The sequence below is a fragment of the Salarias fasciatus genome, chromosome 18, assembly GCF_902148845.1.
Source record: "Salarias fasciatus chromosome 18, fSalaFa1.1, whole genome shotgun sequence".
NCBI classification, from domain to species: domain Eukaryota; kingdom Metazoa; phylum Chordata; class Actinopteri; order Blenniiformes; family Blenniidae; genus Salarias; species Salarias fasciatus.
The window spans coordinates 10,174,624-10,290,746 of record NC_043762.1 but is presented as its reverse complement, the minus strand read 5'-3'; the positions used below and the strand labels follow the sequence as shown (position 1 = coordinate 10,290,746).

General features: G+C 43.7%; 3 protein-coding genes across 11 annotated transcripts; all 3 read right to left on the bottom strand.

Annotated features, from left to right (window-relative positions):
- Positions 1-44,071: 44,071 nt before the first annotated feature.
- Positions 44,072-85,924, bottom strand: LOC115405237 (rho GTPase-activating protein 12-like). 8 transcript variants are annotated; one of them, XM_030114749.1, is made up of 18 exons: positions 85,691-85,924; positions 79,722-80,499; positions 55,150-55,419; positions 53,202-53,408; positions 52,158-52,238; positions 51,316-51,441; positions 50,119-50,193; positions 49,419-49,480; positions 49,168-49,249; positions 47,906-48,007; positions 47,228-47,326; positions 46,848-46,950; positions 46,473-46,592; positions 45,987-46,085; positions 45,828-45,905; positions 45,617-45,751; positions 45,422-45,527; positions 44,072-45,317 (listed from the first exon to the last, which is right to left on the bottom strand). In XM_030114749.1, exons 2-18 carry the CDS (start codon positions 80,424-80,426, stop codon positions 45,143-45,145), a joined length of 2,625 nt encoding a protein of 874 aa, XP_029970609.1. In that variant the 5' UTR covers positions 80,427-80,499; positions 85,691-85,924; the 3' UTR covers positions 44,072-45,142. The 8 variants fall into 8 exon arrangements, with proteins under 8 accessions (XP_029970609.1, XP_029970608.1, XP_029970610.1 ...); XM_030114748.1 differs by having other exon boundaries at positions 85,701-85,924; XM_030114750.1 differs by having other exon boundaries at positions 85,725-85,924.
- Positions 85,925-87,642: 1,718 nt separating this feature from the next.
- On the bottom strand, positions 87,643-103,391 carry LOC115405061 (kinesin-1 heavy chain). Its single transcript, XM_030114493.1, has 26 exons — positions 103,018-103,391; positions 99,171-99,258; positions 99,013-99,086; positions 98,826-98,930; positions 98,211-98,259; positions 97,718-97,773; positions 97,529-97,616; positions 97,316-97,440; positions 97,116-97,220; positions 96,047-96,192; positions 95,534-95,682; positions 95,244-95,431; positions 94,957-95,025; positions 94,615-94,821; positions 93,200-93,343; positions 92,925-93,116; positions 92,726-92,843; positions 92,593-92,648; positions 92,364-92,473; positions 92,095-92,196; positions 91,468-91,528; positions 91,291-91,362; positions 91,094-91,198; positions 90,799-91,015; positions 90,569-90,704; positions 87,643-89,984 (listed from the first exon to the last, which is right to left on the bottom strand). Exons 1-26 carry the CDS (start codon positions 103,141-103,143, stop codon positions 89,981-89,983), a joined length of 2,892 nt encoding a protein of 963 aa, XP_029970353.1. The 5' UTR covers positions 103,144-103,391; the 3' UTR covers positions 87,643-89,980.
- Positions 103,392-107,381: 3,990 nt separating this feature from the next.
- On the bottom strand, positions 107,382-111,713 carry pold3 (polymerase (DNA-directed), delta 3, accessory subunit). 2 transcript variants are annotated; one of them, XM_030114851.1, is made up of 12 exons: positions 111,583-111,713; positions 111,096-111,151; positions 110,269-110,368; positions 110,146-110,185; positions 109,861-109,993; positions 109,515-109,761; positions 109,308-109,380; positions 109,049-109,223; positions 108,785-108,888; positions 108,542-108,627; positions 108,375-108,453; positions 107,382-107,762 (listed from the first exon to the last, which is right to left on the bottom strand). In XM_030114851.1, the coding sequence occupies exons 1-12, from the start codon at positions 111,637-111,639 to the stop codon at positions 107,563-107,565; spliced, it is 1,350 nt and encodes a 449-aa protein (XP_029970711.1). In that variant the 5' UTR covers positions 111,640-111,713; the 3' UTR covers positions 107,382-107,562. The 2 variants fall into 2 exon arrangements, with proteins under 2 accessions (XP_029970711.1, XP_029970710.1); XM_030114850.1 differs by having other exon boundaries at positions 107,383-107,762; positions 108,375-108,456.
- Between the last annotated feature and the right edge of the window lie 4,410 nt (positions 111,714-116,123).

Genomic DNA, 116,123 nt, shown 5'->3' with positions numbered 1-116,123 from the left:
ACTTGAACGCCTCTCGTACGTGCTTACTGTGCAAAGTAATGAAAAGTCTCTTCTCTGCCATTAAAAAATGCTGGAAATTGTTTCGAAAAAACATGGATTTTGTAATGCATATAACTCCCGATCCTTTTGTCCGATTGAAATGATTCAAAAAGTGTTACAAAGCCCGGGAACTCACGATTCCGCCGTTTTCTCCTCCTGTCCTCTTTTTTTCTGTATTACGTGAATCTCTGTCGCTGAGTGAGCGTGTGTGTGTGTGTGTGTGTGTGTGTGTGTGTGTGTGTGTGTGTGTGTGTGTGTGTGTGTGTGTTCTTGTAAATACCCAAAAGTAAGGACAAAAATTTGTTTTTCACCAACACAGTGACGACATTTTTGCAAAGTGAGGACATTTTTGCCGGTCCCCACTTTTCGACAGGCCTTTTTTGACCCTTTTGAGGGTTAAGACTTGGTTTTTGATTTTGGGTTACCATTGGGTTTAGGTTAGGTTTAGGGCATAGGTTAGGGTTAGGCAATTGTTTTTTATGGTTAGGGTTAGGGCAAGGGGATAGGAAATGCATTATGTCAATGAGTGTCCTCACAACGATATAAGTACAAACGTGTGTGTATATGTGTGTGTGTGTGTGTGTGTTTTTGTTTGCTTGATTGGGTGCGTACGTGCGTATGTCTGTTTGTGTGTGTCCATCTCTCTTGTGATTAGACCCAAGGGACAAATTATAGACGGACGAGCAACACCGTCCGTAACTAATCGTCATTTGATTTATTTTATTTTGAAAATTGACCGGATTCTCTTGCCTTTTCTGTTTCCGACTTCCTGTCTGGTCCGATCTGCTTGATCCAGCTTGACAAATGGCGCTCTCGGCGTGCGTGAAAAATAAAACTGAGCGGAGCAGGCGCGCTGCAGAGCATTGTGTATGGGCAGTCAGATAGGTTAACATGGGAGGCGATCAGAAACTCCATGCGCGGCGCTTCCGCGTTTAGGGCGTTCCCGCCGTTAGGCCTGTTGTAGAGCCTGCAGCGGCTGTGGGTTGAGGCAGTTAGTGGTTAGCGGTTATTGTTAGCTTCAGCTAAGTCTTTTAGCAGTTTATCGGTTTAGCGTTATCAAAGCTAACTTTTCAGTTAGCGGAAGAACGGTTATCGAAGCTAACTTTTTGGTTAGCTGTGCCCACCACTGGGTTTTGTATGAGCAGGTCGAATATAAGTAACAGATTTCTACCTATAGATCTACCTAAACCTCACACACTGGTCCTTTAAACTAATTAAGTGATGGAAAAGTCCTGGTCAAGAGAAACTCACAGGTTCCTCACAGCGATATGGCACAGTTTGGAAATGAAGAATTATTCATTTAAAACTGAACTTTGTGTAAATAAACCAAAATTAGACATGCTGGGAAAATAAATAATCCTCCCCTCCTCTTTGCTTTCTTCACAAATCTCACCCTGCAGAAACCAAATAACCCGCTCACAGAGCTTCATCCCAACATCATCCGGGGTTATTTCAGTACGATCTACCTCAGTAAAGCTGAAAAATGTATTTGAGAAATAAATACCAAGAACATTTCAAAAGACAGAATGTTTCTGTTTGTTGAACTTGACATGCAGCAGAGGGATGGATTGACAGAATGGATAGAAATCCACATGGAACTCTACCCTCAACTCCCTTGGTGCATATCTCTCTCCTCTATCACTATAAAATTTAATCTCCTCTCACTTAGATTACTTTATGCAGATGACACAGAATTGTTTGGTCTGATCTTTCCTCACTTGACTCCTGATGCTCTGAATACATTTTTAAAGCGTTAATTTACAAAACCAAGCCTGAATAAATAATAGAATAGCGTTAAAAGCGAACTCAGAGTCCTTTTCTTGTATTATCAGTGAAACAGTCAGATGAAACTACCACAGCAGTAGCCTGGATGTTGTTTTTTTTTTTTTTTTTACTTCGGGGCATTTCAGGTTTCTTTTGTTTGGGAACAAAGCTGATTTAACTGGTAGCAGCCTGCGAGGAGCCTGGGACGTCTGAGCTGTTGATCAGTTCACGACTTCGGGAATTAACATGTGTAGCAGTGGATTACACAGCAACTCCGCTCTAAGGAGCCTGAAACAGTCAGCAAGATACAACAGCTTTTTTTTTTTTTTTTTTTTTAAAAACAAGTTTTCATCACACTAAATAGTGTTTTCTGCTTTCCTTCATAGGTTATACATGAGCACATCTTTGATGTTACAATGAAATTCTCATACATCTGTATCATTAAGTTCACAGAAACTGGTAGAACATGGAATTAACATTATGAATAAATAACCAGAAGTCACGAGTCAGACATACAAATGGCTTAAAAACTGCTCTGTTATGATTTTATCTATATTCATTACAGACGTGAGGGACTGTTACTGTTACTAATGCATTTATGGTAACGATGACGCACATCACATCCATTTAATGCAGTAAGATGATCTTCTCTCTGCTGAGCCATTGATCAACTCTGCACTTTCCCGGAAGACAAACATGGATTTTTCACCTTGGCTCGAAATACACCACTTACAACCACGAACGCGGGTATCTTTAGGGGGATAATCTAAACATGTGGAGGCAAGAAGCCATGAGATAGTATCTCTGAAATCATCTGCGAAAGCGTCAGTGAGACATTAATCAGCTCGTCGATCACAGCGCCGTGGATAACTGGGGTGTGAATGGATTCCTCCCCAGCTTCACTATTTTTGTGCATTAATGGCTTAATTAAAAAGGAGTCGAGGAAAGAGGGAGGGTTTCATTAAACCTGAAAATAGCATTTCAATTTGCCTCCTTCATTAAAAATGTTTTTCAGAGGAAATTCGCCGGAGCCCCAGTCATCAGCTCCATTATTGTGAGGAAATGAATCACATACTTCATTAATTACCCATGCACATGACTTTTAATATGGATTTATGTGGATTGGATTTTTCGTGTAATGTGCCTGTACTGATTGTGGAGGGGTTTGCTCCTTTCCCTCACAGCTGCACATGAACTTCCATCACTGCTCAGTGTCACTGTGCAAAGAGGAAGAAGAAGACCATCCAAAAAGAGACACATGCATCTACTAATAATTACAAAAAAAAAAGAAGAGGTACATGCAGGTGTTTGGACATTGGAGTACAAAAAACAATGGTGACAACCTGCAAACTCCACACAGCATCACCCCAACTCCAAAATACAACCAAGGAATTCTCACTATGAGGCGAAAATATTGTGTGAAACGGAGAATTTTGTGCACCTGCAGGTGAATTACAATTATTGTTCCGATATTTTTCAAGCTTTGTTTGATGGTCTTTCCTGGAACCTGGCTGGATGACTGCAGGGCCGGCCCACCCAGGAACACCTCGTTGCCAGGAACACCCTCACATCCATTTGTTTCCGGTGAGCCGAGCGCAGCCAGATGAACATCTGAGGGCCCACCAGCAAAATCTGTCTGGATTCAGGAAGCTGCTTCCATTCATGTAATGAAGATCTGTCTGCTCTCAGTGGAAAAGCCACAGCGATACTGGAGGCCGTCCAGCGTGGTTTGATCCAGACAAGCTGCTGCAGCTCAAACAGTCCTGCTAACAACGTTTCTATTAACGACAAATATCCGACCCAGAGTATTGACGACGCACCTTCAGTGTTGCTTTCTCTTTTTTGCTCACCAGCAAGACCCTTCTAGACTAAAATCCCATTAAATATGGCGCCTGTACTCCCTGCCGTACGATTCTTAACAACAGGCCAACACAAGGTCTTCAGACAGCCGGAGGGAAAAGCTAACAGAGAGCCGTTTGATGAAGTGCAGCAGAAGCCAGGCTCCTCCTGGAGGCTGCAGACCTGCCCCGAGGCGGATCGGCAAAAAACTGGAATAAAGAGGACAGGAAACACCATGTTAACCAACGGTGGGTGAAAACTGGGCTCCGACCGGATGGAAAGCACTCGGAAAGCTTAAAGAGGTCAGAAGTTTCACTGGCTAATGATTTCAGGGAACAGACGGTGGGTTTTTAATATGGTGATATGCAGGTACCTCCTTACTGAAGCAAACATGAATGGATTAATAGAGTTATTTGCTTCTTCTGAATGCAATTAAAATCTGAATTTGTTTCCATTTACTGTGTTGGGTCAAGAAGGAAAGAATTTTTGCATCAATGATGAGTTAAGTCATGTCTCATCTTGACTTAACTGTATTTCTTCAAATAAAAATAAATCCACAGCGCCTTCCCTTTGCTGTTTACCTTCCCTCAATGGCATTTATTTATAGAATCCCGGACACGAGTGAACAAAGAAATCAGAAAGGGCCTGAGCTGTCAGAACTTCACACACTGTTTGTGCTATCTTGCCTCAGAAGTGAAAAAGTCTTTTTCTTTCTTTTTTCTGTTTTTTTTTTTTTTAAAGCAGGAGACAGCAGAGCATCTCAAGCCTTCTCGCGCTCGTGAAGGATTCACAATAACCGTTTTATCTGGAATCTGCCGGTCAGAAGTTATGAAAGAGGAGCCGGTAAATAGGCTCTCAGATCTTCATGACATTTCAATCAAATGGTATCGCTCACCGTGTATTCCCAATTCATTCCTGCTGATATGAGGGGAGCTAAATTCCCTTCTGCGATCCAGCCACGCTCAAAGCGTCCCCGTTATTTAGCCGTTTGTTGTACGATTAAATCATTTGAGCAGAGAAAATTATTTCTGTGGATCTGAGAATTCACAGTAATGCCGTTGTGTCGTTTGTGCAGATTATCAGAGACTTTTCGAGTTCACAGATGATCCAACAACGATCTTGTTTATTGTTACTCTGAAACAGATTAAAAAAAAAAAAAAAAAAAGAAAGCATATGCCTGCAGAAATCCTTCACAGACAACAGGAAGGTGCAAGAATTTCACTGAGGATAGCGACACAAATACTAGAGTCAACAGAAAAATGAGAAGTGATGGGAGAAAAAACAAAGGAAAAGACTGAAATGCAGTCTCGTGCTCTAATCATGTAAGGTGAGCATTTCATCAGTAAACATCCATTAATTTTACTGCATTCATTCCATACCTACTTTATCTAATGACCTTAAGTCATACAGGCATTCATGCAATTTTAAGTCAGCAATGAATTAAACTACGGATAGTTTGAAAGCAGCCAGACAACGAGGGGTGCACCACTCAAAACATTCCTACAGTCTGATTATCTGTGCTGCATGGTTCGCTCCAGGAGAAGAAATGTTCTGAATGATGGAAATTCTTGAATGATGGAAAATGTGCATTGAAGAAAACAACCAAAAAGCCTGAAATCTGAAGTCAAACTGAGATCAAATGCCTCGTTTAATACTTTGATGGTGGACGAGGGTTGACCGGTGAGGGGGAGCTAGATGTGATCCAGAGGAAATTAAAATGTTAAATTCAAAACTCTTTAAAACTCTCTGAACAGTGCAGGCCGTGAATCCAGATTGTTTATAGTGCTCCAATATGTACAACATATTTAAATCAATATAGTTGAATAGTATATTCTAAGAAAATGTAGTAGCATGATAATAATTCCCGCATGCAGCATTTTACAGTGTTACTATTTCGGAGCAGCAAGTCTTTGTGAATTACAATGTTTTGATCAGAGTTTTGTGGGTGGCCAAGCAGCAGTGGAACATCAGAAGAAAGGAAAAGAAGCACAAACATGGAATTATTTGAGTATTTCTAATAAAAGCTTCTGTGTTGCCTTTGCCGGTCAGTGAGCTGCAACACAAATTCAGAATGCATTAACAAGTAAACTTTATTTGTAAAGCACTATCCCCCCCAAAAAAAGCCTTTTTCTGCTGAACACCAAGGACATTTCAACCGGGAATCCAGAGGGAGACGCCTTCAAAAAACCACTTTATGGCTGCAGCTCTTTCTTTCCCCCAAGGCTTCGGCCGAACAGGCACTGACCTTTCGTTCAAAAACATTATTGATTCTTCACATATCGGCTCGCCAAACATTCACCAAACCTGAGAATCCAGAGAGCAGAAAACAGATGAAAAAGTTCAGGTTTGGAAAATGAGAAGAAATATTCAGAATTACAGAGAAACTCGTATAATTTAACAATCAAAAATGTCCAATAATCAACGGAAATGTTGCATTTTCCATGAGTCAGCATCGTTGCAGCACTGATTCTTGATCCATTCATCCAACTTCACCTGTTAGTTAACACGGCTTCTCGTTCTGAACTGTAACACACTGCCGAAAGCTAACAAGCCCCTTTTGCTGTTGACTTCCACGCTTGTCAACAGACATTTGGAGGAGTTATGAGGAGAGAAAACTCTGAGCAACAGAGGAGATTCTGACATCTACAAAGATGAAACGGCAAAATGAGGCCCTGAAGCTGCCATTTGAGCTGTCTAACATGACAGCAGCGCTGCCGCTCCACTCAGATTTATCTGCAACCTGCACTGCAGGATTTAATCCCCCTTTTGTGTTGGAATTGCTGTGAACTCGGCAGGAAGCGGAGGATCTCGGAGTCGCACCTCAGTGGACGGAAACATCCTGGACTAGATATTTGGACTTTATTTATTCTCACCGTACATTTTTGCAAAAGTTTGTTTCATTTGAGTTTCAGGGTTTACGGACAAACCTCTATGAAATGCATAACAAATACTTTTAGTGATAATATAAAATAGAAAAAGAGAAGCAAGTCAGATTTCTATTGCAGCAAAGTTCCCACTTCAGAAAGTTCTCAGTTCTTTACGAGTCTACACATCATTTACACCTTTTTTGTTGTTGTTGTTGTTGTTGTTATGATTCCACCGGCTGCCTGTTTGACTGTTTTTTCCAGGGGTTTGTGTCCAGCTGGGGAGTCCTCCAGAGTGTTGTGAGGTGTGATATTAGACCCGGAGCGTCCCTGCGGGAGGCTGCAGAGCCCGAACAATGCCAAGCTTTCACAAGCTGCCAGCGATGACTGAAGGCTGGAACAACAAGCTGCTAAGAGGCAGGAGCCGAGTGATGTGGAGGCATAGAGGAGGGTCAAACTCACCCCTGAAGAGACTGACTGCCAAAAGATTACTGTACTCCAACAGCATTCCATCCATCCATCTGTCCATCTGGAGCCTGTACATGCCGACTTTGAGCATAAGAATACACGAGGAAACAGTCACAGCGCCAACATGAACGCTGACAGGCAGCTCAGTTCATTCAAGGAGGAGCAAAAAGAAAGTTAAACAACAATTTGATATTAAATATGAGGAGGTCAGAGAGGAGAGGTTCCTTTCCCAGTTGTGTTCACTCAGCTGGAAGTAAACCAAACCTACACGAAGGTGTCTTGTTTTTAAAGCTGCATATAATGGCTTTAACACACCTATTTCATTTCCATGACCTTTAAGGAGCAGGGTGGCGTCGTGCTTGTTCATGCTCTACCTCTTCTACCGGTGCATCCATGGATTTTCTCCTCTTTTTCTCTGCTTCTTCAGACCCTCTCAAGTCAGGCTTGCCAGGTTAATTGATGACCTTAAGGAGCCATTGTCTCTGTTCTTCTCTACTCCTGCTATCAGATGTGAGCGATTTCAGCTCCAGATGGACTCATGTTGGATGTAGCAGGTACAGAAAATAAAAAAATATCCCAAAATGCATAACTGTTCCTCCTACCGCTCTTCAGTTGTGTCCTCAGGGTTCTGAAGCGGTTCTTTAAATACTGGACTGCTGCTGTGTGGGCATCAATGCTCAGACCTATAAAAAGCAAACTGCCCACATATACATTCAGATAATCACTCATTTTTAATAACTGGCTGCACAGTCCTCAGTAATAACATAATTTTCTGTTCTTTATGTATTTAACGCTGCCCCAGGCTATGTTCTCCAGCTTGAATAAATTTGTGCTTGGACATATGTAATTTCCTTACTGTCTACACCGTCCTGTGGACGTCTGTCCCCACGTCCATCTCATCGGCTCCATCTCTCTCTCCCTTTCCCTTCCCTCTCTCCTCCTCTGCCTTTTTAGCTGTCAATTCTCCTCCGCGGCGCCTCTTTCTGCCATCGCTGACGCTCGTTTCCTCTTCACCAATCTAATGCCGACAGCAGCAGGGATGATCCGAGTAAACTATTTCTCCTCCATGCAAACATCCATTACTGACCACTGAGAGGGGGGGTGCTACGCCACAATGTGACTCTGCGTTTGTATTTTAGATAAACCTCAGGGAGGCTCTGACCTCAATTCCCTAGCAGGTGAGCACATTTCCATGCAGGAGGAACTCATCACTTGTTTTCGGCACCAGCTACACTGCAGAAAACGCACACAGAGGCAGCCCGTACAGTGAAACTGTTCAAACAACCACGCTGCTCGTAAGCATTGTTTTTGAAATATACACAAAAACTTTGTTTTGAGTTGATCATGGCTTTACTGTAACAGTGCATCCTGCATCCTGCCCGGATGACGGGCCTCGTGCACATGAAATCAGCTACTTTTGTTGTTTTACACTCTCACTTAACTTATAACCTTTACATCTTTGTTTTCCCTTGACTTTAAAAAGGAAACAAATTAAAGACAGTCCAAAAATGGTTTATTTCAATGAATATAACAATATAACGTTCTATGTGCTAAAATTCACATCATCATCATCCATTTAGATAATTTTGCACTTTTTAATTCTCTTTCTCGAAGCTCTGCTGAGTCCCACCAAACTTAAGACACGAACACTCAAACTGACGAAACACAAATTAAACACCTCATTTCCCATCAGTACTTTCCCCACAAAAGGTCAAGCAATCGATGAACAATCCGACCGTTTTTAACGGCGAGGCTGCAGCGCTCCCCAGAGCTCTGGGCCGTCAAGCCGCCCGCCATCAAAATGTCACCAGTCATCTGTTGATTCAGTCTGATGATGTTTGACCTGCGCCGCTCTGTTTGAATTGGGACTTCTAATCTGAGCTGAATGTCTGGAAGAAGTGATTTATTCTGCTGTAATAATCCCTGGAAGTAACTGCGGAGCTGCTTGTTTAGTCGACAAGCTGCTTAAACTGTCGGCAGGAGCTAAAATGCTGATTGTTGAAATAATGCCGATGATTATGAAGCTACAGAATCAAATGGAAGCTGCTTTAGTTTCAGGTTATTTTGGCTTCAGGGGCCACAAAATCAGAAAGGAGACGAGTCCTGTGATACCTTTTTTTATCTTCAGATAAAGTCTGAAAATTCTTATTTGAAGGATGTTTGAATTAACAAGAAGAAAGACAAACCAGAGAACAGACAGTTTGTGTTCATCAGTTAACCTCACACAGGTTTTCATGGACGTTGGGATGAAACCAGAATCCAAGCACAGGGAGAACATAAAAAGAACTAAAGAAAGGTTCCAAGAGGGGCTGTAAGGCGAGCGCTAACCACTACACCGCCGTGCCGCCTGCCAAGACGAACGGTAAACACAGAATTGGCCAGAATTGCTCTTGGCAGGTGAAAAGTTGTGTCGTCTACTGCTGTGAATAAGCAGTAACGCTTAGCCATTGCCCAGGAAAACCACCGAACCACCTGGTACATGGAAAAAAAAGAGAGACTATTTTGGCAGGGTTGACAGCTTTCAGCCTTTTTATGCAACGTTTCCAGTGGAAATGCATCATTACTGCGTGTCAACGTTTAAAAAAACGATGTCCGGGCATGTAGTTACCATGCCAAGCCACTAGTCGGTGCTGTTGGTCATTTTTGCAGAGAAAATTTACCTTGAAAGTTACTTGAAAGCATTGGAGGCTTAGAGCTGCATGTTTGATCCTGAATTGTTGCCTAAATGAGCGACCAAAATGCAACAAAAACCTGAGAGTGAACTGGAAGCTGAAGTCACTCTGCGTTGCCTCATAATGCAACAGTGCCACCAAAATAATTTGAAAAGTTCTCAAAACATTTAAAAAGCAGCCTGTTATAGCTATATTCATTATTGTCTTGCCAAGACTAATTAGCTGCTTAAAGTTCCCTTTTTTCCCTTCTGCAGAATTAATTAAAGCTCTGACCCAAACAAAATGAAGAAATGTCCCAGACTCCCACTGTATCTTCTATTTTTTTCACCTAATGAATAATAATTAAAAGGACACTGTTGTGTTGATGCTCAATAGTCCAGTCCCTTAATTTTGATTGGCTTGAATGCTTTGTGTGATAATTAAAATATATATTTTAATGAGACTGACCTTATGCAAAAACAAATTTAAGAACATCCAGGGTACACAGTCAATTTCAATAGAGGACAAATTAATTAGCGCCAAACAACTCTGAATTCAAAATCTCATTTTATAAATCTATCCACCAGCTTCCTGTTTTCAAAGAGCAAAAGTTTTAGTCTTTTCCATCTCTGATTCCACACAGTTTCTGAAGCAAATGTCAACATATTTATATCCAATTAAAAATGATTTTTTTCTGATTCAGACAGATCATTATGTTGCCAATGTGTCTTCTAAATAAGCTGTTTTGTCTTTCTACGTACAAATGCATTTTTATTTTTTCGTTGAAACTAAAAATACACAAGGATTTCGCCAGTTACAAAAGCAGCAAGTTATGTATTGTTTGCTCAAACACTACAATAAATTCAAAGTGTGAAACTTGTTTTTTTTTGTGTGGAGCTCGGATGCTTTCATCCCCAGAGAGAGCCGCTGCGCCTATCCCACACAGTCTTTCATCAAAGGTCAAACTGCTTTTAAATTGCAATTTTTGAACAGTGGTTTCATCCACAAAGGCTCTGAACACACAAAACCGAGTAAAGTTCACACTGAGTGAAGCCATGATGTTCTGTGTCACTTTTAAATGCTGTGGTTCATTTGTAAATGGGGTATTTCTTTTTAAAATGTTCCAGTTTGGTTGCTTTTTGGATGACGGGTTGCCACGGTGGTCACAGAAAAGGTCCACACATGAAAAACAGATCAGTTTAATTTCACCTACAAACACTGCATTGCCTGAATCAGACCAAACAAATGACAAAGTTTTGTCAGAAATAGAGAATAAGCTCTTCATCTGCAGCAGCACCATGTGGTTCCCACAGACCTGAACATTTTAGTATGAAAAGTCAGATCTTTTAAACTCAAAACGTTTTGTTTTTTTTATTTTTTTTTTTAAATGTTGGATGGAAGTGCGCACACACACACACACAAATGGTGACACTGATTGAATGAATTATGCTATTTCAGACATATAGATGTAATTTCCTCTACAGTTTTCATGCCCACTTCTTTCATGTTCACAATTGTTGCCTTCACCATGGAGCTCGCCTCCTCTGAGTTGTTGGTTTCATCTTTAGAGGATCTATAAAATCAAGAGTGGAGGGAGGCGAGGCTGCTGCCCCATCCACAACAACTTGAAGCCCTCTGAGGCAACTGTTGTTGTGATACTGGGCTATACAAAAAAATAAATTGATTGATTGACAACAAAATCGACCAGGGTGGAAGGAATGCTAAAAACTGCTTTTCATTGAATCCACAGAGGGAGTTTAAGTCAACACTGATGGGATTATTTCCTTAAATTTGGTCATACATCACACTTTTTTCCCCCACATATCTATGTACAAATATAATCACAGTTTGTACATACATGAGCAATTGCACCCATGTCTCTGAAGCTATAGTGTATATAAACTCACTCTTACTGCACATGCACATAAAAATGCACAGCTCTGTTTATTTTACAGGTGAGACGACCCGGAAGCTCAGATTCATAATCCTGTGACGGGATCACAGAAAACACTCCATCATTGTGACAAACGAAGGTCAAACAACTTCTCTGATGTGTCATTTATTTGCTAATTGGATCGTCTTTGTTTATGGAGGAGTTCAGTGGGATCATCAAGTGTCTGTTTATCTGTATTGAAGCACAACATCTCAAGCACGACTGCCTCCCAGCTTCAACTGAACGGTGCGGTAATCAGGCAGGTCGGCGGATCACGAGGCGTTTAGCGTCCAACCAGAGCCGCTCTGGGCTCTTTCACACGGCGACTGTATGAGAGGGACCCTGAACGCCACGCAATTATCGCCCATTTGACACAGTCTGAGCGTCTCATCTGCAGTAAGAGCCACACCTGAGGAAAATTATCAACGCCTCGACTCCCTTCTACGTCCTTAGTCTTTAGTTCGCAGTAATTATGACCACTTTTTGCTCGCATCTTCCGGCACGCAATTCACTTCCTTTGAGAGATGAAGTCGTCCTGTGAAGCCATTAGCACGGCCCAACGCCCAGACCTGCTCCTGATGCGTAGAGATTCCAGTGGTGCAGCTAATAAGAGCTTGATCGTTTGTGTATGTTTGGGCATTTGTTTGAATATTTGAACAACCTCCTAAAAAAAAATAGCTCCAATCTTCTGAAGACATCAAGAGAAGATCAGAACAGCTGAACAGTTATGCCCATTTTAATCTGGTATTCTCTTAGAAGGGCATCAAAACCCAGCAAACATATTTAATCACACACCAATACTAATTCTGTGTTTGCTGAAGATGATCAAAACTTAACTTTATGCCCACTTATATCAGCATTCCATGATGTTTTCCGTCCTGTGCGGAGGGTGATGGAGCATGCCACAGCGGGTGGGGGTGAAGGAGCATCAATCAGAAAGAGACACCAAGAGTTTAAGTGTGAATTAAGATAATTACCTGGTTAAAAGGGAAAACAACCAAGGCGTAGAGCAGTGGCTGTAATTCAGATTGCGAGGATGGCCAGTGCAATTTTCATCACCATCTTTACTCATCAGTTGATAATAGAAACTGTCTTTAAATTTTTGTAGTCAGCGCTTCTTGGCTTTACGTTCTCGTCACAGAAAGAAAAAATAGAGTCGTCAACGAAAAGTTTTCACTTAAATTTCAGTTGGCAAAAAGAACACTGATCTAGTAATTTGCTGTCACATGATGCTCACCGACCTTCAGAGGACCAAAGTGGAAATCAGACCTTTGTGTCGTGTCTTTTTAAGCCTCGGTCTTTTTAAAAGAATTCACACAAATCATTTCTACTATTTTCCTGCTGGCTTCTGCTGAGACAAATGTTCCTGATTGTATTTCTCACTTTGTGAGTTTGCTTCACTGTTCAAGGATTAAATACAAGCTGATGGAGCCATAATAGACTTTTTGGACTTTGCCTCGATGTGGGTTTTGTTATTTCTCATCTTGTCTGCTTCCATTTGCCAAAGATATTTTTGAGCGTGATCTCGTTCTGGTGCTGTAGGTCAGAGGCTGCATCTGAATCAAATCCCCTCTCTGTGAGGTTAATATATCAGAATAAAGCTGACCTCAAAAAGATGATATTGAAATTCAGTGCTGCCAAAGTGCCGTCCGGTACAGTAATGGAGCAACAGAGCTAATAAAAGAGCGAGACGAATGAGAAGGGAAGAAAGTGACAGAGAGAGAGAGAGATGATGGGATTTTCTGACATCTTTCATGAAAAGAAGTGAAAAGAGGAGCTCAACAGAGAAAAGAGACCTGTTTTTGTTTGACATATCAGCCTTTCAGGTGTCTCTTTTGAAATAAAACGCAAGTTCACTGAAGTGTCCAGAGAATGAAGCTCAATCAAGGTTCCTCGCCATTGACTGTGACATTCATCAAGGTCGAATCTCGGTTTTCTAGTTTACAGTGAACATTCTGCAGCAGCGACGAGGAACCGATCGGCAGGTTGATCATTGTGCGAGTGTGAACCTGAAATCTCACCTTCATTCACTCACAGTACAAGATTGGGACATCAAAACAAATCTGAGGACCGGGCAATATTTCCCTTTTAGAACACTGTTGTGTTTCCACGGCAACAGACATCCCACGCTAGGCCACGAGTTGGCGCTATTGGTCACTTTTGTGGTCGAGCGTTCGCTTTCATAACGTTCCATTCTGGAAGCACTTTCCAGAAAGTTGCTATTCAGTGATTCCGTCGCACCGCTGTTGTGAAATGGAGACCCAAAACGCAACGAAACTTTTCCATTTTCACTTGAAAACGCTGCCGTGGAAACGGGGCCTGAGACTGTTCAGGGGTTTCGAGAGAGGAAACACGGTCACAGCAAGGAACAGGAAGACAGCGCGAAGATTGGAATCCACAACACGAACACACAAGTTACAGCTGCAACGGCAATATAGCAGCTCGTGACATAAATGCAAGATCCCGCAATGCAAACACTGAACCTGCTACCGTAATGCAAAATATAATATGCGCATTACAAATGCAAATGACATGAGTATAAAAACCACTGCATGAATGCAAAAGCTAGGGCATAAACATAAAAGTTAATACAAATGAATGAGTGGACAAATCAATGCAAATGTAATGAGCCACAACAGATGCTGCAACATCGGTACAGAAAATGTACTCTGGAGAGTAGATTTCTTCAATTTTCCTGCTTATTTTTAACTTTTACTGCAGAGCTTTATCGTCGGAATATGGACTCAGATAATACATTTTACAGTCGGTGTATGTCTCCTTATATTTTGATTGTGAATAGTGAAAATAAAAGGATCTGGAAGCTGAATTTCCTCTCAGCCCATACCATCGAATGCTATGACTTTCTCCTCTCTTCCTGCTGAGCTGTGGCTCCGGTCCTTCGGAGGCCACTTAGCATTCAGTGTCTGTCTTCAGAGACAGAAAAAGGCTCTGTGTGGGTTTAGATGCTCGTCTAATCAAAGCTCTTCAAAAGCAGCTCTGATTACATTTTCGAAACAAAAATCTTCTGTTTGTCTGACTCATGAGGGATGAGGATGCTTTTGGGTAACAGCTTGATTCTTTTCGCCAAAGAGAGCGATTCTCATCATCCTCCTCTCACGGTGGGCTAACACACACACACACACACACACACACACACACACACACACACACACACACACACACACGGCTAAGTCTTTCTTTTGTGGCATTGAAATGAGGACAGATAGGCTAACAAAGTGACGTAGTGTGTCTGCGTTCGATCCTATCGATTCACACTTTCTTCTCACAAACTTAACAAATTTTTTGTCACGTTTCAAACTACTTTCAAGTGTTACGTATCTTTCTTACATATACCACGACATGCAGGAAAAAAATATATGTTCCAGCAAGTTGAAACATGTCGGTAAGGTGAAACATATGTCAAAATGAAAAAAAGAAAAAAAAAGATGCTTTCCAAAGTTCATCATTATCACATATTCAGAGATAAACTCACTACAGGAACAAATGAAGGTCAAATAAGAGGGAAAACAAAACCCTTCTCAGTATTTTCTGCTTTCTTTTGCATTTCAAACTAAACTTTTTCTCCAGATTTAAAAAAAAACAAACTTTTTTCATCTGAAGACATTTCGTTTGCTTTGTCATCCAGTGTTTAGTCGACAGGTCAGTGCGAACAAACAGTGAAAAAAAACCTTTTCAAGAGTAAAAAACAAAGCTGCCAAGTCTTTTTTACTGCAGCAGTAAATATATTATAGTCAAGAGTCAAGTAAACAAGACAGATGGATGTTAGAAGAAGAAGAAAAAAACAAACACTCCGAAGCTTTGTTAAACTGAAAATGAACACAAAAGTAAAACTAACTGACTGAAGTAATAAAGGAGAAGAGAGAGCCACAAAAACAGAAATAAGTCTGTGTGCAACAAATCCGGGATGTTTAATAAATGCACAGGAACACAACAAGTGTGTGTTCACACTCCGCTGCTTTCACGGCGACCAACGGGGACCAATTGATTTCTGTATGAAAGCATGAGCGGGGACGGCTCCGCGCACACACACACACACACACACACACACACACACACACACACAGACACACAGACGATGGCAGAAAGCCATCTCTGCTTGGGTCAATGTAAAAAAAAAAAAAAAAAAAAAAAGCTCTGGCGTTAACAAGAAGACTTTGTTCGGATGTATTTTCACTGAATCTTGGTTGTTAAAAAAGGTGGTGGTGAAGGAAATGGATTTCTTAATGATTAATGGTGAAAAGCAACAGGATTGACAGAGACACTTTTCGAACAGAGCAAATGATAAATTGTGTTGCATTCTATTTCCCCAAACCAAATTACAGTGTAATCCCTGAAGGCTTCAATAGAAATAAATAAACACGCAACAGTAAACATGCACAAACTGATTCCTGCCTTTCCCTCCAGCTGGTCCCGCTTCACTGTGGGGATGCTGCTGCCGACTCTGTTTTCCAGCATCGATCCGAAGCAGCTTCCTTTACTGCTCTGATGTTCCTCCTTAACTTTTCCAATGCTATCGAGCCAACAACACTTCGGTCTCTTCAGTAGCTCCTCGGTCATGGTTCACTGCCCCACATTATCATTGTTCTAACATGTCTAATCTGATTTTCCCACGTCATTGGCTCTTCTCGCTCCACCAGGCTTTAGATCGTACCTTTCAAAGCCCAAATATGCTTCCTTTGCACATGTCATTTGAAACATATTGTGGCGTTCGAGCGACGACTTGCGGGCAAGAAGACGAGGCGAGGTCTGCTCTATTGCTCAACTGAAGCTTTATTGTGTAAACAACCAAGCAAGGGAACATGACCCACCAACGCCGAGACAATTCACGGCCCATAGGCCCCAAGTCACCCCCCAAGCAACCCCTCTAGCCCACGGTCCGACACATGATAAACATAAAGGCAACACAAATGAAAGCACAACACAGTAACACAAAGGTGGAACATAACCATAATAAAAGCAAACCCCAGGAATGCAGTGAAACCCCGCAAATGGCCCCAAAAGTCCCGAATGGGGAGCTCCCATAATGCCCCGCGGCTCCCTGGAACACTCAGTTCTGGGGCAGTGGCTCTCTAGCGCCCCTAGCGACCGCCGCGGTCGCTACAATATGTTTCAAACATTGTCCTGTTCCTTATGCTACGTTCACACCGGACGCGTTGCAAGCGTCACGGGCGTCACTGACGCCTCAAAGTTGACGCGTGTGAAGTGTGGAATTCGACGCGTGTTCAAATTACACACGACGCTTGCAACGCTGGCGACGCGCGGGAGTGGGAGGAGCTTGTGTACTGTCTTCATGTTGACAATGGCGGAATCGGTGCCGAAATCGATCTGCTAAAGCTCACTTTAGCTCACTTTAGCTCTAAACTCTTCAAATGTATAACTTTATCAAGATTTTTTTTTTTTTAATTAGGCGACAAAGTGGTCGTTTAGAGCCCGAGTGTGACGTTTGTTTGTCCGAATACCAACTGTTCATGATTTTCTTCGGGCGAATTCGGCAAAATGTAAGCCAGCCGCAGTGAGCGGCTCCAGCACGGAGGTGTCAGAGAAGCAGGGAGAGAAGCAGAGCACACATGAACCCTGGACCCGCCACGGGGGCCCCCCGCCACGGCCACGGTGCCGTGGCGGGCTGTTCCTCCGACCCAGCGGTCCTACAGAGCGGGCCCGCCGCTGGGTGAGACCACGCGTCTCGGTCCTGCTGCGGGTCGCCGAGGAGCCGGTCGGAGAGGCGGGGGTGGCCGACGGTGTGATCCGCGTCGCCCGCCGCCACGGCGCCGTGGCGGGTCCAGTGTTCGTGTGTGCCCGCCGGCGAGCGCAGAGTTTCTCACACCCTCCGGGGCCGGACCCAGATCACGGGGCCAGCGTGAGGATGAGGTTCGCTTTCGGCGGTACTTCCGCCTCTCCCGGGCCCAGTTTGACGAGCTTCTGGCCTGCATCAGCGCTCAGAGTGCTCGTCTGTGATTGAATGACGCGCGCGTTGATGCTTCGAAAGTTCAATTTTCCCAACTTCAGGCGTTGACGCCTGCAACACGTGAGGCGCGTGACGCGCTTCGCCAACGCTCGAAAAGCTCGGAAAGCGACGCTCGAAAAGCGCCTGATGCGCATCAGGTCCGTTGAAGCTCGTCCACCGTAGACTTTGAATGTAAAAGCGACGCCCGTGACGCTTGCAACGCGTCCGGTGTGAACGCACCATTACTCTGCTGTGATTGATCAGTCGTACAGTAGGGGGCAGTGCACGATTCTGGAAACATGTGGAACAAGGTTTCTAATCCAAACATCAATAAAACTTGCTCAAAAATGCTAAAATAAGTGTCTGTGACCCGATTAGTCTTTAAAATCTGCAGTGGGGAGATAACTAGCCTCATGTTTCCAGCTTTGCTGGTATAGATGTTTCTATATTGTTCAACTACACAGTCTTTTTCGTAAGGATCAGTATTTTTGCCTCCTTGGGAAGCGATGGCTCAATTGGTAGAGTTGGTCAACTCTCATTTGGAAGGCTACAGGTTTGATTCCCCCATCCATCTAGTCGATGTGCTCGAGTCCCTTTGAGCAAGACAATGAACCTCAAACTGGTCCCAACTCATGGGTTGAGTGCCTTGCTAGGCAGATGGATGCTCTGGTGTGTGTGAATGGGTGAATGTGACCAACAGTGCAAAGCCAGTGACTGAAACAGGCGGGTGCTCGTTGCATTTTACCCAATAACTGCATCAAAAATCATGATAATCAATTAATCGTAGCACCCTGAATAGTAATCGAATGTCTTATATGGAGCAGTCCTACTGTTCACTACTTGACACAAAACAAACAGTAACTAGAACATGTGAGAATACAGAAAACTGTTGTGATATATACAAGTAAATATCAAACCACTGAATTGCAGCCAAAGGTAACTAAATTTGACTGAAACAGAGCATTGTGATTTCGGTTATCAAAGTGGAATTTTGACTACAAAATAAATGTGAATTCCCTGATTTAACAGCTCAAGTTTTTTTGTCTTGCTACCAAGTTTTTGGGTTTTTTTTTTTTTTTTTTTTTTTTTACAGGTGCTGACCATTTTTGAACCGAAAAGTTAAATTAATTCATTATTCATCATTTGTCCTTTAAAATTATAAATTCTATACTGTACAACACTGCCTCCACAGGTCACCAGTGGTATTACTCCTTTAAGTATGCATTGGTGAACTGTCTGGAAACAAACCAGATTCTTCCCGTTATGAACACAGAAGACAGAAAAAGGCTCCATCCACATCCCTCTGCAATTGAGCATTAAAGGATAAGTTTGGTTTAAACAGTTTTCACGTTGTTTATGGAAAGATGTAGATCAATATACTCACTCAGAAGGGTTTTCTGATCCGAAAAGTGGTCCGGGAGAAATTTAGATCCATAGTCGAGCTGCAGACCTCCATATACACAGAAGATCTCTGAACTGCAAACATCTGCTTCTTCGGGTGGCGACCAACAACTTTGGTGCACAGCGCCACCTACTGTGTCTCTTGGTGAATGTATTTCAGTTTACTTCCTGATCACCGTATTGACTTCAGAGATCTGTAAAACTGAAACGGCATGTATTTTGCGACACCGGGCTGTGGTGGAGGAGTGGCGTGAGCGGACCATGAGGAAATATTGGTGAAACTAATGAGTTTTTGGACGATTAAAACCGTTTTAGGAGAAGTGATATAGATGCTCCATTGGCTAACAGTATATGGATGTCTGCAGCTCGACTATGGATCTAAAACCGAACTTATCCTTTAAGCATATTTGGGATTTTACTTCCTGTCACTTTTCTATTATTTCTTTCAATTCCCCCATCTGGACTGCACCTATTGTGAAGTGAAACCTTTGTCAGTGGGCTCATTTGACATGAGAACTTCTTGTGCTTTTGGACTCGTCCTGGCTTTAGACAGTCTTTTCCAGCGGTCTTGATCCATATCTGTTATCGATCCACACACACTTTGGTGTTCCTTACCGTCTATATCAGTTCTCCATATCCAGATCTCTCTGCCCCTCGTGGACATTGTCTTTTCTTGCAGTGTCCAAACCGTCTCAGTCTCATTTTGCTGTATCTCATTGTTTCCCACATCTCAAGATGCTTCATACTTCTGAGTTTCTTGCACTCCTGCACTTCAGGACTTGTGATCTCATTTCCACAATCGATTTTGTAAAAACTGCTGTATCATTCCCTTTCCTGGACCTGGCACCATTAAAAATATGCTGGTACAAATGATCACCCACAACATTACAGGGTCGATGTGGGAAATCTCTGCAGGTTTTCGGACTTCTTTGGTGGGCTTCTGTTTAATACAACTCAAAATGCAAAATAATAAAGCTCCTTCCATTCGCCCCCTGTGGAGGAGTTAACACCACTGACAACATGACTTTGTGACTTATTTGCATTTGAAAAGCAGGGGGGCAGCACCGCCTGCAGATCCCTCACTCACTCACTCTCACACCCTCACACACGCTCACAGCGTGGGCTCAGGGGGAGTAGATTTGATGCATGCTTAATTAATGATTTGATAGCTGCCGAGGCGTTAAAGTGAGCGCAGGGAAAGGAGAGAATCCCAGATGAGAAATGAAAGCAGAGCTAAAAGCTAAACTCCACGTGAAGGATTTCACTTCACATGCTGGAATTCATGCTTTCGCATCTCTTCCTCTCTGTCCCAATAAGTATAATTTTTTTTCTGCAGGTATTCTCCATTTCCCACCCCAGCATCTCAGGTTCAGATCAGAAAGCTGGCTGGTGATCCTGTAACCTGAAGAGAAGGAGAACGATTCCCGGCCGTCGCTTCATTAGGAAGCAGCAGCGGTTCTTTCACCTGGACTGAGTTCGACTTTTTAATGAAATGTGCCTAAAACCTGAAAGCAAGGGAAACTTTCTAATATCAGAGGAGCAGGTTAAGATTAAAATTTGATTCGCCTTAAACCTTTTGGGGAGCACTTTCTGCAGGCAGCTCAGGGGAGGCTGCTCTTTCATTGGGGTCACAGAGGCAGGAGGTAGAAACAGCACAAGTTTGCGGTTATGAAATAAACTCACTGATAGCACCCGTGTTCTCTCTGCTACCTGAAGATGGTGTCACTGATTTGAAAAAAAGATGTACTTACTGCACGAGTTACTAAAAAAAATAAACTGAACAAGGAACACAAAGCTGAGTAAGTATCGCTGTGATGGCTGTCTATTGGAGAACATCCTCCAATCCCAATCTACAGCAAATCTATCTCAACTGAAGGTCTTGGGATTCAGTGCCTTGCTCAAGGAGACTTTTTTAGGAGTACTTATTCGACTCAACTTTTACCCTGTTTATTAGTATCTGACAACATACTTTTTTTTTTTTACTACCAGCCCATCACAAAAACCATGATCATGGGTTGAGCATCTTGCCCAAGAAGACTTATGGCACTTTACCAATACAAAGCTCTCGTGCTACTTGGTTCTATTCAGCTTTGTTAATTTTCCATTACAACAGAGAAGCACTAGGCGAAGTCATCACTGCCAGGCGACCTGAAAGTCAAGTGGGTAACGCTTCCTTTTACAGTACGGTAATTACCATGTATTAACATGGTAATTGGTAATTGCAAGGTAAGTACCATGTAATAAGGAGAAGTTACTGTAAAATTACCATGTAATTACAGGGTAACTATGTAGCTAATTACCCAGTACTTTTAGAGTAATTACCAAGCCAATTCCAGGCAAAGACCAAGTAACTACCTGGTAGTAAGTATTAATTACTGGGTAATTATAATGTTTATAGCAACTATGTCATTAATTGCCAAGTACTTACTAAGTAATTGCTAAGTAATTACCATGTAATCAATGGGAAATGTAGACTTTTTACTAGTTATTACTAGGTACTGCTACGTGTGTACGCTATGTATTTCCCTAGTAGTCAAGTGTTTTTTACTACTTACCTGGTAACTTCTTAGTATTTCCCAGTAACTACAACATTTACCTGGTAATTACGGTTGAACTGTAGACTACTGCAAAAGGAAGTGAGGCCTGTTTCCACACTATTACCTGGTAACTACTTATTCGTTACCCAGGAACTGCAAAAATACCTACCTCGAAATTACATAGTTATTAAAGTGGATTTGTACTGTTAAAGGAAGTGAGGTCTGTTTCCATGTTATTACCTGGTAATTACTCAGTATTTAGCTCGTTACTAGGAAACTTTCACATTACCCCACACACTTGCACCAAAAATGCAGCAAACCCCATCAGTGTCTGATACAGTCTCTGAACGGCACACTGTATCTGTCAGGAGATCAGAGTTTCCATCAAAACCACCACCACCAGCCATCACATTACATTAAGATGAACGCATTATTATTACACTTCCTCACTCCAAACACCTCACTGTGACAGACATGCAAAAACAAGAGAGCTGCCAAAGATAAACATTTTAATCAAATGGAGTTCAAGTTCTTATAAAACAATTTACAAAACAGTGCACATTTTTAGCAGTCAGGCACCTTTTTTTTTTTTTTTAAGAAACAGAACAGATTTCTTTTGCAAAAAATAAAATACAAGTAACAGTGATAAACAATCACTATAAATCAACATTAATAAGTACACTGCTCCAGTCTTGTGAATTCACATCATGTGTTTTCTGTAGACCCGTCTACAGGAACCCTTGATCTCCATCATCCCGAATACCCAGGACCGCCGTCGCCAGGTGCTGTCACGTCGTCCACGTCCAGACTTGTACCTCCCTCGGTGTGATGAAGACGAGGACAGCACAACTTTTCCTTCTTAATGCTCAGGGTTTATTCACTGTAACACCCAAACCCCAAACGTGAGAACTGAAAACATACAAATATACATATTAATAAACAGAAACTTACACAATAAACAAATATACACATTGCACAAAACACAAATATCTTTAAACCTTCAAACATACACATGAAACCGACATTACAACCGAAACATTCACCCAAGCCTGAACATGAGACCACAGCCACCCAGCACCAGCTGCAGAGCTCCACACTACCACCACTAGAATGATCAACAAAACACCAAGCAAAAGGAAATATACACACCTCACTGACTGCATCACATTGTAAAGGAGGTAAGCCGTTTGTTTTTGCTCTTTTCACAGAGTTTTTAGAGCTTTTTTTCTCTCTCCCCGTTTATCTGTGCACCACTTAACGTGGTCCTACCCGGAACGTTCCGCCGTAAACGCGCTTTCTCTCAATAGAGGTAGAACCGAAATTTAATTAAATGTAAATATCACCATATCACCAAGTGGCGGAACTAACCGTCTGCAGACGTTCTGCCATAAATAAGCTTTCTCTCAGTCGAGGTAGACCCGAAATTTAATTAAATATAAATATCACCGAGTGGCGGAACTGTCCCTCTGCAGACGTTCCGGGTAGGACCACATTAAGTGGTGCACACATAAACGTGAAGAGAGAGAAAACGCTCTAAAAAGTATGTAAAAAGAGCAAAAACAAAGGGCTCACAGTGTGAAGCAGCCAGTGAGGTGTGTATATTTCCTTTTGCTTGGTGTTTTGTTGATCATTCTAGTGGTGGTAGTGTGGAGCTCTGCAGCTGGTGCTGGGTGGCTGTGGTCTCATGTTCAGGCTTGGGTGAATGTTTCGGTTGTAATGTCGGTTTCATGTGTATGTTTGAAGGTTTAAAGATATTTGTGTTTTGTGCAATGTGTATATTTGTTTATTGTGTAAGTTTCTGTTTATTAATATGTATATTTGTATGTTTTCAGTTCTCACGTTTGGGGTTTGGGTGTTACAGTGAATAAACTAAGGATCGACCGATATGGCTTTTTTAGGGCCGATGCCGATGCCAATTATTGGTACTTATGGAAACCGATAACCGATATGTTGAACCGATATTCATTTGCAGCAAAAATGAACATTTTGGCATCAAAATGTAGCATTCAACTCTCTGCCGCTGCTGATAACACAACTCTTCCCTTCATTGTCTTGTATGTTGTCCCCTGTATGTCCTGTACTGTAGGAATAAAAAATAATAATAAAATAAACAATGGAGAATCATGGTTGAACTAAAGTTGTAGGCTACTGCAACGCTAAAAAATATGTTAAAATCAATGTTATCACTAATCGATGCGCGCCCCCGTGGGGGGAGTCATTTTTCGGCAGGCAGTCTGTTGTCGGCACGGTAACCATTCGACCCCCGGTCGCCCCGACCGACTCGGCCCGGCGTCTTCTGTCACGCACTCACAAAAAAAAAAAACATCAGCGGTCGGTCTGTGACAGGCGTGTGTTTGATTCCTCCCGGTTCCACAGCAGCACCAGACACATTTACCGGTAATTTGTTTTTTCAGTTTTCAATGTGTGGCGTGAGTGCGTGGCGGAAGATGCGTGGGGCCGACTGGACTGTAATCCGCTGCCGGCCGACCGCTCCTGGCGTCCCGGCGAGCGGGCCGTCCGCCGGCGTCGGGCCGCTCCTCGCGGCTGTGCAGCCGCGCGCCGTGCTCTCCGGTTGGGAGACTGGAGGACAAACTGTGGTTCTGGTGACTGACGGGTTAGAGGCGGAGAATCTGCCTCAGCTTCATGTTTGCCGTTCTTTGGAACTGGCTAGCTTAGCTACAAGCAAGCAGAAGTTGTTTGCTCATGTGATCACATCACAATGCATTATGGGAGCCGTAGTCAAGACAACAGACTGACGACCGGGTGGTCTTTATTACCGTATTTTCTGAAAAAAAAGGCGCACCGAAATATAAGGCAGACAGTTGAGCTTTGAGACAATTAGAGGCTTTTAGGTGCACCTTATAGTGCGGGAAATACGGTAAAAAAAATTTTTTTATCGGATATTGGTGGAAAAAAAGGCCGATGCTGATTATTAGAAAAATGCCCAATATCGGCCGATATTATCGGCCAGGCCAATAATTGGTCGATCCTTAGAATAAACCCTGAGCATTAAGAAGGAAAAGTTGTGCTGTCCTCGTCTTCATCACACCGAGGGAGGTACAAGTCTGGACGTGGACGACGTGACAGCACCTGGCAACGGCGGTCCTGGGTATTTGGGATGATGGAGATCAAGGGTTCCTGTAGACGGGTCTGCAGAAAACACATGATGTGAATTCACAAGACTGGAGCAGTGTACTTATTAATGTTGATTTATAGTGATTGTTTATCACTGTTATTTGTATTTTATTTTTTGCAAAAGAAATCGGTTCTGTTTCTTAAAAAAAAGGTGCCTGACTGCTAAAAATGTGCACTGTTTTGTAAATTTTTTTATAAGAACTTGAACTCCGTTTGATTAAAATGTTTATCTTTGGCAGCTCTCTTGTTTTTGCATGTCTGTCACAGTGAGGTGTTTGAAGTGAGGAAGTGTAATAATAATGCGTTCATCTTAATGTAATCTGATGGCTGGTGATGGTGGTTTTGATGGAAACTCTGATCTCCTGACAGATACAGTGTGCCGTTCAGAGACTGTATCAGACACTGATGGGGTTTGCTGCATTTTTGGTGCAAGAGTGTGGGGTAATGTGAAAGTTTCCGAGTAACAGGCTAAATACTGAGTAATTACCAGGTAATAATGTGGAAACAGACCTCACTTCCTTTTACAGTACAAATCCACTTTAATAACTATGTAATTTCCAGGTAGATATTTTTCTATTTACTGGGTAACAAATGAGTAATTACCAGGTAATAACATGGAAACAGACCTCACTTCCTTTTGCAGTACAAATCCACTTTAATAACTATATAATTTCGAGGTAGGTATTTTTGCAGTTCCTGGGTAACGAATAAGTAGTTACCAGGTAATAGTGTGGAAACAGGCCTCACTTCCTTTTGCAGTAGTCTACAGTTCAACCGTAATTACCAGGTAAATGTTGTAGTTACTGGGAAATACTAAGAAGTTACCAGGTAAGTAGTAAAAAACACTTGACTACTAGGGAACTACATAGCGTACACACCTAGCAGTACCTAGTAATATCTAGTAAAAAGTCTACATTTCCCATTGATTACATGGTAATTACTTAGCAATTACTTAGTAAGTACTTGGCAATTAATGACACAGTTGTTATATACATTATAATTACCCAGTAATTAATACTTACTACCAGGTAGTTACTTGGTCTTTGCCTGGAATTGGCTTGGTAATTACTCTAAAAGTACTAGGTAATTAGCAACAGTTACCCTGTAATTACATGGTAATTTTACAGTAACTTCTCCTTATTACATGGCACTTACCTTGCAATTACCATGTTAATACATGGTAATTACCGTACTGTAAAAGGAAGCGTTACCGTCAAGTGTTCTTCCGCAACACTTTGCTCCATCGAGGTCTCGCTGAATCCGCTGGTCAGTCATAGAAGAAAGAAATGTCTGCGCCTCACCGTTACTCCGTGGGGGTTGATTTCTGACCGTTCTGTTGTGACTGCATTTGAAAAATGTCGGGGTTGAGTCTTAAGTAAAGAGTCTAAAGCTGAAAATGAGAAGAACCACAAAAACCACACACATGCTCAGGGAGAACATGCCAACAGTTTGGCAAAATCCCCAAAACCTGGCCTCAAACCAGGGATAGTCTTGGTTTAGTCAAATGAGTTCTTCACCACATTTATGTGCGTCTCTGCATCACAGAGTGCTCACACAGACTGTTAAGTTTCATGATGGGAAATGAAGGAATTTACTGGTTTTATGTTGGGAAATCAACAGCAGGTGAGCCTCTCGAAAACCGGCTGGAACAGTGTTTACCAGGTCAGCGTGGTGAGGGGTTCTCACATGGAAACACTGCTGGTATGAAGAGACCTTTGATTCCATCAGCGGAGCAGCAGTTCCTCCTGGGCGCTGCGGCTTTTCTCTGCTGCCACTACCAACCCGGCCGCAGCGCCGCTCTGCTCTCTGAGCTGCAGGCAAAGTCAGCCAATAAAGAAACAGGACAATTACACACATAATGAAGGCTGCCGAGAGGAGGAATTAAAATTTAAAGTGAGTCAGGTGAACTGCTGAGAAAGAGAGAGAGAGAGAGAGAGAGAGAGAGAAGAGAGTCCGACCCGCCGTCAGGTTTATGAAATTAAGAGGAGAAAGGAAAAAAGAGCAACTGAATAAATAATCAAACCGAGACGGCGAATTAGGCCGACATTTAAAGAATTTAGATTTCTCCTCATCAGAGGCGCTTTGTGATCAGACAACTGCAGACAAAGAGATTAAAGCATAAAGGAAAAACAATTATTCTCTCAACACTCAGCGCAATTAAAAGCACTCTGGCTGCTCTCTAATCAAACATTTGTAGTTTCTGAACATTTTTGGGGTTTTACAAAGACTCGCACTGATTAAACATGCTCCATGGCTTAATTTGTTGCAGCCTTTTTCTGGAAAATTGACTTTTATTTGAAGATAAAAGTGTTCTTTGGGTTTTTTTTTTTTATTATTATTATTAAAGAGCAGAAAGTTGTTTTATTCAAGTGCGTGGCGGCTCTCTCCCTCGCTGTCCGATGACCTTATTCTCTCTAAACTATAATCCAGAGGTCTTGAGTTAAGTGGCCTTTTGATCTAAACGGTGTTATTAATCAGCAGCCGCAGGAGAGGAACCACTAATGACCTTTCTAATGAGAGGGCTGCCGTCGACGCGCTGCTTCCTCTCTTCCTCTTCACCTCCCGCCGGGATCTCGTCCCCTTCGGCATCTTTCTTCCTTTATTCTCACTCCTGTCCCACTTCTTCCATTCTCTTCCAAAGTTAATTAATTTTGGATGTATAAATCTCCTCAGGTGTAAATTTTGAGGATGAAAATCAACTTGCAGGCGAGCGAGATGTACTTGGAAAAAAAAAAAAAAAAATGTTGTTCAGATGCTTTCATATAAAGTTTCTCATTTTGTGGAACACGTATTCCCAGTCGGAGGTAGAAGCCCCCTCTGAAGCGCCTCCAACCACCAAACTTCACTGAGAACGCCGTCAAGAGATACGAGGCAAATTAACTTCTGCAAACTTCTCTCTGTAAAGTTAAACATCAAGGAAGAGGAACACATTTTTAGAGTTATTAAACTCTAAGATGGCACTTTTTTAATACAGAAGATGTATTTTGGACTGTTATCAAAAAGATAATAATCTAAATACCTACAGGACAATGTGAAGGACTGGCTGATCGGTCCAGGCTGCACCTCGTCTCACTCATTTAGTTCGCTGTGGCCAACAAGATAAGTGGTGCAGAAGATGGATTTTCTGGATTCTAAACCAATAAATCCTAAATTAAGTTACTTGCACTGCCCGGGTGTCTTTGGCCGCAGAGTCACAAGTAATTTGTGCTCATAAGTAAAAGCTGTCGATGTCGGTATTGACATGTTTGGTCCCTAAACGGCGCTATGAAAGAAACGAATCAAATGGTCCGGTTTCCTCTTCTCCTGTGATTACCTTATCATAGAAACAGTGGGACAGGTGCCACTTACGACTGCTTCATTTAGAGCAACGATCACTGGAAGGAAACACTTTGAGAGCCTCTCAGTGGAGAAACTTCAGCAAGAGAAACTGCTTCAACTCCTGACACTGAAAATCCCTCCAAAAAAGTCTATGCTTGAATTGTACGATAAGAGACGATAAGGATTGAAATGTTATTTTAGCCTATGTGCAACTGAAGAAAGCATCCAGACAGTTTATATAAGAGTCACATAAACACTGACTTCAGTGACTCTGCTCATGGAAACACGGCAAAAGCAAATAAAGCCCATTTATTCCCTGCAGTTGTTTGTTTTTTACCATGTCTTTAGTCACCTTTACATGATAAACTCCCTCTTTCCTCCATCCTCCTGCGTCTTACAATAAAAAGCAGTCAAACTGACAGCGGCTGTCAAAGGGGAACTTGAATGTGTCATTCGGGCCGTCTGTAATGTTCCAGCACAGCGTGAACAGCTGGGCTATGTGACTGTAGTCAAATGCATCTTCATGTTTAAAGACGTTCGCGTTTCACCTTAAACTAAACCGAGACGCGTCTCCAGGACACACTGGAGAGGAAACCATGAAATCAATGATGGGAAAGAACTAAAAATCAGCAAAAACTAAATATGCAATATGAAAGCAGTCACCGTAACCCACCATCCAGTACTTCAGCCACTCAGAGCTGGAACAGTGTTAATCCTCCGTCCCGGAGTTCTGCTTCCTGGGTATCTGGCAGCGAGCGAGCGTCTATCTGAACCCCGTCCTTCAGCTCGCCGCGTCTCGGATGTGTTGGCGCTGCGAGCTTCTCCATTTAGACCCCGGGAACAGCGACTCTCCACCAGCACAACGCTCATCATTAAAATAAAGCTCACGGAGGTGCGAAACAGGCGGGTTTCTCACACTCAGCTCCAGCTTTTCTCAACTCTGTCTCAGCACAGATTACCCAAGAGAAACACTCTTCAAGTGTTTTTATGGCGTGCGCCGAAGAATGTTGATCCGATAATTGGAATAACCAGCTCTGACGGATTTACATGCGCGTTGTAAACAACTCCGGTTTACCAGTTTCAGCCCATTAACGTACTTTAAAAACTCAAACTTGTTACTTTCAGATGATCTTTTCTCGTCAAACGTGGAGAAACCAATCGTCCTCCACTTCGCTGTGTGGGCGTTTATGTCACCTTGCATGAACTCTGTGTCTTTTCAGTGACTTTACACTTTTCAGAGAAGTTAACCTATTATAGAACATGCTTTAAAATACTCCAACACTTTTTTCCCCAACTTTGGACACTGAAAAAAAAACATTCACACTCCATTTATATAGCGAGGAAATGTCATGGATTCAACCCTGGATTTCTACACACCACTGATACTGATTATCTGATGATGATAAGGGTTTTGCTGAGCAAAGGAGACAAAATATAACTAAAGTTTTTCAAAGTAGATATGGTCAGTAACAAGAGTCTCCATCTGACTTTATAGTCTTCAAGTTAATCCGAACCCTAAAGCAGCCAATTGAAGCAGGAATACTAAAAGACGAAGGGAGAAACAAAATCAGTTCCAACACCATAAATACTGTATCAGTCCTCAAAACACACAAAAGCACCAGATCAAAGAACTGTCCTACCGATGCCGTCCTCAGTCTGGCAGCCCAGCTCTGCTGCAGCATGGCACTCTGGGAAAATGAAGAGTCACACCTGAAACTGATCCTCCTGATGAGCCTGACTCTCTTCCTCTACCTGCAACACCAGGAGACACACCCACTCAGCTTTCCGGTGCCCTCTAGTGGAGCCCTCCAGACCAGTCAATCAATCAATCGATTGATCTTTTATAAACACGTTTTCGTTCAGGGGCCAAATATAGTTCAGTGTGCAGTACAGTTTTATTGTGTCCGCAATATGTTGAGAAATCAGTGTTTTCACCATGAGCTTCGGTGGTTTCCTGGGCCAGACTGGGGATTCCTGTTGGCTGGTTTTGGCCCACAGGCCTTATGTTTGACACACCTCTACATTTCACATTTATCATATCTGTTGTGCCCCAATAAGGCTTTAGTGGATTAGATCCAAAATGTTAAATCTGCCCTGCATATACAACCATATGACGCAAAGATTTTTTTTCTTGATTTTGGATGCATCTTTTCACCTTTTATGTGTCATAGAAATACACTTTCAGCTTGTTCTTACTAAAACAGATAATTCACATTAATGCAAAAAAAATGTAATAGCATTAATTAAAAGATTATTATCTCTGGATCTTTCACACTAATGTTATTACTGCCACAGTCATGTTGATTTATGTCGCTTACTACACGTTCTGCAGACCTGCTGCGCACCGACTGAATGATTCTGTGTGTCGAGCAATTATTGGATTTAATTACCTGGAACTTAATACTGTGTAAATTATCACCATGATTAGCCGCTACACAATCACTCCTGTCCAGAAAAGACACAAACACCAGATAATTTACACTGACTGGCGAGCATGGGCTTCAGTGACCCTTATCAGTAGATCTCAGTCACATATGATGGTGGATCATCTCAGAGAATGTAAACCGCGGCCAATCCCAGCTGGAGATACGTATATCCATCAGAAACACACATTTACACCATTCAGACAACATTAGACACACGCCGCTGTGGAAAACATGCAAACTGCACACACAACGGCTGCCAGTCAGTCATCCAAAAACGAAATAAAATATACAGCAAGAACAAAAGAAACATCTTCAGCCCCCCAAAAAGGAAAATATGAATCACAATAATGAGTGGAACAGATCTTTATTTAACTTATTCTCCTGTCCTATACAGTCTGTCTGATGCACGCGGCGTCGGCAGCATGCAGCTTCATACATTATCTTACAACATGTTGACAACTCTGCCCTGCAGTAAACAGTAAAATGCCGCCGGCTTCCTCGAGGCAAACAGCAGGTCTGGGATACGCTGCCATCCACCGTCTGTTCTTCAGAGCGAGAACGAGGGTTTCACTCCGCTGCAGCTGCAAGAGGAGAAAGACTCCGACTCCTCCAAGAGGGCGTTGAGTATAGATTAAAACAATCTGCAATCCAGGATATTTCTTATCGAATCAGAACAACACAGAGCACACTGCAATCCAACGTGCCGCCAGAGATCCCCAAATCCAATCACACTTTTTACAGTATCACTTTCTAAAAAAAAAAAAAGAATCCATGTTCATCCGTGTCTGCACAGAAGCTGAAACTCGAGTTGGGTCAAGGACGCCCGGCGAGCGCCCGTCACCGAACAAATCCCCGTCCCAGCGGACAGCAGCGCCTCCTGTTGTTGCTGCCGCTGCTGCTGTGATTGAACGACCTTGGACTTTTTCTGTGGCGGGAGACTTTAAACCCACCATATGAGGAGTTTTGTTTGTTGCCGCAGCAGATAAAGAGTCCTCAGAGAGACTCGCATCCAAAGTTTGTGCCGAGCTGCTCTTTTCTCGTGAGAGGCCGTTCACTCTTTCATAGTTTAGTTCGCCGGCGCCTCATTAGCTGCTGCTGAGCCGCCACCACCAGGTTAGAGAAGTTAGTGTTTTTAATGATAAGTTGTGGTAAGTCTGAACTGATTTGTATTGCAAGACTGTAAAAAGTAGTTGACATAATCCATATAGAAACACTTGAATGTTTAAAATCTCCATTTGGAAATGTTTCAATGAAAAGGTTAAAGCTCAGACATCTTGTCTATCCATTATTAAACATCACCCGAGGGGGTGTTCCTCTTTTTCCCAGCATGCCTGAACTCATATTTACTCCTTTAAGACACACAGTAGATCATAATATGATGTTACACAACAAAGTGACACAAGTGCATCATCTGTGTAGAAACATGTATCAGTCTTTAAACTGTGTGTCTTACAGAGATTAATCCTGAGGTACAGCCTGAATCACGATAAGAAGGAAAATTGATTTTCCTTCCTGAAATATTAAGAGAGCAGCGGAGAGACAGAGAAGGCCGCCGTACCTTCACCTGCTCCGCTGCGCCTGCACAAACCTGGAAAATTAAAGTGTGAATATTCAAGTGAAGCCTCATTTAAAGGTTGTGTTTTTTGCTGGGTAATAATCCGTCGTTACCCAGAGTGGCTCTAAGTCATCAAACGGCTTCGTCCGCCGCGCTTCGCCTGAGCAAACAGAAAGGAAAGGAAGTCATTTAGAGAGCGGGGTTTTCCTTTGAACCTCTGATTAAAGCTCGTTGGATTAATCCTAAACTGTTCACACAGAGCAGAAGAGAACACAGAGAGGATGTTTTTTTTGGTTTAGTCTTGAATATTTACAGACTTTGAATTATTTATAGTCACTGTTTCTAACTCATATGGTCTAATTCATCTTCCAGTAAACACACGCAGTGCTACAGTTAATGCGACATGCTGTGTGTATGCACTGCACACACACACATGCAAGAACACACACCTTCACTTCTTTGTATCTGCTGTTTATCCTGACATAAGCCTTCACTTAACCTAATTTTTGATTTCTCCAATTTGAATCCTGCAGACTGTAACTTTATGACTTTAACCTGAACCTATTTTTATTCACCTAAAAGAGTTTGGATTCTCTAACAATGTGTGGGTACTGGAGGCACTAATTTAAACTAAAGACCAGCAGAATGGCTATAAATTAAACTTATTAAATCACAATGTATTTGTTTTTCGTTATTTCATCCTTAGAATGCATTTAGTGATAATTGGAAATAATATTGGGTTCAAATGTGGTAAATTGACTCTCAGGCTGCAAAGTAGGTCAAGTAACAGATTTCATTCTCCACAACAATCACACTAAAGACATACATCACAAAAAAAAAATCATCAACTTAGCCAAAAACCATATACTGACCGAAAAAAGTTAGGAAACTGCGGAGTCCCGCATGATGGTCTCAACAAGGAAAAACTCACTTGATCATTATGCAAAGGATAAAAGTAAAGATTCTAACCTTGTTTTACAGTATAAAATACAGATTCTCCGGCTCAACACTGAGGACACTTTAACATCTCAATGCCAAAACTGAACAATTGATGGAGATTTTTAAAGACTTGCATAGTGAAAACCAAACCTGAGCAGCATGTTAGTCATGGTAAAATTACTGGGAAGAATCCAGAAATGAGAAGCAACACGAACCTGAAGAAGTTTGGGGTGCGGGACCACGAGAGGTGAATAGTTGAGCGACCGCTGAGATTAATGTTGGAGAGACTCAGATTGGGCTGAAGTATGAGGGTGCAAGGGAAAAGACTTGAACACGACTCGAACAGAGCAGGATTCCAAAGACATAATGAATAGTTTACACAAGGATTTAAAGAGCAAAGAGCAGAGAGAGACCGGTGTGGAAGAACACGAGCAGAAAGGTTATTGGACCAAAGCGGTGATATCGAGAACAGAACAGCGAGGAGGGTAAGTGATGAAGGAGATGAAGCAGCAGAAATGGGCATGGATTATATTTGCTGAACCGATCGTCCGCAGCTTGGCTTCATCCAGGTCGGACTGCTGTGATCCCCTTATCATTTCTGATGAGTCGCTGCATTTTCAGAAAGTTTTCGGTGGCTTTGATTGCTGCTGTTGGACAAATGGAGACCGGAAACGCTTCGGAAGTTTTGTGTTTTCAGTAGAAAGTGTTGCATTAACGGGCCTAATTTAATTTAAGTAAGACGTTGACCAAGTGCGGTATCAAAATCTACCAATGTGCACGTAAAACCCCAGAGCATGAAATCTTTATTTTCATTTAGAGGTGTGTTTAGTTCTCTCCAGCTCTTCCTCAGCCAGTCACTGGCTTTCAGTTCACAGTACATTGGCATGCAAGAGCTGGTGAAGGTGGGGGTAGGGGGGCAGCGTGGGGCTCAATGAGTTCTTTCAGGACCTCCCTGCATATTTTCGGAGGCGTTGGCGTCGCTCCTCCTCTGATTACCCCGAACATGACCAAGATAAACAGAGACTCTACACCTTCCATGTGACATCGCCATTCCGGAACGTAAAGGTCAAATACAAAAGTCCAAAAATGTGACAAACACGCAGAATAGTACAGAACGATCTGATCCAAGAACTTGACGCCGTCACCCTTCAGCTCCAGGAGCCAGAAACGCCGACGGAGTTCACCTGTCGCTGGAACTGAAGGGTGGTTAGTCAGGTCTAATTACATCCCACAGGTGGAGAGCGATCACGCCGTTAACCACGCCAACAAGTCACATGACATGTCTGGCACATAACACACACTCACGGCTGCAGGCGTTTCCCAGCTGCTAACGAACCTCGCGCGGATGTGGGAGGAAAAGAGGAGCACCTGGAGAACAGGCACCAGCCCCCAAGCTCTGATGTAACTGAAGGGTGTTGTTAATATGACACAGTGGACCGTCGTGTGGACCGATGTTACATTGTTCTTACTTTACTGAACGTTTTTCCTGCAGAACAAACTGTCGGAGAAGTTTTCTTGATTGGGCAACAGACAGCGAGGAAACCCACACCGAGGAGCTGCTCCACGGTCCGTGGTTTGATTTCCACCGGGACCGCCTGAAACTCACAGATGAGGGCGTCCGCCCAGCCGGCGTGTCCACATGATGGCACTGAGGTGTTCATATCTGTCTCCGCCTGCTGCCTTTGTCTTCTCCTCACATGCTCTGTCATCTCGGTGCAGGAAAACGACTGCAACCCAAAAGCGGTGGCGCTGGAGCCAGGACTTCCTGTCTGACTGCGTCCTGATAGAATCCAGAGGAGACCGGACTCTCCTGAAGCTTTATCAGCAACAACCAGCAGCACAATTACACCCGAATCTACAATGGAGACGATTACTGGAAACAGCTTGTGCAGATTTACATAACTCAGAGTGAATGGCCGTCTCTCTGTCAGCATCCCTGCTTTCTATTCCTCTCCCCTCCGTCCTGCCGCTTCCCGCCATTATTCTCAGCTCCACAGTTAAACCTGTTAGCATGCAGCGAAAGGATTCCCCCTCTTTAGAGCTCGCCGCACTGATTTCCAGGTCTGTCGTGCCGTCTGGCTGGTTCAGTTAAACAGCGATTAGTGACGGAAACATGAAGTAAACACGGCCGATTCCTCTCAGAGCAGCTCAGCACAAACAAACATCTGCCAGCACGCCGCCTCCGTCCTCACAGGCAACAGGTTTCGCCCTCAGCTATCAGCTGTTCGTCAGATTAGATATTCATCCAGTTGTGTTTGGCAGCTGAGAAAACCTCAATGTTCCTGCCTTTTCAGCTGGAAGGGAAGTGACCAGGAGCTGAGGAGGCGCCTGCTGCCCCCCGTCCAGGACTTCGGACGACTTCCTGGGACTGAATACTTGGTAAAGTCCACGAACATCCCATCTCTGGACGTGAGTGTGAAGTCCAGAGAGGACAGTAAATTATGCAAACGACCCCGGAAATCAAACCGTGCAACGTTGTCAACCGGAGCCTGTTGACATGAAATGACTGAAGAAGTGGAACCTGTTGGAAGTAATCAGGCAAGACGGCGAGGCTGGAAGGCGACATGGCGGGCAAACCTAACCGAGCGTGAAGAATCGCCGCGTGGCGTTCGGCAGTCTCCCCGCGGAGCAGGAAGCCTGTTGATCTGGCCAGGCACGCTGCATGAACGTGTCGCAGCCGCAGCCCTAAAACAACATGCTAACCTGCCCTATTATTTGCCGCCATTTGCCCTTGATGGAGACGGCTACAGCCTCGGGCGCGTTGAGAAAACACTTTTTGGATTAATGCCCGCCACACACACACACACACACACACACACATAAAAACACAGAGCTGACGTGGATCTGACTGTGTGGCTTTCAGCATTGATCTGCGGCATCACTCCAGCCGGCAGACATTTCTAACATCCACCATCGTCCAGAACGACAAGACAGATTGATTGGATAAGCGAGATCCCCGAATGCTTCACATTTCCGGCCGCGGCGCTCGTATCACTTGTTTGAGTAAATACCAGATAAGGCGGCGCTTTCAGAGCGAATTCTGGCTTGGTTTTTTTTTTTGGTCTGGCTTCATGCTGAGAGTGGAGGGGATGAATTTTCAGCCCGCGGATAAAGATCGGATCAGGCGTTTAGAGATCAGATGGAAAAGTTGAGGAGTTTGAGTTTCTTTACCACAAACTCCCTACTCTCCATCGGCGAGGATGAGTTGTGTAAATATGGAACTTGTGACGTGTTTCTTGTAAATGGGGATTTTGGGAAGAATCCTCATCCAAAGGAAGTCCAGTTGAAACTCCATCAGCAACACAAACAAAAAAAAAAGAAAAGAAAAAGGACAAATCCTTTAATTCAGCTTTTGTTTCATCAAATTGAAATGACCAAATATTTTATGAAATGTATTTTTAAAAGCAATTCAAGTTCTCGTTTTTTGAAACATTCTCCAACAACAAGTTTATACGAGGGTGGACCCAAAAGTTCCCGGACTGTAGTTATAACTTTTTATTTTTTAATCTTCGCAATTATTTGAAACTGTCACCTTCAAAATACTCTCCTTAGGCTTGAATACAACGCTGCACCCGAGATTTTCACTGTTCAGAAGAGTCGCCATGACCGCGCGTAACTGTGCCGGAAAGATAGAACTTCGATTTTCCCTCCCCCGCCTGTATGCCTGTCTTACCTTTCCGCTGCCGCTCCAGTTTCATCTTTGACAACAAAAAGCAGTCGTCTGGGGCCAGATCAGGTGAATATGGCGGTGGGGAGGCTGGCTGGTCACGGTTTTAGTCCAAAAATATGCTTTACGCACAACATTTGGTGCTATTTCTGTGCGTAACGGGGCGTCCTGTGGTCTGCTGTCTGCTATGATGCGGCCATTTCCGGGTGCCTTCGTCTCCCTGCTTCTAATAACCGCCTGAGGATCATCTGTCTGGATCTCTACAATACTCCCATCAGTTCTGCAATGTCATCAAAGGTCCTGCGTGGATCTACCAGGACGTCTTCTTCAGTTTTTGTGACGTTTTCCTCTGTTCTGGAAGTGGATTGTTGTCCTCTGCGTGCCTGGTCTTCGTGATATAATCCGATCACTCTTAAAGGGCCCAAACCACTCAAACACCCTAAGAATCCTTCTTAAAGAATGTCTGCAACATGGTGAGTGTTTCTGCCGCTGTTTTCCCAATAAAAAACAAAATGTTTTGACAGAGCGCATATCCGTGGATATCCGCCATCTTGAAAAATCGAAGAGCGGGGTGTCACTCTGTCAACATAAACAGTGACTGTCAGCTGACCGCATCACGGGGGAAGACCAAACCTGGCACAGTTATGCATGAGGCTATCCTGTAGCGACATCTAGCGGCCAAAGTCGGAAATTCATTGTATTTTTTTATTAATAGAATCAGTCCGGAAACTTTTGGGTCCCCCCTCGTACTTTAAGCATTTCTAAGAGTTTCTCTATTCAGAGTTAAGGAGAGAGTCCAACTTTTTGAATCCGAACTGTACTTTGGCGGCTGCTCTTGACTCTCCTTGGTTTTGATTGTGACATTAAAGAAATCCAGAGTGTTTATTCAACTAAAGATTAAGTTAATACGAGTCTTGAGCAAACCCGACTGGAACAGGACATCCTCTCTACATTTCCCCAGGCACCGTTTGTTTGTGGGACTGCGGCTCTTCGAGTCTCAGATGAGCTTTCAGACTTTCACACTGCGCACATGACTTTCTCCATCACTTTCTTTTCTTTTCACGGTCACAGTGGACGGTTCTCTTGTTTATCAGTCAAATCTTGACTGTGCAGCGTCCTTCAGGGGTTATTCGATGACAGAAGTTTAGATTTCTGATTGAATCTTTTCCGATGGAAGAATCAGATCGATCTGTCTACATGAACACTGAATAAAGTGATCAGATTGATATGCAGGTTTATAATAACACAACTACAACTTTGAACTACAACCTTCTTTAGAATCTCAATCTCAGATTGCAAAATTTCCCCCAGTTTTCAGAGTGAAGCTCTCGGGCAGCTGGATCCACGCCGTTCAGTTTAGCTTTCAAGTCACATCGGCAAATCTATACGGCATATTTAATTTTCTCAGTTTTATTTCAGTCTAAACCTCCTGAGCTCGTCTTTCTTTGCTGAAGAAGAAGACAGTCGGACTTCCATTCGAAAGCATTCTGGAGGAGAGGAATCGGGCTGCGGAGGAGCAGGAGAGCGAAATGTGTTTTGACAGGACGAGTTTTCAGCTCCTCCTGACAGATAAGGAGAGACTCTTCACTCCCGTGTCGAACATCCACAGAAGCTTCCCGGCTGATTCTGATCCTGCTGGTTTCGCTGGTTTGTTTGCCTCCCTCGCTTCGCCGCCGGCTCGTCGGCGACAGAAAGGCCGCTACCTGCCTGTAGCGCTCGTCATGTGGGTCAATCTTAATTGAGATCTGGCAGCGAGGCGCTGCTGCGAAGACAAAAAGAGAGGAGTGTTAATACCGGAGGGGGGGGGTGTTGTGGCAGTCGCTCCGAGAGAGAAGAGCGATTTGAGGGGTCCCACAGAGCCCACACACAAACACACACACACACACGCACAAACGACACAAAGTGTTTTCTGATCTGACAACTGTGTGATTAAGGTCCACTCAAGTCCCACAAACCTGTTCGCTGAGAAAAAATAATCCCGCCGTGGCGGGAGAGAGGCGGGCGGCTGCTTGTTTCTGATGTCCAGCGTGAGAGGCGCTCGGTTCTCCCAGAAGACACTGCTATTACGCCTTGTCATTTTATTCTTTGACACAAAACACAAGAAAGAAATATTGTGTTCTATATCAAGCTTCTACACTAAATCAAAGGTATAAAACGCTGCATGGAGCTGGAACTGGAAGATATATTTGATATTATGATCAGAATAACGTGTCAAATTTGAGGAACGATCTGCATGTGTGTAGTTATCCCTCAGAGATTCCTCATTTTCAGACTTTATTCGAGCAAATTTTCTGTTGTACAAGTCAAAGATTTAGTACTTTAATATCATGTGAGGACTCACAAGTCTTACTCAATACTTCTGAATGATTTGCTGCACTCTTTCATTTTTACATAACTTCATTTTAAATTATGATTAACTGATGATGATAATACCAGGCCTGACATTCATGTTTTGTTGAGTCTGAATAATATTAAAGTTGCAATCTATTTGCATGAGAATCAGTCCAAACAGAGACACGTACTGCTGTGAGTGTTCTTATTTTGGTGTCAAACCCCATCACTGCAAAGAGGAAGCGAGCGCCACTGAAAACTCCTCTCAGATAAATTCTGATCCTTTGTGCTTTTTTTTTTTTTTTTTTAATTTTAGGCCTCTGTTTGATGTCTGTAAAATTGTCCCAAAGCCTTGAGAATCTATTTTTAAGCCAGCAATGCCGACCAGTTTCTATAAAACATCCTCTCACCAAACTGAGAAATCCCTCGGAGGAGGATTCAATGCGGCAGAGCGGTTCAGCATGAAGAGGCTGCTCTGAATGTAAAGTCTGCTCAAAACTGAGCCCATCCTGAGAGTCTGAGGTGAAGAAGCCCACCTGCCTGTTAGCGAGAGAGGCATCGCCATGCACAGCCCTGTATGTGTGTGTGTGTGTATGTGTGTGTGAGCGTGAGATACATTTTTCAAATACGGCTGCACGACGGTTATAATCTCATCTTTTTGAACAAAGAACTTCAGATTGTTTGTTCAAAGCTACTAAACTTCATAAAATCTCTTAAAAGAGTCCTTCTCTTCTCAATTTGTAATCAACAAATAGATAAAACATGGAATAAAGATCTGAATAATCCACGATTTGCATTTTTTCATTAACTTAGAATTTGTTCTTATATCACTCATTAAATCTTTTTTTTTTTGTCAATAATATTTTGGTGGGTAAAAGTGATCAGATTGGCCAGCTTAGCATCTCTTTATCATATATTAGGATAAAAATTTTTGTTGGCCCCATAATGTAACGACGGCACAACGTTTTCATGCTTTGAGTTCAGCATCTTGTTAGATTATTGACGTCGAGACGAACAGATGCCGGACCGGATTGCCATCAGGACATCGGACAAAGGGAGTCCGGCAGAGTCTGCAGCACCCGGAGCGAGCAGGTGGAGCAGCAGAGCGCGGGGCGTGTGGACACGGAGGGGAATGAGGCGAGACGTAAACAACACGGAGCTACGATCAGCCACAACAGCCACAGGGGCAGAAACACCGTGATGCCAAACAGGAACGTCGACGACGCAACATGGTGAAGAAGAAGGCCGTCCTGCCCGCAATAAAAGATGGAGAACGTGTAACAAGATGGGCCATTCTGAGGTCGTGTGCAAAAACCGGATTGCGAAAAGAAGCCGTGACCGAGTCAGAGCGAACCATCAAAGAGGAGCCAGGCTGGGATGTGGAGCTGACGGTGACGGAGCGATGGCCGCCCAGTGGAGGTCAAGACCAACACCGGGGCCGACGGGGTTCGTACAGCGCGGTATGGTAAGGTTCGTGTGTCTTTAAACTCTCGTAAAGCTCGCGACACATGGTTATAAAAACAAAACATGATAGACAGACCATTAAACCGTTCAGTGGCCGTAAAGTCTGACCAACATAAAAAAACAGAAGTTCCCACAGCAATAAATTCATTACAGATGTCATAAAAGTCACGGGAAACCATTAAAAAAAACACAACCTCTCCCTGGATTTGTGACCCTCATGCGCGCTTTCGAAAAGTTTCATGTTAAATAACACCGAGCAGCGTCGTCGTTTAAACGGACCCCCAAAAGCTTTACGCTTTTACGCAGCCACAGTCGAAGGAGAAGTCAGCTATTCCCAAATATTCCAGCGGCCGCCGTCGTTGCCGAATTAAAAGATTAAATCTGAAGAGCGTTTGGAGGGTTTGGAGGGTGGACAGCGGCCCGGCGCAGATATCAGCTGGGTCTTATCAGCGGGAGCCACAAAGAGCCGGGGGTGAAGCCGAGGCGCCCGGCGGCTCCTCCGGGTGCCGGTTCATGACGGAGCCCGGCCCGGCGCTGGAGGGGCCTCCACAGATAAACCAATCTGCTCACTCTGTAAAGTCACGGTCGAGCCCACACTGACAGGACAGTCTGAAAGGTCAGAGTTCACTGATCTTTAAATGAAGCTAATAAAGCCGTTTACCTAGGTGTCTTGAATGTTTTTCTCTCAATCTGATCCTAAACTGTGTACAAGTGAAAACACGAAACTATGTGAACCTGTCCGGTTGTTTTTAACATGTTGCTCTTCATATCTGAAGAAAAGCTTTGAGCATTGAAATCAAAAAGGATTATCTTACATTTCTTTTATATGTCATTCAAGCCTTAACTAGAAATTCATATTCAACTAGAAAAAAGAAAAGAAACCCATTAAAAAAAGCTATTTTTCCATATTATGAGATAAGTTTCAATAAAATGTTTGATTGGAAGATGTTTTTTGAGTCTTCAGTTTTTGTTTGTTTGAAAAATCAAGATAAAACCTTTATTTCCATGATGCTGGAGTGCCATCCACCGCACCAGATATTCTCCGTTTCATCACAGCCGGCGCAGCGAATGTCCTTTAATGCTGCAGCTGGATGAAGTTTCCCTGAACTGAGAGTTAATTCAGGTTAAACGCAGCCTTTGAGGGAGTCGGGAGCTCGGCGGCCCTGACCCCGGCTCTGGAGCGGAACTCTGCAACTGGAGCGAGTTAAAGTGGGACAGGCCTAAAAAAAGAGCGTGCACGCTCAGCAGAAGCCGCTCACCGGGATAAAGGATGAAGCTGCTCTTTGTGGGACTCTGCAGACCTTCACGGCGCTTCAGCGGGAAAATTCACACTGTCTGCAGAAGTTTGAGGAGCAGGGCGCCGATCGGGTTATCTGAACCTGCAATGACTCCTCTGACCACATGGGGCAGCAGAAATACTACATACAGAACTAGCAGTTTCAGAAAGTTGCATTTCAACTTGTAAATTATGCAAAGAAAGTGGTGATTTCACTTGAAAACGTCGTGTTAATGGTCCCTTAGTGGCCGATTAACACGGCGCTTCCACCCGGCGATAGAAAACAGGCTCCAGACACAACGGGAAGAAGCAACACTTTGAACGGAAGTGATTGCCGATCCAGCACCTCTGTGCAACACTTCATCACAAACAGTTATTTTCCATTTGTGGTAGTTTTTTTTTTTTTTTTTTTTTAAACAATATGTCTTCTGAGACCGTCGCACGTGAAACCTCTCGCAGCAGAAACTGCTGACAGTGAGGACTGTGAAGTTTTCAGACTAATTGGCGAGCGCGCTGTCTGCTGGAAATCAACGACCAATAAGTTTGAAGGTAAATTGTGACCAGATGGCATCCTGCCAAAAAAAAAAAAAAAAAAAAATAAATAAATAAATTCATGTTTGAAGAATTGCTAATTCATTCACACTAAACATATCAGTGATTCTTCTGGTTCAGTCGCATTGCAGCAGAAATCTGAATGTAAAAGTGTTTTTAGAACCAAAATTCCCCAGAAACTCTCATTTTTCCATTTCAAACCAGGAAGCGCAGCGTCCCTGACAGTTTCCTCGCCCTGATGACAGAGGGAACAATCACCTCCCAACCTGCGACTTTCAACAACTTCACAGCGACGGCGTGGCGCTCTCCAAGTTCTCATTAGCGCCGCTTCCTGCTTATTTCCACAGGTGTGAAGGGATGTAGGCGGCTGTACGCGGCGATTACTCCTGCTGTCAGAAGCGTCGCCAAACAACACCAAGTCAACAGACAATTACTGATTCGAGAGGAAACATTTAATGCAGTGTTCGTCTTCTCATTGTCAGACTGTTAGCAGCGTGTTTGGAAAAGACTGCAGATCATCTGGTGTCAGCAACACTTCTGATCTCACCCATCTGCTCCAGCGAGAGCTGCGACTGCAGGAGCAGAGTCAGGAAATGTCTGTTGTCTATTTGTCAGCGTTAATTGTTAATGTGCTACTGAAGGTGCAGGCGATTCTCTTTCTGAGGATCTGAAGCAGGAACAGAGACAGAAATCAGCAGGTTGGTGCAAACGGGGAATAAATGAAGCAGAGGGGCTTTCCTGCTGAGCTGATCCAGGGTCTGGTCGTCTCTGAAAGCCTCACCTCTTTAGTTTTGCGTAAATCTCTACATTGTTGTTGAAACACTTTCTCTCCCCTCCACTTTGATCGCAGTCACAGACCGAGCCAATCGATTAGCAGCTCTTCGACCGAGCCCAAACACACACACTTACAGTGATCGACAACGAGCTGAAAACACAGCAGACTCAAAGTGCCAAAACAAACACACCGGCTGTATAAGTAGCTCTGATTGTGCTCTGCTGCAGCTGCTCGTGGATTGTGGGATGTTTGGGTCTTTGTGTGAAGGAGGAGCTCATTAAATGTTTTCTCAGGGGAATCACGTCAGTTTGATTTCATGTAGAAACGGCCGATGATCTCTCCTGTGCAGCCTGCAGAGAGGTGCGCTTGTTTTCCCATGCACTTAAGTCCAGCTGTTTGTTTGCTGCAGGAACACACTTCACAAAATCTGCACTCACTTTGGGGGCAGATTGGGAAAACCTGGAAACTCGGCTCTATGATCACCATGTGGCCCCGATCCACAGTCCAGATAGAGGAGATTAAAAACGGATAATAAATAAAGGTAGCAGGTCTTCCCTCCTCCAGGTGTGGCTGATCAGCAGGGACATCACAGGCATAATTCATCAACCTAATTAAGGCTGCGGCGCCGCGTTTCCAGGACTCCACTGAGGGGAGGGCTGAATTCATGCAACAAAGTTTGCTCCAACGACAGTTTATCCGTCACGTCATATCATCTGACGACAGGATGTGAGGATTTCCTTTGGGAGACTCTGGTTCTCCTCCACGCTGCAGCCAGTGTGTCGTTCAGCTGAAATTTGAAAACCTTACCTGAAAGAGACGTCCGGATGGGGGAATTCTCCAATGTGGAACAGGCTGAACGGTCTCGCTCCATCTTCAGTCCACAGCATCCATGATTTCAGCGTTTTCCCATTGAATAAGGGACATCACTTAGTATAAACAATTTTATATTTGCTAAGTCCTCATTTTACGTTTTCTGTTATAAGAGACAACAAAAGACCCTAATCTTGGAATATATAATCTAATCTGCTGTAGGAAGTTCAATAAACATCTCACTATAACCGCTGCGCCCTTCAATAAATCTGAACAAGTGTGTTTTTTTCCAGGCCTCTGCTCTCAGCTCTGACTTTCACTTTGAAGACGCGACCGTCACAAACTCCACTCTGAAATATCTGTTATTCGAGGTCTTTATTCCAGTTTGATACAGCCAACAGAATCCCCTCCACATCCCTATTTTAGAACTACTTCCTCCCATCTGTTGGTCACACAGTTATCACAAAATAGTGACTCCTCCCTCCCGTCATAGTTTTAACACTCCAGGCATATAAGTACTTTATATTTACTATTTATACAATACAATCATTAAATCCATTCATCCATCCAGCCCTCGTTCACGTGCACAGAAACACTGTACATCCAGACATTTGGAGTCTTTGGAGGCGGCTTCGCCCCCAACATGTTGAAACAGCTGAGTACCGTAGTTTTGCTTTGCTTTGCTTTGTTTAGTTTTATCTGTTCAAGTTCAAGTTGCTGCTGTGAGATGATTTGTTCTAAAGGTCCAGGCGAGGCGGGGGGGCGGGCGGGGGAGGCGTGCAGATATAATACAGAGTGGTGCGGAACCGCTGTGTGTTCAGAGGACCTCGGTCCTGGAGGATGGCGGCGAGAAGACGGTCCAGAGAGAAGAAGAAAACAACAGTGGGAAGTAATAGAAAAGAATGAGACTCATCTCTCGTTCCCTTTTTCTGGCTTCAACTTGCTCCACCTCTTAGTGTGTCCGTATGAACATCCGGAGCCGAGCTGACAGCGGGGTGGAGTCGGTGTGGTTCATGAAGAAGTGACGGACTGGCTTCACCCTCAATACTGACGCTGCCCTGACAGCTCCTCTGCCCCTCCTTTGGTCTGCGCTCACCACCACTTCCAGGGATCCAGTGTCGGGACAGGAAGACGTCACGTTTTGCAGTGAAGTGGCACAAAATGAAAAAAAAAAAAAACAAAAAACAAAAAACCAGATGCTGAAAAAGTGCAAAGAGTCAACGTTTTGGTCGCTAGTTGGTCGTCTACGGTTGGGTTGATACGATGTGAGCGCGCGGCCTCGTTCGGCCCGCAGAGGTCGGAGGAGCCAGAAGACCGATGGGTTGAGATGAGACGCTGCGCCCGGGCGGTCGTGGAAAAACCAACGCAAAAAAATGAAAAAAGAAAAAGGAAAAAAAAAAAAAAACTCCAGGAGGAGGCCGGTCCGCCGCCGTCTACCTGCCGAAGATCTTCTCGTACTCGCTCAGTATGAGCTCCACGATCTGGTTCTGATAGACCATGTGCACCGCGATGTTCCACACCTCGGTTTCGGGCCGCAGCAGCGTGGGGCCGAACACGATGGCGACGCTCTGGGTGTTCATGCGGTTCTCCTCCCCGCAGTCGATCACTCTGGAGGAGACGAGAGGGAAGCAGGGACACAGTCGCAAACTCAGACTGCTGCTCTTCTACCTCTGAAACCAAAGCCAAAAACAACCACGACAGAACTTGCTTACTTCCTGAGGTGTTTGAAGAGAGCCTGCATGGTGTCGTGGTTGGGCTTCGGCAGCTGTCGCACCAGATCTCTGATGGCTTCCACTCGCTGCTTGTTGTCGGGAATCTCTGCAGGACGAGAAGCACATTTTAGGTTTCCCCACAATGCTTTGAGACACAGGCAGCAGGTCGCAGTGAATGCGCGAGTGAAGGCGTACTGATGGCGTTGACAAAGTCGTGGAAGAGAGCGTAGGTGAAGAGCGGCTCGGGCAGCTCTCGGAAGTACATCTTCAACGCTCCGGTGGTCACGTGGATGTCCTCCCACTTGTCCTCCGCCAGGTTCACCTTCTCATCTGGACACACACCACAAACCCTCAGTTCCCGCTCTCAGCATCTCAAACTCCGGACCGGATCTCTCCGACTGCTTACCGTGATTGACGGCGAACCGCAGCTTCTGTATGATGGCCAGGTTGCCGCTCACTCGGTAGAGTCCGTCCACGCTGAGTCCTGCAGGGCGAGATCCGCGCAAGTTTAGCCACAATCGAAAGACCGCCACCAAACCGCAGCTGCATCGCTGGAGTCACCCACCGCTGTTCTCCACGTGATCGATGCACATTCTGACGAAGCCGGGCACCGTGCTGTTCTCCCTGTGGCACAGATCGTCCAGGCTGCAGCCGAAAACCTGATCTGAGGGGGGGAGATCAGCGGAACTGTGAATCTTTATTACCGGTAAATCATTATCAAAACGTGATATTTTCCTGGCTGATCATAGTGGAAGAGTCTACGCTGTAAACAAGCTGTAAACAAGCTGTAAAGTTTTATTAAAATAAACGTGAACAGAGTTGGTTTTTAAATAATTAAAAGGTTTTCGTGGTTTAAAGAACCTAAAAACTGTTTTTACTTCACAAATAAATAAATGTATAAATCCTGCATGTGCCTATTATCATCTACTTCCTTGACTAAAACTCTTCAGCTTGTTTTTTAAAAAAAAAAAACAACAACAAAACACACATGGCTCGTTGCACATAAATGAGTAGATAAAGTCAAGTTAAAAGCTGCTCAGCTGCTCCCAACCTTTGATGTATCCCTTGTCCCTGACGGCTTGCAGCGTGGGCCGGCGGGTCAGGAACTTCTTCAGCTTGTGCCGGGTCTTCTTGTTGTCGGAGGCGTCCATGCTGGTGGAGGTCTTCATGGCTGTGGGGGGACGATGAAACAGGACGGCGTTATTCACCACTCGCCTCAGCACGCTGACCGCCATGGCGCCGGATCCACGTTCGAATGACCACAGACTGAGGAGCCGTGGTTGCTGCTTCTCTACTTTGGACTTTCGTTTTGTGATTTTATGGCGGGTGTCAGCGGGACTTTGTAGTGTGTTACTGCTTCACAATAACACAATACGTCTATTAGAGATGCACGTGCACGCATGCATACACACACACAAACACACACCTCTGCCTTTCTTGGAGTCTCTGTGTTCCTTCTCTTTGTCGTGTTTCTCCACGCCGGGCGACTCCGGCATGTCCTCTTCAATGGCTTCATCTGACTCCCAAGCCTGAGAAACACACACACAAACACACACACACACGAGCACACAACAAACACAATAGACACAAGGAAGTGAGATAGTGGCTGTAAAAGTCAACCTGTGCACTTCGTCCTTTCAGGAGTGAAATATTTCAATCTACTGACTGAAGGTGAAGTCAAACTGAAACTACGATGAAGGAATTTGCGTTTTATTAATTTACGGCAGCTGAAATGAAGTCCATGTAACTGATCAGGTGTCCATCTATGAATCAATCGACAGGGCTCGGACTGGTTCCCGTGCTTACGTGCGTGCTGATGGTGTCCTGCAGCGCTCGGTACCACTCCGAGATGACGTTGTCGTTCTCGGACTGGATCAGCAGCTCGGTGCCCTGTCGAGTCTTCAGCTGCAATCAGGAGACGATTCAAACCGTCAGCCACGCAGAGACGCTGAAGCCTGAACGCCTGAACGTCTATTATGTTCAATATCGATAAGAGACGCATGCCGACCCTCTTCCTCATCACCTCACAGCTGATCCTCAAACACAAACCTGAATTTCTGCGGTTCAGGTTTCAGGATGATTCCAGATTTAGCCTCATTTGCCTTCAGTTCCAAACTAATTATCACCACTCCAAAGCCAGACATCTGTCAACCGTTTGAAGAAGACATTTTACCTTTTTGCTTTTAGCCAGAATGCATGAATCTTTTTAAGGAGTTGGGGTTACAAATAAATCTAAATATAATAAGTGCAGTCATTTAAATCTAATTTCCTGGTCTTGGCTGAAGAGACACAGGCTGCAGACCCTTTAACTAGACTGTAAATGATATCTGGACAATTCAAAGCTGAACAAACTCGCTTTGCACCGGCATACGAGTCCTTACAGTGGCCATAAGAGGCAAAAAAAAGAGGAAATGAAAGAGTGCAGGGCCTGCTGATACATGACTGAAGTCTGACTGGTGAGCCGACGTTTGATTTCAGCCTCACCTCGATGACGTGCTTCTTGCTGGATTTGTCTTTCGAGGCCCATTCCACCGAGCCGCCCCTCAGGTCTACAGTGAACTCTGGCTTGGACTGACTCCCTCCAAACTAGACAGACGGAAACAGCGGGAATCAGATGTCAGCACACACACACACACACACACTCACACACACACTGGGTCAGTTTCTGCATCATAAGTGATCTAATGTCTGACCATGCAGCAAAAAACAAGTGCAGGGGGGCTGATTCGATGTGATGGTGGCTCATGTGTGCAGTTTAGTTTCACAGATTTCTACATGAGCTGTAAAATATGCAGAGACTTCCAAACAGAAAGTGCAATAACGCGACTACGGGGGTTCCCATTTCTGTTTTCTCAGCCTGAACACGCCACTGAAAACCGAGTGCTAATCCTGCCTCTGTGCCTCACGCTGTTTGTGCAATCAGAAAGCACCGGACCCCCGCGGACCTCCCCCTAACCAACACCTGCATCGTACACAAGGAAAAACCACGCCGATTTAATCTCATCGCTGCAAAACAAAGCAGAGGCGGGGACTAATAATCGCACGGGGGTACGTATGAGGGCTGCTTCCGATGTGACCGGGGGTCGGAGGTGGGAGCGGCGACATGCAGAGGAGCAGGAGGAAGGAAGGAGGGAGCACATACAGAGGAGGCTCGGTCAAAGCGGGCGGCGCGGCGTTTCTTCGCCGACGGCCTCCAGCTACTCAACACAGACAGGAGGAATTCAGGCAAGGAGCCACCGGGGCAGTACGGCTGCGCGGGTGGGAGGTACAGAAAAGGACGATAGCAGGATGAGGCCAAAGGTCAAGAGTCAGAGGCACGGGAAGAAAAGGAAACAGAGAAAATTCAACTCTAATGGCTGGTAGATTATTTCTCTGCTGTAACAACGTATCACTGGACATCCAGATGATTTTTTTCCTTTAAACTGTGCCCTCTTTTGCAGGGAAGGTGCATTTGTGGGTTGAGTATGAAAGTTGTTTGCATTTTGCATGGGCGGAAAATCTTTCATTCAGCTCTGCTGCTCATGCCACAAATGCACATTCCTTTCAAAAAGGAGAAATAGAGGATCTTTAATAGTGGAAAACTTGTGACCATGAAACTCTGTTACATCAATTCAACATAAAGTTTCGGTGCAGTTTATCCTCCTGCAGAGCGCAGCTGTGGCTGAAATGGCTCTCCTGCTCTGCTCAGTGGACCCGAGTGAAATCATGGAACGCATTCTGCTCCTGTCTGCCCGTCACTCACTCACCCAGCTGGTCCCGCCTCCTTGACCTTTAGCAAACAGCAGTCTTGAACCTTGAAGCACTGTCCAAGAAGAAGTCCAATTCTTCCTGCAACACAAAGAGAAGCCACTCTGTGGAGGCTGCCTGTGTGCAGGTGTGTCTCAAACCGTAAGAATGTCGTTGGAAAGTTAAATGTAATAAATCAATAACAACATATTTCTACACTGTGACAGCTCCTCGTCCTCAGGACTGTCGATGAACAGTTGTTCACACTCACCTGACTTTCTTGCCGTTCTCTGTAATCTTTGTCACGTTGAGGACGCCACACTTCTCAGACGGCTACAGAGGTAACAGTAATTTAAAAACAAAAAAAAGAAGGAAACAGATCATCAGTACTTTTGCTTTGACGTGGAAAAAGTCACTTTACAAACTGATGGATCATGTGAGAGATCGGAACACGTCAAAGCACAGCTTCAATAAAAACCAGCACACAATGGAGTGAGGCTACAGGTGCTGCATTTAACCAGTCACTCCGACACACGGAGGGATTTTAAGTGACGTACGTAACGTCGACATGATTCAGATAGTTCATATTTACTCATTTTTGGAGACAAGTTTTGTAGACAGTAATTTCTTTTTTAAGATAAGAATTTCTTGATTATTAAAAACATTTGTAAAGACCAGTATGTGCAGATTTACACTAAAAAAAAAAAAAATACAAAGTGTTACAACATTTTCATGCAAGACCAAGGAATATGTCCAAACCATGACGGTGATCAGACTTCCCACACAGGCTCTTTATTTCTCTTATCTCCCAATTGTACTTTTAAGCAAAAAAAAAAAAAAATCCTTTTCAAAGTTTCCTCTCCATCTGCTTGCAGTGTGTTCAGCCCGGTGTAGGAAGTCTGCGACATGATGCAACACTGGCGGTGTGAGTTAAACCCCTGCAGGAGGCGAGGTTAGTGGTGAGTACTAACAGAGGCGGGGGGCTTGGGAGATGAAGGGCAGGAGTCAGAGTCAGGAGAGGGGGGCTTGGGGGCCAGGTGAGCGTCCTAAAGGTGGAAGACAGAGGAATGAGAAAAAAAAAAAAGAAAAAATAAAAAAAAAAGACAACAGTGTCACACGGGCCAACAGAGGAAGGTTAATGAGAAAATGATGCAAGGTTAAGAAAACACAGGCAGCTGAAAGTGTGTGCTGTAATTACTGGAGAGGTAACGGCGCCGCTAAGCGTGTGGAGCACCTCTGTGCTGTTCAGGAGCCACAAATGGATTATTAATTAAGAAGAGGATGCAGGTCAGGCGCTCTCTGAAGGCTCATGCAATTCAATAGCACTTCATGTTTCAGCGTAATGGATATTTTATCCAAGATAAGTCACAGAACGTCGGCGTTCGCTCTCATTGGTTTGTGATTGGTGGGAATTTGATGAAATTACTGAAGTGAATGAACAATCAACTGCAGGGTGTCGCTCTGGAGTCAGACGTTCTCTAATCGTCACTTCTGGTGTGGGATGATTGTTCTCATGCAAGCTGATCAGGTGGCCGGATTGGAGAGCAGGGCCTTACAGTCTACTGACTTGGTGTTTGTAGGGGTGACGGCGTGCAGAGAAGAAGCGCCTGGCTTTTAGGGACCGCTTCAAACCGGCCGGTCTACAACCGAGAGTCTGGGGCCCGACCGGAGAGTTCACAGGTGGACACAACAATCAGCAGCTGCAAATGTTGAAGGCTTCGGCCCCGTTCGCACGACTGCGTTTCAAGTGAAACTGCACCGTTTTGGCGTTTCCGGTTCGGACGGCAATGTTTTGAAAACGGTGTCGAATTACACACGAATGGAAGAAATGCTGAAAAATGGAAGGCGCTCATGCATGCACAGAAAAACTATTTTTAATTATTTTATTTTTTTTTAACTTTCCACTAAAAAAGAACATTTTAAAAAGTGGCAATTTCTCCTCTTTGGTGGAGCGCTTTCAAAAAGTTCCACTTTGGAAGCTCTTTTCAGAAAGCTGCGAACTCCTTGTCTCGAGCACATTTGTCGTGTAAACAGACAAATCGAAAGCTTGGCTTTTTCACTTGAAACCGTGGTCGTGTGAAGAGAGCCTCAGACAGATGAAACTGGAGTCAGGGCTTATATTACGGGGATGTTTCCCACAGATTACAGATGAGGGGGGGGGGTCAGACCTTGTCGCTGGGATCCTGGACATAGGTGCTGTGCCTCCACTTGGTGAGCACGATGGGGTCGGTGTGCTTCCTGTCCAGACTGCGGCTCTTCGGAGCGTCTCCAGACAGCTGGGGAGGGGAGAGGTACTGGAGGGGGGGAAATACTTCGTTATTTCCCATCTATACCCTCTTAGCTTCACTGATGTATGGTACGAATGTAATCTGAGGTACAGTGTGTTTGCATGATTCAGTTCAAGTGTCATTACATCCAAAATGTCAACACAACAGGCCATAGGTTCACCTGAAGTCGTTTTAAAATGCTGCATTTTGATGATAAAGTGATGCAAAATCTGTAGCTTTTATTGAAAAAGTTAACATTTTTGAACTTGAGGTTTTCAGCTGCTCAGTAATGGAGGCTTTCATCCAATTTTCTCGTTTATTGTCAAATGGAACCCTTGTGTGGGCTTCCATGAAGCAGTGAAACATAATGGGATCCGGCACTCTCTCAGCCAGCTAAAACACAAAAAAACAAAAGAGTTGCTATAATAATAACTACAGAATCAGAACCGGATCAGACTGAAAATTGGACAATAACTGCAACGATAAATACCGTTATTAAGATCAGCAATAAACTCCGGAAGAACCCATCTACTTAAACAGAAATATGAATCGCCTGTGTGTGTTTATGGATGAGCTGTCAGCCACGGCGGTGTCGTGAGGAGGTTTGAATTATTTGCTTTTTCTGTCACGTCATGCTGTTTTGTGCAGTGCTGAAGTCGTCACACCTGTCACTTTGAGCTGCGCGAACGCTTTGCTCAGCTGCGCCAGATTGAGAAGATACGGGGTGGGGGGGGGGGGCTTACCTTGGGCAGCTCCCACTCTGACCTGGAGCCGTCTGCACTGTAGTAATAAGGCCTTCCCTGCTCGTCAACGTGCTTTAACCACTGGCAGCACAAAGACAGACCAGAGAGCAGCCACAGTCACCCGGGGCAGTAGGATCATAGCCAGACTTCAACAATGAAGGAATTGATGTTTTAGAGCAGGGGTGTCAAACATAAGGCCTGTGGACCAAAACGGCCCGCAAAAAAAATGTAAAGAAAACTATATTAGTTAACAAATTTCTTAAGTGTTGTGGACACAAAACGACACTGAGACCCAAATTGAGAAACTATGTCTAGTATCAAAGCCATGCTGTCAGGCTGAGTTTGCAAAAAAACTGCATTTTGCACCAGAGGATTTCAATAAATTTGGCTATATGTTGAGTTTGGATATAGACATTTTCATCACGAACAATTTGAGCCACAACACAGACAAACCTTAAAGTTAAAATTTCAAGGTGATCGTGGCATTATTTTACCGGTCCGGCCCACTCAAGGCCAAATGTGGCCCCTGAACCAAAATGTGTTTGACATTCCTGATTCAGATCATGCACAGGTGCATCTCAAAAGAACTGAGAAGTGAAATAATTTGTTATTTCTATTCATGAAAACGGAGATAAATTATAATGTGGAGGATATTTCCAAGTTTCACTGTTTGGATTTAATTATAGAGAAAGCTGACTTTTATTTCATACATCTTTTATACCACTTCATCCAATTCTGGAGAAAAAAGGCTTCTTCTCACAACCCAGAGGCACAATGGTCAAACATTTGATGTATTTCAGCTTTCAATAATCCACAGCAAGTGGATTTTATCAGTCAAAAACTAATTAAACCCACAGAATATGCTAACTCGGCAAACGAGACACCCAGACCAAAATCGACTTCATTCAGTTTTGGAGATGCATCTGTATTTGTGTGTGTTCGGAGGGGAAAGTCAGAACAACTTCGCACTGATTGACGTTAGTTTTGGAGCCTGAGCGTGAATGACGGTGAGGACCGAGCGGAGAGCCCCGTGGCAGCCGGTACCTTCTCGTTAGTATAGTCGCTGACGTACAGCGTGTGGCCGTGCTCGTCCATCTCCTCGGACCAGCCGCGCGGCGGCGAGCCATACTGGCTGTCTGACTGGCTCGAGTAGGTACTGAAGCACGTGTCCTCCGACGACAGAGGCTGCAGCCGGCCGATGGAGAGCGAGAGGAAGGGGAGGAAGGAGGGTGACAGCGAGAGAGGCGTGCTCTACCACCACAGAGAGAGAGAGAGAGAGAGAGAGAGAGAGAGAGAGAGAGAGAGAGAGAGAGAAGAACAAGAGAGAGGAACAGACAGGGGACATTTTTCACCATGAAGTCACAAAGCAGGAAAGACAGGTCATGCACCCACAACCAATAAATCACCAGAGAACTGCCCCCACATCAGCAATAACACAGCCCAGAGAGCCAGAAGACACCACACCTTGTGCTCATGCTTGATTTTGGACAGAGAAGTCTAAACCCTGCACCCAGACGCAGGACAGGAGAAGCTACAGTGACTGCTTCTGGCCTGTAGGTGGCACTGTGGTGCAGCTTTTTAATGGAGCAGGCTGACAGGAGTCCTGGTACATTTGGAATGTGTTATGTCACTGAAGGTGTCTGAGCTTAGGGAGAAAAAAAAAGTCATTTCCTGTTGATCTGCTACAGCCAATTTAAGAAAAATGAATACAGACTCCTGCAATTTCAAAACGAAGGAAAGGTGCATGTGTTTTTTTTTGTTTACTCGTGGGGAATGAATCATTTCGGAGATGCTGCATAATTAACCTGTGTGTTGGAAAAGAACGACGACATTGTTCATTTTCTCCCAGATGTATTTTTCCTGATAATTTGAATCTAACCGATCTGTGAGTGCTGGAGGAGCAATCCAGCGTGTCTGCATGAAGCGAATTGGTTATGAGACCACAGACACGACGGATCAAGTACTGTCGTGCAGTAATCGTTATGGATTTGATGTTTGGCACTGAGTCATGATGCTCTGACACCAGCAGAGGCAACAAGTGTTTTTATGACTCGAACTTGACTGAAACCATTATGTGGTTATTAAAAATACTTTAGATTTATGCTTTAAATGGATGAATCATGGATACAAAAGCTGAGTTTGAAATGCTCATCATGAGCTTCAGCTCAGTGTTTAATGTCTATGCTCGGTGAAGAGTGTCAAACATATGAAACGCTCCCAACAATCAGCATGAGATCTGCCACCATGGTGTGAATGGATGAGTGCTGGAGCACTGAGAAGGCACTACCCTAACGTCCTGAAAACTGCTTTTTTTTGCCATTTTGTGTTTTGTATTGAGATGCAGACCCTGACAGTCAAGTAAATAGCAGTGAATGCACACTTTACTGCTGTCCATCTACTCATATATGTGGAGGAAAACCATTGAATGGAACCGTCCTGTGTATGTTCAATTACTACACGTCAGAGAAGTTCCATTAACGTTTTGATTATGCTGCATTCCGGAAACCCTTTAATTATAAAAGTTCTGTTGTGATGTACATAAACAGCCAACAAGCAACCTATGTTCTAGGGATTTCACTCCGTGCTGTGCTGCATGCTGTCGGCTGCAAGTCTAACGGAGGAGCAATGGCGTCGACTCTGAGGCCGTGCCGAGGTGGTTTATAGCATAACCTTGGCGTATTGTTTCCACATGAACTATGAATTCAGCTTTATGGCATTTAGGTACTTGGCATAAGCAAAAAGCTAAAAGCTTGGACTTGTACTTGGTGTTGGTGCATCCTGACAAACGTAGAGTTTGCAGTGTTTGCTTATTTATGCTGTTCTATTTTTATTTGGGCTTTCCTCACTATTTTTAAACTTTCTATCAATCGGATTCTTCTTGATCCTTGTTCAAAGCAGGGTTCTGGTGATTCTTGAATTTCCTCATCCTACCTTGAAACAGACCTTGACCTGTGTACCGTGCATGCGTGGAGTGTTGCCTCGGCAGCTTTACCTCGGTGCTCTCTGAGGTGCTGTGGCTCTCTCCTCGGGAGTGTCCGATGCTGGCGTCCCGGGTCCGCGGGGGCTTCCAGGTCCTCTCCTGCGTGCAGCGGTTGTAGTAGTAGAGCCGGCCGTTCTGGTCCTTGTAGGCCTCCCAGTCTCCGTGAACGTGCAGCGGCGAGCCGGAGGGCGGAGGCGGCTGGTTTGTGTTGGTGATCTTCAGCTCCTGGAGGTTTGTGTAGACGGGCGAGTCGGAGCGGCCTTGGCCCGACGAGGACACCGTCTGAGGATGAGGAAGCAGTGACCGAGGCGTGAGTCACTCGGAGGAGATCTCAGCCTGTTATGTAAAAGTTCCCGGACAGGGAGCGAGAGGCCAAGGCGTGAGAAATTCACAGCTCGGGCTGTAAATCACCAGCTGGTGGACACTTTGATTTGAAACGTCTTAAAACAGAGTGCACATCAAACGTCTCACCCCCACACCGTGAACACCGCGTTCCCATCGAGCTGCACGTGGAGTTCATTGCTTCATCTTCCCAGCCGGTTTACGGTTTACTCCACACTCCGCACGCTCAGCGCCGGAGAACAAACCCAACGGCTGAAAGGTCGTGAGAATAAATAACAATTCGAACTGAGGAGAGCCACGGCGGGCCGGAGAGGAAGACACCACTGAATGAAGGCAGAGCAGGTCGATAGAGGAAGGAAACGGCCGCTTTTATACAACCGAGTGGCACAAATGTGTGTTTTCGAAGGAAATAAGGAAGCAAAACTGACTAAAGGTGCTGAACAGTGTTCATTTTCACAGCTGCAAACAGAATCAAGCCTATACGTTTTTCTCATGAGAAAAACAAAATCCCCAAAAAACACAATATAGACAAGTAGAAAGAGGAAATGAAGAAGTATTTTAAGATTACCATCCGGTCCTGTATCAATTTTATCTTGGTTGAAAGGAAAACTCCCGTTACTAATACATGACTGAAATATTCCTGTTGAACAGGAGAGGTAACCTGACCAACAAACTACTAATACAATTAAGGGAGAGTCTTCTCTAACTGTCAGTTCTGCAGGTGACAATCAGGATTTGAGAAATTAACTTCAAACAGGAAAAGTTTCTGTTGCGTCTCTGGAATGACACAGCAACAACCACATGCAGATCTGATCCAGTCAATGGGCTTCTTGTCATGATTATTTCATGCTGGCATTAAAACGACGCTGCCTGTCTGCAGAGTGACAGGGCGGCGAGAGAGAGAGAGAGAGTCATAAATAATGCCGCTCCCCCGCGGCGTCCCAACACTGGCTCTGTGATGTTTTTATTGCACGGGGATCAATAGGGATGAAATATGCACGAGCCAACCAAACAGCTGGAGGTACCCGCAAGAATCCAATAAACGGGACAGGAGGAGGGAAAAGTTCTGGGCAAGACAATGTCGCACCACACAAATACACTTCACAGGACTGTTTTTACATCAATTCACCAAAGAAAAGTTACGATGAATTATAAACTAGCTAAAGATTACCTCCGGAGGAGAGCAACTAGCAAACACATCGTCCTCTTCATGTGGTGAGATGGCTCGGAAAAAACTTCTCCTCAGTCGAGTTATTGCCATGGTATTTGTCAAATGTTGAGGTTGTGGGCAGCAGCTGGCCGTCTGTGTTCAGCGGCGTGCGACGCTGCTCTGTGGGCTTCCTGTGTCACAGTGCAGGGTGAACATGTGTGACTTGTGGATCTGTCAAAGGGGAAGTTTTGGTAGTCAATCGACCGTTGAGAAACTGGCCAGGAGGTTGCAACAAAACCATGCTCTTCCTCTCATAGCTGCAAAATCTTGTATTGAAACAACTTCAGAGACATTTACCATGAGGTTAGGTCCCACAATGATAAAACGTGTCCAGATGTGCTTCATGAAGTTTTTGGAACCTGACGTTTGGCCGTTAGCTTTGAAAATCATTTTGGTAAATGGATCAAATAGATCCTAATCTTGCAGGTAAGTCAGACAAATTTGTGCTCCTCCTAACGAACACACCTCTTAAGTCGTTGCATCCAGACGGGCTCATTAAAAATGCACCGTGAGTCTCCTGACTGGGTGATCATAGCTGTATATTCCTGAGCAGCTGGTGCCGGACATCTGGTGCGAACAGATTGACCACCTAATCAATACTGAGCTCCGAAACCTCGAAAACCACGCTGGGACATTAGGAGGTTGACCTCTCGCTACGAGGGAGCAGCTTCCTGTTGACAGTACACTGCTTTAAAGAAAGGTCAGCGGGGGGGACAGACTGTCCCTGCGTGTTGCACAGATGAACGGGGATTCGAACACGCTGCATGGCGCAAAACCTGGATAAAGGTGACACAGACGTCAGGACATCAGCCAATCAGCAGCAAGAAGAACTGAACAGACCGTTAATGACAAATATTTGCAACTGCAGATGACTTGCTTGTTAAAAGGGGAGGTTAGCTTAGACTTGGTTACAGGTCTGACCAGATATCATAGCTGCAATCGTATGAGGGGAGAACACGACCATGAGGTGGAGGGTACGCTAACGCCACCGCTGCCGCTGCAGCAGCAGCCAATTAACACTTCCGACTGCAGCTCCTAATTCCCTCTTTCAGAGCCCGAGCAGCAGTTAATGGACACCGAGAGGAAAAAGGACGAGGAGCAGCGCTGACATTTGTGCAAAGCGCAAGTCACACAGTCTTATCTGTACAGCCGGCAGCTGAACAGTAATAAACCGGCGCCGAGTTCTTCAACTGGAAATAAGCCACATGAGAACCGGCGGAGAAAACAAAAAGACAGACAGGAAGGAGAGATGAGTTCGGACGGCGCTTCAGGCAGTGAATACACTGCTGCTAATGTAAGACAGAAATGTCTGGAGATGTGTGTGTTTAGACTGGTCTGGTGAGATATTCAGAACACTGTCTTCACTCAATGCAAATGCTGCCGTCCTGATTTATGGCCGATTTAAGCACAAAAGCACTTAAATTAAACCAGAGTACATTCATTATGATGGTGATGTCTGCTTGGGCGCAGAGCATCACGCTGAAGGTGACGCCCTTTAGGTGGCAGCCTCACAGTAAAGTTTCTCCGTGTGTTAAAGGGACGTCCCGGGGATTTGAGAGGAAGAGGATGGGCTCCCTCTCCTCCTCCTCCTCCTCCTAACTGTGTGACACAGGTGAACCTGCTCTGCTGCATACCACAGGGAGCTGAGCCGTGCACACACAACAACAAACACACAGAAATATGCTCACAGCACGCCGCTGCCAAGCTGTGAGTCGGTTTGTGTTCGGCTGATGTGTTTGCACATGCACAAATATGCCCGCAAAACCAAACAAAACCTCCCTGGCGTCCGTTTCCTGGTGCATTTAGCTGTTAGTTTCACTGAGACTGGGAGTTGTACCACTGCTTTGTATGCTCACCATCAGGCACGGCTGTGGTTAGCTCGATATTGCATAACTGAAGTCGGATATGATTTTTCATGTGTCCCTCTTGGCGCGGACGTAGCTGAAGAAAGCAGAAATGCAGAGGTTTTCCCGCACACCAGGAGGACATTTCGTCTCAGTCTTTTACTGCTCTGTACACCGGCACCACATTCCACACTGTTGTGGGACAGATGATCAGTGAAACTCCCAGGGTGATTGAAACCGGAAGAAGTGAGGTTGTATCAGAAATGGAAAAATGACTAGACTGTATTTCCTGATGAGATTAGGAAAATAATCACAGATCTTACAACACATGGAAAGAATGAGGCGTCAGCTAAAATTGTGTCATGCATGCATAACAAGAAGCGTTGGGCAAAAACATCAAGAATTTGGATCAGTGAAGGAGCAAATATAGAAGATGACAGAGTGATTTGGGTCCAGCAGCATTCCCCGAGAGACCTTGAGAAAGCCCGGAGCTTGTAAAACACACATCCATTAGAGATCAGTGCCTCTTTCAGGCCGGTCTGAGGTAATCTCGGTAAATCTGACGGGACTGAATAACAAGGAAGAGAGAAAAACACGGAAAGAACTTGAAACACCAGCACCACCCGGGGCGGTTTACGCAACGCCGGCAAAAATGACATCCGACAAGAGAAAAGAGCAGACAATGCTCAGCCAGAGAAATACAATGAAGAGTGTGAAGTGAGCTCCTGAAGGAGGAACGATGCACAATGTCACAGGTGCACACCGCTCTCCTTCAAGCAGAAAGCAGGCTGATTCAAGGGCAAAAAAGAAGCAGCAACTGAGAAATGAGGCTGATAAAGAGCAATAATTCAAAGTTACAGGCTCTTCAACATAAGGATTTTCACATTAGAACTCAAATAAAACTCTCAATGAAGTAACATTTTACTCCAATGACCTTAGAGTTTTACAATTTTGCCGCAATTGATCAAAAACAGTAAAATGAAATGAGCTACAAAAGTTCAGCAAATGTGAAAAATGTCAATCTTAAGTCTTTGTTGTAAAATTGCAGCTCTATATCTATTTCACCAACCAACATCCATGACCTCACTTCACACAACATTTCAAGTGATTAATTCAACCCTTTATCATTGGTGTCAGTGACTCTCTGGAAATGTGAAATGGACTTATATAACGAGCCAATGACCCGTCCATGAAGGATGAGCGTGAGCAGACGGAGTGACGAGATGCACACATGGACAGCAGTGATGGAGACGCTGACGTGTTCCAGTGTCTCTGGATGTGCGTGTTCCTGCTTGTGAGCGCTAAGCAGCAGCTGTCCTGACGCCGCTCGCCCTCCTCCACGGGGGGATGAGTGATATTCCCGACGGCTTTCGAAACGATACCTCAACACACACTCATCCTTTTTTGTTTTTTTTTTTTTTATTTTCCTCCTCAATGCAGCACTTTCGCAACACTTTATTATCAGACACTGACATTCATGCCATGACACACAAGTGTGCAAAACAAATGGGGGGGGGGATTGGGCTTTGCTCAAGGCATGAGTTTCACTGTCTGCGCTTGCAGCTTGGCCTGGGGGGGACGAGGTTTCTTTGTTTCCTTTTTAGTTTTATTCTTTTTAAAAATAAGAGCAGAATTTTCCCGGAGGTGACTCAGCATTAAGCCACGCTGGGCTGCGGTGACGTCGCTCCATGAGGCTGCAGACTGGATCCAATCTGAGGAAAACACAGGGCGGAGAGGCAGCTGACAGCCTCCACTGCATGATTAATCCTCTAATTCCATGTACCTGCCTGGCCGTGGCTAATGACGTCTAATTCTCCTGCACGGGGGTTGGCTCGGTGCAGGGGGGGGGGTCCGCTCAGGGCAGCTGGCACGCACCGTGTTTATATAAAGACACTCAGATGCCGCTTCATCAAGCCTGTGCCATCTCTATAAATGCAGGATTTTAATTTTCAGTGCTAATAATGTCTTAGCCACCTCATTAGCATACACAGATGGGCAGAAAATTAGCTCAACATTAATTGTTGTAAGATGTTTATGCAACAATTGGCAGGATATAAATTAATATATTAACGATCAACATCACTGCAAACTACTTGAGAAGGAAAACATTCATTTAAAACCTAAGTGATGAAAATCAATCGAATTTCAAAGCAATTAAAAATTAAATAAAACAAAGCAGATCTAGTGGTTGTGAGGCTCAATATTATGACATATGTGACTCAAATTGAGTAAAACCTTGAAGGAATTTTCCTTTTTAATAACCTTCACCCATTACAATATTCACTGTGAGAATAGAAGAAGCTCAATATTAAACCCAAAATTACTTATATATCAGGATGTAGTTGAAGGATGTAGACTGGATTCTTAATAAACAGCAATCATAGCCATTTATTCATCCTAAATTGAGTTGGAAAATCTAAAACTGGATGAAATCAGTCTCATTTTTAGCATTTATAATGTTAGAGTTTTTTTTACTAAATGGGACCATTTTCTCACTGATTTAGTGTAAAACCAGACTGCAACTTTTAACAAGTTTTCCTTGATCGTTTCTATTTTAAAGTTGAAGGCATTGATTTAAGGAAGATTTGTCCGGGTAAAGTGAAGCAGAGGTATCATGCATTAAAAAAAAGATCCCACTAATTCATTAAATATGGAAATTCCTGAAAAAGCCACATGCAGCATGCAAGCAGAATTGATGTGAGAGAACAGGATGTTTGAAGACACTGATTTGATGTTTTTTAGACTGCTGTGGCAGACAGGAAGATACATGGACCAGAGTGGAAGAACGCATCCCTGCAATCCCTCCCAGCAAAACTAAAAAGTGTGTGTGTGAGAAGTTATGTAAGAGGGTAGTGAGGGGACAGGTGTGCTCGCTGCTCAGGACGCATACTGCAATGGGATGCGACTTACAAAGGCACGGCGTCGCTTTCTCTTTCAGCGCGGGCTTTGTGGATTTCATCTTGTTATCTAACATATTGAGCTCGAGCTGTAAGTCCTCGTTGCCATGTCGGAAATAAATACGTTTGGGGAATTACATCGTCAAAATGCAATCTTAAGCTTGACAAATGTTTGGGGAAATCTTCAACTTGATCAGATTGACACTTAGTCCATGATGAATCTTCGACACCAGGGATGACATGATAACTAAAAGCAAGTCAAAACAACAAATTTTAAGGTTAGCGTTTCACAACATCGTTCGTCCAAACAGGTGGCTACATTGCAATAGTTTGGAACTGGATCGTTGCCTAAATCTCCACTGGAGGAAGTTTACATCCCGACGCCTGTTATGACAGCTCAGCTGTGTTAAGCCAACACAGCTGAGGGGGATGAAGATATGCAGTACAGATACAGAGCGTCTCCACATCTGAGCCCGGCTGCCACTCTGCCAACGCCAGTCACAACATCCTCAGGCGTGCACACCCGGTCAGCGAATCCATATGCAATGTTCCAAACCACATCCATTAAACAAGAGGGTTTATGAACCTGAGAGGAAAAGGCCAATTTTCTTTAAATCCGTTTTTAAAACGACTGTAAAACTCCAGATGTCGCAGCTCTGTGTACTTTCTGCTTTGGAATTCACTAAACTCCGGGACCCGGGGGGCCGACACTTTCCTACAGTTCACTGCTTTGAATGGAACTTTATTAGAGCAGCTGAGCATTAAACGCCCTGCTCATGGGCGATGTGATGAGAAAGGTTTTAGGAAAGAGATTTAACTTCCCCCTCCACCCATTTGGTTAAAAGCCCCAAACTGCAACAGTGAGCTGACAAACTTTTGTGGTTCTAGTCAAAGAACCTATCCCGATGGGGTCGTTTGCATCTCTCGAGGAGACGGTTGTATTTCTGTATTTGTTCTGTGATGGACTGCTGACCTGTCCCGGGTGGACCCTGCCTTCACCTGTCAGGACGTTCTGATTTTGAGCTCCAGGTGTGTTTTGACGTGTTGGAATGGTTCATCGATGGTGCATCAGATGTGCCAAAGATGGACTTTCTCACCAAGTAAAGGTCAACTCAGGTCGTTACATAAACACAACCTCCTGCTGTACACTAGAATTTGGGTTTCATTGGCAAGTGAAGAAGCAGATGGCTCTGTGTGTGTGTGTCTGTTTTAATCCCTCTGGTGCAGACTGGGCACAATCGGTTCATTTCCCATTTAGCAGTGTGTGCGTGACACTGCTTGCACGGCATCGCTGCCAATTATTTTTCCAAAGAGACAGCAACTCCCTTCAAACTGCAATCAAGTACCATCAGTTCCAGAGACCCAACAGTTCTCCACAATATAAACTGCTACGTATATTAGCTGTAATTACACCTAAGTGGACCAAAACGTTTGGATGAGATTTGTAACGCTTCTTTTCTAATGTTTTATATGCATGAATTTTAACTGTACATAAATCAAACTGACCATTTAAAAAGGAAAATACAAAAATCAATATTTATTTTTTTAGCAAGGTTTCCTTTGACTTTTAAATTGTTTGTGTTGCTCTGTATCTTCTACTCTAAATAACTATTTTGTTTTACGACTTCTATATATGTCTTTTAACCAGCTGAAATGCATCAAACTGTACACACAAATGAAACTTGAAGATCGAGAGTGAAAGCATCAATACTTTTAAGAAAGTGATAAAGAGGTGAAATTCAGCTAATGGGGAGTTTTGTGAACACAGTATTGAAGTGCTGGACACATTCAGTCACCCCACAGCCCCTCAGTCAGACCACATCACGGCAGACACAGCTTGACTGTAGAGCAGACTGACCCAGCTGTGTCTGCTCAATGATTTCAGTCTAAATCCAAAAGGCCAGACTTTGTGCACGTCCATTCATAATACATGAATGCAGCTATACGTTGTTAACCCAGATAACAGAGGCACAACACAGCCGCGACGCACTGAGATCGGCACAGTGTAACTGACAAAGATAAAAGGAGGCTCAGAGCAGAGTTGCAATTATCAAAGTAGACTTCATTCATTCAAAGCTAAATGTTAGCCTTGAGTGAGGCCGACGGCTGAAGCCCAGAAATGTCTTCAGACACTTTCTGTGAGCATTAATGCTCGTTTCGAGGCAGCTTTTTGAGCCGGGCTTCCTTTGAAACAACACAATATGTGCTGAAACCGACCCAGTTGGTGAAGGAATTGGTAAAATAGCCCACTCACATCAGTATCCGGCTAAAATTTCACACTGACAGCAGCCCTTCTCAGCATAGCATCCCTTCAATGCAGGTAGCTGGAAATCATCCAATGGTTAACTCAACTTTTACATGAGCGACAAGCAACATCTAGTCTTCAAAGTGAAACTCTATAAAGCATTGCCGCCTTCCTGCTTTGTTTACAAGATATCCTTTCACCTAGTTCCTTTACAGATCCTGCCTGCAGCTAAGTACAGGAGCCAGACAATGTCAAACTTTGCTTCGACACTGTAAACTAAGTACAGATGGAAATGTAGTGTTATTAAATATTTAAATGACAAGTAGTCCAATCATTTCAAAACGGCACAAAAGAACCATTTGAAAATGAAGGATGTGATTAGTCCACTAGATGACTAAAACCAGACAATGTCCCTGCCTCATGTCATGCCAATAGTTGTGACTGAGGAACCATCCGGCCAAAATTTAAAGCGAAAATACTGTGGAGGGATGTTAGACGTCCCCACTGAAAACCAGCTCAGCTTGTTAGTACATTCTCATAGAAAATGTAAAGAGGGTAGCGTGTAGGCTGTGTTTGAAAAACTAGCTGATAAGAGCTCCACTGGAGCAATGCACAGCGTTAACCTGCCCAGACTGACGGCTCCTGCTAGAGATGATAGCCACACATGACAATGTGACATTTTTCACCCAGACACACTGTGATCCTCCAACAGATAAGATACAACAACTTATTACATGAGCGACCACTTCCATTGAACTTTTAATGAAGTAAAAGGTAAATGTTGATAAATAAACTATTTTTTTCTTGGCTGTCATACAAAATAATTGCCAGAAACAGCTGGACTGGTTAATGAGCTTATAAAATGACTTGCAAACCAGCAGTTCACTATTTGACTCTATAGACTTAATAGTGATTAATAATTTCAAAAAAAGGGTTGGCACAAAACTCGTTAAAGAAAACAGCAGAACTAAATTGCATAAATGTGTTTTCTTCTCCTTTAACAGATAAAAACTGTTTATCATCTTGCATTATGTAAGCATGAACCCGTTCAGAAACAACCACATGTGGATACCATCACCAGTTCAACCTTCTGAGGTCACGGGCAACAACAACTGCTGCTTTCTCCACGCAGCGTGTTCATGAAAAGCCACTTTCTCCCTTCGTGCATCGATAATGGCTGTGAGGTCAAACGGGTGGGTGACGAGTCAAATGCCGGCAGGGCCGACCACAGAGGGAGTCTGAGGGACTGTAGGTACATCAAAGACCGGCTGAAAACTGAGCCATGACTCACAGCTGCCACCAAAGTTTCAGAAAAGGACCTTCAGCGGGCAAACATGAAGGGAGGTAAGCACCTAACCAGATGTAAACAGTCCAGGGTTAAAAGATCTGAGGACCACGGCAGCTTGGAGGAAAACACAAAAAGAATACCGACCTTTTAAGAACACTGAATTCAAGGGCTACTGCACATCCAAAGAAAATCTCACCAACAATTTAAGGGTGGTTCGGATGGAAACACTGAACATTGTTGCAACGGAGGGACGGATGTCATAGTGGACCTCATAAATGAGTGGGAGCTGGAAAAAGTGTGAGTCAAGCATGAGGAATGACACAAGTGGCCTTTCTACTGACAGGAAAACTGATGGCAGAACACTGGCAATAAGAGGATAACAGCAAGTGTGAAGAATATAATTGATAAGACAGAGATTTATGTTTATGTTCCAAACAAGCGAAGCAAATCTGTCACAGGCTGCTGACACTGTAGTCCTACAACAGCTTCATGTTCAGGTAAACTGGAATTTAGACTCAGCGGACCAGACAGTAGGCATATCAGAGGGCCATATTTCACCATTTCCTTAAAATAGTCAGGAACAGAATATCAACAGTAAATACAGTTAAAGAAACAATCCCCTGTTCACATCAAACAGGCTACAATTGTATGAATCAAATAATACAAAGTTCTTTGAGGTGCATGGCAATGAAAAATAAAAATCTCTGCTACTTCAGTACTCAAAAAGCACCTATATACAAAATGATGGGAAGAAGTAATGAAATACTCACATTATTTGTATAGCACTATTCATACATGAGGCAATTCAGAGTGCTTCACAAAGAGGACTAAACATGAAATTAGAAACAAAGCAGGGCCTCAGGGGTAAAAATAACTAAAATAATCATTTTTAATGCGCAATTTATATAAAATACACTTAAAAGAAATGCAGACTATTGGCAATTGCATTTTGCACTTACAGTAGCTTTTGAGATTAGGTTTTTACCTTTAATTATTAATGATTGAGTTCTATAGCAAAGTAACAGAGGTTGTATTTGAGTGCAGATCTTCACACTGTGATTTGAAAGTTTAAAGTGGACATTAAAAAAAAATCCCTCTGAAATGGCGTTATGTTGAGATTGGGGTAAGTTTTGGTGCTAACTGTTTAAAGCTTTGTCAAAATAAGGACATTTTTATCATGCACAACAACAAGAAAAACTTTCGATCTGAAAGTTATCGCGGCCCAATTTTATCAGCCCGGCCCACTCAAGATGAAGTTGGTCTGTATGTGACCCTGAGCTAAAACGAGTTTGACACTCCTGCTCTACACTGCACGCGAGCCGATCTTCATTTCTCACAGTGAAAGTAGGTTAGCCTGTCGAGGTTCCTGCCAGAGCTTCATTGATCATCATCATGAATCCCTGTTAAACCGCGAGCCACTGCAGCGAGCTGGAGTCGCATCACTGATATACAGAAGTGAGACAGGAAGCCACTGGCTGTTAGTGAAACACAAACAGGATTTGTGGTTTTCTTGATGTGGGTATCAGGCGATCAGTACATAAAGTGCTCATCCTGGTTGCCACTTTATCATATTCACTTTCTCAGTTGCACACTGGGCAGAATCATGTGTCGACCTGTGTCGGCCTTCTGTCAAGAATGTGGAGAACGCCACGCACTCAAGCACTGTTCTCCTCCTCCATCTGGGAAGAAGAGGCCACGACGCCCGGCTTCCTCGCAGCGGCAAGCCTCAACAGCGTACCTCTTTGAAGAAGAGGAGGAGGAGGGGAGTAGAGGGCAGGTATGAGGAAAAAGAGTGGCAGTGAAACAGAGAGAGATCCCTCCGGCTAAGTAGGATCTTGTTGTCAGCCGCTAACATGTCAGGACTTCTTCCTCAAATGACTGTGAGGAGGAGAAGGAGTAGAAACAACCTGTGTACAAGAACTGGGCTGACAAAGGAAGCAAAGGTGTACTGAAAAAAAGAGATAATTTTCTAGAAGGTTGAAGAAAATACCAAAACACAGCGAAAGTTTCCAGAAGATACGTTCCACCTCGATAGAACAATGAGGCTCTGAGGTAAAGAATGTCTTGCAGCCCTGAAAGTGAGTCAAGGAACCAAGACCTCAACATCACCTGCAGCCAAACACTCAGGAGGCCCAGGAAAAGGCAGAACAGCTGCCAGAGGAGCGCAACGCTCAGGGGGGCTTCATGCTCAGCTGAGGAGCTGGAAACTGACCTTCCTGTGTGTTTACTAGGTAACAAAGTGGATTATCTCAGACTGTGGAGAACTGCTTGGCATATATGGAGGGGCTGCTGTGTTTGAGGGATTTCTGCTGGACTCTCTGGCAGCCTGCCCTTACAAAGCCACTGGATGGATGAGCTTCCTCAGGTTGCTGATTTCCGAGATAAAACTACTTCTTTGTGCGCACAAATTGAGACCTTCAACGGTTTTGTTTGTACTAGGAGGATGTCTGTCTGCAATTTCTTACAATCAGCACTGATCTTCTCAGAAAGATACATATTGGTTTCTGAGAAGAGTCAAGATATCTGGATTTTACCCACCTAGTTCATTAGAAATCATTCCAATAAACACTTGCGCCCAGGTATTTCGATCATTACTCAAACTGCTGGTGGAGCTAGTGTCTTTAAAATGACTCCTGGATGTTTTCTGCACGCCGCCTCCCAGCAGCCTCGGATAGAAAACTTCCGGCTGCGATCACTTTGATGACCATGTAAATCCTGCAAGGTCGTTCCGATAGGCACTCAGGAAGGAAGCGGGCGGAAAGGAATGAGGAAGGGAAAGAAAACTGGAATGATTTGGCATTGAGAAAAGTGCCATTTCACCCAAACATGTTCCAACTCAAGAACATGAGTGATATTGGCGTGAGTTTAATGGCATTTAATCAGTACTTTTATCAATATTTGATATGGAAAAGTAGCTTAAGGTCATTCATACTTGTCTTTTAAAAGAGTGTGATCAATGATTTCCCTCCAGTTGCTCTTAAAAACATGAAAAAACCGTTTCCGTGAAGGTGCCGGGCCTTAGATATGTACAGTAACTCAACCTGACATGACAAAACTTTCTATTCCAAGTTCAGTGACAGAAACATGAATGTGTGTTAGAACTACAAGCACAAGATCTAACACGTCAGAACAAAGTCTGCTTTGTTTTTTTATCTCAAAGAAGAAAGTAACTAAAAACTTGGTGAGAATAAATTAGGCTTTTGTTGCCCTCTGCCTTTTTCTGATTATTCTGAAAGCTGCAAGATTCAGTGTCTTTGGTCTTCCTTGACACATTTACTCATGTGTCGTGTGAAGCCGAGCTTCATGCAGTTTCGTAATTAAGAACAAATAATCAGAAGAGGGACAGAGACTGTTCGACAAACCCGACAGGTAACGAGGCACTGCGTGATTTGACTTTGTATTCACTAAAGCCCTGGTGCCCTTTAAAAGAGGCTTTGGTTCTTGTTCAGAATACTAACCATTCACAGAGCCTCAACCTGTATTTCCGGTCGAGAATGAGCAAATGTGCACATTGTGTCTGAGACGGTGAAAAGGCAAGAAACCTGCTCACATCAAACTAGTTTAACTAGACTAAAGTGGGTTAGTAGGGTTTCAGTGAACAACAAACGGGACTTGGTCACACGTATAATAATAACTGAAATATACATGGGAGATGAAGAAGTGCGTGAAAAGGAGGAAAAGAAGGGGGGGATTTCAAGCAAGCAACTGTCCAAGAATAATCTACTAATCCAATCTCAATTGGAATTATCACGGGGGCCCTGTCTAAACAGGGAGTTAAGGAGCTTTAATCCTGCAGGAGCGGAGCTGACAAACTTGAGAGAGCTTATAAGAGTCTGAAAACCACTATGGAGGTTCTTTCATGCCACATCTCAAGAGTTTACAAATCACTGCAACCAGGAAATCACTGAGTGACTGAAAACACCTGAGCAGTAAGCCACGCATTCAAGACAAATATTCACAGAAGCTTCAGCGCACACACGTCACACATGGTTAGGTGACTTATCCGGATAAGAAAGCTGACTGTTTGACAGGAATCTCCACTGCACGATGCCGGTGAGATTTATTTCTGACAATTATTACCAGTATGTTTCAGGATGGATGTCAAGTAGGAAAAACGTGATGACTCTATTTTGGACGTAGGAATGAGTAACCATGTGCAATGAGTCATGCCAAGAGCCTCATGTCAGCTGGAATACAATCTACCTTCGATACCGGCTTCTGAAAATTGATTATGATCTCTCTGATGTTGTGAAATTGTGAGGAAGAACAAGGACAGAAGCTCAACTAAAGCAATCAGAAACATGCATCTGTGGGATGAGGAGCTGAGAAAATGAGCTGTGCTCATCAAAATCTTGTTTGGAAATGTCAAACACACTCTTGCCTTGAGCGTCTGGCAACAGAGTGCGATTGATTATCAGCAGCAGTGAGCATGGTCGCCATGCTGCGGTGCTCAGTTGGCGCCTATATTTACAACACAATACAAAGTAATAGCTGGGTGATGATTACGACTATCATTTTACCCCGACAAGAGGTTTGATTTAACTCGAGCATTTCAAGAACGCCACCCTCAGTCTGAATCTGCAGCTCTACAGTGGAAGTTTTATTGAAATTCAGCAAATTCTTGCCACAGCATGTTGGGGTAATTCCTAATTAAGCTTCGGATAAGAAAGCCTTGGGCTATGAAAACATGTGAGGCTCTTTCATCTTTTAAACAGGGAAGTTTTGACTGGAGACAAGATTTACATTATTTAATTCTATTATAGCCTAAACTGCCTTGACAGCCTGATTCTTCCCATTACAAAGAGCCAAATCTATGCGGACGTCATTGTTCTTGTGGTAAAAACAGACTACATTCTTTTATCTGCATGAATGAATGTATATTGAATGAAGAAGTGGTCAGATTTAGGTCGGCGTACATATAGATGCCCAATCTGATATGCTGACACAATCAACTCGGTTATTATTGAGATTTTTACCTGGCAGTCTTAAAAAAAAAAAAAAAAAAAAAAAAACAGCAATCATTTCAATTCAATTTAAGGTACAAAAAGTGCCTAAAACATAAAGAATGTAAGATTATGCAACCAACTCTGTAGCAAAGACGAGGTGTGTCGATATCTCACTTGAGTAATCCTTTCCAGCCAAGCCCACTGAATGAGATCTTGTGTCATGGTTTACACACAATCACAGGTTCACGTGTAACCAGAGATTCATTTATTATTTGGAGAGATCGGGAACATAAAATTGAAGTTTACATTAGCCATATGCCATGCCCAACATGAGAGACAAACGTTAAGCTGGGATCATCCTGTCATTGATCCACAATCAGGTCTGACAGACATTTCTGAACTGGTTTCTTTATCCTGTGACCTCTGCCCTGAGGGAGCCCAACCACACTGACACAACCAGCCGAGGTCCAGGCTTTGCAAGGATTATTAAATGGGAAAACTCATTTACTGAAAATGCTTTGACCCACTGACATAAGAAACCTCTAATGATCTCCGAGGAGAACGAAGGATTTGTAATTTCGGACTAAACCGGCCCAACAACACTAAACATAACAGACACAATCCATACTTGCTGCTTTGGAAATCCAGGTATCAATAACTCCTGAAGCTTACAACTCAATGATGACAGCACTGACAGGTGAGCTGTACAGAAAATTGAGAAAACACAGTAACGCCAAAAGTCGTCAAGATTTCAAAGAAACATCTGTATTGAAAAGCACATTACTGAGGTTTACATTGAGGAAACATGACCCAAAACTGAGCAAGGAAGACTGCAAAAGCTGGGCTATTATCAGTTCCCTGAGACGGTGTACTTTTATTTTTATCACAGTAATTAATCAAGTGGCTTTGTCACTGGGGAAAAAAAAACCAACAAACCAATCAGAGGTTCACAGAACCAACAATGGAGATATCAGAGGCAGGAAAAACAGATTTATCCAGTGTAAAAAAAAAATGAAACAAGAAAACATCATACATTTTCTTTCAAAGCTGCCTTAACTCCTAAATCAGCCTCTCTCCACTAGCAGAAGTTCTACATCGCTTCAATTATTTCATTATTTAAACCCACCCGACAAACTGAGAAACAGCTACGCCCATAATAATAAAATGGAGTCTCCTCTCAAACAGTAATCAACCTGCTAATCCTAAAATCCCCATTGGGGGGTGAAGAGTTTAATGGGGAGCAGGGTCGGCCGACTCGTCTGCTTTACGGGGTTTGGGGCAGTTTAGACTCCGATCGGCGGACACGTCACGTCAACCCGGCTCAGTACTTCATTGTGATGCACGTGCAACCACTGTGAATAATCGGACAGGGCGTGAGAGACCTTCAGAGAGGAAGGGAAGGAATGCAGCATATCTCCTGAGACTTGAACCTGTTTGTGAAATCATGCCAGTTTTCATCACCATATATTCAGATCTTTAACTGATAGCAGACACAAACATCTCCTTTGTTCAAAAAAAAACAATAAATCACAGTCCTGCGCTGCCAAGTTAATCATCTGTAACAGTGAACTTCAGCGGAGGGCAAAGTGCACCGGAAGACGGGCCACCCCGCTTTAAAGTGAGGAATTATAGCGCACACTGTCATCCAGATAAGCATGAGCACACATGGGCCGGGCCGAAAGCAAGCCTTTATTTATACTGGACCGGGAGGTTACACAACCGCGCTGTTCACTGTCATTTAGTGGCTGTTCATAAAGAAAACCAGTATTCAAACAGTTACCCTTTCTTCTCATTCTGTAGCAATGCTAACATTCACTGTAGAGATTCTCTTATTGCACGTACCAAGAGAAAAAGGGAAGAAAAATGACAGAAACTTCATCTGAAACACGTCTGAACAGAAACGAGCACATTACATATGTTCAATTTCTCTCATCCTGGCTGTGTGAAACACCGTTAAACTCAAAAACAAACTCCACTGACTCCTCTGTCTGCCACTTTGCCTCCTCTTCACCCTCTCCGCCGCCGTCCCTGCAGCCCGGAGCCCGTCTCACCAGCCAGCTGTCCAAACAAATGTTACGTAGCCGGCGCGCTTATGTAATGAAGCGGAGCAAGTGCTTAGCGCATCCTCTTAGCTGTCCTGTCGCATGCTATCGTCAGTTCCACGCGTCTCGGGCTGCAACTGGGGCTCCCGTCTGTTCCCTCTGGCCAATGAATTTATGGATTCAGTGGTGGTGGGGAGAAAAAGTAGCTGGATGCCCAGTAATTGATCTTATGGATTTGCTGGGTTATGCTCGCCCTGAACAAATGGGTAATAAATACAAGTCTGCCTCAAGCTTGTGGACGAAAGCTGCAAGATCAACTGCTCTGTGCGTGAGAGAGAGAGAGAAAGAGAAGGGGTGAGAGAGGGAGACAAAAGACAAAGAAAGGAGAGAAATACACAGCTGAGATAGCACAGTACTGTAAGCTGTGAGTGCGTGTATGCCTAAAAGCTTTAGGAGATAACTTTAGTCTCTGCTTGCATGACTAGAATAAATAAAAAAGAAGCACTCCATACAGCGGCGTGCTTAGTGAAATTTATAACAGGCATAAATCTGCAACAGTGGTGGCATGCATGAGTGCATCTGTGTGCCATGAGTCACTTTGCAGCACGTTACTTTGATGTAGCACAAGATACCCGAGATTGTGCTGACTCAGCAAAACAAAAACAAAAACCCTGCGCGTCGAACTGATGGACTGACTTAGCAGGAAGCATCTGAAGTGGGCTGTGTCTCATTTCTGGAGCGTGCATAGATGAAAAAAAAAAACGAAAAAAAAAAAGATAGCTGTCTTACCGTCTCGTTCTCATCTGGGTACATGCTGTCCTGTGGCGGAGTTACCGCTGCAGAGGAATAACTCTTGCACAGGCGGCCGGTGGTGCTGACGAGGACAGCGATGATGCAGAGAAACAGAGCGGCAGCCCCTGCCGAGTCACCCTCTCTCTGACTGACATGTCACTGTGGCGAACCACGCAGTGTCACTCCCAGGCCCCCCGCAACCCAACTCCAATTCACTCACACATTCTTACATAAACAGAGAGAAAGAGAGGGAGAGAGAGAGAGAGGGAGGGAGAGGGCGAGTCTGCTCGGTGATGCTCCCACCCCCCCCTCAGCTGCCACTGCTTGACCTGCCCTCCTATAATGCCATAAAGCTGCTCTGCACAATGTGGGATGCTGCGGCTGACATAATAACCAACATCCACGTGCACGCACAAACAAACAAACACACACACCAGTGTGCACAGACATCCAATCGGAGCTCCCGGAGGGATTAAGAAAAGCTCCATAAAGTGAGGAACAGTGCGCCCGCTTGTGCATCCTCTGTGTCTCTAATCAAAGAAGTCATACAGAACATAGTGACGGTTTACACTGGATTATCCCTCATAATCAGCGTCGACAGTAACCGTTATACTTCTGACAGTTTTTTTATAATAAGTGGAGGCTGTGGGTTGTGAAGAGCAAATGCAACTTCACACAAGTCCAGCTCTTTCTATGATAAAAACTGCTTTTTTTTTTTTTTTTTTAACTGAAGGAGGGAAAATTAAAATCTGTAAACATTTTGAGTGACAACTCCTACAGTCTTACTCGAATTTAGATGGTATTACATGACTAAACCAGACATCTATCACTGAAGCATGGAAATGTTGAACTGATGTCGTATTAATGCTGACCTCGGTTTGACTGACATGGATAAAATCCTCTCTTTGTTGGTGTCACCATAAAAAAATCAGCAAAGCTTCTATCGCTAACATTAACAAAGTTACAACAAGGTACTGACTCGGTTTTGAGCAGCACAGTGATCTATCCAACGAGCAGTCTGTCCACACGAATGTCTGCATACTCACTGCTGTTAGTGGTTATAGTGCATTGCTCTGTGCGCACGTATGTGTGTGTTTGCGTGTGGTTTAATTACAAAAACAACCAATGGCGAACACACACAGCCTGGCACGCTAGCTGTATTGTTCTCAGCATTTCTGCCATTTCTGTAAAAATTAATGGTAACAAAACATTATCATGCACGCAACCGTGAAACTTTTCTGAGACGAAAAACAATATATTTTCACACATTTTCAAATGTTGTGTCAACAAAGCTTAAAACTGTGAGTAGGCTTTAACACCACAGCAAGTATGACAACAATATGATGACAGATTGCTTTTTTTGCCTCTGACTTGGTGTCACGAAGGCAAAAGACAAACGTGAAGAAAATTTCCACCATCAGAGAGTGGATGGCATCTCATATAAATAAAACATTTATAAAGTCACTTTAGGAGTTACAGCTGCATTATTAAGTACCTAAATGCACGTACTTGGTCAGCAAATGGCTTGTGTTATTGCATCCCGGATCAGAAACCAAAGCTAAAAGAAAAAAAATTAGTGCTGGTTTTGGTAGAACATAAATAGGAAAAAAATGTTTTTCACACAGTTCAATGCAAGAGTTTCACCTTGAACCAACTTAACGCTGCACAAGAGGGCAGCTGAGGACCCGCCAGGGACCAGAACAAACGCACATTAAATTTTCAACGAGCACAGGATATGATATCTCTGAAGATAAAACCTAAACAAATTTACACCCAGACTACATGACTACACGTTGTGACACATCCTTGACAGACAATGCACTTTTTTATATTCATAGTGCATGCTGCTTTTTTTGGTCAAAGTCACTGGTTGTGTAAGATCACTGCGATAGTGGCTTTAAATCAATGGGAAGGACAGCTTTACAGCAGTATGGGGTTTATGTCATTCACTTTGTAGGCACAGCTCTTTTTCCCTGGATTATACGAAAACCAACATCTATTTTCAGCTGAATCTTGTCCATCTGACCTTGACTGAAGTCACTCTTTTACAAAACTGACTTTAAAAAGTCAGAGAAACAAGAGACCTGGGCTGAAGTTCAAAAGAAAATATACAGAAGTACAAAAAAAAAAAAAGAAAGGAAAAACACAAAGTGAGGGTGTCGAGCCTGCATTTACTGATGTGCTGCTACACAAGAGCCAAACAAGCACAGGAGCAGGTCAGCTGTCAGACCGCCGGAGGCTCTCTGTGCTTGTGTTTGTGTGTTCCTGGTGGAGAAGGACACAGGACGGTACTCCAGGCCCCTCAGGGCTGCTTCACAGCGCTGCTGATGAGCACACAAGCCGACACCGCCGCTGTCCGTAAGGACTCCGCTGAGACTTCCTGGTTCTCTCCCAAATGAACTGCTGTTTGCTGACAGTGATTTCCCTGAAAGGAGACATCTGTGAAGTATTCCTCAAGCGCCATTCCCAAAATGCATCATTATCCACAACAGAGAAAGTGCAGTAACAGTGCCAAATGCACCGTTTACCATCACAGGTGATCGTGCCTCAAGAGCTGAAGATATTGTTTGTGAACGCTGCACTCTGACGACTCCTCAGGTTTTGTCTTGACGGGTTTGAATTCAACATGAAGGGCATTCTTTATAAAAACTAGTAGAGACTACAGTGCACGTTGCAACGTGGCGCATCTTTCCACAACCTCCACATGTGAGCTGCATTTACTTATCTAAAAATAAATGCCGATTGATTGTTTGACTGGAGAAAGAGTATTCATGCGCATGGAAAAATTCAAACAATGTTCTTTGAAGGCAATAAACAAAAGTAGTTTTTTTTTTTTTTTTTAACTACACATGATCACATTAAAAAAAAGTAAGTTATACGACACTGGTAACTAATAAAGCTCAATGTGTCATCTGGTTGTGCTGGACGGTGACCCAGATCTAAGAGAAGTGGGTTTGTGACAGAAGGTCAGCTTTAATCCACAAACAATCTGGCAGGAAGCGTGGCACAGCAAGATAAGGTTCAAAAGAAACACGCCACTGGAGCTAGAAAGGACCAAGCACACCCAACGAGTCCGGGTTGCTTGCTTAACTTGGTTCAAACGCTCTGTCTGCAAACAGTCGGCGGAACAATGCCATTGAGCAAGGTGTGTGATTACTGCAGGCATAAAAAGAGAGGGGGGAAGGAAATAGACGGTTAAGGAAAAAGTTGCTTCACAGCAACAGATTGATGCATTATTCATTTCTCTTTACAAACTGGAGCCAGAGTTTTATTACACTTCCATCTGGCAGATTCTGAGCTTGAAAGGTTTTCGGAGTCACTTAAAGAGTTCATATCCTCCCACAATCATGTCCTATAATAACCATTTATAATAGGAATTAACAGCAGTGCAGATGGCCCGGCTGCCATTAACACAGCCTTCAGACTGGGAATCACAGGAACACATGGCCGTGCATTTCTGATCTGAGTAAATGTCTCAATAACACACTCACTCCATCGACAGATTCCACTGACATGCACAAGAGTGTTTGAGGTGCGACGGTACGAAGACACGCACAAGTCTCCTCAACTTCCCACCACCTTGAGTAATCAAAGAGAGGAGGAAGCGCTTCCCTCCAATCAATCATCCCGCTGAGAGACACGAGAGCCTTTTAGTTGATTACAGCTCTCATAAAGAGTGATGGGAGTCTGCAGGGCGGACTGTGACAATCAAAGACTTTGGATACAAGGAAAGTGCTACTTCTCACTTCTTCTAAACACGATGCACTGGGCAGAGGTAAAGAGATGCCAAAAACACACTGATTTAAAGCCTTTGAGAAGCCAAGTGAGAACACAGAACATCCAGAGCACGCGTAGAGAAAGTTTCCCTGAAGCCAACACGGAGTGACAACTTCTGCAACTCGTCATGTGAAATTACCACACACAGTATTTAACATATTCAGTGTTTTATCACCAGTCCCGGTGGACTCGCTACGACCCTAAAAGAAGAGGGATGTTGAACCGCAGCAGATGAGACGGTGCAGCGAAGCAGCAAATTGAAATAACCCCCGGATCTTGACGGTATTTACAATCGGTGGCTTGAGGGGAACATCTGCTGCAGCGAATACGACGTCCGATGTTGCCTCGGGCTTCAAGACGGGCTGAATGTGCCAAGTGATACCTCATTTGGTAACCATTTTCCAGCTAACGCTCAAGGAGCTGACGGGTTCACAAGAAACCCAACATGAACGCCGTCTTGACTTTCAGTCTCTTAATATCTTGTATTTTTGTTTCTGAATACATAACAGCTGAAATTAATTTGTGAACCCCGTTTTTAAAATAAATCCTCACTTAATCTGTCGAGTAGGGCCACAGACAATGCAAGAGCAAATTCTATCCTCATCTAGAATACGAACAGATTAAGATCACAAAGTGCAAAACAAATGTCCTTTTCAGCGCACCCGTTCAGAGGCAACAGCAAATGGATGACAAAATAATCCAATGGTGTATTTTGTTGAAAGGAGGACGAGGAACTCAAGCGGTGACAAAGACCGTCTTGGTGTCAGACTCAGCGTAGAGGACAGGAAGTCGGCTCATTACAGCCTGCTCGAGTGGTGGAAAGAGGGGGAAAAAAAAACATGGCAGCTGGACACAAAAACACAGATCTGCACCACTCCTTTGATTTGGCACTCATTCCAGTCCCTTCTGCTTTTACGCTCACCATTTCTGCCCTTTTCCCTTCAGAAAAAAAAATACAGTGCGGATGGGGAAAAAACAGAGATAAGGACAGGCAAGTGGGGTGTATTTTAGGAGCCACTGACTCACACCTGAGCGGCTGTCAGCGGCAGCATCCTGCCGGGATGGAGGGAAAACAAACACTGTCCCAGCAGGACCAGTGGTGGCCTAGATCAGGGGTTCAAACACATTTCAGTTCAGGGGACACAAACAGCCCCATTTCATGTTGTTTGAGCTGGACTGGTAAAACAGAGTCACCGTAATCTTTACGCTTTCCAGCTTTTGTCTGTCATGATGCAGAGTACACCTGAAAAAACAACAACAACCACGTTTTAAAAATGAAAATCTCCACATGAAGCCAATGCTAATGAAACCTTCTGGTGCGAAATACAGAGAAAAAAAACAACTCTTCCCCTATAGCTGCTGCATTATGCATGTTTTCACACTGTGACAGCATGGCGTTGAGGCTAGTTTGATAGCAACAAGGGAGCTAGCGTTCATGGCAACAGCGCTGACATCTCAGCTTGGGTCTCAGCGTTGACTGCGTCTGCTACACCGTGGGTCCCTGAGCATGACCTTTGACCCCAGAAGCTCCCCGGAGCGCCTACATGTCACTGTCCACCACATCCTAGAGATAAGTTGGGTAAATGCAGATAATAGAAACTCTATATCAGGTATGATGATTCTAGCTTAGCCGACTTCTATTAATGGGTCTACAAAAGAAACAAAGGGAAACATGAATGAAAAAAGGTTAGAAGAAAAAAAAAATACAGCATCTCAATATATCAATTCTGAAGAAGAGGACCACAATGATTATATAATCAATATTTCACCAGTGGAGATATAATTGAAAACTAAAAGCAGATCATGTTTCAATGCTACTCTCATTTAAGAGAGGCGTTTGTATTTGTACTATTAGCGCCGACAATAACAGAAAATCACGGTGCGTCTTTCACACAAAACCAAAACAAGCTCGACTACTCTGACCTTTGTCCTGCCATTTAAGAAGCACACAGGCTGGATGAGGAAGGAAAGAGCTCCATTGTAGGCCAGGCTGCTTTGAGAGAATGAATCAACTTGTTGTATGTGCTCACTTCCAGATAACCTTTCACACACACACACACACACACACACACACATCCCCACACACACACACGTCAGAGTGTGATGCATCGTACTGAAATCAGAAAACAGATTCCCTGACATGCCTGTTGTTTCTAACTGAAAAGGTCAAAAAAGAAAAACAATGGTGCCCCCTTATAGTCCTATTACTTGCTACACTGTTCCGCAGTGAGGTTGACTGCACAACACACTTCAATACAAACCGTCGCAGGGATGTAGCGGTTCAAAGAAGTCCGGTTTACAAGCTCCATCTGTCCTCTTAAATCTGGCCTTATTATCCAGGAAGATCAGCCTCTCTCTTCTTTTCTGCTGAATTATTTTCATTGCAAGACATAAAATCTTTGTTTTTCTTAAACAAGCATATTCATGTAAAAAAACAACACCAAGCCAATGAGTGTATGTAAAGTAGAGCAGTAAACTCTCACATAAGAGCAAAAATCAACCACTGACTCCACAGCCACAGACAATCTTACAGTAAAAGGAGCTAATTTTGGTTGAAGTTGGGACTTCCTGTTCAATAAAAGCCTTCTGGTTCTCGTAAAGACTTCCAGATCTGCATGGTTCACTGGTGAACCAGTAAACCCAGACCGCAGGCAGCTCTCGGGTTGCTTCCTCCCGCAGTTCAAAGCCGGGTTAGTTGGAGAGTTTAGGATGGAAGCAGTCAGTGTGAATGTTCCTGTGGCTGAGAGTTTGTCACTTTCTGTTAACTGTCCCGAGATGATATGAGTGTTTGCTGGGAAAGATTCCAGAAGCAGCATCACCGTAGGTCGGTTTCGACTCTGGACACTGACTGAGTGCATCAGAAATCAAAAATCAGAAATCCCTTCAACCCAGAGATGCTTTCTGTCTGAACCTGGTCAGGCTTCTTCAAACTTCTTATCAGATTTGGTCAAAAAAAGAAACGACTGGAAAAGCGAAAAAGAACAAAGAAGCACCAAGGTTGACAGATGCAATAGACAAAACAGCCGTCCAGTAAAACAGCAGCAGTCTACCAATAACGACAGAGTGAAGGTCAAACGTAGCTGCTCCACATATTTTCCCCAAAGGTTTTTTTCCACATTTTTTGGCTTCATTTTGAATATGGACCTGCTGTGAGTGCACCGGTGCAACGTGTCTGAAAGCGAAGGAAGATTTTGCCGTTACCTGGAGATGTTCAGTGGAGGAGCTGCTCAGTTCGTCTCCAGATTCCGAGTCGTTGGTGCGCCTCTCCTCCCCCGCCGAGTCGCAGTGAGTGTTGTCCACGTCCAGCGGAGCCCGGGCCCTGTCCGGGGAGCGGGCTCGGGTGCGAGGCAGCGTGCTGGACCCCCCTTTGTGAGCGGGCGGCGGTCCTCCGCCGTGGAGCAGGATTTCAGCCAGAGCCCGGTCGTGCTCGGTGGGACTGGCGGGGGCGTGGGGGTGGTGGTTCGTGTCCCTGCGCTGACTGGGGGGGCTGAAGTGACCCGAGGAGGCGGTGTGAGCTGAGGGGGAGCGCCGGTAGCTGGACTCGTGTCTGTGATGGTTCTCAGAGGGAGGGTCGTGGGTCCCCAGATCCAGACTGGCGGGTTTCATCCAGAGCGCAGCGCCGCTCTGTGGCGACGTGTTGTTCCCTGTAGCGTGTCCCGACGCGTGTCCAACAGGTTTCGGAGGTGGCATGAGGGCTTTGCGGACTTCCCGGACGTACTGAGCGGGCACGTAAAAAGCTTTGGTCCCCGCCTCCTTCCTCACCTGCCACCAGTCCTCGTTGGTCTTCTTGACCAGCATGTAACATTCTCCCTGCCGGATGGTGATGAGCCGGTCCTTGTTCTTGTACTCATAGTCATACTCCACTTCGATGTAGACCTCACCCGGGGCGATGGGCAGGTCCGCCATGATGCCTCTGACCGTCCGCCGGGCAGTTCACCGCAACAGGAAGACGATCTTCACCATGGCGTCACGAGCAGGACTGTAGGAGACAATAAACACAGCTCAGCGTCAAGACAAAGAGATGAGTGATAAGTACTCTGTCGTGACACGTTACATCCCAATTCAGGGGTGTCAAGCTAAGGCCTGTGGACCAAAACCAGCCTGCAAAAGGTTCAGTCAGGTCAGGAAATACGCCAAGCAGAGCACGAGTCTGTTAAAACATGCATTATGTAACAGATATAAAAGACATTTGTGTTTTCGATCAGAAGGTTTCATTAAAATTGAGTTTATGTTAGGAATGTAGTCTTTTTCGTGAGTAAGGGTTAATTGTTCGGACAACTGTGTCTTTCAAAGTCTAATTCCCTGCTAACCCAATCAGAACGGACAAAGAAGATCCAAACTGAGGAGACTTAATCCTCCCCCACCTCAGACAGACCTCAGACAGACAGAGGGTAGACACTAATATGAGTCACGCCGTCTTCTTTCACTCTATCTCTGCTGTTCTTCTCCATGTTGCAGGCAGTCAGTCCAGCAGCGGCTGAAGCATGTCGGCTTGTTGCCATGTTGAGCACAGATTAGTACAGTTACACACACACACATAGTTTCCTGCTGAAGTCACATGTGCACACACACCAGCTCTCACAACATGAGGTGATGCTGCGGCGAATCCTGAGCAACCCTTTGACTTGTAAATAATCATGCACTGACGACGACAACTCCAAAACAGGGGCGTCAAACGCATCGTGGTTCAGGGGTTCCATAACAAAAACTACTACAACCTCAACATGAAGCCAATTTTAATGAAACCTTCTGGTACAAAATAAAGTGAAATGTCCAAAACACTCCTTTAGATTATTGGTCTTATACAATTTAGGCCCACGGGCCTTATGTTGCATACCTGCTCTAAAAGAACATAACAGGACTGTCTGGACTATTTGTAGTGAAGCTGATGAGATTTTGCCACATGTGGCTCTGGGTGCAGAAACAGCAGTTTTCAGCATTTCAGTGACCATCTATATCTGGAAACTTCAAAAACTCCCATGAAATAAAGAAATAAGCTTTGCGCTCATCTTCCATAAACAGTTTCTTATGGTAAAATTCTGATTCTAATAAAGGCTGGGATGTCATTACAAATATAGGGCAGTTAAAAGGCATGTGTGCTGCTTTATTCAGCCCTGCATGAAGCAGTGTTTATTAGACAGCGAACATCCGAACTTTGTTGTTTTTTCACTTATATGCACATGATATAAAAGACAGATCCCCAGATGGCTTGTTGGGGTCAGGATACCAGCTGCCACACATAAATAGTCACTATAAATAAAATATCATGTAGTCATTATGGCTCTTTGATTTTCACAGGTGTTCAGTAATTTCACAATTCCTAAAATCACACACACACACACACTCCGAAACAACAGTTACTTTGTACTGATTTACTGTGTTGCTTTATTTTACCATTGTACCCATAAAACCTGCGGCTGAACAGTAAACGTGGGCATGTTTGCAATTCTCCGATAACGCCGATGTGTCTCTGTTTCCCTTCAGTGGTACATTAGCTTAATAAAGATCTGTGATTAGGTGTGATTAGGCCAGCAGTGCCGGGATTACCCCCGATGCGGTGAGCGGCGGGATAATATCACCACAGATTAACTCACTGGTTCGGGCTAACTGTCACTGAGGGAAGTCTGAACAGTGAATCCATCAGCTGAGCAGAAAAAGTCCATTAACCAAATGAAACACGCTGCTGCAGCTGGTGTGTGTTCAACGCAGCACGCCCAGCGCAAAACAAAAGGCTGGCGAGGCTTTAGACAGGCGAACGTTCAGCAGCTTTCCTTGTTAACCCGCGACCTTTTAATGCTTCAGGTAGGCCTGACAGGAAGTGGTTTCTACTGATCCTTACAGTGAAGACGTATCGGCTGCTGTAACAGTGAGCAATGAAAGAAAAATCGCCCACGCTTCAGAATTCACAGTTCAGGTCCGTCCATATAATCTCCTTCTGACTGAACGGGTATTGAGAGTTTCACTTTCAGCCGCAAAAACATCCCATTGTTCTCGTAATTTGACACCAGCCTCATTGGTTTTTTTCCACCTTTTCTGACAACACGAGGCAAGCCAAGTGGAGGTGAGCGGCCGTCTGCCGGGGCCGGCTGGGTTGAGACGAGAGAAAGAAGTAAGCGAGGAGGAACAAACAAACGGGAGAGCCTGTGGTTCAGCCAGAGCCTTATCGCACTTCGGCTCGGGGGGTAATAACTGGGAGCAAACAGCACCTGCTCGTTCTTCACAGCCCCCCGTTCCTCAAGCACCACTCAGATGGCGAAAACACTTAAAGTGGATGGGAAATGAGTTACTTAAGTCCCGCAGCAGTTAGATGAGTTTCAATTTCCTGTCGTCTTTGCACAATATTTCCCTTTGGTTGTTTTCCTCTCAGGCTTTCACTTATCTTTAGCCTCCTGCCAAGTTTTCTTTTTTTTCTTTTTTCAGTCTGAAGTCTGCTGATTAAGACAGATAAAAGTGAAATGGACACATAATGTTCTGTACGGATTTCCAGCCTATGGGTTGAAGCTTCTTGTGTTTTCAAGTAAGAAACACGTACATAGATTAAGCTATTGAGTGAAAATAAATGTACGAGATGTTTTTTCCCCCAGGCAGAAACGAAAATACTCTCTGGCTGCAGGGTTGTCAAACATAAGGCCCGTGGACCAAAAACAGTCCACAACAGGTTCAAATCTGGCCCACGACGCAAACTAAAAAATTCCCAAGCTTTACTTATTTTTCTTAAACCAATTTCCTAAGAGTAGCGGACACAAGACAACATTAAGATAACAGCATGGCTGGATGACATCTTCACGAGAAAACTATTACAGTAGAAAAAAATAACTGCACAGTCAAACTTCTCAGACATTTAAAACACACCTCGCTCGCCATTCGTCTCACTTGAATCTTCAGGAGTTATAATAACGTGATGAAATGCCGCGTCTGAAGATACTTGTGAAACGAAACTGGCAGCCCCATTACTCTTATTCTTCCAGCTGAGAGGCATTGCCGTGAGTAAGTACCTGAGGGCTGCTGTCTCTTTCACTTATCCCCGCCTAGATTAAGCTCCACTCCAGCATCGCCACTTAGCAGACAGTACAAATCTGCTCAGAGTCCAATCAGCACAATCAGGGCCAGCACCTTGATTTAAAGCGATGGTAATAAGATTTACGAAGGGGAGGGGGGACGCCGGGTAGGTGGACGGGGAAAAAGGTGTGAGACGCCACTGCGGGTTGTCGGTGTTGTGAGCGAGAGGCTGAGGAGGGAACGTGTTTGACGAACCTGCCAGTGTCAGCACACGTAGGAAACACACCCTCACATTTTCTCCCGTCTCAGCACAAGTGTGGCATCTTGATAAGTTTCAATGCAAATATTTTAAGGTAGTCGCGTTGTTTCTCTGCAGGAGGCCTCACATGACTCCCGTTAGCAGTTTGCGTCCGGAGTCGAGCTGCTAGCGATTACTTTAAATGAGTTATTTTCATCAGGAGGCAAAATCCCTCTCATTTCAGAGGTATTTAAAGAGGCTGGAGAGAGATGGCTATCAGACTTACTTCAAATATTTAACTGTTTGCAGTCTGCACAAGCAGAAATACAGTTTTATTGGTAAGTTTTCAGAAACTCAGCTGATTATTTCCTTGTCACAGTTAGTTCCATGTGTTTGAGGTTAACTGAGGACTCTATAAATAGGTGTTTGACAGCTAAATGAATAACTTCAATAAATCTGTTGTGTGTTTACTGACAGAGCATTTCCTAATAAAAGAGCGAGACACCTCCGAGGAGGACACAGTGTTCCAAATAACAGCTAAAACAGACTGCAGAGTGAACTCATTTGAGGATATAACTATAAAGGACCACTCAAATAAATAAAATAAAGGAGCTCTCAACAGCTCAAAACTCAAATCAATCACCAGATATTGAGTTAAAATGTATTCTGGTGATGCTTTAAAGTGGTTTCCAACATCAGGATCAGACCGAGCCAGGCAAGTAGCACACTGTGACCTTTACAAGCAGATACACCAAAGATAGTTCCACACTGGCCCAAAAAACAGGCTGGATTCATCACAGGCTGTCCCAGTTAGATTCCTCTCAACCCGATTTTCCTCGATGCTGAACTCCCTGCGGTCCTCTGTGCCTGTTATAACCACCGTGTGTCACACTTAAGCTAACTGCAGGCAGATTTGAAACAAGGAAACAGGATGAGAGGACACACATAGCATGAAGGAACAGTGATGTCCAACATGACAGGTGATGGTGGAACAGAGACGTGCTGAGAATGAACCAAAACTACAAGAAACACATGCTAGTATAGGAATTACATTAATACTCTGTCCACTCATATAGATGTGAAAGATTAAAAAAGTCAACTTCTAGTTGTAAAAAGCAGATATTAACAGTTTACAGGTAAAAACGTCAATTTGCAAATTACAAGTGTTCCTGAACCTTGTCCAGAGCAAATATGGACATTTCTATACTAAAGAAACAATTTCATTCTGTCAAATTACATTACAAAGCAGTTTAAAATTATCTATATTTCAGCATATCTACATAAAAAAATATTTAAAAAAGACTCTGCTCCCGTTTCATGATTATCTATACAGCAGTGAGAATAAAAAGTGCTCTTAATATGACTAATTGAACTTACTGGGTGTATTAAAACAGTCAGTCAAAGTAGTTTCAAGTGTATATGATCAGGAACAGTTTTGAATATATGCATTAATCAGTTGCACTAAATGGAGACACTGTGATAATGATTTGAATTTTATATTAAACACTGTTCTGCATTATATTCTACTTTTATCATTCAGTTTGCCATTGTGAGTTTGTAAGAAGGCATCAAGACTTTCATCACTTAAGAGGTAAATATCTCAAGTCAACGCGAGTGAGGCAAAGCACCAATGTGTCAATAGGTTTCTGATTGTACAATGTATGAATGAATGACAAAGTAGAAATTATTGAATACATGTAAACTTACGGGAGTAAAGCACCTGACCTGTTTTAGGATTACGGCTCCTGACAAGTGTTTCTTAACTACATAACTTAACTAATTTAATAACTTGAAGAATAGTTCTGAGCCTGATTCTAGTCATATATCCATGTTTTGTGAAGTTAAAGTGGAGGCTTTAATCTGTGGCTAGCGTTAGCGTGCTAATTAGCTTCCTGGCTACAACATTCCTCCGTGTCCCAAAGAAGCTCCGCACCTCCGCCTACCTTCACCTCGGAAAACAAACGCACCCCGGCGGTCCCGACCGGAGATAACTTTCCCGGGCCGAGTGGAACTCCCAGCGGACTTGTCAGGTGAGTTGGTTTGCCGGCGCTCCGTGTCTCCTCCGTGTGTCCCTCGGTCTCTCTTCCCGTCCTCTCCCGGCCGGTGTGCCGCCCGCCGCGGTGCTCCTCTCCCCGCCTGCCCTCAACAACTTCACGAACTAGCTCCCAACAAAGCTCGTCCGCGGTGAGGAGGTGTCACTCTGCTGGAAAATGACATCAGCTCGTTTCCGGTCCCGTGTGTGCGTAAAAAAATGTGTCTCAGTTACCATAGCAACCACTCTACCAAAACTGTCTATTAAGTTTTCTATTGAAAGAAAATTAATAAAAAATCGGTTTGGTTTGAGTGTAATTATACTTGTTAAAGCTTGTAAATTATGGATTTGAATAAAATGTTAGCTGTATTACTTACTGGAAAAAAAAAATTATAGTGGGAAAATATGCAGAGTGAGGGCTCGTGTCTAATTCGCCCTCTATGGTCCGAGCGCTCAGGTGCTGCGGACCGCAAACAAGGAGTGAGCGCCTCCTGCCGGCCACGACGGGAAACAACTACATCGTAACTTTTAACAATCTAAATTCACAAAATAACAATTAAAAAAAAAAAAACTAAAACAAAACTTGATGACAAAAGTTACAAATTAAAAGTTCCTCCAAGCCAAATTTACTTTAGTTTCCAAAAATACTGTTTGGTGAAATAATTTTAAAGGTTTTGAAAATAATTGACCACTTTGAAAGAAAGTTTTTCTCAAGTTAAAATCTGATTCAAACTTATTTAAATTCAAGATAAAGCACGATTTACACATCTTAAAGGGAAAACCCACTTGTTACGAGGTGTACACAGCACTAAATATTTTTACAAAAGCATATCTGTACTCAGTTACACTTCTAAAAATACAGTACTTAATCCTCATTCAAGCATTTTCTGACTGTTAGTTGTCTTAATTTCACTTTCATACGTTTATATTTAACTTTAGAGCTGTTTTTTTCTATTTTTGTTTTATTTTCAATCATAATTGATTAACATATGATTATGCATTTATTCTTCTATAGTTGAGGGTTTTTTTGTTGGGCATGTTGACTCATGCTGTTCAGTGCTTTCATCTTGGCCAGTGAGTGATTTTTGTGATTGTATGAATCCAATAAACAAAGTCTGCAATATACAGTATAACATGTGCTATGTTTTATTGTGTGTATATATATATATATTTTTTTTTTTATATGTTTTTTTCCCCTAATATGTCAGATGCAAATATAGTGAGAAAACATTAAAACACTTCCTTTAATTAGGGGTTTGCTGGCAATAAATGTTTGGTGAATTTCCCCAATCTGTTATGGTTTGAGAATCCGATGTTGAACAGGTCTTCATTCTTTCCTCTATCATTTTCTTCACCACGCTGCATGGTCATCATCTCTCCATTAGAAGGTTATAGGTTTGACTCAACATCTCCCAGCATCCTTGAGCAAGACACTGAACCACAGGTCTTTCCCACCGAGCATCTTGATGTCAAGTGTGAATGGGAAATCCTTTTTATTCAACTGAAACATCCGGAAATCTAAATGTGCACAGCTGGTCCGGTTGACTTTGTAATACTTGCTCTCAATCTTGATTTTTCATCAGTTTGCCTCCAAGACCGTTCAAATGAAATCCAGCCGGACAAGCAGTGTTTTCTCATAATTATTTAATCACACATACATTTACATCATGCAGTCAATCCAAAACTGTGATCTCGTTAACGTCCCGCCTCCATCCGCGTCAGAGCCCTGCTATTTGTGCCCCAGTTCATCCAGGAATGATCCAGTACCTTTTGTCCACTGACGGATCCCCAAAACTGTCCTTTTAAAATTGACCAACTATTACACAGTAATAAAAAAAGTGGCTACAATTTTGTTTTTCCTTAATTTAGAATTAATGCAAAAAAAAAAAGAAAAATTAATTTAGGTACACACAAGTATTTTCCGCTGTATTTGACTATTTTTCCCCATTTTGTATCCAGTTTTGGTGAAAGGTCAAAGGATAAACATCTCGAGGTCCATGCTGCAAAGTCTTAACTAATCTAGGAGATTACACAGAGGGTATAAACCGTCTCAAAACACACCAAACACTGTCCTGTCGGGTATATATGTGAGGGAGGGGAGCTACTCCTCCCTGTAGGAAGTGATTAGAATGGATTTCAGATCCGTTCATGGGCTTCAGACGTCATTTAGGAGTGTTTTCTGAGTGCAGATATCGTGGAGAAGTGCTCACGAAGCGGACTTCACACCTCTCTGAGAAACTCCGGATCCTATCTTGACCAAAACAACTTGTTAAGTTTCTTCTTCCATCAGTATTTTCACACCGATTTCCATCGTATTGTGTCGTAGAGGTGTGGACTCGCCCTGATCACGTCGATATTCAGTGTACTTTACAGTATATTGCACTTAGCATAAGATGTTAGTGTTCTCATGCCGGGGTTACGGTCAGCACAAGCTGTTTGCCGATGCAAAGGGCTGCACAGAGTTTAAGAAAAAAAAAAAAAAAGTCATGATGGGATTCAGAATAAAAATACAAGAAATACAACGAAACACAAAATCAATCCTACTCCCCTCCCCTTGGCTAGTTTCCATTAAATAAACCCTTCCTCCAGATGATGACAGAAGATTAGTGTGCAATTTTTAGAAAGGCCCTGCGCTCCCTGATTGGCTGATCAGTGGCAAGGGTCTGAGCGATCGACCGGCACCCCCACCCCGACAGATCTACACCGCCTATGGAAGAGAGGGGAGGAAAAAAAAACAAAACAAAACAAAACCCAAAACAAAAAGAGACACATACAGTACATGAAAACCCAGCGTAGCACGTCACGTTCTGTAAATTTACAAAGGGGCACATCTTAAAAAGAAAAGGGGAGGGGGGGGCGAGGGACGGTGAGAGAAGAGGCGAGGCACCCTTGAAAAGACTTCATGACGCAGCGGGAACGAAGAAAAAAAAAAAAAAAAAAAAAAAACGTTAAAGGTCCTGAATGAAAGGAGATGAGAGAGTAAGTGACGGGGCCTCTCGGTCTATGTGCAGAGACATAAATAGCTTCAGTTAACATCAATATTAACCAGTGAGGAGTAAAAACATTGAGCTACTTAAAAAAAAAAAAAATGTGGAAGCTTGTTGAATTTACCGGATCATCCTCCTCCTCCTCTTCTCCATCCTTTTACATTCTTCACATCCGCCTCACCGACGTCACCAAGAACGAGTATAGCATTTTATTTTTAACTTAATGATAAAAACATTGGCCTCCACAGGTATTTAGTTAAATACATCTACAGTACACCGTCGCACGCTTGGCTTTTTTTTTTTTTTTTAAATCCTTCTGGTTTTAAAACGCTCCCGTCGTCGACCTTACAGCCTCTCGGTTTCTCTCTGCTCGTGCTGCAGTGCCCAATTTTACATCTGTACAAGAAGAGCGGACAGAACAGTAGTGCTCGACGCCATCTAGTCAATTCAAAAACATCTTTTTTTTTTTTTGTGGGATTTTTTCACTTTTTTTATCTTTACCTTAAAGAAGCATGTAAAATCTACCCAAAGTGTGGTTAACAACCGATGATGAAATGTACAGAGGTTAGCCTACAGGATCAAGCTGTTTCTTCCATTCTGTCTTTTTCTTTTTTTTTTCCTCTCTTTTTTATCTTAATGTCTGTTTTAGGTGCTTATCTTTATAAGTATTTTCAGATCTTGCTGTTGTTACATTCAGCTCGGCACGACCACGACGGATGACGACAGACTGTGCGAAAACAAAAAAAAAAAAAAAAACAAAGCTTTAGCACGTTACCGGTGGCGCGTTTGTTTCGCTCGCCCAGGCTGCGCTCCGGACCGAGTTTGGTTCAGTGGATGAGAACATTATTCTTGCCTTTTGTAAATTAAAAATCCATGTCGTGTTTTTTTTTTTTTTTTTTTTAAATTTAATCATATCCATTAAGAGAAAAGGAGATAGGTCATGATTAGAGGTTGGGGAGGGAGGGGGGTAAGTAGGTGAGAGAGGGGGGGGGTGGATGTATGTGTGGGGATTTTTAGGGGTCGGAGCTGTACAGGCTGGGAATATTTATATATATATATTTATAATTCAGAAACTCCTCGGAGGAGCCCGCTCGCTGTAGTGGAATGACAGGTTGTGGGAGTGGGCGGGGGGGGGGGGGGGGGGGGGGGGAGGTGGGGGCATGTTGGCTTCTTCTGTGGAGTCGTCCTTCTGTCCCGCTGCTCTTCAGCTGTGGATGAATGGAGAGTATCATCAGGGAATCAGAGAAACGCCGAGAACATGTCGGTCAGCAGAGGCACGATAAAAACAGGAAATTCTGGCATCGTGCAGATCAGTATTAAGAGTCTTGGTAAAAATGGTAAATGGACTACACTTGTATAGCGCTTTTTACCCTGCTTGACAGAGGCCAAAGCGCTTCACACTGCAATATCACATCAACCCTTTCACACCATACTGGGTGGTGGTAAGCTACGACTGTAGCCACAGCTGCCCTGGGGGGCAGACTGACGGAAGCGAGGCTGCCAATCTGCGCCATCGGCCCCTTCGACCACCACCACCAACCATTCACTCTCACAACTTTCATACTAGGCAAAGTGGGTGAAGTGTCTTGCCCAAGGACAAAACACCAGTTTTACGCCTGCGGGAGCGGGGATCGAACCGCCAACCTTCCGGTTATAAGACGACCCGCTCTACCAACTGAGCTACTGTCGCCCCAGGCGACACTCTTGACTTGTCTTCATTTGACTTCCTGGCCTTGAACCCCTCCTCACTTCCCCGCGTGTGTGTGTGCGTGCGTGCGTGTTCAGTACTGACTTCTTGTCGGTCTTGGCGCTGCCTCCCCCTCTGATGGACACGGTCTGGCTGTTCTGGTAGAAGCCCCCTCCGCTGCGGTTGATGTTGGGGTGAGTGGGCGACGCCACCGGCTGCTGGCCGGGTCGGATGGGTTTGGCTAACGAGGGAGGAAGAGGAGATGATGATGACGATGAAGATGATGATGGTGTATTTCCCACTTTTCAATCAAATGAGAAGGTTTTTCCACTGACCGATCTGGGCCGAGTGTCCCCTCCTGGCCATGTTCTTGGCCCTGACGGCCTCCTTGATGCGGTCCACCTCCTGCTGGTAGCGCTTGCGGTCGCGGGCGGCGTTCTCCTTGGCTTCCTTCAGAGCAGACTCCAGGGCCTTGACCCGCTCAGCCGTAGCACGAAGGCGCTTTTCCAGTTTAGGAAGCTCACAGCGCAGGTCTGCATTATCACGCACCAGCTGTGGAGGGATTCACACCTCAGTCACCCGGGCTGCGGCCCAGAGGAGCGGCGGAGGAAAACTTTCGGCGAGTCCCACCTGTTTGTGAACCTTGGTGAGCTGCTCAAGATTGTTCTCAAGAAAGGAAATTTTCTGTTTCTGCGCCGCGCTGCCGCCGGTGTCATCGGAGTCCATCTCGGCGCTCTGCAGGAACAAAACAGCAGACTTCAGATCCTGGGTTGTCTTTTCATACATTTTCTGCACTTAAACTTCAGTGAGTCAGAATAATGATGGACCTTCTTCACTCTGGTGGCCAGGTCCTGGACAAAGAGCTTCCTCAGGTTGTGCAGAGTCTGCAGCTCCTTGGCCTGGAAAGGGAAAAAAAAACAAAAAAAACAACCAGAAATACATTAAAGGAAAAAACACTGATTTGTTATCGCTTATTATTCCATCATTACTAATGGAGAACTCACCACAGTCTCCTCCAGGCCCTTGAGGTCCTGTCTGGCCTGCTCCCTTCTGTCCTGCATCACCCTGAACCAAACGAGCAAAGGAAGAAACGGTCAGTAATTCGAGGAATTACGAGCAAACACTTATCACATAACACAAAGTGAAGTTTACATCTGAGTCTGTGTATTTACTAAAAATGTCTTGATGGCTGAGATCACTGTTCTACTGGTAAGTGGATGTGCAGCATCTTCAAAACAAGAATTTCCTGCAAGGATACTGTTATAGGATTTATTTCTTTATAATGAAGAGATGCACTTATACCCGATCCATAAACTGCATCGATAAAGTAAAGCCATTATAGGACACTTTAACATTTAAACAGTTTTACTGTAACACATACTTTCATCATTTTATAACTTAAAAAATACGCCATTTGTATTAGATAAAAGTTCAAAAAACACAAATATCATGCCTTATATGTTAAAACTGTGTGTAAACTGAAAGAAATTCTGTATGTGTGAAAGGTTTTGTTCATATACAGTATATCATCACATAGCGCTTTAACACCAGACTGAAAGTTACAGAAAGAAATGCAAAGACTACCAAACCTGATCCTAACAGAGGCTGAGAACAGTGACAGATGAACGTACGTGAGCTCGTGCAGCTTGCGGCTCTTCTCCTGGTCGGTGGATTTCAGCTTCTCGTGCTCCACTCGGAGTCTCTCCTGCTCCAGCATGATCTTCTGGTTCAGACTGGAAGAAACGACATTTATTTATCCATGATTACAACACGCTGAGCGAACTAATCCGAAGCACTTTATGACTCAGAACTGCTGAAGAAGTGGTGAGAAGTCCTCAGTAATTAATAAACATGTTCCTTCTCTTCCTGAGAACAGTGATGTTGGTTTATTCAGTCTTACTCCTGCAGCTCAGTGATGAGCTTCTCCTTGTTGTCCAGCTCGTCTCTCAGGCTGCTGATCTGCTTCTGGTGAGCTTCGCGGTGGGAGTGGATCTGCTTCTCAACCGCTTCCTGAGGACACACATCATGAGACATATGAGCTAAAAAAAACAGACCAAAACAAGCTGCTTCCTCACACGTATCGTTTTCTCCGTTGCAGAGCTGATAAATAAGATGGAGGAGGAACCTACCTTGACTTCATTGGCAGTCTGAATCTCATTCTCCTTCTCCATAGCATGGACTTTCTCTGTGGAATTGAAACCAAACTTTACTACTCGGTGATGAACAAACGGTTCCCGTCGTTCTGCACTGAGCAGAACTTACCCTGAGCACTCAGCTTGACGAGCTCCTCGTTTAGAGAGTCCACGTTCTCCTCCAGCTGCCTCTTCTTGTGCTCCACGTTTTGCAGGTACTCAGTCAGAGATTTGATTTTGGCCTCATGCTGGAAAGAGAGCGGAGAATAAGGATTTTCCACAGGAAAACATCATTTATACCTCATGTTTTGGTTTTGGCTCCTAAATACCTGAGAGATGCGCAGCTGGCAGGCAGCCAGCTCCTTCTCGTTCTCGTCCATCTTCTTGTTGCTCTCGGACTGAGTGCTCTCCAGCTGCTTGCAGCGCTTCACCATCGTCTTCACCTCCGACTTCATCTTGCTGATGTAGAGACGGGCGACGGTGAACTCCTCGTCGATCAGACCGCTGCCGCCCTCGTGTTGCTGGGAGGCGCCAACACAAACGCACGGTTAGGAAAGAACGAGGGGGGATGACGGGGGGAGAAAACAGAGAGGAATCCAATTACCTTTATGTCATTGCTGCCGACAGCGATTCCAATCTCGGCGAGGTCTTTGAGCAGGGAGGACATCATTTCTGTCACCCTCTTCTTCTGGTGGTTGGACATCTCCTTCAGCTTCTGGAGCTCAGAGTCCAGAGACGACAGGATGGACTGCAAAGACGAAAACGGTTCAGAAACAGACACCGCGGAGGAACACATACAACTCAGAGCCTGAACAACAAGAACTAAAAAAACTCAGCACATAAAGAAGCTTTAGTTCTTAGCAGGAATGTCTGTGTGGGTTCTGTCCTGCTGCTTCCTTCTGGGTCACAGGGGCAGATCATGTGACTCACATGTCTGAAGTTTTCACACTTCCTGCTGCAGCCCGACACTTTCCCACCGAGGCTCTGCTCACCCGACAATGCTTACAGATGAAAATGGAAAACCTTTTTGGAGTTTTGGGGGCTTGTTTCCATGACAACAATGCTGATAGTCACTAAGAACACAACTTTTCAAAAGCGCTCCGACCAAGCCTCAGTTAAAATGGGGGAAAAACACAACTCCTCTGAAAGGCTGTTACTGTGCAGGAGACCACATCAGTAGCAAACAGTTCTACGCCTGATCAGGTAAATGCTGTGTAACAACAATGGTGGCTTCCAGAGTGTCAAGGCTTCCAGTACAGATTCTCCTGAGACTTGGCATTTTTTTAACCAACAGTCCCCAGTAGTAACAGTCCAACCGGACTGTCTGTCCATACGAATGTCTGTGTACTTGTCATTGTCAGTGTTTACAGCGCATTGTTCTCCGTGTGGTTTTATGGCCCAACATTCTACCAATTCCATTTAAACGGACGTTATTTTCAAAACGCTGTTGTGTAAACTTGAAACTTTTCTGAAACAAAAATGCAAAAACAATATATTTTCACTTAAAACATCATGTAAGCGTAGTCTAAGACGTGCACCAGAGTACTGCAACATCTATTTCGCTACATAAGCCAGTTCGTCATACTTACCAGTCTTTCACGTGAACAAGAAGAGTCAGGGTTTCTCTGGCCATACCATCATAATCATCCCTAACTTGAGCCTTCATATTAAAACACAGCCTGGTCTCCAACAATCACAGCTCTCTCACACTCTGTCGTTCTCTGCTAAATGAGCTTGTAGAAAACTCTGAGGCTCCATTTGCAGAGTGGAATTACCTCCTAAAGTTAACTGCCTAATCAGGATGCCTCGAAGCGCGAGAGGAGGACGGAGGCACTTTGTCATTTCGGCAACTTCATTCTCACTTTGTGAAAAGTGCCCATCTTGGAAGAGGGTTTAGATGGCGATATAAAACTGCAGTCTGGCTTAATGCCGGGAGTTTTTCTTTGACTTTCTTCAGGTTTTATGTCTCTGTGGCATCTCGCAGTAGATGGAGTAAACACAAGTGTTTTCCCGACTCACTGATTTCTGACTCAGCTCCTCGCTGATGGCCTCAAACTCCTTGGTCTTGTCCTCCACCTCCTGGCTCTTCTGGTCGTAGTTGACGGCCAGCTCCTCCAGCGCCTGCAGCACCTCCTTCACCTCCTCCTTGGAGGCCTCGTTCTCCGCCTGCAGGCGGTTCAGCTCCACCTGCAGGTTCTCGTGGTCACGCCGGGAGGAGGCGAGCAGCTGCGGGCCAGAAGGAAGGGATTTTTTTTTTTTTTTTTTTTTTGGTTACGCTCCTGCTTAGTTGTTCACACTAAATATTTGCATTCGACTGAAAGCGCGGCTCGGTGGTGAGGAGCTCCCTCCGCGTTCCCTCACCTCTTCCTGATCCAGCATCTGCTGCTTCAGCTTCTCAGCCAGCTGGCTCTGCTGGTTGATTTCTTCATCCTGTCAAAGTGCAAAGAGACACTGCAACATTAGTATTCACAGATATCACAAAGAGGCCGACTGTTGAGAACTTTTTTAATTCACTCAGTAGATTTAAACTATTTCTTCGGTCCGCCTTCTTCACTGCATTTATTATCACACACCAGCGAGGCCACATGCTAAACGTGATCAAAGTACGACTGATACACCCATGAATTACGACAGGTGCTCCCCCTCACCTTATCGTCCAGCTGTTTGTACAGCTTGGCCAGCTCGGCCTCGCACTTGTCCTTCTCCACGTCGGTGAGGCGGACGCCGGGCACGTTGGGCGTGGAGGCCGGCTTCTCGTTGATCATGTTGTCCAGAGCCAGCACCTCCTCCTTGGCCTTCTCCTTGTCGAACTGCTCCTCCACCGGCACGCTCTCGCCTGAGGTGAAACGTGCCGACACACGAGAGTCAAATCTTCGGACTCGCTACATTCAAAACGCAGACAGAGTAAAGCATCCGGAAGCCCAGAGGACGGCCGTACCATTTCTCCAGCGATTGAGCTCGTTCTCCAGCCATGTGATGGTGTTCCTCAGGGTTTTATTCTTCTCCTTTTCTCGCTCATACTTCTGCTTCCACTGCTCTGCTGTCAGCTCAATATTCACCGTCACTGTGTTCTTGATGGTCTTTGCTCTTAGAGAAAGAAAAGAAAAAAAAAAAAATTACATTTTAAGCCATAAAAAAACACAAACAAGGCTATTACAGTTTCACAGCGTATCAAATAAGTTATCAGCATCTTTGTTTGAGAATCCAGGCGATTCAGATTATTTTACATCAACAGCAACTGGCACACAATAACAATAAAACAAAGATAAAACATTGGAGTAATAAAACAAAACAATATGAATAAAAGATTAAAAAAATAAATGTGGCAAAGAGTTAAAGCGTCACAGCTTAAATTCAGTAAAAAGAAAAGAATTCAGTCTATTTTCTGCTTTAAAACGTATTTATTGAAATGCTACGAGGCATGTAATTTACTCTCAGCAGTCCAACTCACCTCTGTCCGAACATCAGGGTGGATTTGGTTTCAGCCTCGTTGTAGGAGGAAGGTGAGCAGCAGATGACGATGGTGGTCCTGCAGTTTCCGCCCAGCGAGTCCTGCAAGATACGCGTCATCTTGCTGTCTCGATAGGGGATGTAGGCCTGGAAATACAAAAAAACAGGAGGAGTTTTAGGAGCCAGATAGCTTAGATGATGAAATGATTTCTGCACCCAAGCAGAAGGTTTCATTAAAATTAGAATCTAATCGTGAAAAAGACATAATGATTGTCAGTCATGCAAAAATCCTAAAGTACACATATCAAGAGAGACTACAGTGGTAGAACTCCGATCATTTCAAAAGACGAGCCGCTGGCTTGAAACTGAAGAAGAGCCATCAAGTTTTACCAGCGCAGAGCGAACAGGATGCGATGGTTCAGGTTACAGTTCTCACGAGTTCAGTACAACTACACAGCAATTAAATGCGAACTTGATATGTGATTAGTATTGATACAACCAGCTGAGCTCGGGCGGTCTGCTGCTGCTCTCAGTCGAAGAGAGAGACATCTCTGGACAATCGCTTGTTTGTTTCAGACTATCGCAGATATATCAGCAGTTGTCGGCCTCAGGTTGTTTACAGAGCCGATGGGACTGGGAACAAACCGATTGTTGATCAAAATGAAAGGGGTGAAATTAGTATGACACCGCTGAAGCAAAACAGAGCTGGGAGGGAGGTTTTTATCAGCTCAAGTTATTTCACCAGCACAAAGGCCCCGTGAATGGCTGCAAATGGCACTTTCACACTTTAGATAACGGGAAACGATGTGGTTTTCTTCCTGCATGCCGGGCTCCGGGCTGTGCGGCGAGGAGACCGCAGCACTTTTCTTTCAGTCTACTATATCAACAGTGATGTCTGTAATTTTCAGACAATGAAATAAAAAAAAAAATAGAAAGATCAGCAGAGCTAATAAGAGAGTTAAGACCCAATAAACAAATGTAGATACATCTGATAAGGACTTTGTTCTGATTGTTGATTTTTTTTTAAGACAGAAAAGTGATTTAAATGGAGGTGAGGTAGAGGTACAGACCGTTCCTTCAGCCAGCGCAGAGATGACATTTCCCAGGGAGGACAGGGACTTGTTGATGTTCTTGGCCTCGTCCAGCACGGCTCCTTCGGCTCCTGTTTTACTGACCTGCGCGTCGCATAAGAATCATTCAGACTCCGCGTGAAGATGTGATCAGAGGTCGTGAGGAAAACACACAATCCTTATTTTAGGTCTGAGTTTACCTTTTCACTGCCAGCCAAGTCCACCAGGTAGAGCTTTCCACTGAGCTTCTGCTCGGTCTGAGTGTTCTCCTGTTTAACGTTGATCAGGAAGATGCTGTGACTCCTGGAGCTGTGCTCGTTCATGTCTGAGAACGACAAGTGACATCTGGTTTAAAAAAAAAACACCAATACATTGGATTCATAAACGTGTTGAACTAGTTCCACTTTACTTACTTGTAACTGCTACATGTCTGTTAGATTTGCCTTCATCGATTGTGTCCATGACCTCCTCGGGGCTGCAGACAAACCTCTCAGTGCATCCCTGAAGAGGGAATATAAAGAAACAACATTTCATGGGGTTAGATGACTTTTTGAACTAGTTTAACCAGCTTCTCTCACATGTGACATGAGGGTAGGTCTCACCTTGACATAGGGTACTCTGTTTTTGTCTTCATGCACTGACAGATTGGTCTTTGATACTGCCATGAAAAGAAAAATGAAAACATCAGAGGAACCGAGTTTGTACAAGAAACAATGCGGCCCACTGAGGGTAAACCACATACATTTTTAATGACAAAGATGGAGAATAACAAATGTTTGCATTCTTCTGTGTGTAGGAATTGTGCTGTCTTGGTTTGGGTTTGTCCTGTGTGTTTGAATGTCGAGCCTTATACCCCAAAACTTTCTCAGACACTAAAAAAAACGGGAGTGTCAAACATCAGGTCTGTGGGCCAGAACCGGCCTACAAGAGGTGAAGACACCAAGCAAATTGTAAAAACTTCAAATAAAATATTGTTTTTTTTCAACAAATTAGCAGACATAACAGTGGCTCTTGTGCTATCATCATGCTTTTTACATAAAGACTCATCTTTCCTCACGCATGTTTGCAGTTTGGTACACTGTCTCATCCACTTACCGTCCAAAAGGTCTCGGATCTTGTCTAAGTAGATTTCAAAATATGAAACCTGTGGAAAAAAAACACCAAAAGAAACAACTTTGTCATATGAAAACCCAGCAGACAAATCACAATCAGATAAAGGCTTTTAGGGATCGATCAATGCAAACGCAAGAGAACTAGACATCCACAAAATATAAGAGACAAAACGTCATGGTTATTTTACAGAATTAGCTTTCGTCAAGCTGCAGTGCTTTGGCTATAGGCTGAAAGCAGAAGACAACTCAACTGGGATGTTTAAATAGTCAAAACGAGTTCTGCAGTCAGACATTTCAGAACAAGTTTTACCACCGTGTTTTGAAACTTTAGAATAGAGCTCAAAGTAGGTGGGTCACTCAGGAAATACGATCCACAGCACAAAGTAGTGCTACCTTTCAGCCTCCTCTATTGTTTGTTTAGTCTTAGGCCAAATAAAAAAAAAAAAAAAAAAAAAAGTTAAAACTTCAAAACAACATAATGTAGTCGCACCGCAGTTTGAGATTGTCCAGCATTTTTTAATCAGACATTAGATAAACTTTACATTTTGCCTTACACACCACTTTTACAATGCTTTCAACCAAATGTTAGTATGCTTACTTTGATATGAAACTCCAGGTTTTCATCCATGGAATAGATGTAGTTGAAGATGTCCTGCACTATCCTGGGGATGATACCCATTGCATCTGTGTCATGGAGATTCCCCTGAAAAGAAAAGGGAAAATTCATTCCATGCAGATAAGATTTTAAAAGAAGAGAAACTATTACAAAGTCAAGTCTTCCTCACCTCCATGGTGTGTGTCTTTCCAGATGATGTCTGCCCATAAGCAAAAATAGTCCCATTGTATCCCTCCAGAACATCTACAACAACAAAGAACACTTAGTGACTTAAAGCACTTGTGTGTATGTCTGAAGACTAAACTGTCTGTAGAAGCGTAATCTCACCTTTTACAATCTTTTGGGCACAGGCGTTGTACACTTGTTCTTGTGTTGTATTTGACTGAAACACTCTGTCAAACATGTATGGTTTACTCTGGAATGAAGAGAGAAGGGGACTATTAAAACACCATACAAATTCACAAATGAAAAAAAAATAAAAATACAACAGTGCAAGCACATCCGGGAAAAAAAAAAACAGATCTGTGTAGAAAACTGTCATCTCATCACCAATATTTGATTATCAGCAGTTGGCTGTTGTTGAGAAATGGCAAGACATGAGTTTTAGGCTGCATGACTCAACATGGCATCAAAAAACATACAAGAGTTACCTCATGTTGGGCTCTAACTACGGTCCAACCACTGGATTTTAACATTTGACATGAGTGTGAATCTCTGTGCTTGATGCACTCGCACCCTCAGCTCAAACCCCTCTACAATCATATTTGCTCAGCATTCAATTTGAACTATAAACATTAAACCCCAAGCTTTTAGTACCAATTTGAAAGCCGTCCCACTTGAAAGAAGCAGCAGAATGCAAAGTCCCACGAGACCACGTTCAACCTTCAAAGCACAATTCCAGAAAGATGGCAATCGATAGCTGGATTTAAAATGAACAGCCTCAGGGCGATTAAAGTGATGCTACAAGCAATTCTTAAGTTCAAATGAGATAGCGTGCCATCGTTGGAGCTTTCCTGTTTTTGTCGACTCATTTCGGTCTCCAGAGGTTTGGGTGGGGTTTGTAGCCGCAACACGTTCAGAGGGCAGGTTAAAGGCAGGTTGAGTGGAAACCTCGGGATCAACAGGACGAGCGCAGCACGGATGTCCTCCACAGTACATGTAAACACATGCATGATGCACTTGGGAAGCCGCAGACATGTCACGGTCTGGCTTTACCAGCTACAGCAGCACTGGAGGTACTTCCAATACTACAGCCGAGATGTCCTCAATTTGCACTCCAGCTCGTAATCCCTCGTGACAAACAGTCCCATCTGAAGCACAAGCCCTGAGCAACACTGACCAGCAGCACTCCCAGACATTTGTAAATTCACTCTGGCTAGCCTCTTCCTGGCAATTAACCCTATCTGGAGCAGCAAGCCGCTATCAGAGCTGCCAGACGCTGTCGGCAAACAAAAGCGAGGCCCGAGTTAAAACTCCTCATTGTTTCTGCCACTACTGCCCTCATTACCTACAATTATGTCTAATGGGATTACTGTCTGAATAATTACAGACAATTGTATTGTTATAGCATTCAAAAGTGTTCTCTCCTCCCTTCAGCTTCGCTATGATACTGTCAAGGGTAAAGTGTTCAGGAGGGACGCAGTCAGTCCAAGGTTACTGTGTCATGTCCACATGATTCCTGTTGCACGGTGCAGGGGACAAAACATGAATCTCGATTATATCAGCTCTGTGGTATTCAGGGAAGCAAAAAAAAAAAAAAAAAAAAAAACCCATACAAAACCCTGCTCTTTCATGTTATTTACTTGTTTAAATGTGGCAAGAGCACTTAAACTTATCTCTCTAATCCTTTTCTTTCCTTTTATCTGTCACGCACTTCCACCACTGTAAAGTAGCTCAGCGCCGTTCTTGAGCGGCATCCCGGCCTTCTGTATGAAAATAGAAACTGTGGCAGCAAAGCAAAGGGAATGACCTAATCTTTTTGTGTACAACTGAAAGAGAAGTAACAGAGGCATGAATAATTCACCTGATGCACACTCACACTCTAATGAGGACACCACCTCATCCTTCTGGAAAAAGACTGTCAGGGCTGGAGCTAGCGGCCACTGCAGCCCATGTCTGGGGCGGAAAACAACTGTGTGGGAAGAATTGGTGCCCCGCCTAAAGAAGCACCACTTGGTGTGTTGCTACTGTTGGGACTGATGAAGGTTTTTGCAAAGCATTGAGTCCACACCCTAGGTTGTTTCAAAGTGGATAAAAGAAAAAAAAAAGAGAGCAAAGTGAGTCAGCCATCCTGGCTAAGAGCATCTGCAAAACAAAGTGCATTGCCATAATAATTACCCTCCCCACCCGGAGAGATTGCCCGGTGCCCGGCCAACGGCCGGCCCTGATTGGTGGAACAGCTGGTAACCAGGAGAGAAAACACAGGGGGGATTACCCAGGAGGCCTGAGCTGTTGCTGCCGACAGGCACTGTGAGTGTCGTGCTTCTCAACACTGATGCACCAGCAGCACTAAAGAGTTCCTGGCTTGGCTTGCAACACTTGTGTCTCTCACAATCTGCAAGGGCATTTTGGCACTATGGTTGGCCCTCTGCACTGGGCAGGGCCCCATCACGCCTTCGGGGTAAAGACGCTGTGCTTGCTGTTATCTGAAGGCCTGAAGCCGCCTGAAGAGGTCACAACTGCAACAGCGTTCTCTTTAGTGCATGACAGAAAACGAATAGTCATTCAGTATCTAAATTAGCATTCAAGCTCAAAAGAGCGGGTGACTTCACCTACATGGGATTTGCTTTTGCTATGAGATTCTATTGCTTCGTGAACTCTTTGAAGGCTGTGTCACCATAAGTGAGCATATTACTACGATACCAAAGTCCACAGGGAGAAGTATCGTTATGCTGAGGAAAACTAATATTTAACCATGCTGTCATGCTAAAAATGGAGAAAACATTGGCATTTATTTTAAAAGTGAGCACTAACTTGACATGCCAGCTCCATTTTTGGATTTTTAAAACACAAAATCATCAACAAAGACACAATTTTCCAATTCTTGCCAACAGATGTGCTGCAGAGCAATGTGACAATGCAAACACCAGGATGTGTAAACAGAACCTTTGTGAGACTTAAACTATAGATGCAATGACAATTTATTGAGCAGTGTTTGCAGATTCACCTAATTTATTCAGTGAAGTAGAAGTGTCATGGCAAAGAGAGGAATCTTTTATCATTGAGGAAATTCAGTCTTTTATGACTGTCAGGTGATTCAGTATTTCGCAATGATGGACTGATTAGTTTAAATGCAGCAACATTTACTTACAAACGGGATTTGTGTATTAAAATAATAGATACTGGTTGAGGTGTTGATATTATTGACTGCTACTACTGTCAGTTTATATACGCAACACCTCTGAAGAGCTTGATTTTGTGAAGGAACTTTCCACAAAGGGTCAATTATTTTTGATCTAATCTAACTGAATGCGTCCAGTCAGTGAAGAGAAACAGTATTGTTACAACTCCCAGTTTCAGATTCCCCATTGTGGCTCTAAATGATTACAGTAATGTTAAGACTCCAGGTGGAGATGGTTATGTAGGCCCAATGATAGCTATAATTAAGCTTCAGTATTAAAACTAGCCAGCTAGCCAAGGCCGGCTAATCTGTCAACCCCCAGCTGGCCTAGCCTGCTAGCCAACAGTCCGTTAGCCACAAATCAAAGCTGGCTTACGCCTTTTCTGCTGACGCGAACCCTTCATAATAAACAGCGTTGCGGCTGCAGGTGCACGGGAGCTACATATTTATTGTTGTGGGAATTATTGAGTGAAAAGCGCGTAGTTTGGGCATCGACATTTTAACCTGTGTTTGGTGGCTTTGTTGAATGACAGCTCGCTAGCCGTGACATTTCACGGTGACAGCTATTAAAACAGGTGTCTTTCGGACCGAAGCTCCTCGAAATGAGTGAGTATTGACTAGCTTGGGGTTTAACAGTGTGACGGAGACAGTGTTGGGTGCAGTTAGAGGGCCGGCGGGACAACGCCACAATGCATAGGTCAGCTAACGTTAGCCACGAAGCTAAAGGTGCTAACTACCGGAGCTACGAGACAATCAAAAATGGCGTACTGCTGACTGTGCCGGAGGGCCGTGTCAAACAGGTAGCTACAGCCGGGCAGCGTGAAAACCACTCACCGAAATAACAACAGTGTCTTCCCCCTGGAATTTGGGAATGTATCTGTCGCCTCTGGTCACCTCGGAGCTGTTCAAGGGCCTGAAACGGCACATCACTTTGATGGTGCACTCCGCCGGGTCGGCCATCTTCCACGGTTTACGAATGGAAATTCACCGACAAGAATTAAAGTGTATCCTGGATCCCAGGGGCGGCCGCGGGGGGCGAATAGGGACGCCGAACCCCTCTGTCCCAATCTCAGGTGCGAGAAAGGGCGATGCTCTGTTGGGAAGTCAAGAAAATTCCGCGTTTTTATTTTCTTCCTCTGAATTACTTCCCCCTCCGGTTAGGAAGCCATGATGCCGGTGGATCAGCGGCTGGCCGCCTCGCCCCTCCTGCTGCTGCTGTGGATGTGGAGCACGGTGACGTCACCCGCTCAGCGCTCCCTCCTCCGCGTGCTGCTGTGATGAAGCGCGAGTCAACAAAACACCGCAAACCAGACAGAACACGACTAAACATCAAGAACACTGCAGAACACGACAGAACATCAGAAATATTCAGAACACTGCAGAACATCAGAAATATCAAGAACACTGCAAACAATGACAGAACATCAAAAATATCAAGAAGACCGGAAACAAAAACAGAACATCAAAACTGTCATGAAATACAACAAAATATTACAAAACACCGCAAACCATGGCTGAACATCACAAAATATGAAGAACATTGTGAAACATGGCAAAAATATCCACTGCAGAACATGACAGAACACCACGAAATATCAAGAACACTGCAAAACATCGCAAAATATCATTCAGCATCAGAGTGGGGAACATCACAAAATATCACAAACACTGTGAAGCATCACAAAATATCAGAAAATACAACAAAACGCATTCAATAAAATTGTGAAACACCAAAAAGTACTGCCACCCCCCACCCCAACACACAAACACAACTTCGAACTCTCTAGTCCTTTTGCACTTGTGCCTACTTTTTATTTTTATGAAAATATTGTAGGGCCTTTTAAAGGCTGACCTCTTCTAAAATAATATAAAATTTTGTATCATGTCATTATCATTGTCATTTTGATATATTTAGAAGCGTGACACTAAGGCAGGACCCACTCACATTCATTTAGTGTTTTATGGTATGTATTAAAAGAAGTGCAAGACAGTGGAGACATTGCTTTAAAGGAATATATCATTAAATATTTAAAAGATCAGTGGATAAAACATCTGTACATTGAAATAAACAACCCGGGACAAAAGCTGCTCGGGGCAAAATTGAGCAGTTCACAACTGGGTTTGCTATTAAAGTTTAACGATGTCCAGAATATATCTATACATCACAACAACAAAAAGGGGTTAAGTTCAGGGTAACAAGGCAAGAAATGTCCCTTTAAATAGTTTGATGCATTTTAACTTTTGCAAACCCCATTGACTTGCTGACACTTGGGTTATTGCTATGAGTCGGTAAAGTAAATAGTGTTAAATTACTGGAAAATATGTGCGAAATTAAACACAGGAAGAATAATTCTCAATGCAGTCGTAGAATAGGATTGAAAAGAACATGCTTTATTGATACTTTACGGTTGTGTAAAACAACAGTATGGGTGTTCCAGTGTACTGTGCTGGTTCAAGTGCAACAGGTTGGGGGTGGGTGAGGAGGGTGTGTGTCGTGTGTGTCGAGGCTGTTTGCTGTTGCTTTAGCCCAGTTGCAGTTGCCTTAAGAATTACAAAAACACAAACGTAGCAAAGCATCAAGTGAGTGAAACTGACAGAATCTGTAAGAAATGTTTTTTTTTTTTTTTTGGTCAAATGTGCTCCGAGGGAAACGTTGGAAACACTGGTTCCATTGTTGAAGCCCGAAAGCGGATATATAACTCCAGCCAGTGACTCAGCTGTCTTCATGCCGTTGGTATACAGAGGGAGCTGCAGCTGTGAGAACTCCTCCTAAATAAAAAAAAAAAAAAAAACCCGTCATGTCTTAGCTCACTCAACAGATGCCATAATGGAGCCACAAGCCACAAAGAGACTGAGCACATTTCCAGGCCACACCCCGAAACGCTGTGGGATATCCTTTTCCATGTTTGCTCTAATCCAAATACCAGTTCCACTGGCCCGCTCCAGTGTTCATGGGGAGGGCGAGAGGGCGTGGTGCTGCCGTGAGAGCTCACCGGGGAGGCGACTTATTACTGGAAAAGGTCCCAGAAGAGCATTTCATCTATACTGCTCCACATTCATGTTGAAATAAAAGGAAGGGATCGCCACTCATTTTATTCTCCTTTGAAATTTTTTTTTTTTTTTATTTTGGTACTGAATTATGACACTGGGTTACATATTTATTGGAGACTTATCCCCTCTCCCACCCACCAACTGTGTACCAAAGGGCTCAGCATCCAGCTAAGCCTATTAGTTGACAGCTGTGTCTTGGTTATTACAGTCTTGTAGCGTGCAGATTTATATTCATTGTTAATACATTAGGCTGTAGGCATTAATGTGTTCACGGGTGCTTACAAATGAGCAAACAACCGTCTTTATCTCCATGCCATTTATTTTATTTTCACAGCGCATTTTAAGAGGGAAAAAAAAAAACAACCAACAACCCGACAAGCCATCATTCAGTGTGTGAAATATGAAGTCTGCAGAGGCATTAGCACATCATTAACAAAAGCCCGCAGGGAGGTTTTTATGAAGCTGAAGACGAGAGGAACTGTCACAGAGCAGTACTTCGATAAATACCACATTACAGAAGTGTTTTTGTTTTGGGAGGACAGAAAATGCTGCATTTGTATGATGTTATAGAAAAATTAGAGAGATTTAGAAAAAAATCTAAAAGCGTTTCATCAAAGTTTGGGTTGAGAAGATGGAGACGACAACGGACAAAGTGTATCGACACCTGTGACACCCGAGGTCGAAATGAAAATTACATATTCCAACAAATACTGTATTTCCTGTTTCTTCCATTAATTCTTACACGTCATACAGTACAGTTAAGCCATGTTTACACAACCTTTCCAAGTGAAAACGAAAAACATCCGTTGTGTGTGGGTCCATTTATATGACAACGGAACTTATTCAAAACGCCTCTATTGCTGTGTGAACAAGGAAAACACAAATTTTCGAAAATGCTCCAAGTCTTTCTCTGTGGAAACGGAAGAAAAAATGCAAGTTTTTGGAAATGCCGCTGCTGTGCATGTGCACTACAGCCGTTTTGAATAGTTCTGCACATGCATGAGTCGATGGACAGTAGCAGGCGGAAATGGCTTTCAAAAATTTGCCGTGTATATATGTGGAACTTCTGACATGAAAATGCAAAAGCAAATCTGTTCCAAAGATCTACAGCACATTTTCCTCCCATGTTACAACTCATATATTTTCACGTCATATTGTTACCTGTTACCTGATATTTTCATCCTGGAGGATGAAAAAAAGGCCTCAGCTCTTTCTGTCACCATATGAAGCTGTTCCAGAGGATAAATGGATGAATGAGTGTCCTCTGCTTGATGCTGGGCACAGCTGGAGAGTGTTTCACCAAGTCCACGGTGTATACGGTATGTCTCTCATTTAATACACACACACACACACACATATATATAAAGCTCAGTGATGTGTGTCACCACACACTGAGCTGCGCGCGCCAAGGCTTCCTTTACAGACTGATGTGTGTGTATGTGTGTGTGTGCGCCTCCAGCAAAACGTGCTTCATGCGTGTTGTCACTATTGAATATTCAGGCTACGTTAAATTTTGTCGCTCAACTTTGTCCTGGAGTTCGGCTGCGCTTAATCGACCGCGAAATGACAAATTAACATGACCTGCAAAGTCACTTTAAGAGCACATTTCACTCAATCAATTAAGGCTCAAATAGGTCAGGCTCTGTACAGGACTGCCTCCAGTAACTCAGGTCGACTGTAAATCTTTCCATTGCAGCTGTAGGTGCACTCGGTTGGATACATGTATCATCCTGAATGTGTGTCTGCCTCCGTTTCAGCCAATCCCATGGTTCCTTAACTAAAAAAAGATACGCAACAATATTCTGTGGATATATGAAGCTTTATGGTTTTTTTAAGTTCTGCTTCTTGTTCTGTCATTTCCACTGCGTATTTGGAGATTTCTCTTCCTGTGCAACACATGATCCTGAGGTGAGTTATATCTAATTATTGGCTGTGAGGCAACCAAGTCAGTCATTGCTGAGGGCTTCCAGCCTCCACCAGCCACTTTAACCACGACCACAGCTAATATGAGAAACCCAATTATTATCTTGAATCAGTTTTAAACATCTGATAGGCGACTTGAGGAACGCAGATCAAAAAGCAGCAGATTACCTCACGTCTCTATTGTGCCAGCCTGATATAAACAATAGTGAAAAGACAGAAAAGCACTGGAAAGACACATGCAGTTTGTCACATTTATTAAGTTTAACATATTTTCATAGCTGCTGATGGTGAAAACGTAAGTGTTCTGAAATGTCCAGATACTGAGGTCCTTTAGTTCGCTGCATCTCAGAAGTTGTCTGAAGCGTTTCTTCTCAGGTGGTCTGCAGCTGATGAGGGTTAAAACGCTTATTTCTTGTGGAAAAATCCCATAATGGAAGCTTGTTTGGTTGTTTTGTTTGCCGAGGCTTTCTTCTGACTCTTCTTCTCGTCTTGTTTACTCGTCGACGGGAGTTTTGCTTTGACGGGGTCTTTCGGAGCTGGCTTGGCCGCTTTGAAGTCGTCTTCCGAATCGGAGTAAGATTCACTCTCGTAGACCTTTTCGGTCACTGTGGAGAACACATAAGCGGGATTAAACAAGAATTCAAAATATGATTATTCTACAGTGTAGGGGTGTCAAACACATTTTAGTTCAGGGCCACAGTTTCCCAGTTTCATCTTAAGTGGCTTCCTTTGGGAGTGTTTGAGACAAAAATTTAGACAAATGCTGAAATATGTTCATTTAAAAACTGTTTAAAGCAAATGTAAAATGATAAAACGCACTGTAAATATTAAAAAGGTCCATTTGTGTTCGATGAGACTGTCTGCGTAAATCACACATTCAAATAAAGACCTGATTCATTACATATTTGGAAAGCAGATCCACCAAAGCCTCCCTGGATCAAAGCGTTTCGGAGGATTATTTAATATCTGAAGACAAACAGTTGCAGAGAGTTGAAGCCTAATTAATCCACGAAACAATGAGCGAGCAGCAGGCCACACCCTGGAGGGGCTGAAGGTCCGTCGCAAAACTACAAAATCATCCGTGCAAGTAGAGACACGTTACAGTCGCTGATAATCTTTAGATTGTGAGAAATCTTTGTGTGAACTGCAATGTGTTTTCTATTTTGATGTCTTCAAAGTACACAAACTGTTTAGAAAGGCTCTGAATCCCTTCGTACCCATGCATCCTTCATCATCCACAAAGTTCCGTGACTTCAGGACTCGTCTCCTCTTCCGGATCTTCACCTCTGGGTTCCCCTGCTGCAGGAAGAGCACTCCAGTTTTCATTGTTGCGTAGAAGATAGAAAACGGCAATTAAAGCGTAATTTATATTTCCGCCACTTACGTGAGAGTGTGTCACAGGCAGAAGTTGCTTTTTAGGACTCGGAGTCTTTTCTTTTGTTTCTGTGGGCTGTGGAGAGTCTGGAATAACTGAAAAGAGGAACAAAACATTTTCTACATGTGAAAGGAAACATTCAAAATATGATTTATTTAGTTTATCAAGATAAATATGAAAAAGTCTGGCTTTGGTAGAACGTTTAGGTTTTTGAGCTTAAGTGACAAAATAAAGAGATGCCAAAAAGCGAACCATCTTCATCACTGCTGTCGGGTTCGGGTTTTTTAATCCGTCGCCTCTTTTTCTTCTCCATTTTCTCATCGTCACTGTCAGAATCCACGACTCGCTTGGCTTTGCTTTAAAAAGAAGAAGAAAATAATCCACATTTTTTAAAGATGACAAAAGACAAATGTGTGTATGTACAAAAACTAAACTAAGATCATTTGTTTTGATGATACAGGACTTCTAAACCCTCTTGTGTTTTGTGATGAACTAATGATTGAGCACAGATTCCACCTCCTGGAGTCTTTCTTGGAGTCTTTCTTGGAGTCTTTTTGCGGCTCTCCTGCAGCCGATTTGTCTTCCTCTTCAGGTTTGGAGCGGCTCTGCGGCGGCGGCGGCGCTGCCTGTGTGGACGGCGGAGCAGCTGCTGGTTTCTCATCCTCCTGCTTCACAGGCTTGTCTGCTTTTTCTACAGAATTGATAAAGATTGATTATGGATCATTATGCTTCTGTTTTAAAGAAATTTTGTGGAACAGACAGCAGAATTGCTCACTTGCTGTTTGATTTCCAAAAAAGTTCATCATCGGATTGGTTTTTGCAGCTGGTTTGCTTTTGGGAGGCTCGACCTAGAATACACAGCATCGTCACACACCTCTCTGCTTCTCTTGGAGATAAATTAAATACAGTAAGACCCCATTTACACAACAACTGAAGTGAAAACACACTGTTTCAGTCAGAGAGGACATGAATGAATCCATACCGCTGCTTCTTCTTTCTGTTCAGATTTGACTTCTTTGACGCTTTCCTGATTCTTGGGTTTATTAGAAAACATTCCCATGATGCCTTTCTGTGGCTTGGCACATGGTTTGGAGGCCACGCCTGTGTCTCCGTTCATGCCAGACCGTTTGGTCTCGGGCTCGGGAGCGGGAGCCTGCTGCTTCTCTCTGGCCAGCTGCAGCTCCAGAGAAGACATGGGCTCGGCGCTGGCACAGCGGATCGCACTGTATCTGCAAACAGAGAGAGAGAGAGAAAAGCCACATATCATCAACAAAATCTTAAACCAAAATGCTAAGTTTACTCTGAAGCACTCACAAAGAGCCACATACTTGCTGCAGTTTTGAAGGTTGTCTTTCACAGCATCGTAGTCGACGCTGTAGAGGGGACCGCTGTCTTTCAGCAAAGCTTTCTGGACGCTGTAGACGTGGACGCTGACTATCGGGCTCATCTTGGATTTAAAATCTGCAGGAGGAATAAAGTGAGGTTACACACTGCTGCCCTCTCCACTATCTACTATTTACATCTTCAATAAAGTGGAAAGGTTGCATCAGAATTAAGAAGAATTGGGCAATTATAATGGAAATATTTTGTGATTTTAAATAATATTTGCAAACCTTCCAATTGCTCCTCTCTGACCACAGATACTCTATGACTCTGTGAAGCAAACAATGTCAGAATTAAATCAGTTAGACCTGCAGCTTTGAGCATGCATAAAGAAACCAGAAAATGTGACGTACTGTTTGACCGTTGTCCACAAACTTCCCCGACACAAGATAAGTGGCATGCAGCTGGGCTGAGCTTTCCTTCCTCTTGTGATCCAGGTAGTGGAAGAGCATCCTGACAACACACATTATATCCGAGTAATCCAGAAGACCTGAGTATTGTTAAAGGAATACTCCAAAGATTTTGGACCCACGCCCTCTCCCTATCATTGACAAAGTGAGATAAGCTCCAAAAATGTATTTATGTATTCCTTTAACAGCAAATATGTCTCACACTTGCTACAGTGGATGATCTACCTCAACCTTACCCTATTCCCTGCCTTCTTTACTATTAAACCACCTCCACAACTCTTCTCAGTCTTCCTCACCTTCACCTGCATGGCAGCTCAATCTCCAAGATCATCACCCATACATCAATGTAGATTCTCTCACTTTATCTCCAAACCGATCGTTTACTTTTTACTCCTGTATATCCTGGGTGTTTCATAAAAGCTGGAATTTAAGGCTGTGGTATGTCAAAAAGAAACCTAAATAAGATACTGACATAACAATGGTGCAGTGGGAAAATGAAATTGCCACAGGTATTTTTTTTCAACTGATCTGATTGATTAGATTTAAAACTGTGTTGGTGTGAAACGCTGGATGCCAAATATATAATTTACATTCACAAATGTACATGTGCAGTGAAGCAGCAATGTGCAGTGAAGCACACTACCGAAAAAGGAAGAAGAAGGAGAAGTAGTACATGTGCAGACTGGTTGAAATTCATCGCTTAGGTCTTTTTCCAGCTTGTTTTTTACTTGTGTGTTCAGCCAAACAAAAGTCAAAAGAGGAGCACTCACTGTTTTGCTGTGTTGACATGGACTCCAAGAGTTAGACTGAGCCATTTATAGGTCACCTGATGCGAAATAACATGCGATTATAAACATGTTAGGGGACACTTTTAATTCAAATAGATGAATAAAACTACAGGGTTGATATCTACACATGTTGAGTATGACACACGTTACATGTGGCTCACTCAAACCAGGTATAAGTTCTATCGGCGGCAACCTGCAGTAACTTTATGACATTCAACGGTCCATAACTCTTTTTTTTCCACGTTATCCTCAAGCCGAATTAACCAAAACATCCAAATCTACCGTGATATTTGTTACTTTTCCGAATCAACACACATTTAACTGCGTGAAAGCGACATAGTCTAAAATTAGATGTTTTCTGAACGGAGTTCACCAGCTGATCATGCCGGGACATGTTTAAAACGGCTGCGACAGCGATCCAGAAAACATCACAACAAAACGACGTGAGACAGATAAAACATGCACTTACTATTTTATCGTGGTCGTTGACATATTCATCAATATTATCCAGATAAAGCTGGTCCATTGTTTCGGATTTTCTCGTTGACCCTATTCGACAGCGCGGGAAGAACGTTTATTTACTTCCTGTTTCGAGTCACGTGTCTACCGGTGTGTGTGGAGGTTTCAGGCTGCCCCCTGCAGGCTGACCCGGGTACAGCAGGTGTCTCACTGTAATCCCTGATGGTTAGATTAATTCTACTGAAATAAAACCATAGATTATCTAACAGGTGATTAAAAAACACATAAGTAGGTTCTATTTATGTCTCTGTATTGGCTAAGGTTATTCTTTCTTCGTCCAAAAACAGGCGTTGCGGGACTTAGAATGGAAGAGAAGACAATGAGTATGTCACATTTTATCCATTTGGGTTATTACTATAATATTATGTATTTCTCTTTAGTGAGGTTAATAAGTTAGGATCAGAAACTTAACTGGTAAAAAAAAAAAAAAAAAAACACGATTTCAACTTTTTTGATTAGCAGCGGTGGACAACTGAGCACTATAGAGAACCGAGGCACACTTCAGTTTTTTCCAAAATATCATCTCTTGATAAAAAGCAGCTTGTGTCACTATTTTTATAAGCTCCTGTTGTTCTTCATCAGTTTTTCTCAGAATCCTCCCCAGTCTTTGTCTTGAAATCACAATTAATTTTTCATTTCTAGTTCATCAAACAAGTAAATAAAAACTGTATTTTCTGTACTGTGAAACACTAAATTTACTCACTCCAAAGTATTACATTAATTTCAGATTCTTCCGCAATCACAAAGACATTTCCTCAAAATGAACTACAAGACACAATAAGTTGATTCATACATTTCCTGTTGAAATTATGGCTTATGTCAAAATGAATTGTGGCTTGGCATAATGGTTGACATCACTTGGAATCAAGGAGTGAGGAGGACCCGGTGGTCTATGTGATTGAAGGAGGCAATCCAAGCTTTTCCAGCCTTGATTAAAGCATCCTGCTCTTTCCTGGAATGTGGTGGGGCTGACGAACGGGTACTGATGGAGTGGCACATGCTCCCTCAGCTGTTAGGCTTCCCTTTGGTTTTAATACATAACATGACACCACTCCAGCTCAGGCCCTTTTGCTATTCAGAATTAATTTAAAACGTCAAACCTCACTCAAGCTTGCTTAGGTCTGAACTGTAGAGTCTTAGGTTGGAACCTTCTGAATATTCTAATTAAACTACAGTTTTTTTTTTTGTATGATTGATTTTCTTATTGAGCTGGCTTGCAAATTATGGTTAAATATTAATAACACAACTGTATTGAATTTTTATGCTTCCATTTCAGCTGTTAATTCAAACATTAAAATGAACAACTGTAAACATTGCTCTATAGTTTCACCCACATTTCCTGCATAATTTTTTATTGCTTGTATAAAATAAACACATGGGACCACAGTGCCTCACTACAATCACCATAAATCATTCAAAAAAAAAAAAAAAAAAAAAAGCAATGAAGTCAGCACATGTCTGGAAGCATATAATACTGTAACCTGTTATTCTCGCGAGCAGCTCACCATATAAGATCCGATTTGAAGCAAATAAAATGACCTTTTTTCACCCTCCATCACATCACAGAATCACAGCTGCCCTTTGATTGCCGGCGGGGTGAAGTGCACACCGTCCACCTGGGGGTCCCGCCTGCCATTTCAGGCTGGGGCAATCATGCAACTTGTGTCTCTCAAAGCGGAATAATAATGTAAATAAATAGTCTGTCAAGTCAGATTTCAGCCTTGATGGCTCGGCACTGAGATCGATTTCTCAACCCTGACTCGCACAGAAAGGGATTTAAAGGTGAAGGCCTCAAAGCAAAAAATAATATTAATCATGAAAGCTAGGGTTGGCGATCTGAATGAGATACATTTTTTTAAATACTGGTTAAAATGATCTTTATGACCTGATGGGAAGCAATTCATAGTGTGTTTTTGAAGTAGTTTGGAAAATATCCGCTATCTACAGCAGGAGTAAAACGGGAAAAACAGCAACCAATAGTCTTGAGGGGACACCTTTTTTTAAACCAATCAAATCCCTTCGCCGTTCGACCTGCCCCTTTCGTGTACATGCCAATGGCGTGCACTGACCCTGGTTCAGTGCGCACTTAGAAGGACGGAGAATCGTTGCAGAATGGCGGAGAAGAATGTTTGGGGGTTTCCTTACCGTTGAGTGCACCATAACTTGGCGTAGTGCAAATAAAGAAAAACGAAGAAACAAAGCGCTGAGGACAGGTTACGCCAGGAACGCACTGGACGCGAAAGTAACAGTAACAGTAAGATAACAACATAAATTCAAAAATGCAAGTGCAGTCTGAAAATGTTAAAGCAACACTAAGGAAATTTCAGTTTTCGTTGATTTTGGCGGGACAAAAGCGGTAATGTTTTGTCCAAACGAATACTACAGTTCCCATGAGGACTAGCGTGTGACGTCGTAAAATGCTGCTCCCGGTGGCATGCTGTCGGACTAAACTCGGCTACATTTGTTTCCAGTGGCTGTGTGAAGGACGGATAGCGATGAGGTAATGAATCTAATGGTGGCTAAACAATGTTATATCATGATGTGACGCATGCCGTAAAGCAGTCCGCACATTTGGAGTTTTTTCGTGTGCAGGGTTCCTACCACCCTCCTCACAGCTGCTCAGTCCAAGTGGAAGCAATACTGACGCCCTCAGCCCGTGACAGAGGGTCATTCAACTAGTTGTAAGTCGATGTATCATCACAAAAGATATTAAAATGTTTTATTAAGGTTGAAAAGTTCCTTAGTGTTGCTGTAACAGTTAATGCGCTTTTTTAATAATTTGATGAACCGACTTTAATTTATATCATAAAAGAGATGAAATCCTCTTGAATGAAAGGTTGATAAAAGCTTGTTGCTTCTCAGGCTATGCGACTTCTGGAGTCTTAATTTGTGCAAAATTTTTCTTAAACTCACTCTCATAATCTTGTTTGGTGGTTTGACAGGCCAGACCGGAGTCTCTTGTGGGCCGGCTTTGGCCCACGGGCCTTATGCTTGACAATCCCTGGATTTGATGCCGATGCATGCCACTAGAAAAAAAACTGTATGTAGCATCTTGCAGCAATTGTAATAGTTTTAGGTTTTGGTGTTTTTTTTTTTCTGCTGATTTTACAAAAACAGTCCTGAAAAAAAAAATCATACATGCCCAGGTGTATGTAACGCAGCACTGAAGCAGAGGGACGTGTGGATCCAGGCTGGGTAAAACCTCTCTAGTCTGAAAACAAAGCTTTTATCATGTGCTCTGATCTGAGTCTGTGTTATTAGACATACTGTCCGGTGGAGCTGTCTGTTGTGGCGCAGCTCCTTCAGAGTGTTTGTGAAACTTACACGGCTCCTGGCTGTCAGGATCAGTGGGTGAATCTCAGCGTCCATCCTGCTGGGTGACGGAGGGCGACTCAGAATTCCAAAATTAGAGATATGAAAGTCTGCCCACTGAGTCTGCTTCCTTAATGTACATCTCAAGGCTTTGGGGAACGTCTGGCTTGCCTTTTTATTGAGTTTTAATTTGTTTGTCAAACAAATGCAAATGATCCAGTTTATGATATCAAACAAGATGAAAACAGTAAAGTTAATGAAGGTGAACATCCTCACAATTATTTGCATTGAAAGAATTTGAATGAAGACGTAGATTAAGTTTTGATTTCCTTCTGTTGAGGTGCTCCACTCTGTAGTACATTTAAGTATCTTCAAAATTAAATCATAATGAGTCTTTATTTTTCAACTTGTATTCAGTTTTTCTTTCAGGTTTGAGTTCACTTTCCTTTTAAAAAGATGACTGAATCATTTCTGAGTGATAATTTCATATTGTTCCTGATGTACATGAACATCTTGTTTTTCTCTCTGGACTCATCAGTTTGCTCTTTTTTGCTTTATAGGCACATTTAGATGCACTGAAAATATCATCTATCCCATTTATTTGGTCACTTATTTACTTAACTGTACGGCTTGACTATCAATGAGTCAATCAGCAATAAATTGACTTGTTGATAAATTCTTTTACCTGCAGAGATGTAATCCGTAGCCTACATCTGGCACATCTGTTGCATTCAATATATTGTTACATTTTAATTCATATTTTCATTTTTCTGCATTATTTCCACATGTGACTTGATTTGAAGCTTTTCTTTTCACACTGCTCCCCAACTGGGCCCAAAACGATGGTGAAAAAGTAAGAAATGATGCACTGTGTGCCAATCAGATGCCTTCCGCCAGACGGTAAAAAGATCCACCTCTCCGTCTTCTGCTCTGCTTTATTCAATTCAGGGTCGCCGGGTTGGCGGATCCAATCCCAGCTGACAGTGAGCGAGGGCGGGATGCATCCTGCACAGGTCACCAGACCAGTGCAAGGGGAAAACACTCACACACAGCCACACACACACACACACACAGAGACACCGACATGCAGTTTAAAGTCACCAATTAACCCGAAATGAATGTTTTTTTAGAAAAGTGTGAGGAAACTCCAAAGAGAGGATGCTGGGATCCAGAAACCTG

What these genes read in the sequence shown, in the direction of transcription:
- LOC115405237 (XM_030114749.1), bottom strand. Translation starts at nt 80,426, where the DNA reads ATGGCGGACCTGCCCATCGCCCCGGGTGAGGTCTACATCGAAGTGGAG. An exon ending in GCGACTATACTAACGAGAAG is followed by an intron (nt 52,239 to 53,201) that starts GTACCGGCTGCC and finishes TTGTGCTGCCAG; the next exon opens with TGGTTAAAGCACGTTGACGA. An exon ending in AGGACACCATCAGCACGCAC is followed by an intron (nt 46,951 to 47,227) that starts GTAAGCACGGGA and finishes TGTGTTTCTCAG; the next exon opens with GCTTGGGAGTCAGATGAAGC.
- LOC115405061 (XM_030114493.1), bottom strand. Translation starts at nt 103,143, where the DNA reads ATGGCCGACCCGGCGGAGTGCACCATCAAAGTGATGTGCCGTTTCAGG. An exon ending in TGCCCAAAAGATTGTAAAAG is followed by an intron (nt 99,087 to 99,170) that starts GTGAGATTACGC and finishes TTGTTGTTGTAG; the next exon opens with ATGTTCTGGAGGGATACAAT. An exon ending in CAGACATGTAGCAGTTACAA is followed by an intron (nt 97,441 to 97,528) that starts GTAAGTAAAGTG and finishes TGTCGTTCTCAG; the next exon opens with ACATGAACGAGCACAGCTCC.
- pold3 (XM_030114850.1), bottom strand. Translation starts at nt 111,639, where the DNA reads ATGGACCAGCTTTATCTGGATAATATTGATGAATATGTCAACGACCAC. An exon ending in CATGTCAACACAGCAAAACA is followed by an intron (nt 110,369 to 111,095) that starts GTGAGTGCTCCT and finishes GTGTGTTGTCAG; the next exon opens with GATGCTCTTCCACTACCTGG. An exon ending in GGATGATGAAGGATGCATGG is followed by an intron (nt 107,763 to 108,374) that starts GTACGAAGGGAT and finishes TGTTCTCCACAG; the next exon opens with TGACCGAAAAGGTCTACGAG.